The 144,179-nt window shown below is 37.4% G+C and overlaps 1 protein-coding gene across 2 annotated transcripts; it reads left to right on the top strand.

Annotated features, from left to right (window-relative positions):
- The first annotated feature begins 12,333 nt into the window (after positions 1-12,333).
- LOC145984502 (uncharacterized) lies at positions 12,334-117,950 on the top strand. Of its 2 annotated transcripts, none has more exons than XM_083118156.1 (9): positions 12,334-12,387; positions 24,663-24,733; positions 38,223-38,318; positions 52,539-52,649; positions 60,695-60,794; positions 85,140-85,249; positions 90,669-90,737; positions 101,557-101,650; positions 117,619-117,950. In XM_083118156.1, the coding sequence occupies exons 2-8, from the start codon at positions 24,665-24,667 to the stop codon at positions 101,644-101,646; spliced, it is 645 nt and encodes a 214-aa protein (XP_082974282.1). In that variant the 5' UTR covers positions 12,334-12,387; positions 24,663-24,664; the 3' UTR covers positions 101,647-101,650; positions 117,619-117,950. The 2 variants fall into 2 exon arrangements, with proteins under 2 accessions (XP_082974282.1, XP_082974284.1); XM_083118158.1 differs by lacking the exon at positions 117,619-117,950 and adding an exon at positions 106,936-107,007.
- The last annotated feature ends 26,229 nt before the right edge of the window (positions 117,951-144,179 follow it).

Raw genomic sequence — 144,179 nt, forward strand, 5'->3', positions numbered from 1 at the left:
TTTTCGAAGAAGTATTCTGTGATCTGAAGATTGTGGGCTCAAAAAACGTGATTTTGAAGAAAATTGGTGGACCAAAAATATGAACTGGGTAGATTAATGTTTATCCTATTGATACATGTGTGTATCATGTTGAGTCGCTGACCGCTTCTTGAGAAATCGCGGCGCGAACATTGGCCTGCTTATCGAAGAAGTATTCTGTGATCTGAAGATTGTGGGTTCAAAAAACGTGATTTTGAAGAAAATAGGTGGACCAAAAATATGAATTGGGTAGATTAATGTTTATTCTATCGATACATGTGTGTATCATGTTGAGTCGCTGACCGCTTCCTGAGAAATCGCGGCGCGAACATTGGCCTCCTTATCGAAGAAGTATTCTGTGATCTGAAGATTGTGGGTTCAAAAAACATGATTTTGAAGAAAATTGGTGGACCAAAAATATGAATTGTGTAGATTAATGTTTATTCTATCGATACATGTGTGTATCATGTTGAGTCGCTGACCGCTTCTTGAGAAATCGCGGCGCGAACATTGGCCTGCTTATCGAATAAGTATTCTGTGATCTGAAGATTGTGGGTTCAAAAAACGTGATTTTGAAGAAAATTGGTGGACCAAAAATATGAATTGGGTAGATTAATGTTTATTCTATCGATTCATGTGTGTATCATGTTGAGTCGCTGACCGCTTCTTGAGAAATCGCGGCGCGAACATTGGCCTGCTTATCGATGAAGTATTCTGTGATCTGAAGATTGTGCGTTCAAAAAACGTGATTTTGAAGAAAATGGGTGGACCAAAAATATGAATTGGGTAGATTAATGTTTATTCTATCGATACATGTGTGTATCATGTTGAGTCGCTGACCGCTTCTTGAGAAATCGCTGCGCGAACATTGGCCTGCTTATCGAAGAAGTATTCTGTGATCTGAAGATTGTGGGTTCAAAAAACGTGATTTTGAAGAAAATAGGTGGACCAAAAATATGAATTGGGTAGATTAATGTTTATTCTATCGATACATGTGTGTATCATGTTGAGTCGCTGACCGCTTCTTGAGAAATCGCGGCGCGAACATTGGCCTCCTTATCGAAGAAGTATTCTGTGATCTGAAGATTGTGGGTTCAAAAAACGTGATTTTGAAGAAAATTGGTGGACGAAAAATATGAATTGGGTAGATTAATGTTTATTCTATCGATTCATGTGTGTATCATGTTGAGTCGCTGACCGCTTCTTGAGAAATCGCGGCGCGAACATTGGCCTGCTTATCGAAGAAGTATTCTGTGATCTGAAGATTGTGGGTTCAAAAAACGTGAATTTGAAGAAAATTGGTGGACTAAAATTATGAATTGGGTAGATTAATTTTTATTCTATCGATACATGTGTGTATCATGTTGAGTCGCTGACCGCTTCTTGAGAAATCGCGGCGCGAATATTTTCCTGCTTATCGAATAAGTATTCTGTGATCTGAAGATTGTGGGCTCAAAAAACGTGATTTTGAAGAAAATTGGTAGACCAAAAATATGAATTGGGTAGATTAATGTTTATTCTATCGATACACGTGTGTATCATGTTGAGTCGCTGACCGCTTCTTGAGAAATCGCGGCGCGAACATCAGCCTCCTTATCGAGGAAGTATTCTGTGATCTGAAGATTGTAGGTTCAAAAAACGTGATTTTGAAGAAAATTGGTGGACCAAAAATATGAATTGGGTAGATTAATGTTTATTCTATCGATACATGTGTGTATCATGTTGAGTCGCTGACCGCTTCTTGAGAAATCGCTGCGCGAACATTGGCCTGCTTATCGAATAAGTATTCTGTGATCTGAAGATTGTGGGTTCAAAAAACGTGATTTTGAAGAAAATGGGTGGACCAAAAATATGAATTGGGTAGATTAATGTTTATTCTATCGATACATGTGTGTATCATGTTGAGTCGCTGACCGCTTCTTGAGAAATCGCTGCGCGAACATTGGCCTGCTTATCGAAGAAGTATTCTGTGATCTGAAGATTGTTGGTTTAAAAAAACTTGATTTTGAAGAAAATTGGTTGATCAAAAATATGAATTGGGTAGATTAATGTTTATTCTATCGATTCATGTGTGTATCATGTTGAGTCGCTGAGCGCTTCTTGAGAAATCGCGGCGCGAATATTGGCCTGCTTATCGAATAAGTATTCTGTGATCTGAAGATTGTGGGCTCAAAAAACGTGATTTTGAAGAAAATTGGTGGACCAAAAATATGAATTGTGTAGATTAATGTTTATTCTATCGATACATGTGTGTATCATGTTGAGTCGCTGAAAGCTTCTTGAGAAATCGCGGCGCGAACATTGGCCTGCTTATCGAAGAAGTATTCTGTGATCTGAAGATTGTGGATTCAAAAAACGTGATTTTGAAGAAAATTGGTGGACCAAAAATATGAATTGGTAGATTAATGTTTATTCTATCGATACATGTGTGTATCATGTTGAGTCGCTGAACGCTTCTTGTAAATCGCGGCGCGAACATTGGCCTGCTTATCGAATAAGTATTCTGTGATCTGAAGATTGTGGGTTCAAAAAACGTGATTTTGAAGAAAATTGGGGGACCAAAAATATGAATTGGGTAGATTAATGTCTATTCTATCGATTCATGTGTGTATCATGTTGAGTCGCTGACCGCTTCTTGAGAAATCGCGGCGCGAACATTGGCATGCTTATCGAATAAGTATTCTGTGATCTGAAGATTGTGGGCTCGAAAAACGAGATTTTGAAGAAAATTGGTAGACCAAAAAAATGAATTGGGTAGATTAATGTTTATTCTATCGATACATGTGTGTATCATGTTGAGTCGCTGACCGCTTCTTGAGAAATCGCGGCGCGAACATTGGCCTGCTTTTCGAAGAAGTATTCTGTGATCCGAAGTTTGTGGGTTCAAAAAACGTGATTTTGAAGAAAATTGGTGGACCAAAAATATGAATTGTGTAGATTAATGTTTATTCTATCGATACATGTGTGTATCATGTTGAGTCGCTGACCGCTTCTTGAGAAATCGCTGCGCGAACATTGGCCTGCTTATCGAAGAAGTATTCTGTGATCTGAAGATTGTGGGTTCAAAAAACGTGATTTTGAAGAAAATAGGTGGACCAAAAATATGAATTGGGTAGATTAATGTTTATTCTATCGATACATGTGTGTATCATGTTGAGTCGCTGACCGCTTCTTGAGAAATCGCGGCGCGAACATTGGCCTCCTTATCGAAGAAGTATTCTGTGATCTGAAGATTGTGGGTTCAAAAAACATGATTTTGAAGAAAATTGGTGGACCAAAAATATGAATTGTGTAGATTAATGTTTATTCTATCGATACATGTGTGTATCATGTTGAGTCGCTGACCGCTTCTTGAGAAATCGCGGCGCGAACATTGGCCTGCTTATCGAATAAGTATTCTGTGATCTGAAGATTGTGGGTTCAAAAAACGTGATTTTGAAGAAAATTGGTGGACCAAAAATATGAATTGGGTAGATTAATGTTTATTCTATCGATTCATGTGTGTATCATGTTGAGTCGCTGACCGCTTCTTGAGAAATCGCAGCGCGAACATTGGCCTGCTTATCGTTGAAGTATTCTGTGATCTGAAGATTGTAGGCTCAAAAAACGTGATTTTGAAGAAAATTGGTGGACCAAAAATATGAATTGGGTAGATTAATGTTTATTCTATCGATACATGTGTGTATCATGTTGAGTCGCTGACCGCTTCTTGAGAAATCGCGGCGCGAACATTGGCCTGCTTTTCGAAGAAGTATTCTGTGATCCGAAGTTTGTGGGTTCAAAAAACGTGATTTTGAAGAAAATTGGTGGACCAAAAATATGAATTGTGTAGATTAATGTTTATTCTATCGATACATGTGTGTATCATGTTGAGTCGCTGACCGCTTCTTGAGAAATCGCTGCGCGAACATTGGCCTGCTTATCGAAGAAGTATTCTGTGATCTGAAGATTGTGGGTTCAAAAAACGTGATTTTGAAGAAAATAGGTGGACCAAAAATATGAATTGGGTACATTAAAGTTTATTCTATCGATACATGTGTGTATCATGTTGAGTCGCTGACCGCTTCTTGAGAAATCGCGGCGCGAACATTGGCCTCCTTATCGAAGAAGTATTCTGTGATCTGAAGATTGTGGGTTCAAAAAACGTGATTTTGAAGAAAATTGGTGGACCAAAAATATGAATTGGTAGATTAATGTTTATTCTATCGATACATGTGTGTACCATGTTGAGTCGCTGACCGCTTCTTGAGAAATCGCGGCGCGAACATTGGCCTGCTTATCGAAGAAGTATTCTGTGATCTGAAGATTGTGGGTTCAAAAAACGTGATTTTGAAGAAAATTGGGGGACCAAAAATATGAATTGGGTAGATTAATGTTTATTCTATCGATTCATGTGTGTATCATGTTGAGTCGCTGACCGCTTCTTGAGAAATCGCGGCGCGAACATTGGCCTGCTTATCGAAGAAGTATTCTGTGATCTGAAGATTGTGGGCTCGAAAAACGAGATTTTGAAGAAAATTGGTGGACCAAAAAAATGAATTGGGTAGATTAATGTTTATTCTATCGATACATGTGTGTATCATGTTGAGTCGCTGACCGCTTCTTGAGAAATCGCGGCGCGAACATTGGCCTGATTATCGAAGAAGTATTCTGTGATCTGAAGTTTGTGGGTTCAAAAAACGTGATTTTGAAGAAAATTGGTGGACCAAAAATATGAATTGGGTATATTGATGTTTATTCTATCGATACATGTGTGTATCATGTTGAGTCGCTGACCGCTTCTTGAGAAATCGCGGCGCGAACATTGGCCTGCTTTTCGAAGAAGTATTCTGTGATCTGAAGATTGTGGGCTCAAAAAACGTGATTTTGAAGAAAATTGGTGGACCAAAAATATGAACTGGGTAGATTAATGTTTATCCTATTGATACATGTGTGTATCATGTTGAGTCGCTGACCGCTTCTTGAGAAATCGCGGCGCGAACATTGGCCTGCTTATCGAAGAAGTATTCTGTGATCTGAAGATTGTAGGTTCAAAAAACGTGATTTTGAAGAAAATTGGTGGACCAAAAATATGAATTGGGTAGATTAATGTTTATTCTATCGATACATGTGTGTATCATGTTGAGTCGCTGACCGCTTCTTGAGAAATCGCGGCGCGAACATCAGCCTCCTTATCGAAGAAGTATTCTGTGATCTGAAGATTGTAGGTTCAAAAAACGTGATTTTGAAGAAAATTGGTGGACCAAAAATATGAATTGGGTAGATTAATGTTTATTCTATCGATACATGTGTGTATCATGTTGAGTCGCTGACCGCTTCTTGAGAAATCGCGGCGCGAACATTGGCCTGCTTATCGAAGAAGTATTCTCTGATCTGAAGATTGTGCGTTCAAAAAACGTGATTTTGAAGAAAATTGGTTGACCAAAAATATGAATTGGGTAGATTAATGTTTATTCTATCGATTCATGTGTGTATCATGTTGAGTCGCTGACCGCTTCTTGAGAAATCGCGGCGCGAATATTGGCCTGCTTATCGAATAAGTATTCTGTGATCTGAAGATTGTGGGCTCAAAAAACGTGATTTTGAAGAAAATTGGTGGACCAAAAATATGAATTGTGTAGATTAATGTTTATTCTATCGATACATGTGTGTATCATGTTGAGTCGCTGAAAGCTTTTTGAGAAATCGCGGCGCGAACATTGGCCTGCTTATCGAAGAAGTATTCTGTGATCTGAAGATTGTGGGTTCAAAAAACGTGATTTTGAAGAAAATTGGGGGACCAAAAATATGAATTGGGTAGATTAATGTTTATTGTATCGATTCATGTGTGTATCATGTTGAGTCGCTGACCGCTTCTTGAGAAATCGCGGCGCGAACATTGGCCTGCTTATCGAAGAAGTATTCTGTGATCTGAAGATTGTGGGCTCGAAAAACGTGATTTTGAAGAAAATTGGTGGACCAAAAAAATGAATTGGGTAGATTAATGTTTATTCTATCGATACATGTGTGTATCATGTTGAGTCGCTGACCGCTTCTTGAGAAATCGCGGCGCGAACATTGGCCTGATTATCGAAGAAGTATTCTGTGATCTGAAGTTTGTGGGTTCAAAAAACGTGATTTTGAAGAAAATTGGTGGACCAAAAATATGAATTGGGTATATTGATGTTTATTCTATCGATACATGTGTGTATCATGTTGAGTCGCTGACCGCTTCTTGAGAAATCGCGGCGCGAACATTGGCCTGCTTTTCGAAGAAGTATTCTGTGATCTGAAGATTGTGGGCTCAAAAAACGTGATTTTGAAGAAAATTGGTGGACCAAAAATATGAACTGGGTAGATTAATGTTTATCCTATTGATACATGTGTGTATCATGTTGAGTCGCTGACCGCTTCTTGAGAAATCGCGGCGCGAACATTGGCCTGCTTATCGAATAAGTATTCTGTGATCTGAAGATTGTAGGTTCAAAAAACGTGATTTTGAAGAAAATTGGTGGACCAAAAATATGAATTGGGTAGATTAATGTTTATTCTATCGATACATGTGTGTATCATGTTGAGTCGCTGACCGCTTCTTGAGAAATCGCGGCGCGAACATTGGCCTGCTTATCGAATAAGTATTCTGTGATCTGAAGATTGTGGGTTCAAAAAACGTGATTTTGAAGAAAATGGGTGGACCAAAAATATGAATTGGGTAGATTAATGTTTATTCTATCGATTCATGTGTGTATCATGTTGAGTCGCTGACCGCTTCTTGAGAAATCGCGGCGCGAATATTGGCCTGCTTATCGAATAAGTATTCTGTGATCTGAAGATTGTGGGCTCAAAAAACGTGATTTTGAAGAAAATTGGTGGACCAAAAATATGAATTGTGTAGATTAATGTTTATTCTATCGATACATGAGTGTATCATGTTGAGTCGCTGAAAGCTTCTTGAGAAATCGCGGCGCGAACATTGGCCTGCTTATCGAAGAAGTATTCTGTGATCTGAAGATTGTGGATTCAAAAAACGTGATTTTGAAGAAAATTGGTGGACCAAAAATATGAATTGGTAGATTAATGTTTATTCTATCGATACATGTGTGTATCATGTTGAGTCGCTGACCGCTTCTTGACAAATCGCGGCGCGAACATTGGCCTGCTTATCGAATAAGTATTCTGTGATCTGAAGATTGTGAATTCAAAAAACGTGATTTTGAAGAAAATTGGGGGACCAAAAATATGAATTGGGTAGATTAATGTCTATTCTATCGATTCATGTGTGTATCATGTTGAGTCGCTGACCGCTTCTTGACAAATCGCGGCGCGAACATTGGCCTGCTTATCGAAGAAGTATTCTGTGATCTGAAGATTGTGGGCTCGAAAAACGAGATTTTGAAGAAAATTGGTGGACCAAAAAAATGAATTGTGTAGATTAATGTTTATTCTATCGATACATGTGTGTTTCATGTTGAGTCGCTGACCGCTTCTTGAGAAATCGCGGCGCGAACATTGGCCTGATTATCGAAGAAGTATTCTGTGATCTGAAGTTTGTGGGTTGAAAAAACGTGATTTTGAAGAAAATTGGTGGACCAAAAATATGAATTGGGTAGATTAATGTTTATTCTATCGATACATGTGTGTATCATGTTGAGTCGCTGACCGCTTCTTGAGAAATCGCGGCGCGAACATTGGCCTGCTTTTCGAAGAAGTATTCTGTGATCTGAAGATTGTGGGCTCAAAAAACGTGATTTTGAAGAAAATTGGTGGAGCAAAAATATGAACTGGGTAGATTAATGTTTATCCTATTGATACATGTGTGTATCATGTTGAGTCGCTGACCTCTTCTTGAGAAATCGCGGCGCGAACATTGGCCTGCTTATCGAAGAAGTATTCTGTGATCTGAAGATTGTGGGTTCAAAAAACGTGATTTTGAAGAAAATAGGTGGACCAAAAATATGAATTGGGTAGATTAATGTTTATTCTATCGATACATGTGTGTATCATGTTGAGTCGCTGACCGCTTCTTGAGAAATCGCGGCGCGAACATTGGCCTCCTTATCGAAGAAGTATTCTGTGATCTGAAGATTGTGGGTTCAAAAAACATGATTTTGAAGAAAATTGGTGGACCAAAAATATGAATTGTGTAGATTAATGTTTATTCTATCGATACATGTGTGTATCATGTTGAGTCGCTGACCGCTTCTTGAGAAATCGCGGCGCGAACATTGGCCTGCTTATCGAATAAGTATTCTGTGATCTGAAGATTGTGGGTTCAAAAAACGTGATTTTGAAGAAAATTGGTGGACCAAAAATATGAATTGGGTAGATTAATGTTTATTCTATCGATTCATGTGTGTATCATGTTGAGTCGCTGAACGCTTCTTGAGAAATCGCGGCGCGAACATTGGCCTGCTTATCGATGAAGTATTCTGTGATCTGAAGATTGTAGGCTCAAAAAACGTGATTTTGAAGAAAATTGGTGGACCAAAAATATGAATTGGGTAGATTAATGTTTATTCTATCGATACATGTGTGTATCATGTTGAGTCGCTGACCGCTTCTTGAGAAATCGCGGCGCGAACATTGGCCTGCTTTTCGAAGAAGTATTCTGTGATCCGAAGTTTGTGGGTTCAAAAAACGTGATTTTGAAGAAAATTGGTGGACCAAAAATATGAATTGTGTAGATTAATGTTTATTCTATCGATACATGTGTGTATCATGTTGAGTCGCTGACCGCTTCTTGAGAAATCGTGGCGCGAATATTGGCCTGCTTATAGAAGAAGTATTCTGTGATCTGAAGATTGTGGGCTCAAAAAACGTGATTTTGAAGAAAATTGGTGGACCAAAAATATGAATTGTGTAGATTAATGTTTATTCTATCGATACATGTGGGTATCATGTTGAGTCGCTGACCGCTTCTTGAGAAATCGCGGCGCGAACATTGGCCTGCTTATCGAAGAAGTATTCTGTGATCTGAAGATTGTGGGCTCAAAAAACGTGATTTTGAAGAAAATTGGTGGACCAAAAATATGAATTGGGTAGATTAATGTTTATTCTATCGATACATGTGTGTATCATGTTGAGTCGCTGACCGCTTCTTGAGAAATCGCGGCGCGAACATTGGCCTGCTTATCGAAGAAGTATTCTGTGATCTGAAGATTGTAGGTTCAAAAAACGTGATTTTGAAGAAAATTGGTGGACCAAAAATATGAATTGGGTAGATTAATGTTTATTCTATCGATACATGTGTGTATCGTATTGAGTCGCTGACCGCTTCTTGAGAAATCGCGGCGCGAACATTGGCCTGCTTATCGAAGAAGTATTCTGTGATCTGAAGATTGTGGGTTCAAAAAACGTGATTTTGAAGAAAATTGGGGGACCAAAAATATGAATTGGGTAGATTAATGTTTATTCTATCGATTCATGTGTGTATCATGTTGAGTCGCTGACCGCTTCTTGAGAAATCGCGGCGCGAACATTGGCCTGCTTATCGAAGAAGTATTCTGTGATCTGAAGATTGTGGGCTCGAAAAACGAGATTTTGAAGAAAATTGGTGGACCAAAAAAATGAATTGGGTAGATTAATGTTTATTCTATCGATACATGTGTGTATCATGTTGAGTCGCTGACCGCTTCTTGAGGAATCGCGGCGCGAACATTGGCCTGATTATCGAAGAAGTATTCTGTGATCTGAAGTTTGTGGGTTCAAAAAACGTGATTTTGAAGAAAATTGGTGGACCAAAAATATGAATTGGGTAGATTAATGTTTATTCTATCGATACATGTGTGTATCATGTTGAGTCGCTGACCGCTTCTTGAGAAATCGCGGCGCGAACATTGGCCTGCTTTTCGAAGAAGTATTCTGTGATCTGAAGATTGTGGGCTCAAAAAACGTGATTTTGAAGAAAATTGGTGGAGCAAAAATATGAACTGGGTAGATTAATGTTTATCCTATTGATACACGTGTGTATCATGTTGAGTCGCTGACCGCTTCTTGAGAAATCGCGGCGCGAACATTGGCCTGCTTATCGAAGAAGTATTCTGTGATCTGAAGATTGTGGGTTCACAAAACGTGATTTTGAAGAAAATAGGTGGACCAAAAATATGAATTGGGTAGATTAATGTTTATTCTATCGATACATGTGTGTATCATGTTGAGTCGCTGACCGCTTCTTGAGAAATCGCGGCGCGAACATTGGCCTCCTTATCGAAGAAGTATTCTGTGATCTGAAGATTGTGGGTTCAAAAAACATGATTTTGAAGAAAATTGGTGGACCAAAAATATGAATTGTGTAGATTAATGTTTATTCTATCGATACATGTGTGTATCATGTTGAGTCGCTGACCGCTTCTTGAGAAATCGCGGCGCGAACATTGGCCTGCTTATCGAAGAAGTATTCTGTGATCTGAAGATTGTGGGTTCAAAAAACGTGATTTTGAAGAAAATTGGTTGACCAAAAATATGAATTGGGTAGATTAATGTTTATTCTATCGATTCATGTGTGTATCATGTTGAGTCGCTGACCGCTTCTTGAGAAATCGCGGCGCGAACATTGGCCTGCTTATCGATGAAGTATTCTGTGATCTGAAGATTGTAGGCTCAAAAAACGTGATTTTGAAGAAAATTGGTGGACCAAAAATATGAATTGGGTAGATTAATGTTTATTCTATCGATACATGTGTGTATCATGTTGAGTCGCTGACCGCTTCTTGAGAAATCGCTGCGCGAACATTGGCCTGCTTTTCGAAGAAGTATTCTGTGATCCGAAGTTTGTGGGTTCAAAAAACGTGATTTTGAAGAAAATTGGTGGACCAAAAATATGAATTGTGTAGATTAATGTTTATTCTATCGATACATGTGTGTATCATGTTGAGTCGCTGACCGCTTCTTGAGAAATCGTGGCGCGAATATTGGCCTGCTTATCGAAGAAGTATTCTGTGATCTGAAGATTGTGGGCTCAAAAAACGTGATTTTGAAGAAAATTGGTGTACCAAAAATATGAATTGTGTAGATTAATGTTTATTCTATCGATACATGTGGGTATCATGTTGAGTCGCTCACCGCTTCTTGAGAAATCGCGGCGCGAACATTGGCCTGCTTATCGAAGAAGTATTCTGTGATCTGAAGATTGTGGGTTCAAAAAACGTGATTTTGAAGAAAATAGGTGGACCAAAAATATGAATTGGGTAGATTAATTTTTATTCTATCGATACATGTGTGTATCATGTTGAGTCGCTGACCGCTTCTTGAGAAATCGCGGCGCGAACATTGGCCTGCTTATCGAAGAAGTATTCTGTGATCTGAAGATTGTGGGCTCAAAAAACGTGATTTTGAAGAAAATTGGTGGACCAAAAGTATGAATTGGGTAGATTAATGTTTATTCTATCGATACATGTGTGTATCGTATTGAGTCGCTGACCGCTTCTTGAGAAATCGCGGCGCGAACATTGGCCTCCTTATCGAAGAAGTATTCTGTGATCTGAAGATTGTGGGTTCAAAATACGTGATATTAAAGAAATTTTTGGACAAAAAAATTGAATTGTGTAGATTGATGTTTATTCTGTCGATACATGTTCGGCTCTTCTTCAGAAATCGCCTTGAGGAAATATTTCAGTCAGGAAGTGGAAATATTTCATTCTTGAATGGAAAGATTTCTTAGTTTCTAATTTGAAGAGAAAATGTTTATATTTTAATGTAATAATTTAAAACACATACCTGAATCCATAATTACGTATTAACAATTACGCGTCACTAATTACACGTATTGCAAGCAAATGAATGGAAAAGCCCTCCCGCTATCCCTCTCGCTGGTTTTGAAAATCCCTCCCGCTATCCCTCTCGCTGGGTTGCAACACTGCGCAGTTGTATCGCTGTCGCGCTTTTCTATTTACTTTTAAATGAGAGAGTTGTAGAATACGTACATTGCTGGTGCTATTTGTAAATATTACACGTATTCTACTCACATTCTCGCAATAAAATTTATTACAAGAAAAGGTTCGTGAATATGGACACGAATTTGACTTCAGCCGGTTCGCGAGGAACTGTTGAAACACAGAATACTAACTAAGGTCAACGAATCTCCCATAAGACTGAAACAGCCCTACCGGACTTCATTTGGTTCTTGGACCAAAGGTAAACAGGATGAAAATTACTTTTTCTACACATGTGGAAAAGAGATCATCTCTCAGTGTCGTATTTAAAAGCAATTCTAAATCCCAATTCGCTTTAACGATGTTTAAATCTTCTTATCGCGCCTTTGTAATTTAACAGAGTTTGGACAAACTGCGCAGGCACAAATGCTGAAAACAATCGATATAATCGATTATTAGCACAAATCTTAAATCAGTCCGTTGCCATGGTAACAAAATCAATGAGGAACATATGAGTGAGGTAAGCAAGTTATCTCTTGGTTTTTAAAATATTATCTATTAACGTTGCATGCATTGAAAGTTATCTGGAATAATCGTTATTTACGTTGCAAAGTGTTGATTCTCGTGAAATATATTGTATATTTGGCAGGTAAAATTTGAGAGGAAGAAATGAGCTTTACATGGAAAGTTGATGTATGAGTAAGGAATAAGCGACAAAAATGCTGTATTCCTCCTATGCAATTGAGAATAACACTTTTCTTTCACGTTTATACACTTCAACATCGCATGTACAGGGAGGTTATTGCAGCATGCCACCGCAAAAGCGTCGGCCGCTTACCGGTCTTGTCATGCATCAGGTGCCGGCAAATTGCGTAACAGATAGCCCGTTACACAAACCGCTTGTTTTGTAATGTTTCCACTTTTCACAATTATAGTTACAATTACAACTTAAATAAGCACGTACCTTGTCGTAAGGATGCTGGAAAAGGTGTCCTCTAAAATACAAATATTTCTGGCACTTTATTTTTGACATGTAATCTTTCTTAGACACCGCGAGAGCTTCGGCCGCTTACCGGCCTTGTCATGCATCAGGTGCCGCCAAATTGCGTAACAGATAGTCCGTAACAGAAACCGCTTGTTTTGTAATGTTTCCACTTTTCACAATTACAGTTACAATTACAACCTTATTTCAGACATCTAATCTTTCTTAGACATCTCTACTTTATCCTCGGTTGACAGAAAGGGAAGACAGCATCGCGGCGCATAAAGCAAACCGAAAGTGTAAAATTATATTTAAAACTAATAATAATAATGATGATCACTAACCTTCTGTGTTATAAATGATGTTGAAAATGACCTCCTTCAACACCAATACATTTCCGGCATCTGCGTATGAAATTCCTCTGAACATCCATAAGCTCCTCAGGTGTGATTCTGGCAATTTCTCTTCTTATATTTTCTTTTAAATCCTCTATTGTACGCGGGTTATTCTGATACACTTTGTTTTTTAATGTTCCCCATAAATAATAATCACAAGGAGTAAGATCGGGGCTACGAGAGGGCCACAACTCAGTACTGATAATTCTGTCCTCAAAAATCTCGGCAATAAAATTAAGTGATTCATAAGCAGTGTGAGGAGTAGCAGAGTCCTGCTGAAAAAATGACTGCTGGCATTCAATGTCCGTTAATTGTTCAAAAAAAGGTTGTAGTATGTCTCTTCGATACCTTTCACCATTGATAGTACCTTCATAAAAAATAGGCCCTATTATTCTGTGCGCATTCAAACCACACCACACACCAATTTTTGCAGGATGGAGCGGAACTTCATGCACAAGGTCAGGTTTTTCTGCGCTCCAATAGCGATTGTTTTTTGAAATAACTCGGCCATTCAATTCGAACCAAGCTTCGTCTGAAAATATGATTAATTCTGGATTTACTCTGCCAGCAACAATATTATCCAGCATCCAGTTACAGAATCGAACTCTAGTCGCGTGATCGCGCGGTTGCAATTCATGAACCACTGTAATTTTGTAGGGTTTTAATCTAAGTAATTTAGTGGCATTTCGTGCTGAGGATTTTGAAATGCCTGTTTCCTGAGCAAGCCGACGGAGGGATTTTTTTGGAGTATGTTCAAGTCGTTCACCAATTTCGTCTAGCTTTTCTTCCGTAAGAACACGTCGTCTGGAAACACGTTTCTTAGGTTCAAGAGATCCTGTCTCTCGTAATCTTTTAACGAGGTTGTAAACAGTATGTCTGTCCGGAACAGGATTGCCAGGAAATTTTCTTGCGAATCGCCTGACTACTTTTCTGCAAGAGTTCGTTTTCACGTAAGTATCGTACATAAAAACTCTTTGTTCAAGACTATATTTGTTTGGCGGCATAACTAATAACTCAATAACACAGTATAAACAACACGAGTACTGATAAACGCAAACCGAAGTGAACACGTCTAAACAACTGGTAGCCGACAGCTGTCGCATTCGCGTAGTATCGAGAGGCTTCTCGCGGCTTACCACTACTCCGATAAGCCGCTGACGCTCTTGCGACATCTGAGGAATTTCGCTTCTAGCGTCGGCTCTATAGACACTGGATGGACCAAATTTTGAGGAAACACAACAAAAGACTACTCTATGAGGATATGTAATGCTCCTGCCGCAACTTTGAAAAAAAAAAAAATATGGAAATTATGACGTTCAGAAATTTTGCGTAATTACGGGGAAAATAGAACTTTGGGATTTGGCACCCGTTTCCCCCTGGACTCACAATTGTCGGAATTTACATAAAATGTTGCTTTTTGTTCATTCTTACATTTAGAATTTAAATTTCTTAAAAAGATGCAGTTGTTGAGCAGTTATAGCCTTTTATATTCAGTTTATCCCATAGTAGCAAAAGGGGAAAAGTGCTTATTTCAAATGGCGCTCTCAGAAAGAAAAACGCACACAGTGTATGATCGCTACTTTACTTCAAAAATATTCACACGTTAAAATTAAGTGACACTGTTAAATAATTCGTTTATCTGCGCTTTCGTTTTGCATAATAATGTATACGTAACCTCCCCCCTCGAAAATCTTGGGCACGCCACTGACTCTAGTGTTCAAAAGGATTAATCTTGTGTTATCTGCAAAATAAGAGTCACGGTTTTGTTTATTCGAAGGCAAGACAAGAATGAAAAATTGAATCCTTTATGTTGGATGAGTCATTGCTGTCAGAAGCGATATGGGCAGAAATAAAGTGCCAGAAATATTTGTATTTTAGAGGACACCTTTTCCAGCATCCTTGCGGCAAGGTACGTGCTTATTTAAGTTGTAATTGTAACTATAATTGTGAAAAGTGGAAACATTACAAAACAAGCGGTTTGTGTAACGGGCTATCTGTTACGCAATTTGCCGGCACCTGATGCATGACAAGACCGGTAAGCGGCCGACGCTTTTGCGGTGGCATGCTGCAATAACCTCCCTGTATATATATATATATAAATATAAGTAAAGTAGTTCATCGGGCTGCGATTGTGTATGTCGACGTCCTATTTCTCGATTCCTTCCTATGGTAAATGCATTTTATCTCATGATTCTGAAATTATCTAATGTGAAGGCCAGATGATGAAATGTCATTATGCTCGTGAGAACACTTCATGAAGCAAGACCTGGAGGTCACTGCCGTCAGGAGGGGAAGGTTCATATTGGACCATCGACCTCCCCTGTCAATAATTTGGCGTCTCATTTCAAGTTAAAGAAAACAAAAACAAGGAAGCTCGTTATTTTCTTTGTTTCTACAGAAATAAGGTTCACCTGCTTAGTATTCAAATTGAATAACCAAAAGTAAAAACTGTATCAAATCTTTAAAAATATATGGTATAAAATAGAGGTGAATTGTCATCCACAAAATGAAGAGAATTAATGGTCCCACAGTTTTCAAAATTACAAAAATTGTAGTTTTATGTGAGAAGTCACAGAACATGAACTTATTCGTAAAATTTCCGTAATCTTTTTTTAACGATGCATGTAAAAGTAGCTACAGCTGCCTTCCCGCAAAATCAGTGTGCAGGGTGTGTTATATAAGGGTTCGGCACATAGTGGTTCAGACTAGACCTCATACTGTAGGTCCAGTCCCATGCATCAATCGAAATGACCAAATTATACATTTATTAATAAGAAAAACTACCCATGTATAATGGACATAAAATGTTATTTTTCATTTTCGTATTTGCAATTTGTTATAAATTAAGGAACGAGTTTACAATACCGGACCACTCTCCAATTTCTATGAAATTTCGCCTACTCACTAATTGTGAACTCCTAATCACGAATCTGCATGTAATAATTGGCGGTCAAGTATGGAAATCGAGAGAAAAATGAAATAAACTATGTTTTCTTAACGTAACGTAACCCTACCATAAGAACAATAGCTCCACGGAAGACGCCATTTTCCCAACATGAAGAAATCAACAGGCAAGATAAGGTATAGTTCTCTTAGCTAAAATATTAATTTTTCTTTGTATTTATGCTAATGGAACCTAACCTAACAGGCCTAACCTAACCTCGTAGGCATTCCTCGTCTGTCGTCAACAAGATTGTTGTGCGTAAAGGAAGACCATTAGGTAATTAATTGCGAAAGAAAGATGGTTCCGAATTGCTGTGTATGGACAATCACCGTGGTAAATCGCAAGGTTATTTTACAAGTTGTACACGTAAATGTACAGTTTTAACAAGTGACCGCCAAATATGAACTACAGATACGTCATCAGGACATCGAAATTAGTAAGTAGGCGAAATTTTATAGAAATTGGAGAGTGGTCCGGTATTGTAAACTCATGCCTAAATTAAGTAGCATTTTCAGTTTTAAAAGAAAATAAATTCAGACTATATCAGTAAGAATTAAGTATATTGTAAGGTTTTTCTATTTGATACACATCATCACTAAACATAAAATATTTCAAGTGATACACAACACCATCCTGTCTAACCACAGGACTTCCACTGGAAGGCAGGGAACATCCACTAGATACTTAAAACTACCAAAATATTATTGGGTGCTTCCATGAGTGCTCAACATTAGAGCAAAGTGAGGTAGTTCGATTGATTTGTTGTTTATGCACATAAAGGCTAATCCGGAAACAAAGTGAGGTAGCTGGACCATTGAAGATACTTCCTATCATACAAGTTGGCAATTGCTACTACAACCACCAAGGTTTTCTTCTGCTATCTGTAGTCAATGTAGCTGCCAGTATATATTTTGTGGATGCTGGCATCCATAGCAGAGTGATCAATGCCACATATTTTGAAACAAAATGTCCCAGTTTCGAATCCTGGTCAAGGCATGGGTATATCATGGTGCTTGTCCCATCATAAATGTCATCTGTTCATTATCCATTATTCATTCTCATTGTCATCACAACTAAATGCAAGAGGGAGCACAGGTAATTAAAATAATAAAAAGATAGCTAGAAATGGATATCTTGCAATTTGTTTTAATCATAAGTAGATCAGCCACTGTGTTAATGCCTAAGCAATGTATGTTCACATTTGTTTTTCCCTGTAAACAACCAGTTTAGCTGTTGCCTGGTATGCAAACTAGTGTGGTCATCTGTGCAACATTTTGAGTGTGTTGCAAGGTCATATCATGATGTGATGAGCTGAAGTAAGTCTTGAAGCTTTCCTGGTGATGAATGATGAAAAGATTCTTTTGGGCTATCAATCAAGTGAGTTGTGGAATTCAACTGGTCAATAGCCTAAGAAAATATTTTAAAATATGACGAGTAGTTTTGTATTTTGCCAATAACCTGCCATTTCAATTAATGTTGCTGTTATGTACTTTTGAGAGTAGGTTAGGACATTCATATTAATGTCACTGATATTTATTTATTTATATATTTTGAACAGATTAAAGTAGTTACATTGGATTGCTTCAGTTGATATGAACTTTTCTTGCTCTCCAAATGTTTTTGTCTTCCTTGCTTCCATATGCATCATAGACACAACTCCTCACCACATGGTTAATGCTCGTACCAAACTACATGAATGCTGACTACATCTCTAGTGCGGATCATATTTGCTTTTGTATTTTACATTTATACATGATATCCATTTATGTTTTCTACATTATAGTTCAGTTTTCTTTGCAATTCTGCAGATTTGTATTTTTTGAATGAAAATATCATTTCTCTATCAAGCATGCATGCGCAGAATGGTTGTGTCAAGTTTCATTACCTTAATATTCCCCAATATCTTACATGGACATGGCATTTTTCAAACCCAACGTAATTATAATTTCTCCTTTTTTATGCACTACAACTTAAGTATTGAATATTTTGCCCATCTCAACGACATCTTGTAGGGGCCTCCCAGATGACGCAGTGGTGGTGCTGTTGCCTTGCAATCAAGGGGTTCTGGGTTTTATACCCAGTGGAAGCACATAGTGGTTTGGATCTCACTTTAAACTGTAGGTTCAGTCCCAAAGAGCCTTACTGTGCATAAAGTGGACTTAAGACACTAACTCAATCAATTAAATCAACCACATCTCATCATTTTTTTCCTATCCTAGATGCTCTTCATTTGTCAACAACCTCAGTATTTTCTCATTATAATTTCGATTTGGTCTACAAAATGAGTCCTCTACAATTATATTTATTGATTGATTGACAGATTGCCTACCTTACTATTAAAACATTTTAGCAGAGTCAAAGGCCATTAATGGGACGTATGAAAACAAATGTTATTTTTGATAGTTTATTGCTGAAACACAACAAAGAGAACTTTTAGTTATATAACATTTTAACTTTCAACAATAGAAAATTTTCCAACAACAAATCTTGTGTATCATATCACATATATATATATATATCAGATTAACATTAATCTTTCTTGTTCCAAATATAAGCATACTTTAAATAGGCCAAAACAAATGTACCAGAATCAGATTGTGTTTCTAATTGCATTTTATGGTTGGTTCAATTTTCAATATTGTTCTTAAATGGAAAATATCTTATTAATCAGCAATTTGGAATAGGGAAACTAAATCTAAGTGAATGCAAATGGACAGGACTAGAGGATATCAGATAATCTGAAATAACTGTCTGCATAATGATAGCATTAACATACAATGAACAAATAGTGCTCAAACAAAACTACTTAACTAACTCATGTAAGATAAATAAATGTATCATTAAATTAAACTAAATATATCAATACTGCCAGTACAGACAATTACTTCCGAAGACCGATTCCACCAGTTCAAGGTAAATTGCATGAGCCAAACCCAACTGCTGTCAGAGTAAAAGAGAGAGCTCTGCACCCAACATGAATGACTTCCCTTCCCACAGTCACATGAGCTGTTACATATCACTTCCCCCAAAAAGGAAAGAAACGACTATCAACTAGCACACAAACTGATTCATATTCTTTTGCAAGCAAGGAATAGAGTTACACATTCAATTTTCTTCTTTAATATCTTTCAAATCTTTAATTATTTCACTTTCCCATTGTTTCTTAGGCTTACCTTATGTTCGTGTTCTAAGTGGTTTCCATTTATGGATTTCTTTATTATTTTGTTCAGTTCTTCATTAGTTTGTATTCACCAAGTGCCATCAGGTTCTTTGAGATGTCCACATATTCTTCTTAAGATTTTCCTTACAAGTATTAAGAGTTTCTGTTTGCAAATGTCTTTGAGTCTACAGGTTTCACATAAACATCTTACTACAGGTTTTATTTTGGTATGATAAAGTCTCAAATTAGCTGATTTAGATATTATTAATTTCTTCTTTAGTTGTGTTCCTTTACTACTGATCCAAGATATTTGAAAGATCTCAATTGCTCTCTTCCTTCTTTGTTTTCAATTAGTTCTTCTAATCTATTTTTACCTATTACACATCTAAGATATTTCATTTCATGCATGTCAATTATGAGACCTATTTGGAAAGCTTCACTTTTCAGTGGATTAAATTTTTCTATTAATGTTTTTTTTGTCCCTGCTGTTAAAATGATATCATTGACATATGTGATACTCTAGTCAGTATATTTCCTATTACTTCCATCTGTTTCAATACAGAGTCTATTAAACAACATTGCAGATAGAGGATTGCCTTGCTTGACTAGTTTCTATTTTCAGTTCTTCACTTAGCCCACTGGTTATTTTAACTCTTGCTTTAAGGATAATATGATGCTATTCAACAGCCAAAAATCCTTCTGAAACCAAAGTAGCTGAATTTTAATAATGGATCTGACAAGGTCAATTAGCTCTAGTTGTGAAGATTTTGAAGGAAGCCACTATCAATAGGTTAAAAATCCTACTGTTTTAATTGTCAGTAATATATGTCGTCAAGGAAATGGAAAAAGTTCCTGTTTTTTGCTGATTCCTAAGACATTAGATAGGCTGTCTTTCTGCTGATATATGATAGTAACATAGTACCTTGGAAAGCACAAATTTATTCAAATTTATTCTGCTGTTCAACCACAGATTGAAATACTAATAATATTTATTATTGAAATGTTGTGGGGAAGTTACTGGGTGGCCTTGTGCAGGCCAGGTGGTGTAGTTGCAATCATGGCCTCTCCCATCTTTTGCTAACTGAGGTGTTGGCAGATTGGGGTAAAAGATGGATTATCGCTACCTGGAAGCAGTCGTTAAAAGGGATGTTGGTATGGAGGGTGAGAGTGAAGTCCAGGTTGTGGATGGAGGAGCGGTGGTTTTTGATTCTGAGATTGAGGGCAGTTGATGTTTCCCCCAGGTAAACGTAATCACAGATGTTGTAGGTGAGGATGAAGATAAGGTTTCAGGTGTGGCAGCTTCCTTTGGAATGGAGGGTGAATTTGCCAGTGGCAGTGTGAACATGGTGGGTGTGAGAGGTGATGAAGATGGGACAGGTTTTGCACCTAGGATGGTAGCATTGGTGGGCAGGGGGATGTTGGTTGTGTGGAGACTGATTGTTGTAGACCAGGATGTTTTGAAGGTTGGAGGAGCATTTGAAAACAACTCTGGCTTGTCGGGAAAGATGTTTCTTTTTTCAGGATCACTGTGGAGAATGGAAAGGAGGGAGTAGAGTGTGTGTCTGATTTTGATGAGGTGCGAGTGATATTGGGGGACAAGTACGGGAGAGTTGGTGGTGGTGTAAAAGGCAGCTTGGGATATTTGTTTGGTGACCAGGGTGGAGGGATGTCAAGGGCTTGGTGTATGCGGAGGTTGTAATTCTGATGGGAGGTGGGTGAAGTTTTGAGGCACTGTCCCCTGAGGACCAGGGAGAATGGAATCACGGTGCCAAACATAATGTTTTTGGGTATGCTGAATCCAAATATTATGTTTTCCAATCTGAAATTTTAAGTTATGTGCTCCAAATCGCTAAAAAACAAAATGGCGGCCATACGAAATGAGTTCCTATTAACTTTTGAAGGAGCAGAAAGAAAATATTGATCTTGGTGTCAAACATTATGTTTTTGGGTATGCTGAATCCAAATATTATGTTTTCTAATCTGAAATTTCTAATCTGAATGTTTGTTTCAAATCGCTAAAAAACAAAATGGTGGCTACATGCATCCATGCAATGTTTCGTATCCATACTTTTGAACTAGGAATAAAACAGTGTAACAGTACTTTTTTAATACGGAAAGAAAGGATAGAACATTTCTGAAGTAAAGATGCAAAATAATAATATTATTCAAAACATAATACCATATTGAAATATTAACAGTACCAGTGTATGATAAATCTGCACGTTATCCTTATTCAACCTTATTTTGCCTACAAAAATAGTATAACATTTTTCTAGTCACGAATATTCATGCACTCCTTAGTGCCAGTATCTGCACATTTGCATGCTGCAGTACATACAAGCTGGCCTTTCCTGCAGGAAGATGTAGCGGATATACAGCCACCCAAACATCCACAGGTGACAATGTCGTAGCAGGGTTGTGGAATTGGTGGCAGCGATTGAAGTTTTGTAACGAGCTGTCCATCAACCATTTTCCATCCCAAGATAGTAGGTGGTGGTAACACAGGTTTTGGTATGCCCGACTGCCTCCACACCATGGCTTGATAGTGGGCCCGTTGTACATGTAAACGTAGAGCATCAGTAGTGGGGGGGGGGGGGGCAGTGCTTGTGGTGTTTTTCCTTTGCTGAACAGCTTTACTCTGGCTTCATCACAGCTGCTTGCATTCGGTACACCATACAACTTGCATATGAACTTCTCTGCCTTGTGTGCTGTGTGCTGTTATGGCGTGGAATGGGATGAGAGTTTCGAAGACAGGATCCGTAAATGAAAGCTTCTGCCTGACTTCATGTACTGGAATTTTTTTTTTTTTTATGTTCCTGCTCGCAACCACAATTTCGTACATCTAATCTTGTGAAATAACGCTACCAATTACACTAATACATCTGCATCACGTGCTGAGACAGCAATGTTATCAGCACCAGAATTAAGACAGTGAACTATAGTGCAGGAGGCCTTAGAAAGAGCGTTTCACGGGCTAGCAGCAGATTCGATCGCACACTATTGCCGATACTCTCGTGTCGTCTGCTCCTCAGCTGAACAAACAGGCCGAGGTAGCAAAAGGCAGAGGTCACTCACCCTTCCAGAAGGGTGCAGCGAGCTAGCTGTGGCAACCGGGCTCGCTCATTCGCAGACCTGTTTGGTTCTCGCAGACACACCCCCATATTGTCGTCTGCTGTAAGCCCGCAAAGCGATCTTTCTAAGGCCTCCTGCACTATACACTTCGTGGTTTGCCTGCAATCCTTCAATAGACAAATCACGATTGTTTGTTCGTACGTCATCCTCCTTGTGAAATCCACTGGAAACGACAAATATTTTGTCTTCAGGAGCATTGTTGATCAAATGATTAGAGAGAAAACAGGCCAAATCTTTTTTATTATCAGAGTTAGCAAGAAAGTCACTGAATTTGTTGGGGATTGGCACGGATCCATTTTCTATTACTCTGCTTTCTAAATGGGCATGTTTCAAGCGCCTATCCCTTTGTTCCAGCCTTGATTCAAGTTGCATTATACCTATCAAAGGTGACATCAATCCTCTTAAAGCTTCTTCCCATAGAAACAACAAGGTTTGAGGAGAGTATCTTGAATATCTGAAGTAGCTAAATCCTTTGTTTGTCACAATGTTCTGAAGGAACTGATAAGAAACATCTTAAGATGATGCCTCACAGGTGCAGGTATTTTCAAATTTATAAGTGGATCCATGGTTCTATGTTTCTATCATTCTGAAATAAAGTAAAAAAGAAAAAAATGTATCATAGGTTTAGTCATTCTTGTGGTTCTTTTGTTTAAAAAAGAGGAAAAAAACTACAACAATTTTCAAACATGTCAGATTGGAAAATATAATATTCGGATTCAGCATACCCAAAAACATAATGTTTGACACCAAGATCACTATTTTATTTCTGGTCCCTCAAAAGTTATTTGGAGCTCATTTCGTATAGCCGCCATTTTGTGTTTGAGCGATTTGGAGCACATAGCTTAAAATTTCAGATTGGAAAACATAATATTTGGATTCAGCATGCCTAAAAACATAATGTTTGACACCAAGATCACTATTTTCTTTCTGCTCCCTCAAAAGTTATTTGGAGCTCATTTCGTATGGCCGCCATGTTGTTTTTTAGCAATTTGGAGCACATAGCTTAAAATTTCAGATTGGAAAACATAATATTTGGATTCAGCATGCCCAAAAACATAATGTTTGACACCAAGATCACTATTTTCTTACTGCTCCCTCAAAAGTTATTTGGAGCTCATTTCGTATGGCCGCCATTTTGTTTTTTAGCGATTTGGAGCACATAGCTTAAAATTTCAGATTTCAAAACATAATATTGGGATTCAGCATACCCAAAAACATAATGTTTGATATCAAGATCACTATTTTGTTTCTGTTCCTTCAAAAGTTATTTGGAGATCATTTCGTATGGCCGCCATTTTGTCTTTTAGCGATTTGAAGCACATAACATCAAAATCGAGAGTGGCAAACAAAATATTCAGAATCAGCACATCAATTACATTCAGAAAATGTTGTTTGTCTGCTTTTCCTCAAAAATGCTTCCTACACTTTTTACAGCCACATTTCTGAGAATTTGCACCAGGCTATTGTGTGAAGGGTGAACTCATCAGTGGTGGCATGAATCTGGAGGGATGGGGAGGTGATGAATATAGGGCAGGTCTTGCACCTTGGTTTGTTGCACCTTTGGGCTGCAGGGTGTGAAGTGTGAGGGCTTGGTGTATTTTGGACCAATATGTTTTTGAGGTTTGGGGAATGACGCTGGAAGACAACCCATAGTTTGTCCCGAAATATATCTCTAGTGTCAGGATCATTGTGAAGGCTGGGAATAAGGGAGTGGAGTATATGTTTTATTTTCATAAGTGAGGGTGGTATCGGGTGATCAGAAGAAGGTTTGTTTTGGGTTGTTTTTTGGTGCAGGTGTGGGAGGTGGCTCTGGTGATTTGTTTGTTGATGAGGGTGGAAGGATAGTCACCGTTGATTAGGGCTTGGTGCAGGCCTAGGTTATAAATTTGGCAGGAGGAGGGGGATGAGTTGAGAGCTAGGGAGAATGGAATGGTTTTCTTGGTGTTATTACCTATTTGTACTTTTTCTTCAATTTTCTAAAGTATACTTTAGCCCAAACCTGTGCATAGTGTTTTCTTATTTACTGTATATTCCTCTTTATTCACTCTTATCTGCAAGTCTTATTACGTTTCTTGTAATTTTCTCACTGCAATTACTTCATCTTCACTATTAGTGTAAAATTTTACTAAATTTAGTCTAAAATAAAAGACCTCTGATATTCCATTGCATTTTAAACTTGCAGACATGTTTCCAGTTGGAAAAGCAAGGACTAACAGAGAAAGCCCAAAAACATGCGACAACTTGGAACATCAGGTTTGTGAAAATTTTTTGTGTTCATTTTATAATTGTTTTACATGATATTTGTTTAATTAGGCTAATCACGACTGGACTGCAGTTTTTAGTGTGATCTGAGCTGCCGGGATGTGCACCCACTGGCAATTAGTTCTTTGATTTCAAGGAGACAGGCTTAACCTTAACACTATCAGGAAGTTGTATGCACAATATCTCTTATGGACCTCTCCAATGGCATAGAGGTAACGTTGTCACCTTATAATCAAGGAATCCTAGATTCGATACCCAGTGGAGTCACATAGTATTTCAGGTCCCATTCTAAACTGTAGGTCCAGTCCCAATTAGTCTATCTGTGTGTAAAATTTACTTGAAAAACTCAAAACCCAAACGATGTTTCTTATGCACAAAACATACTCACTAGCATGCCCACATACACATAAATAAGTCTCTGTCAATACTGATTTTGTTGCCACACTAAAAGCATCATCCACATTTGCTGTCGAAATTTATATTTTTACATCTTCATAGTTAAAAATTGAAATCTTTTTGTGAATGCAAAACTTTAATTTTCTCTCTTTCAAGTATCTTTTAACTAGTGATTGAATTTGTACTGTGAGCAAAACTTTTCGTCCCTTTACTAGTTTGCAGTTTCATGGGGTTAATTGTATTGGAAGTACAGTGTTTTTAACACATATGGCAGAAACTGTATGAGGTATTTAGGTGGATTTATTTGAACATAAATCTTTGCCCAACCACAGTGCTTAAATATAGCCACAAAAGCTGGTGGGGACTTAGTTCAGTGGCTCAGATCAGCTTTAAAATTGAAATATTAGGTGGGGGGATGTTTCCTCATGCCTTCAAGAAAAGCTGGGGGAATGTTCTTTACAATATTTTATATTTTTTTTCTTCCCTCCCACCGACACACACATTCTTCATGAACTACTTCAGATCCCATTTTTAAAGTCTTAAGTCCATCTGTGAATAGCATATTTGCACATCAAATGTGCTTAAGACAAAATTTTAGCTTTTGTCATGTTATCTTGCATAATTGTTTTTAAGTAGGTCTATTTTTCTCCTTGTTCTCAGCTTCTTTCTCAAAATGAAAAATAACAATTGGATGTGGGGATGTTAACGAGAGTAGATTTAAATCATAGTTGATAGAGTCTTGTCCCACATGTGATAAGTTTTTCATTATTCTTGGTTTCATACTGAGTTGTTAATGTTTGTGTTAGTCTTAGTCTTGATCTTGTCTTGATTTATAAACACTCATTCGTATCAATGTCAAAGGTTATTTCTTGATCTCTCTCTTTTTTTTAACCCCTAGTCGACACACCTGGGTCCTAGGGACCTCATGGTAATTTATTTTGCCTTTCATTACGAAGTGATTGACAGCAATGACGTGACTGGCTCAGTAGTCTCCTAGCCCTTTGTTCTTTTTGAGCCAGTGGAGTGGTTAACGTTGTGAGGGTACTAAATATGCCAAAAGCAACTAACATTGGGTCCCCATGACCCAGGTGTGTCATTAGTGTTACTTTTTGTGTTAACATGATTTTTACATCGCCCAAGCTAAATCGAGGATTGTGAATGAAAAATACATCCTTGCAATCTTGAATGATTCCCTAACAGATATTGATGGATTTCGGTGGTGCTGATAATGAATATGAGATTAGTGAACATGAATGAGATACAGGGGAAAGCGTAGAAGAAGTTGGTAATATAGGTGAATATGCCAAGCTATAAGAAGCTGTAGAAGAAGCTGAATATGGCAGTAAGACTGACAAATCTAATTTATTTTATGAATAAAACCGGTATACATTGCCTAAATGGTTTTTAAAAGTGAAGAAAGTTGCCTAGAGAAAGGTACTATACCAGCACTGTGACTTTGGTCAAACTGTAGTTGTGTTATTTTCCTATTTTTTTATAATTAATATAATTAGTGTTTAATTACTAGCACATTAGGGAAACTGGATCCGTGGTCATCTAACCCACCCTCAATTTCGCAAGGAATTGTTTTTTCTTATGAACATTATGTGTTGCTAAGTGTGATGAAAGAAATTCTGGAGCTCGGAAAGAAGTATTCAGTACTGTACAGCCATTTATAGTTGAGATATAGCCGTTTGAAGTTGAGAAGTGGAAGTTTACTTGCAGCCATGTTAGTATCGTAGCACCTGTACTAAATGTCATGAAAATTGCTGTCAAAATTTCCCGCCGATTCCGGGCTCCACCCGTGGGGTAATTAACCTGCCGCCTGCAACCTCTATCGCGGCAACGCCTCCGCTCCCCTCCAGCTACCTCCCTGTCTCTATAGAGTTCTTTTGGAAGGCATGTTAGAAACTGGCAGAACCACCTGCCCCTAACACTATTTTCCGCACTGACACATGAAGGTAAAAAAAAAATTAAGGCTAAAATTTAACCTCAGAAGTTAACTTATCTCTTTCTTCCAAGGCCAGTCACTGAATTGCGGGTCGAAATTAAATTTCAAAGTCCAAAAGAGAAGTAATAGTCTTTGTTGTCCTTTTCCACAGAATACTACCCTCTTCTTCCGTTCCATCATAAATATAAGAAGTCGCAAATTATCCCATCCCACAAGTCATTCAGAAAATACAACCCTCCCCTTTATGGCCTGCAGTTGCCAAAAAAAATGTGCACTATGCTGAGTATCACAAATCAATTGTAATGTCTGAAATGTCCAACCCGCCAATACATCACAATAACATATCGTAAATTATCCCATTCCACAAGTCAATCATAAGAAGAAGAAAAGAATATGTAGACATGCACCTGTGACGTGAATCCATGATGCACAGCCATGATGGAAGCCCTGGAAAATGGTGTGAACATTATGTAGGTAAGGAATTTAAATATTAAAAATGTAAGTTTCGTAGCACATAGAACTCTAAAAATTAATTTCCGTGCTCCAGAATTTCTTTCTTCAAGCTTAGCAACACATAATCTTCATATGAAAACAAATGTCCTTGCAAAATCGAGGGTGGGTTATATGACCATGAAGCCCCTGTGACCAAGCTTTCTATTGTATTTTTTATGTACTTAAAAATTTGGAAATACACAATATTTGATCATGCTATCTTGAAATGTGTTTATTGGTACTTGAAACAACAGTATGTGCATATAATAAAAAAAAGTATATTCACACTGTAACAAATAGATATCTCTTGATAAATATATTTACATCTTGATAAAGTATGCATATATAAATTATGCATATGAAGAACTATCTGTGTCATTTTCTCCAATCTTCATATGTGAGATTCCCGGCTCCGTGGTCATCTAACCCAAGATGACCACAGACCCATCACAGGCACCCAGGTGTGTCTTAAGTGTGAATTTTTAGGTGTATCGACTAAGGGTTAAAGCTATTTCATTTAGTTTACCTTGCTTTTCTCCCTTCCTCTTACATCAAATTTCAAAGAAAAGGATGAATTATGACCCAATGAAACAGTTGTTAGGACAAACACAAGTATTTACACCCATGCCTTATCCTGGGCGCGAACCTGGAATCTTGGAAGACTGAAAGACATTCCCAGAAATAGATTAAATAATAAAAATTATGATAATAATAATAATAGTGAAAAGTATCATTAAAATCAATTTATACACAATACAATTTTATCGCCACGAAAACAGACTTCTAATCAAATCACTCAAGAAAAAGTGAGGTATTTCAAGGCATTAAATAATATATATTCACTAATTCCAATACCTTTTCTTTTCCTTCTTCCTTTAAATGTGTTTTGTTTGCAAATGTGAGTTCCTTAGACTTAATTTTCCTGCCAAAGTTCTTAGTTTATCACTTTTTATTTCTGTCACTTCTTTCTTCAAAACTGACACTCTGCTTTTGAAAATGCTTAGAGTAGAAGAAAATGCAACTACAAAAAATAAATTTTTTGAATGCCAAATGAAATTATTTTAAAGAAATTTATATTCTATTTGGTGACAATTTTCATATCCTTAAAATACTTTTCTGCAGAAACGCAACACATAAAAGTTAATGTTCTTTGCACCATCTTTAGTGATATTGTCAATATTTATAGAATCTAACATGAATGAAACAAATGCTTAATTTGATCATTCCTATCTTCATCAAATTTTTCATGAAGGGTATTTTGCAATTGGTGCAACATCACCATTATTAACCCGTAAGGACACATGAATGGGTAATAATGACCCAAGCAATTTTGAAATATTTTTCCATTTTACCAATGCATGCTTGAGGCAACGTTTCTCAGTACCTTTCCAGTAAACCTTTCAGAATGTCATGACCTTGAATCAGCTGTGAGGCTTCCTTAGTTTCCTTCACTGGGCCATAGAAATACTGCCTGTGTAAATTTCACCATTCATGTGCTCCTGTATTTCCGTTTGGTATTTAAGCATGTTCTTTTTTTATGTTTATCAATTTTGAAATACAATAAAAATGATCAAAATTAATACAATTAGTTTAACCAATAAAGGTATATTAGGTAGGATGTTGATGATGAAAGTACGGTGGTGGTAGGGGGTGTTGTGGGTGTTTGGATAAATCACTGTTACACTGCACTAGTGCTATATGTATTAAGCATCAGCTGATACCAAAATTGGAGACCTTCCATTCCACAACCAGCACATATGTGTTCACATTTGATTCAGGGTTGCCAGCTAACCAATTAAAAGTGGAGCACACATTCACAATTATGCTAAATTTGTCAAAAGTAGCAACATTTTTCTCCTGTACCATTTTCTTCTTCTTCTTATTTTTTTCTATTTCCCCTTTAGCCTCATAGCACCAGTGTTGCCTCTATCTGCTCCTAACATCTCTCCAATCCCTTTGCCACACTCTTCATTTCTTTTATTCCTTTTCCTTTCTTTTGTCCTATTTTTTCTATTCCTTTCTTGAATGTCTTCCGGGGTCCTCTTGTTCTCCTTCCATCTGTTCTAGCTTCCATTAATTGTTTTGCTTTTCTATCTTCGTCCATTCTTACCACATGTCCAAACCATTTCAGTTGTATTTGTGTCAGTTTCTCTTCTCTTGGCTTCTGATTTAATTCTTCTCTGATTCTTTCATTATGTACTCTATCTCTTCTTGTTTTACCAACTATTCTATGGAAGCATTTCATCTCTACTGTCCTTATTTGTCTTACTTCTCTTCCTCTTACTGAACAGCTTTCACTTCTGTACAGTAAAATTGGTTCCACTGCTGTTTATACACTTGTAGTTTAGTTTTGGTATCTATTTCCCTTTTTCCGAAAATGGTCTAGTTTGGTTGGTAGTATGCATTGTGAAATTTCCTTACTCTGTTCATCACTTCCTCTTATATTCTTCAGGTCTGGTTTATGATTATTCCCAGATACTCATATCTTTGTGTCTGCTCCAGATCTATTCCATCACATATTATATGTACTCTTTCTATAACCTCTTCCATTCTTCCTTAGCCTTTAACACTTCTGCCCATTCTACAATCGCTTCCTGTAGCTTGTTCTCTGTATATGCTATTAGTATTATGTCATCTGCATATACTGATGCTTGGCAATGTATCAGTCTCACATTCCAATTACCCACTTTTGTTCTTGCTGTTCATCTTTTGCATATCTTTAGACCTTCATCCATAAATAGTATAAAGAGTATTTGGTTCAAGCTATCTCACTGTTTCACTCCTTTCTCCATCTTAAATATCAGTGAAGGCACATGCTGGTTTGGATCCCACTTTAAACTGTAGATTCAGTACCAGCTAACCTTGCTGTGCATAAAGCGGACATAAAATACCAACTCAATCAATCAGTCAATCAAATTCAATCATCTTAAATGTGTCTGACATCTTTCCATCCAATCATACTATTCGTTCTACTCTTTTATACATTGATTTTATTACTCAAATGAGTTTTCCTGGGATTTTTCTTTTCTCTGATATTGGCCATATTTCTTCATTGCTTTAGTCTCTTGGCTTGCGAGAGGTACTGGGATTGTTGTCTGGTGCCTCCACCATTTAGTCTCTCACCCCCGAGTTATAGTCACTGGCTAGAGGCATAGAGAACGTGTTCGTTTCCAGCCCCCAGCTTTGCTCACACCTATTATCTCAGGATGATAGAGACGGCACCGGGAGATTGGCAGATACTCAATAAAAATAATGTCTCGTTCCACACTTTTAATTCTAGTAAGGCAATTACCACTCACTCGCCTTGCTCAGCCATAAACCTCATCGAGTCGACTCCAGATCAATACAGTCCAATTGTACACGTTATGGTTGACAGTCGATGGTAGCAATAAGAGCGCTGAGGTGCATGACCCCCGAGTTGACGCAATGCTCCTGTGAAGTTGGAGCACACATATATTATGCTTAGCAAGGGTCTTGCATGCATCATTCTTGTCCTACCGTCTACACTGTGCACAGAGTCAAAATAAGCTTTTAGATCCAAAATAGGGATGGCCAAATGGATCCAGATCCAAAAAATCCAGATCCGTTTGGATCTGGATCCAGATCCAAAAGTTCCAGATCTGGATCTGGATCCGAAAATCCCGGAACCGGATTCAAAATTTCCGGATCCGGATCTGAAAGTTCCAGATCCAGAAGAAATACGTGTTTTACGTGTTTTTTTGTTTCAGCTAAAAATCTGTTTTAGTGGGCAAAACCCCCTCAAATGTCAAGATGAGGACAAATTGAAGTAAGGATCTGACCCCTGTGTCCCCCTCCGATTACCATGAAACTTGGCAGGTGTATAAAGTGACCCAAAGGAAGAAATACGTGTTTTTTTTTCGGCTAAAAACTGTTTTAGGGGGCAACCCCCTCCTTAAACGTAACAATGAGGACAAATTTAAGTGGGCATTTGAACCCTGTGTTTCCCTTCGATTTCCATGAAATTTGGCAGGTGATAGAGGCGCCCTATGCCCCCTGTTTCTTCCTATGCAATATTTACGTGGTATCGAGGTCAGATACCCACTTCAATTTCTCCTCATCTTAACATTTGAGGGGGGGTTGCCCCTTAAAACCATTTTTTAGCTGAAACACAAAAGCACGTACTTCTTCCTTTGAACCCCTCCATACACCTACCAAATTTCATGGAAATCGGAGTGGCACACAGGGGTCAGATTCCCACGTCAATTTGTCTTCATCTTGACATTTGAGGGGGGTTTGCCCCCTAAAACCGTTTTTTTTAGCTGAAACACAAAACCACGTATTTCTTTGGGCTGCACTATACACCTGCCAAGTTTCATGAAAATCGGAGGGGAGACTTAGACCTCCCTTGTAGGTGTATTAATTACAAATCGCACACACACACACTATATATATGTGTGTGTGTATGTGTGTATGTATGTATGTATAATATATATATATATATATATATATATATATATATATATATTAGCATGTAACAATGTTATAAACACATTCTTACTTTCCAAAGAAGCGCTCATGTGGAATGGAAAAACGGATCCGGATACAATTGGAACCGGATCTGGATTTCGGATCTGACAGAATCCAGATCTGGACATCCCTAATACAAAAATGCTAAGTTCATGTTTTTTCTTATTTTTTCTAAGTATTTGTCACATATTGTTTGTATGGAATATATGTGATGTTGTGTGTGTCTCTCAGAACAAAAAAGCAGTCTGTTCTTCTTCCATCTCATTTCTTAGCCTTAATTCCAATATTCTTGAGTACACTTTAAGTGCCACCATGGATGGACATATTGCACAATAGTTTTCACAGTTGGTTGAGTCTCCTTTCTTATACAATGGTATAACAATGTTCATTTCCCATTCTACTGGTAATTTCTCTTCTCTCCAGATCTTCTGATCAGAGAGCTGCACATCGGCCAAATTTGCTTACTACACCCGCTTGGCTGGCGATCGGCTGGGTAAAACTATAGGCCTGACTTTTGAACTGTCAAGCATCAAAAGCCCATGGGTACCTCCATGCCTTGCAAGATCCATCTAGCTTATCTTCAGCGAACGCTCATTCCGGTTTTGCACCGTCTGCAGATACACGAGTCAGGCAGTCACTGTTCACATCCAATACACTGGTGTCCGAAACGTAATCACGGAACATGCATACCCATTTTACTCATACATAGGAGTTTGAAGCAAAGATGGAGGGCACTTTGGTGATCCAGCAGCATTTTTGGTTAAGGTCTCCTCTCCACAACATGTCTGCTTAAAACATCCCACACAGGATATTGGGTTGAGGTCTGAGAAGTATGTAGGCCACTCCATTCAATGGATATCTTCTTCCTCAAGGAGGTCGGCCATAACTGCTTTACCATGGGGATGAGCATTATCATGCATAAAAATGAAATTTGGACCTAGGCTACAGCTCCATGGAACAGGCTAAGATGATGGAGGATGATATCATTAAATACCTTTCACGTGCCACCGATCCTCATTCCAGTAGCTGCAACTCACTATGTCCATTTACCACAATGCCAGCCCAGACCATGATTCCCCTGATACAATTATTGTCCCTTTCCACAACTTTTTCTTGCTTGTACTGTGCAATCTCCCCCAGTACATCTAAAGGCATTTCCAGTTCTACTGTACTTTCTCCACAATTGTGACACAATGCTGTGATCAATTCCTAATTCATTAGCGACACTGGTCACAGTTTGCCCTTCTTCCAATTTTCCAACAATCCGACCATGATCAAACTCACTTAGATGATGTCTTTGAGCCATGTGCACGATAAGCACAAGTACACAAGCACAGTTAGTCCATAAGTTCTCACAAAACCAACAAAACTCCTGCTTGTACTCTCACACAATGACTCTCGACTTTGCACTCATCGATGTTACTGACAGGTAGGATGGGTTCTTCACTGACAGGGTAGGTAGATAAGCCCTTAGACTGCTCAATGGATCACATATTTGTGTAATCTATAGTCTTCGTGACACGTATGTTGAGATAGTCACTTTCATGCTTAAGTTTTGGACACTAGTGTAGATTCTAAACTGTTCAAGGGCCTCCCCGATGGCGCAGTGGTAGCGTCGTAGCCTTGTAATCAAGGGGTCCCGGGTTCGATACCCGGTGGAGGCACAAGTGGTTCGGATCCCACTTTAAACTGTAGGTCCAGTCCCAATTAGCCTTACTGTGCATAAAGTGGACTTAAAACACCAAATCAATCTAATCCAATCTAAACTGTTCAAGGAGTACTTGAAATGTTCATCACGTTTATTAATTTGAAATTGCAGAAATTTATTCTGTGGTAGAAAACATTTTTGTATCACTCACACCCAGTGGCGGTGATTGGGTTCCAAAACTAGGGAGGGCAAGGTGCAAAAAGGGGGGGGGGGGCAAGTACAGTATAATTTCCCTTGGTACGTAAGTTTAGCATGGTGCTAAAGTAAAGTGGCAAAAAGTGGGGAGGGCAACTGCCCTTCTCGACCCTAACCCCTAATCGCCACCACTGCTGACACCTGTAAAGGAGTACGAACCAAGTTTCGCAAAAAGTGCCATCGTAAATATTTTGGAACTTAGTGTGACTGGTGGTTGTTCTATATTAAACATTTGGGGGGGGGGCCTCCCCTATGGTGCAGTGGTTGCGTCAGTGCCTTGTAATCAAGGGGTTTCAGGTTTGATACCCGGTGGAGGCACATGGTGGTTTGGATCCCACTTAAAACTGTAGGTCCAGTCATGATTAGCCTCACTGTGTATAAAGTGAACTTAAAACATCAAATAAATATATCAATCAATTAAACAGATTTTCTCTCTGATGTAATTTTGTCAATTCAATATCCGAATTAGTTGCCCCTGAACACTAAAGCACGATGATCCATAAAATGGAACATGAAATCAGAATTTCCATTACAAGAGGTTTTTGCATATTGTCATCTCTTTCAACGAATCGTCATTCGCTCACATTTTTTGCAAGTTATCTAGTTCTACAGACCACATATAGTAACACAATGCAAAATATAATTGTTAGTTTGTATCTTCAGATGGGTGCAAATAGCGGGCAATGCTATTTACACATTTCATCAAACAAACGATGTAAAAATGAAACTGAGAGAAGATATATGATTTCAAAACCAGAAAAGTGACATAAAATGAACAAAACACACAAACCTATTTCAAGACTTTCAAAACAAATTTGGAAAATATGTGGTAGTCGGTTTGACATAATAATGAAACTAATTTGAGAAGTTACAAAATCTTACAGTTATACTACAGTGGCGTAGCAACATATAGCAATGCTCTGGGTGAGATTAGAATGCAAGGCCCCATCCATTCTTTAAATTTGAAATCTCAATGTGAATAGCTGGCATTTGACGAGAAGAGTGCTGGCAGAAGAGGTGTGACGTACTGCCAGGCGACTCCACTCTTTTGCGTGGGGGAGGTGCTCTTCCGCCAGACCTCTTCTCATCAGCTTGCCTGTTAAACTTCACACGCAGGAGCAGGCTGGCTCGGAAAGATATGCTTTCGGCTGTTGAGTTTGAAACTGAGGTTATTAAAGGAAATGTGGTAATTATCACTATATATAGCAGATGTAAACATTGTATTTTCACTGAGCAATCTATGTGATTTATCGATGCATTTACAAATTGTAAATAGAAATAGCAGACCTCCGTGCGGAATTGGTGAGCGTAGCGAGTTACGACACCAGGGGTCCTGGGTTTGAATCCCTGGAAAGGCATGGATATTATTTTCATTTGTCTCTTCACCCATTTCATTATATCATCAACCATCATCATCATCGCGATTAGCCCAAGAGACATGAAAGCTATGTAAAATAAAAAATAACAAATAGTAAAATAATAGAAATTGCATTGAAAAATAATAATGGTTAATTTACCGCATTTAAGGCAAAGGTTGTGCCAATTCGTCATCCTCTTCGACTTCTTCTTCATCACAACTTATAATGCCCTCAGAGTCTGAGGAAATGTCACTGTCTGCACCTCTAAAATAAATAATCAAACTCTCCACTTCGTTCTCCACCAATCCATTCGTTTTCCAATATTCCTTTTCCAGTTTTTCTCCGTGTTCGCAATACCCTTTCCACTCATCTTGATTGCAATATTCAATGCCCTTAACCATATGTTCCTGCAGTTAGGATATTGATAGCGAACCTGTCACATTTTGATCCCGTACATATTTTTTTACTTTGGACCATGCTAATTCTATGGCGTTCAGGTCGCACGCATACAGTGGTAGACGAAGCACTGTATGGCCATACTGCTGTAAAGTTCTGTCCACACGGAAAGTTTTTTTTTTTCCTGTGGTTTGTTAACCTGTATTAAATTGTACAGTTGTACTTCCCTCATATTTTCATCAAACGGAAAATTGTGTGATGATAGCCAAGCTGTCATGTCAGATTTCAGGCTATATCCTGAGGGAACCTTATCTACCTGTACGGTGTGATAAGGGGCATTGTCTATGACAACAATGGACCGATTCGGTAAATTTGGGATTAGTGTCTCTGTCAGCCACTTTTCAAAGTTAGTGCAGTTCATTTGGCCTTGGTAGTCACCTGTGGAGCAACCTGCTTTGTATATGAGGCTCGCATTGGGAATGAACCTGTCACCCCACCCCACATGCACGACGATAAGCCTATGTGCTGAACTTGTATTATATACTACACCAAAAATATCACTGGACTGCCAACACTTGTGTGATATTATGTTATTATCCACAGCTGTTTCATCTACGTACTCAATTGGCCGATTCTCTTGGCAAAAACGTTTTATAGCCTGTAAATATTTACTTCGCCATGACACAATATCGGGTCTTTCCATTAAGATATTTCTCTTGTTCTTAAACCTTTTCCACTGAAATCTGACCTTTTTCATCAAACGTCGCAAGGAATCCACCTTCCAAGGATTTTTTTTTTTTTTTTTAGTTGAACAACTGACAAAATTTTATGGCCTGTCGGTACATTTTTGTTGCAATAAATATCGCGAATTAAGTTTCTGATTACGCTAATGTCAAAATCATCAACGCACACATTTCTATGTGGTGGCCTTTTTCTGTTCTTTCCGGGGGACATTAGTTTCCTCATTGGCGACCAAGCGTTCCTCTCCCGCAACTCCTTTTGAATTCACCTTATGGTCATCTCTGACAACCCTGTTGCTACAGAACCTTGTGCTCTGCATAACTGGCACCAAATACTGTTTCTCTCTCGATTCCCGATCACAGAAATCAATGACTTTGCTCACAATTTCACGCCCTTCACTGTGCACAGTGGCACCTCTCTTCCTCACACTCGCCATAAAACACCAAAATAAGGAAAAAGCAAAAAAAGAAAAATTAACTTCCACGTGGTTCTCACGGACAATGACCCGCCAAGAAGAAAACAAGACTTCCTTCTCCCCGAACACCCCTAAATTCTGCAAATGAACCTGAACCTCCCTTTCCCTCTGTGCCTCGTCTCCCTTCATTCAGTGATCTTCTTGTCAGCTGCCAGCTGTAGACAGTCATCAAGGAAACGTCAGCAAATTATCAAATTTATATAATAGCCTTATAATAATAATAATAAATTTCTGATGAAAATTATATTTAATAGTATGCAACAGAGAAATTTTCAATTGGCAGAGCTACAGTAACACATTGTTGGAATTTTTTTAAACGAAAGTAGTACTAATAGTACATTTTTAAAGATGTTCGTCAGGCATTAAGACACAACTGAAATATGGTAAACTTCTTTTATATAAAATCAGAAATACAAACTAAGAATCTTTAAATATAACTTACATAGTATTTAATGAGTCATTCTTTGTTTCCTCACTTCAAAATTTGTAGGCTGTAAATGTCAAGAGATGCATATAAAATGTTGGTGCTTGAGTTGGGACAGGGGGGGGAGAGGGTGTGCTAAACCACAATCCTCTCTATGGGCCCAAAGTTTCTACCTACTAGCTCTTTCACACAATCGGTTTCAACATAAACAAATCTTAAAAAAAAACTTATTTGCTCCATGAGTGTGAAATCTTTGGTGTAATCAATTGGTACAGCTAATTTGATCATTTGACTTTTTTTACTTAGCAATTTTGACTTTGTTGCACATTAATTATGCCAGTTAATTTTAAATTTTAGGACTCAAATCGTAATTGTGAATCTCATTTTGCTGTTATGTCTGAATGTTCTTGTAGTATTAATTTTTGACGCAGTGGCATAACAGAATTGTAAAGTACACATCTGCAAGAAACAATTTTGGGTCCGTCATTTACAGTCAGATTCTTCCAAAGAATTATTTTGCAATATTTGTCATCAAAGTAAAATTTTCAGTTAATAAAGAACAGTTTCCCGGCGCCACGTGGACATTTGCCGGGCCCAGTGCCCCCGTGTGCCCCCCCTAAAAACGTCCCTGAGTTTATGTAAAATGTTGAGTCATTGGAAAGACTTAAAGAAACCAAAACACTAATTTCATTGTAATAACTGATTATTGATTGCTCACTTGACTGTGTCATCAGTAGTATTTCTGATTGTTCAAAATCTGATATTAATATCAGTCTAAATAGATTTAAGAGATAGAAGTAAAATATATTGTACTTTATTGTAGAAATGTGTAAATTATATATTTTTATTTCTCTTGTAGGTTCCAGTTGAAGCTAGATGTTGCTGTACTAGATATTATTTGCAATTTAGTGGTAAGGTGCAAGTCAACGAGCATCAACAAGCATGCGTCACTAAGGTAATTAGAATACATGTGTGACTTGATCATAAAAGAACTTTACAAGTCCTGGCATTTGGATGACAGGTCTTGACTTCACAGCTTGGGACTAATAACATAATAAAGAAGTGCGTATTACTCACTATCAAATATAAAAATATAAATACATTAGATAGTATCAAAAATTCACAACTTAGGTGAGTGAGTATAAATTTATCCTAATGACGTTTCGGAGGTCAATACTTCCTCCTTCTTCATTGAGTCTGATAGGGGTTCTTAGGCAACTGCAGGGTACCTGTTTTTAACCTTTCAGTTTTTAATATGGGCTTTTTAAGAACACAGGAACTTTTACTTTGTTAAAGCTGGAAATTTTTATAAGTGTTTTTTACCCTTACTTTCAACCTATATTCCTATATAACAGTTTTTTATGTGAAACCATGTTTGGTTATTAGATATTTATGTAGACGAAGAAGGAGGAAGTATTGACCTCTGAAATGTTGTTTGGATAAATTTATACTCACTCACGTAAGTTGTGAATTTTTGATACTTTCTAACGTATTTATATTTTTATATTGGGACTAATGATGTGGAATAAAGGAAGGTCCACAAAACAACCTTACCGATTTAAGCACTTGTCATGAAATGACTTTGTCTATTCCTGATGCACAAAACTGTCAAGCTGTTGGAGTGATCTTAGTGCAGAGATCGTTAAATCTTCATTGGCCCCAAATTGATATCAAAACATCATAAAATTGAAAAAAAAAAAATTTCCTTCCCTCTTTCTGAATATGCTCTCCCACATATTTATGGTACACGTCAAATGCCTCAGAGCTAGGCTGACCCCTTCTCTCAAGCTTCAAATTCATAACAATATTTTGTTATGTATTTGATTGACATCGGTTGGCCGCGGTGGCTCAGTCGGTAACGCGTCTGACTACCATGCTCAAGGTCCCGGGTTCGATCCCCGGCCGGTTCAAATCCGGGAACTTTTCTAACGGTGGAAGCGGCCCCGGCGCCTACCCAGCGTCGAATAACATGGGTACCTGGGGGAAACCCTGGGGGGTAAAGGCGGTCAGGGGCGTGATGCTGATCACATCACCCCCACTCACGACCGGATCAAGAAAGTGTGCGGCGTTACCCCCACACCCCCTATACGCCTTCATGGCGTGATGCTAAGCACAGGGGAGCACTTTACCTTTATTTGATTGACATCTCGCCATCACTGTAAATGCCAACTAGTTCCTTATGAATCTATGCTGTAGACTAGTACCTGGCCTACAAAAATTCAGTTTACAGACCTCACTTTTGCAAGTGTTCACTACTTTCCCAAATCAGTTGAACAGCCACTACACTGCTATTATTCATCCAAACAGGGAACCTGTCAAGAGAGTGGAACAGTATTAGCATACACACACACACATGCAAATGCACAGACATACCAAATTTAATTACTCTACTATCGTATCAATCCATAAGATTATATTTTATTTATAGCCTCTCTGATGCTTTATGTTGACCAGGGCATTCACTTGTTTACTTCAGTTGTCTCAACCTCTGGGGTATGTAAATAATGCTCAGTGTTGTTCTATGCAAACTTCCTGATGTATTCAGGATATAGGAAGTTCCATCAGCTTGTGGAGTCAGCTGTTTGCAATAGAGGCAGTAAAAATCACGATTCGGCATGGAGGAAGGTCTCCATGGCCTTGGTGATATAGAGGTGAGACAGACTGAGAAGAGACTAACTTTGGTTTTGGATTGAGGAGAGATTAAAGCTTAGAGAAAGGAGTTGAGGGAAAGTGAGGAGAGTCCTGGTCAACCTGCAACAAAGCCTAGAGAGGACTTTGTTTATTTTATTTTTCGAAATTATCATCACTCTTCAGATAGACAGGTAATTATCCTAACCCAGCCATGATTCAGGTTGAAAGGTTCATAAAACCCAATGAGTGACCATTGTCTTTTCTAATTGTTAAGCTGTTTAGTTATAGTTGTGCCTTTCGCACTGCCAAGCGTTTAACTTGTCATGGTTATGACAAGTGCTCTCATCATTGAGGATGAAGGATGAATAAGTTACATCACCCATTGATTAATTGTGGAAGTGACTGGTTCTGATCCCCATCATTCTGTAGAATGATACTCTATAATTAGGAGGTAAATTATAACACTTGTAAATTCTAATTTAATTAACCAATGCACTTTGTATACATTGCTCTGTAATGTAAACAGTGTATTGATTTAGGGTTCCAATAAGTCAAGCTAAAAAATTGCCTTTATCTGACAGTCATGTGAGTTATAGCTAGAGTTCTAAAACTCCAGGCACAACTTTTGGTGTTTAATGGGAGACATATGATACAGTATCTCACAATGTAAACATTTATGTTACCATGAGTGTTTGTACCTACATTTGCATGTACTGTGAATGTTTAGAAACAACTGAAGGCGCAGAGATAAAGTATGATAGATTTTAAGACCTTGCAATTTCTAGTATTAACACAATATAAATTCAGGGTGTCTACTGACCAGAAATTATACTTAAATATTATTTCTCAAACTTGAAAAACATGCAGCACCTATCAATTCAAATTGTATGAAATTTAGACATTCCTATAGATTCTGATATATATCATACATTTATCACATGCACACAGAAACAGAGTTTGCTTAATTTTACTTTTACCTAGCAAACCATGAATATTGGAAAATTTTGCAGTTTACCAAGCTACTTAAAAATAATTTTCATTGTGCCCATTCTATGTATACACTCTCATAAATCAGGAAAGGTAATGGCTATATTTAGTGCAGAATGCACTATTCCATTTTGTAATAAAAAAATCAATACAAATAACTGTTAACTTAACTCTTTTTGGCATTCATTCATGCAATTTTTTCATGTCAATAAATGGATCTTCAATGTAGTTCACATAACTATTCATAATATTTTTAGTTGTTAAATATTAATAGCCATTCATTTTTTAATAAGAATTATTATTTTCAGTTTTAATTTGTGCAAAAGACACCTTGAAATCACTGAAGTTTATTGGTAAACAAATAATACATATTGCTATGTTTTACATGCCCTTAAGGTAATAGCATTTTTCCTCATATACTTAGAAGTGCGAGAAATGGCCATACATGCTGAAGATTCCAAAATTTTTAATTTAATCAATCTGTTATTTAGCGTGGTAATACAAGTACTGTACTCTTCGCAACACATTATTTGTCCACCCTGAAAAAATTGATAGACCTGAATTCGTAAATTTGGCAACATAGCACTTCAGAGTAAACAAATGGTATCCAAGTTACCAACAGTTCCTCTTTGAAAATGAAAGAGCTCTTGTGATTTTTTTTTATTCTTTCACATTCCTTGATGTTATGAAAACTAAACCAGGAATACAATACATAGTTAAACAAAAATCGTTAGTGGAAATACGAATCTTGATTTTTTTTTTATGATTCTTCATTCTGAAATTGAAAATAGGTAATTTATGTGCAGTTTGAAACACTGAATGGATTCTCCTCCACCTGCAGAGATCAACATCATAATGCAAAGCGGCAAACTTCTCTCAATTTTAGGTGAAATTTCAGTAAAGATACCCTGCACAATACCGTTTTATTCTGCAAAATGCATCTTTTTCTTGATCTTTGGCAAAAATGGTTCAGAACTCTGGCACAATGTTGTTTTTTTTTCAACTGAGATCAACATGTTTTACAGAGTTTCATGTTAGTAATCTCCTGGAGCAGTTGTTTAGATGGTCACCCTGTTATACTTTTTTGTCAAGAACGAAACATCGTAGTTTCAAATCCCATCCTCTCTTGGTTATTTTTCTTTTCCTTGTTATGTACGAAATGTAATAATTACGTTCTTCTTAATGGTTCACATAACCAATTTGTGTAGATGCAGAATAATCTAACACAGTTATTTTTAGTGGTTTTTATTTTATTGTATCTGCAACATTTCATTCTGGTTTCCCAGAACTTTTTCAAGCTACACCAAAATATACATACAACAACACAATCTCACATGGCTAGTCACTCTACACTTCTGTGTTGTAATAATGTAATATAAGATTATATTAAATCAGTGTAAATGTTTATGCGAAACATACCTCGAGGAATATTTCTGCTCATCTTCTTGATTTTTCAGTGACTGGCAGGAGATTTTTGGAAAGACCTTTTCATTCAGCTGTCAAAAGTTATGTTAACACACATTAAGAATTTATATGTCATAAATATCTTCTTCAAAAGGATGTTGTAATCAAGGGGTCCGATGTTTGATATCTGGTGGAGGCTCATGCCACAGTGGTTTGGATTTCAGTTTAAACTGTAGGTCCAGTCCTGATTAGCCTATGTGTGCATTAAAGTGGACTTATAACAATGATACAAATATTTTCACAAACAGAATGTTCTTTGTTGTTCATACTCTTCACTGCAGACCTAAAATATATGAGTGTGTGCTGAAAAGTAATGCCTCCTATTTTTTTGTTATGGTGTAAATGCATTTCGGATTTTGAGAAGCCTTTCATTACACTTACCAGACTTTCCTGCTTCTCCATTGCAAGTATCACATTTCTAGCACCATGAAATTATGAACCATAGTGAGGAAAATGGCAGCATGTAACTATACTATGTCAGTAATCGAGTTTCTAACTGCAGAAAATGTGCCCCCAATTAACATTCATCAGACAATGGAGGCTTTTTTATGGAGATGAATGTGTAGATGTCAGTACTGTACGATGGTGGGCTGTTCGTCCCCAACTAGTGGTTGCATGACCTTGTAGTTGATGGTGGGGCTTGCATTCTTTGATGATTCGCTAGGATATACCAACAGTAGCATAGTTACCAGTAGGGTCTCCCATGTCAGGAAGGCTAGAAAGGAGGAGCCAGACTAAGAAGCAACCTTCTTGTCAATGGCTCAAATGGCAGAAGAAGGTGGATTGTCATCTCGATGGCAGAGGAGGCAGATGAACCTAGAGGAGTAATACCTCTTAAAAAACCTTGGTCCATCTGGCTTTGGATGGTAGTACCTTGTAAAGATCCCTAGCCAGGGTTATGGCAAAGACCTCAATGGCAGATGCTGCAGAGAAGGAGTCCTTCAATATGGCGCAGAGTCAACCCTCAGTCTTGGGGTTAAATAAAAGGAAGTGCACTGCTTTGTTGTGAGGATGGATCCTCAAAGGTTAAGGGAAGGACACCTTTACAGGAAACCCAGGGGCAGGAAGGGATCTGAATGCATGGCAAAGCCAACCTACCAAGGGCAGTACATCTTACACAAATCCTGGTCCTCCAAGTTCAGGGCTAGGCTAGAGGACAACAACCTCTTCCTGGAAAACAGACAAGTTACGGAACCCTCAGAGCCTCGGAATTATGGTCAAAAATGGAACAAAACCAAGCAACTGATAAAGGAAATGAATATTGGAACATGGAATGTAAGAATATTATACAAACGTGGATTCCTAGAAGCAGTAGAAGAACATCTAATAAAATATAATGTTGAAATAGCAGCCCTACAAGAAACTAGATGGCCAGGAAAATGATTGTTTAAAACAAGAAAATACACAATGATGTACAGTGGCGAAGATAATGGTAGACATGAAACAGCTTTTGTAATCCACAACAAAGTAAGAGAGAATATATTAGACTTTACACATTGCAATGAAAGACTAAAAACAAGATTCTTTAATCAGCATCAGCAATGAATACAGAGCAACAGAAGAAACAGATGAAGAATCCTAAGGCCATTTTTATACAGATTTAGAAAGGAGCTATGACTCTCAATGGGTAAATGACATAAAAATGATAGTAGGAGATATGAATGCAAGAATTGGACAAGAAAGAGGGTATGGAGATACAACTGGAAAATATAGTCTTCACAAAATAAGTAATAATAATAGGCAAAGGATGATAGATTTAGCAAAAAGCAAAAACATGAAAATAAGCTCAACTTGTTACCAACACAAAAATATACATACGGTTACTTGGATTTGTCCAGACGAAAGCACTCACAATCAAACAGACTATGTCATAATAGATAAAAAGGGAGCAACCAATGTAAGCGATGTAAGAAGATATAGAGGAGCTTTTTGCAGATCAGATCACCATTTAGTTAAGATCAAATACAACTGTAGAATAGCAAAACACAATGATAAACAAAAGAAGACAACCAGAAAATATGATATTAATAGATTTCAGAGTACAGAAACATCAAAAAGATACAAAGAGGAGATTGAAAGGAAATTTGCTGAAAAAGAGGATTCATTTACATAATCCAACATTAAAACAAAATAGAAATGTATAAAGGAAGTCGTACATGAAGCAACAGAGGAAGTAATAGGATGCAAATGAAGAGATCAACCTAGAGAATGGTTTAATGATGATTGCAAGAAAACAATAACAAAAAGGAATGAATCGTACAAAAGATACATCTACAGACCCACAAGATACAAAAACATGAATATGAAGAGCTTGGAAGGGCCGCAGACAAAGTATGCAGAAAACGTAAGAGGCAATATTTGAATAATAAATTTTCCAAAATAGGAGAACAGTTAAATGATTGAAATATAGGAGAAGCCTGCAAATGTGTAAAATAAATGAAGCATGGTTTTAATCCAAAGATAGATTTCTGCTATGACAAGAGAGGCAACCTGCTAAGCAATAACGAAGAAATCAAAACCAGGTGGAAATAATATTTCAATACTTTACTGAACCCAGCAAGAGAGTCTCGGGAAGAAGAAGAGTTGGATACAGAAGCAGGTGAAGATTCAAGAGAAGAGACTACGACATTAGATAAAATAATAGCAGCCACCCATAAATTAAGAAATATTAAGGCCGCAGGGCCAGATAACATAATGGCAGAAATGATGAAACAGGAAGGAAACACAATATTTAGTCACATACATGAATTTGTAGTAGAAATATGGAAAACAGAAAACGTTTCAGAAAAATGGAAAATAGCAGTAATATGTCCCATATATATATAAAAAGGAGATAAACTCAACAGCCAGAACTACAGGGGAATTTCATTATTAAACTCAACATATAAAATATATGTGAATGTACTTTAAAGTCGACTAGAAGAATTCAGTGAGAAAATTATTGGGGAATACCAAACAGGATTTGGAAAAGGAAGACCTACAATAGATCAGATACTTGTAATAGAAAATAGCCTTGAAAAATTCTGGGAATATAACACATACCAATGACTTTAAACAGGCATACAACAGTGTAAACTGACAAGTTTTGCTAAGAATAATGAAATAATTTAAAGCACCAAAAAAACTAATAAGGTTAACCCCTTAAGTGGGTGTTTCGATTTTATAAATTGAGTTACAAGCGGGTTACCCGAGCTGTGTTCAGGGTTGCAATGTATAACGTTAAGCGGGTTGCCCAAGCTAGGTTCGGGCAGGAAAGTTTATTCCAACTTCATATTGGGTAACGTGAATTGTTCTCGGGTATTGTTGTGTACACAATGCGGAATCTGATTCGCAGATTTTTAGATATATATGTAGAGAGAATGAGAGAGGGTGTGTGTGTGTGTGTGTGTGTGTGTGTGTGTGTGTGTGTGTGTGTGTGTGTGTGTGTGTGAGAGAGAGAGAGAGAGAGAGAGAGAGTGTGTGTGTGTGTGTGTGTAACTTAAACCTAAATTTGAATTGAAACTACTTCAAACATAATTTAAAGTAAATTGCAGTGCCGTCTCGTCCCTTGGGGCTTCCGGGGCTTAGCCACTAAAGAAAAACGGACGTATTCATGTAATTATCAATCACCATAACGCATAACTATCACACAGTCTTTTAAAAGGCGATTTTTACCCACGTAAATTCATCGTCTGTTGCAATGGATACGACAGCGCTCCTAGCGGCATTGATGTCAATTATCATTTTCCGGGGCACGTCGCAAAGGAAGGCGTGCTACAGTCAAGGTCACATGCTAGCAGAGAATGGAGGGGAGAGTGCAACGGATTTCAGCGCTGATTCAGGGCTAGTTCCATTGCATCGCGTTCGATCTCGCGTGTTGTTCTGTAGTGTTTTGGTGGCTTTCATTTGCTATGTTTGAGTGAGTTTGGCAGGGTTGATGTTCGAACACAAATTGATGAAGGACATAGGCTGTCAATTACAAGACACAATGAATTTGTCTGGAAAAATAGGCATATATTAAATAGAATTATCGATTGCTTAAAATTCTGTGGTCGGCATGAACTTGCTCTACGAGGACATAATGAAAGAGAACAATCTTTAAACAGAGGCATCTTCCCAGATTTATTATCCCTTCATAGAAGAGGGAAAACTAAAGAGGGAACTTCGTGTTCTTTATTGTAGTGAAGAGTTGAAAAACATAAACTCTATCAGTAGATTGCATTCATTTTTTCTTTAAAATTATTTAGAGGGTACCTTTTCAGAAACAGTAAAAATGACAAACATAGTTTTAATAACTCCAGTGGCAACAGCTGAATCTGAACGATGTTTCAGCACATTGAAGCGTATTAAAACCTGCTTAAGAAATGCAATGGGACAAGACAGACCAAATGCCTTGGCACTTGCTTACAATAGTGATAGAATACATTTCAAACATAGAGGGCTTCAACGAAAAAGTAATAACAAAATTTGCTGAGCAGAAGAACAGGAGTCAACGTTCGTAGAAAGGTATGTTTCACAACAATACCTGTTTCTTTTGTAATCATGTGAATTGTCATTATATTTTAAATTCTTTAAAAAATAAGCCCCGGCCAAATTTGAGGCCATGAGATGCCACTGGTAAATCGTATGTTGAATCTTAGACCTCAGTTCAATGAGCCCTCAGTCTGCCCCTGTCCCAGAGGGTAGATAGTTCTGGACAACATTATAACATTATAACATTACAGGTCCTGTAAATGAGAGAAAGGTGAATGAACACACAAACATTCAAGCAAACTGTACAAAACGAAATGTATCTATGTATGTACTACTGTATATCCATTTAAGAAAAATAATTCCCCGCTACGGGAACATTGACTGGATCTGAAATGCACAAAAAGTCACCAAATTTAAATGCCCGAGCACAACTCGGGCTCTCCGCTTAAGGGGTTAACAAGCATAACAATGGAAGGAAGCACAGCATGTATTAAAATTCAAATGAGACCACTGACATTTTTAATATACACAATGGGTTAAAATAGGAGGAAGGTTTAGCACCCCATATATTCAACCTCGCATTAGAATATGTAATAAGACAGTTACATGTGGGCACACAGTCTACAATAATCTTCAGAAGAGTACAAGTTTTTAGGTATGCAGGTGACATTAGTATAATAAGAACTACAAATCAACCAGTAACAAGATCCTATAATTAATTGATTGATTTGTTGCTTTAAGTCCACTTTATGCACAGGAAGTCTAATCGGGATGGGACTGGATCTACAGTTTAAAGTGGAATCCAAACCACTGTGCCATGTGCCTCTACCAGGTATTTAACCTGGGACCCCTTGAGTACAAGGCGAAAGTATATATAACAACCTTAATGAAGCTGCAAAACAAGTAGGATTACATATAAATACAAATAAATCAAAAGTGATGTTACAATCTAGGAAAAGAAGGAAAGATAATTTTAATTAAATTTGAAGAAAGTGAACCACTAAATATACCTGGGCTAGGGTTATGAATTTTTTATTTTTTTGTAGAATAATTGATTTCCTGTGTCACAAATCAATGAACTTTTGTCCAAAGTTGTATAGTTTTGTAAGAAAGTCACCCCCAACACAAAATTTCTAACATCGTATATAAGTAGTATATGGGCCAATCCATGAGATCCGGGTGTGACAATCACATGATTCAAATCTAAATATTTTGTGAACAAAGACATTGAGTTCACCCATATCATTATTATAGTTTCAGAATGATGACATTGTTACTGTCCTGAAGAGTGGAGGTCTGTGAGAAACGTTGCTTTTTGGCAATTCAAGAATAACTTGGAGTTTTGGGTATGACTCTCACGGCGGTAAAAGCTTCACCTACCACCACAAAACTTGAAAACTCTGTGTATTTTTACAACTTTTTTATCCTTCATATTTTTGGGGGGAAATGTAGATTGCAACCTTCAATCTCATGTCTTTTATTCCAGTAAAACATTTTTATTTTTACTGTTATTAATTTTTTTAAAAAAGTTCTGGGTGTGACCTATGTGAATACCTCATTAATTAACTCCATTTAATACCATATTACTCACCTAATACTTTAACTGAACAATATCATGGGGAAAAAGAACCTCCTTAACTCATAGATTTTAATAAAAACCAAATTTATTTGTGAAAATTACAAATTTCTTGAGAATTGATTATACACTCAAGTCTTAATGTAAAACATTACAACCTTTATCACATTTTCCATTTCTCTTTGTTAATCTCAATTCTTAAAGCCATTCAAGGACATGTAAATATCAAATTAGTAACTATTTAGTGTCCCACACTAAGCTAAAGCTAAAGTTTAAGTTTAATGGTGCTTAAATAGTATTTGGACTAATTTTACTTTTTGAGTGGTAGGATCACTTTGTCATGGATTGGCCCATATGCATTTTGCAAGTAGTAGTACTATGACTTTCTGGAACCTTCTAGAACTTTATTGAACCTTCTGGAACTTTATGGAACTTTCTAGACTCTTCTGGATGTTACAGAACTTTCTGGAGTCAGCGGTAATTGTTTTTGTTTTTTTTAATGATCTCTGTTCCGATTAATAATGCCCTCTTGCTGACAGACAAGTCAGAGTCGTCTTAATGTAGTATTGGAAGATGCCAGTAGGCAGTGCTGGCATCTACGAAGTGCACCAACAAATAGCGGGACATCTGAGAATATAGAGGTTAAACCCCACCCCGCAGCAAAAAGGAAGAAGACAACATAAGGCAGCCCAGTAGTGGATGTGACTGTGACTTGAAACAGGAGGGAGAGAGCACTGTTGTGCAGACTATATTTGGCAAACATTGTTTGCTTGCCACGTTGCGGAACAAAGGAACTTAATAATGAAGCTGTGTAATGTCATTTTGTGACTTCACAGTGTGGCATATTGTGTATAATTGTGCACTTATTCATTATTATGAAGTACGAACTATTCCGCAATAATTCCAATCGCCAAGTATCATTTGTAATCCTAATGTCTTATAAGAAAAGTGCTTCTACCACTGAAAAGACAAGAAGATCTGGACGAAGAATTTAGTACGATTTCAAGAATTACATGGGAAAGGAAGAATTGTTCCACTAGAAAACTACAGCACAATACCACTCAAAATCCAAATTGAAGGTCACTATATGTTCCTTGGAGCATCTATGAAAGGAAGGAAAGAATGTGTGAAGGAAATCACGAAAGAAGTAACACGTTTATGAGTAGTGGTTACGTTTCCTTTAGGCCAAGGTCATTTTTTACCTTTTGAAAATGTTGATATTTCTATGAATTTTCATGGTTTTGGAATTCTAAAATCTCAGAACAGGCATTCTCCTAGCTGTGGTTACAACACCTTTTTATGATTATGTTCGAAACCGACAATTTTCATAGCCAAAACAAAACCTTCCCTACCATTTTTTTGATTTTAGACTTTTGCGAAGAAAAAGTTGCAATTATTATGAAGTTGAGTTCCCATCTAGTTGCGCATCATGCATAGTTGTGTGTAGGCTGAGAGTAAGCCTCCATGTATGTATTTGTGTGTGTTTATATATATACACACACACACACACACACACACACACACACACACACACACACAGAGGCTCACATCTTCGCTGGATCAGTGACGGGACTTTTCCCATCTGGTTACGCATCACACATATTTGTAGTTGAGAGTGAGCTGGGGTGTATGTATATGTACACGGAGGCTCACATCTTCGCTGGATCTGTGAGGGACACACACATGCACAAACACATACCCCCACACACATACACATGCACACACACACACACACACAGAAGGCATTTCGCTAGATGGTCGAGGCCAGAATAATTTCGTTTGGGGAAAAAATACAAGAAGGATTGTAATGTATTCAAATCAGTAATTTAAAATTTGTTTAATTTTTATTAATTAATGAACAACTGAAGAGAGAGCAAGAAAAAGAGCTGATATGCATTGGTACATTCTCAAAATGATGACGGATGTGGACCTATCTCAGAAACAATACAATGCTAGTTCTTGTCTGGAGATCACATGTAGGGATTGATTGGTTTTTTAATTTAATTTTACTCTTCTGACAGATTTTTATCGCATCAGCCTCTGTTGCAATAGCAGTCACATAAAAATTAATTTACTATTAGTTTCAGACACTGACAACAGTCATATATAAAATTACCAATCTTGGTAATTTGAACTCATTAAACTCTTGCCTTTGTTACAGTAATGCACTACATCACTGCTTAATATAATGGTGTGTGTGTGTGTGTGTGTGTGTTAGTATATCGAAATAATATTTTAGTTGTCAGTGAAGAGCATAAACAATTCAATTTACTCTGATAAGTTTAATTTTCATTTTTCTGCACAAATTTTCTTCGCGATCGATTTCACCACCCATCTGGCATGTACTGTCTTGCTGCAGGCTGCATGGTTCCTTCTTCTTCTGCTTGTGCTTGTGGTGGCACCAGTTGATGTGGTCCTTGCACTTTCTGTCATTCCGGTGTGGATGTAGTGCTTCCTTCTTTTGCCGCGCATTGGGTTTTTGCCGTTGTGGGTGTCGTTTCTCGGCCTTGTCGTCTGCTTCTGTGGAAAGGCATTTGTTTGCATGTGTAGGCAGGCTTTTCTGTGAATGCTTAAGGCCTTTGCTTGATTTCTTGTTGCAGGAGGAGAGCAGGTTGGATGGGTATGTATATTCCTGATGGCAGAAAGCCAGGTTTGAGGGTTCCAGGGTTAGAGTTGAGGTCGGTGGGAGCGGTCACTATTGCATGGGTTTCTTTTGAGAACCTTTCCAAGGTGGATTTTGCTTGCATGACTATTTTGACATAATCTATGTTATGGTTTTTGTCTATTAGGTGGCGGGAAAGGTCTGTTCTTCTCCTCCCAAATCAGTGGTCAGCATCATGCTCCATAAGCCTATCATCAAATCAGCACTTTGTCATACCTACATACTTACTTCCACAAGTGCATGTGATCATGTAGACACCACTTCTTGCATTGGGGTTGGTGTAATATCATTTGAAATGGGTTAGGTGGGAGGCTATGGAATGAGGGGGTTGATCTGTTATCTTGAAACTGTACCTGGTTAGAACTCTTTGAATTTTCTTGGTTAGGTCAAGGTGTCGGGGGAGGTCGATCCTTTTTTTTTTGTTTTTTCCTTTCTTTTTGGTGGCGTGGCTGGGATCATTTTTCTTTTGTTAGTGTCTAGGAGGTGGAGGAGTTCCTGTTGGCTGTACCCATTGCTGATTCCAATGGAGATGATATGATCCAATTCTGTCTGCAGATCTTCAGGTTTTGTGGTAATGTTGATGGCTCTCTGGAAGAAGTAGATCCAAATGTTGTTTTTTGGGTGTGCAAAGTGACCAGAAAGTTCGTGAATGTGTTGCGTTCCGGGGTTTCGTTTCCTTTATACATTGGTTTTGAATTTGTCATTCTCCCTGCTTATTGTGAGATCCATGTAGTTTAGCATGTTGTCCTTTTCTTCCTCAGGTATTGCGATGCCAAAAGTCCCGAGTTCGAATCCTGCTTGGGCTTGGTCGTTTGTGAATGTCCATTCAACAATTTCATCACTCATCCCCATCTTTGCAAATTAGCCAAGAGGCACAAAACATGAAGTAAAATAAACTAAATCAATCAATCAATCTTCCTCTGATATAAAGTGGATGCTTGGGTGGGCCGAGTTAAACAATTGTATGGCTTCTTGTAATTTGCTTGTGATCATGAGTGTTCTTTGTGAGTGTCCCTCCATCAATTACATCATGTCATCATTCATCCTCATTTGTGAGTACCATTCCTCCTCTTGTTGAATTTAGCCTAATGTGTCTGAAAAGTGATTGGAAGTAAATAATCCAAAAATACAAATTCTTATCACTTCTGGCACTGGAAATGTACATTTGATATGCTTTTTAAATTCTAACGTTTTGAATATAAAATGTGCCATAGCCCTCACACATGGCAATAAGTTTATATGCACCTCCATTTGCATTTCTTTCCAAGCTTATTACAAGTGTGCATTAAGCCTATTTTTCCCTAGTTTATTTATGTCTTACAGCTGTTGGATGTAAGAGCTTTACATTTGTGCACTCACTGTGTTTAATTTATTATGTTATTTTTGTTCTTTTTAAATTTCAGGATGGAAGCAGTCGAGAAACCTTCCAAAGGAATTCCTCCATGCCGATTAACACACAGACTCCTGAGAGGGCAAAAGCCCCCATTAAAAGGCGTGGGTGTGAAAAACTGTCTGTAAGTAACACATTCCTCAATGACAATATTACATTTTTGTTACTTCATTATTCCTCTTACATGTACATGTCTAGTCTACCTATGGAATTTCAATCCATGAATTTATTCAGTTGTAACAGGTGGTAGAATAGCCAGTGGCTGAACCTCAGATGCTGAATATAGAATTATTCTTATTATTTTTATACAGAAGGGTTCCAAGAATGAGTTGTAGGGTTTGGTGAGGTTATTGTGAAATATACATTATATGATACACCTTGAACTTTGAAGTGATAGTAGCTCCACCCAACATAAATCATCATCTATCACCCCTTTTGTGTGGCTTCAAACAGAAACATATGTGATCCCAGGAATACAAGATGATCACATAATAAAATATCTCTTTTGACTCTGTTGATTTCTCTGTCTGAGTGATAGAGTAACAAATCAACCATATTCTTTCATGCTGCTATTCTAAGGAAGTATGAGATTGTAAATTTGTATTTGTTTTTACAAACATGAACTTAATTAGAGCAAATATTTTCAACAGGCACTCATTCATAATACTTGGGATGAAATTATCCCTTAATATTTCAGTAGTACTATTTGTGTTACAAATAGTACTAAATTAATCCAGTGGATTAATTTAGAAGAAAAAAAATCATAATAAGCACACCAGACAAAAAATGTGACCCCTCCAGGCAAACATAGAATTGTTATGTTCATTCCGCCAGTATCCACTGTATGTGACACTCTCTAGAGCTGTTAAGTGAATCGTGAAGTATGTGGCCCACAATATCCATGGCAGTCGTGGTTTCTGACAAGTGTGTGTTTCCCATGTGCAGGATGTGTTGGAAAAAATATGTTGGTGTGTACAGGAAGTGGTGGAATTCAGTGGTGTGCCACACGGTACAGTGCAATGTGTTTATAGGCAGTGGAAGGAAATGCAGTCCACAGGAAACCGGACTGCCGAGAGTGGTAGAAAGCAAGTGCTCACAAACAGAGACCCCCAACAAGTGTCACGACTTGTGTCAATCAATCTTTTTGCAACAAGGCAACAATTGCTGCAACTCGTCAATCACGGGCCACATGCCTCAATTTCAGAACGTACACTGCAAAGGGAACTCCACACCATGGACATCTGGAGCATGGGTGCCGACTCCATGGGGCTTGGGGGGCTCAAGCCCCCCCATGTTAATGATGTGGGGGCAGAGCCCCCCAAATAGTTTTGCTTAAGAAGATCTAATGTATTATTTCCCTTCTCTTGTAAAGTTTACTCTGAATTGTGCCACATGAACTTAACTTTAAATACACATTTGAAATGTTCTAAACCATCAACTTTGGGGGGGGGGGCTATAATCGGGGACACAAAACACATGACTTATTACTATATACTAAATATATAATGATTATTTACTATTATACATATATTAATCAGACATAGTGAATTTAGCCAACGACTTGTTAAAGGCTGTTTGGGAATCCCCTAAAAGAATGTAAATATTTAGGAATATTTTTTGATAAGAATGAGAAGGCTGGCCATACTGGACTGCGACCACTTTGCCCTCGTTGGTGGACGTTGAAAGCCACCAGCATGCAACAGATCTTAAGGAACTATGAAAACCTTCTCAATTTTTTTGAGAAACTTTCTGAAGAAGATTCTACTGATGCAGCATCAAAATGTGCTGGATACCTGGAGACAATGCTTCACTTCAAGACATTTTTCTTTCTCTCCCTCTACTGCCATGTGATGGGTCCAATAGAAGAGGTAAACTGTAAGATTCAGTTTCCATGCATTGGTGCTACAGAAGTGGAATCAAAACTAAAATACTTGACTGACATCTTTCAAGAAAAGCGAATGGGTTTTGAACAGTTCTGGCAGAAATGCATAGGGGGCACACCCAGCCTCGTTGGTGAGCCAGAATTGCCCCGGCAACGTCACATCCCTAAGAGACTTGGAAATCCAGATGCTGCCAAAACTTACAAGTTCTACATTCCAAAATAGCATTATAAATCAATATACACTGACGTCTGTGACACAGCAAAATCATGTGTTAAACAAGGACATGAATCTACAGGACTACAGAAAGTAACAGTCGTAGAGAAAGAATGCATCTCAGCTGTGAACAATTGCACAACAAACTTTCAGCAAATGCGAGAATTCTTTCGCCAAGATTTGGATGCCGATAGGCTCTCCTTACACATGCCCATGCTTGGCGATATCGCCAAACAGAAGAAAGTGGTTCTAACTACCATGCCTGACATAAGGAAGTTTCTTTTGGAAGACAGTACCCTCTAGGAGCTTCTGCCTGAAGTTGCCAAATTCATGATGGTCCTCCGCACTGTGCCAGTGACAACAGCCACAGCTGAAAGGTCATTCAGTGCTATTCACCGACTAAAGACATATTTGAGATCTACAATGGGGCAGAAGAGACTAAGCACCTTAGCGGCAGTCCACATACATCAAACTGTGCTTGATAATTTGGACCTCAGACCGCTCGTTAATGAGTTCATAAAAAAATAACCCAGTGCGTAGAGCAACTTTTGCATTATTTTTAAATCATGTTCATATGTTCTTGTTGTGTTTGTCACTTTATATCTTAGTGTACATGCTATTTTTTTCTATTATTGCAAAATTAAATTAAAAAAGTAAAATATTGTAGCAAGAACAAAAAAGTAAATCTATTTTCCTGCTATTTGTGTTAGCATTTATGTAAATAATTAAATAAAACTGTTAAATATTGTAAATATTTGTTATTTTATGGGTACGTCAACACTAAGGTTATTTTCAACCCGTCACGTGTCTGTTGTGGACATTAAAACACACCCATGCCCTCGCCGGGACTCGAACCCGAGACCTCTGGATCAAAGCGAGTTGAGTCGACCACCCAACACGTTCGGCTACCGACGCTGGCATAAAACTGTTAGATTGGCCTCGTAATGTAAATACATACTTTTCAATAAAAATGTTAATTATCTAAGAAACAAATGAGCAGACACAAAAGACATAAAGTAGCATTTTGTAGGTTAGTCGCGTGTTACTCACAAATCCAAAATATAAAAAAGGAAAGTTAACAATTGTACTTACGTAGGTGAGTATATTGTTCCTACTGTAGAACGACGTTTCAGAGATTGACCACTTAGGCCTATTATACGAACATATGAACATCCGGGATATGGGCTAGCAAAAATGCTGGTAAAAAGAATAAGGAAGATAAATGAGAACACCCAATATAGCGTTGGGAAGTTAAAGAATGTATAGAAAATCTGGAAATTGATGAAGAGGATACAATAAGTAGTTTTGATGTTATTAACTTATACCCAAGTGTACCGAGGGGGCGGGCGGGAGATTGTTTACTAAGGTGGCTTTTAGAAAAAGGAATAGACATCCTAACTGCTTGGGAGTATGTACGATGGTAGCTATAACCTTGTGACGGAATATAACTTCTTCTACGTCAATGACAATATTTATAGACAAAAAGAAGGTTTGGCAATGGGAAACCCCATTTCTGGTATAGTAGCGAGCATTTTTATGCACTTCATTGAGAAGGCAGCTTTGGAAAAACGAGAATAGGTATTAAATATTATGGGAGATACGTTGATGATATCCTGATTATAGGAAAGGGGGGTAGCACTGAACAAGGTATTTGAAGAATTGGAAAAACAAGACGAAAGAATAAACTTCACTAGGGAAAACTTAAACAATGGAAAAATCAATTTTCTGGATCTTAGTATTTTGAAAGAAGGAAATAGGATTAGACCAGGAGTACATCAAAAACCCCTATCGGGGAACTTATATATTAACAAGGAACAAAGAAAAACATATTCCTAAACTTTTTTATTAGGGCCGGTAGATTATGCAATAATGGAAAAGAAAAAGACAACGAAATTCGGTGGATAAGAAAAACAGGATTAAAAAACGGATATACAAATAGAGAAATGGATAAGATCGCGGGGAGAGCACAGAAAATTATTAGGAAAGAAACCAAAAAAGAGGAAGGGGATCAAAAAGAAAGGGAAAAAATTGAAAATAGGAAGGTAAAGTACGTTGGCATCCCTTACCATCAATTCGTGTCGGAAAAAATTGGAAAAGTAACGAGAGATTTCGAAATCGTTTGTGGGATGAAAGCACCAAAGAATGTAGAAAAATACTTTACCGATTATAAGAAAGGAAAGACAACTAGGGAAATACCAGAAAAACAGAAGGGGGTTTATTGAATAGAATGTCAATGTGGGAAGGAGTACATAGGACAGACAGGTCGAAATATAGGTAAAAGATGGAGCGAGCATGAAAAAGGATATAGGGGAAAAAGTTCCCAAAATGGGTCTCTCAGAACACATTTTGGAAAGTGGGCATAGAATCGCAAAAAAAGAGATAATTAGAAAAGAAGGGAGGAAGTTAGGAAGAAACGTGTATGAAACAGCGAATATTTGTAAGGGGGGGGGGTGAAGAATAATCTTAATAGGGACGAAGGAAATTTGGAAGAAGGGTGGATCAATTTCCTCAAAAAATGGGACAAAGCCTGGAAGATTGAACCCAATATCGGTTTCCACGTCACTCCGGAAGTTATACAAGCTGCACTGGAGGAACGTGAATTTACGTTGGATTTGTGACGTAATAAGGGGAAACGAGAAAATTAAGGGGAGGGGAAACACTCGTGGAGAATTGACCTTCATGTGGATTAGGAAGCACAGTTGGGTAGGAATGGCCGAACCTGTAAGTTGCATTGTTTTTCAAGCAGGTTTTTTAGATTTTTAACTTTTTTTAACTTTTTACCTGTGAATAGGTCTATTGTACAAGTTATCTTAGGGAACGACATGCTTTTTACGTACTTCTAATAGCAAAAACATAATATTTTAAATGTATCCAAACCAACCCTTAACCACAATCCTCATCTTACATTTTTGACGCAGTACTATGCCCAGTACCTAGTTTTTTTATGAACCTGAAGAAGGAGATAGTCAATCTCTGAAACTTCGTTCTACAGTAGGAACAATATACTCACATACGTAAATACAATTGTTAACTTTCCTTTTTTATAAAAGACATAAAGAGACTTTGAAACATTTTCTAAAGGTATTTCAAGTTACATTTCATTTGCTTGAGGAATATAATAGCTGCTTAAAAACTCCTATACAAAGACTTAATTTTTATTTTTAATAAAGGGAGGGAGTGAGTCATTCATTCATTTATTTCAGTGATCAGAGCCCCCCTCAATAATTTTGACAAGTCGGCGCCCCTGATCTGGAGTAGAGTACACAGGAAGAGACCACTGCTCACAACTGCACCCAAAAAGCACAACTTCAATTGCCTAAACTCCCCAAAACCTGGACAGTAGATAATGGGAAACAGGTCATCTCGTCTTACTGGAAAATAAATGGTTACGTGGTTTTTATCATGCCCACCTCCACCTGCATACATTCGAGGGCATGCACTTATTGTCCTGGTTCCGTAAAATATTCCAGGACATCAGTTGTGTGAATTTTTATGGTTTACTTTTCTAATTTATTAGTTTAATTTTACAATACATAATATAATGTAACATGATATACCGCATGAGGCACCTAAAAGTACCACCTGAAATAGCGAAGAAACCAGAAACAGTAGCGATGTGAGGTTTCTGGGAAACAATAATATCAAATGGGGCTCGTAAATCGGAGGTATGGGGTGGGTCGAAAAATATCGACAAATGGGGCATCTGGAGCAAAGTCATATTTTTTTAAATGGAACGATATACAATAACATGCATAATATAAAAGAGCACACGCAGAGAAACACAACGCCGTTGGTCTCATGCATCTACTGCACATAGGAACGAAGATATGGCCATGTGAAAATATGTAAACAAACTAACAAGTGGCCCACTTGACCGTCAGTACCACGGCATGTAAGACTTCTCAGGTGCCTGACAGAACTGCCTTTACGCAGAGCAAGTTTTGATAGCAGGTCCACGAGATCGTGTTAGTTCATAGCAAGCAGTCGTAGTGGTAAGAGCAAAGATTATGGTGTTCACAAACATAGAAAAAGCGGACATGATCCTGATATATGGGGAATGCCGAAAGAATGCCTCAGAAGCCTACCGTGTGTACGCAGAGAGATATCCGGACAGACAACAGCCATCTCGACGTCTGTTTGGTAAGTTATTTATTAAATTAAGAGACACCGGAAGTGTAACACCACAAGCACGTGTGCGGAACAAGCCAACTACAGGTGAGGCAGGTGCAACAAATGTTCTCGCCGCTGTTGCTGTGAATCCGCATGTTAGCTCCCGTGAAATTGCTGGGATGAGTCAGCGAAGTGTATTGCGCATTCTGCACACACACAAGTTTCACCCATATCATATCTCCCTCCATCAGGAACTTCAGGGGAATGATTTTGTGGACCGTGTTCGGTTTTGCACATGGATGTTACGACGCGACACACCCGATTTGTCACGTATCCTCTTCACTGACGAGGCAAGTTTTACCAATCATGGAAATGTCAACCTAAGGATCATGCACTATTGGTCGGTGACAAATTCACATTGGCTTCGCCAAGTGGAACGCCAGCGCCCATGGAGTGTGAACGTGTGGTGTGGTATAGTGGGTGAACATCTCATTGGTCCCTTTTTTTTATACAAGGGACACTGAATGCTGACCGATACATAGAGTTTTTACAACATGAACTGCCTGTACTATTGGAGGACATACCACTTCAGACAAGGAGGGAAATGTGGTACCAACATGACGGGTGCCCAGCTCACAGTGCAAGACGCGCTACAGCATGTGTGGAAAATACATTTCCAAATCGTTGGATTGGACGTGGAGGGCCTGTCAAATGGCCGGCTCGTTCCCCAGATTTGACACCGTTAGACTTTTTCCTGTGGGGAAAGCTGAAGGACATTGTCTACCGGGATGTGCCAACAACTCCAGGGGATATGCAACACTGCATTACTGCGGCCTGTAGGGACATTCCCTATGAGATGCTACATTCTGTGCAACGATCTTTGCTTGGGCGCCTCGTTGCCTGTATCGCAGCTCACGGCCACCACTTTGAACACACACTTTGACAGGTTTTCGGTTCTTACGCAGTGGTTCTTCTACATACTGTCATGGTCATTTTCATTATGCTGTAACACTGTCAAATACATGGTGCTGACGATGTCTACTGTATTTTTTCTTCCTTTAACACGTTCTGTCTTCATCTTGTCCAATGGCTTCCGACATCTCATACTTGTACATGCATTGGTACTGACGGTCAAGTGGGCCACTTGTTAGTTTGTTTACATATTTTCACATGGCCATATCTTCATTCCTATGTGCAGTAGATGCATGAGACCAACGGCATTGTGTTTCTCTGCGTGTGCTCTTTTATATTATGCATGTTATTGTATATCATTCCATTTAAAAAAAATATGACTGCTCCAGATGCCCCATTTGTCGATATTTTTCGACCCACCCCATACCTCCGATTTACGAGCCCCATTTGATATTATTGTTTCCCGCAAACCTCACATCGCTACTGTTTCTGGTTTCTTCGCTATTTCAGGTGGTACATTTAGGTGCCTCACGCGGTATAGTACATGATGTATCAAGAATTAAACATACATTGCAGTTTGATATGAGCAACTTTTTTACATTATTATTTGTTTATTGTTGAACTAGCTATTTTGGGTAACAGAATAGAGTTATTAACATCGTTGATAATTTGTTTCAGTCTGTATCTGCGATGGTGTGCTTTTTATTAATTTAATTTTGAGTGGTTTCCAGCTATCTGCATATTAATTGAAGGGCTCGGGTGTAAAACATGGTAAGTGACATTTTTGTTTTTTGAGTTACAAAGTAAAATTTGGCGTTCTTCAATTTTCAAGTAAAATTGCAATGCCATACAATTTGCATTGGACTCAGTGAAGCCTTCTGAAATTAGCAAACCCAACATGAACACAATTTATCTACAGTATAGCATCTAATAATATTTTTTCTTAATGAACTCAGAAATGACCAAAATCTCACTTACCATGTTTTACACCCGAGCCCTTCAATTGTGAATTGTGTTCCCAACAAATAACTAATAATGTTGTTCATTGCAGTTGTCCTATTATGAAAATTGCCGGAAGCAGTTAAGCAATCAACTGAAACCTGAAGTGTTAGCCACATCTACAAGTGTGAAGGCAAATCAGGGTGATAAAGGTATGATTACTTTTTACACCAAAGATTGAATAATGAATACACAAGATGTCAAATTGACTTGACAACAGATAATTTTTATATATTATCATTCACTGAATTTTATTTATTTTCATGATGCATTGAAATTAACAAATATCTAATGAGTAGTGAAGGCAAACCAAGACCCATAATAATCAGTGCTTGGAATGGGAAGGGGGAGGATGATCTCAGGGCGATGCTATCTCCCCAGTTAGAAAACTTTCATAAAGTACCCCTGTCTCGTTTGTCTTATTATTATTATTATTATTATTATTATTATTATTATTAAGACTAGAGCCCGGAAGTTTGGCAAAATGCCTCTTTTTATCTACTGTATATATTCTAAAATTTTTCCGGATATATGTTTCTTATGTTGTTTCGAATGTTTTGGAAGCCTTTTCATTTTGCCTATTTTGCCTATTTGGGACCCCACTGCCTATTTTTAATTATAATGCCTTTTTTTGCCTTTTTCAATGAAATTTGACAAAAATGTGTATATAAATGATTTTTCTCCCAAAAAACGTTGGTGGCATTTATTTTTCTTCCGTTTATTATGTGAATAATTTTCGCCTTATTTAAGTAATATTGAACTCACGCATGTTTCAACATTGCTGAAGGAGAAAAGTGTGAGGGAAAAGTATTTCATGCTGAGTCAGGATATTGCCTTTCGGTTAACATTTCTTGTGCTTGATTGACTGCTGAAGTGGACAGGTTGATTTCGAACACAAAGAAAATATTTCTGAAATCTCCCTCTCGAACCCGAAAATTTCAGGAAGTTGCGATTGAGCTTAGTTTACATCAGCAACCAGTCTTGACGAGATAGGGAACCTGGATATCAGCAGCTATATATTATACTAACAACCTTCAAAAAATCAGTGAGGTGATCGATGCTCTTCCAGAAAATGAAGCGGCTTCAATTCGTGAAGTGAAAAAACTCCTGTGCTATTCAAGTTTACTTTTGCACATTGTGGTGCATTGCCAGAGACAATTACAATTATAGCATCCATGAAAATCTTCGAGGAATCTATGCAGCAGATGATGGAAGTGCCAGGAGAAAAGGGGTCAGCTGTTGCGGAAAAGTGCTAACGGGTAGTGAGTGCAAATGAGGACTTGAAACAATTGAAAACAATTTGTGATATTCTGAAATGTGAAAATGCTGTTACCAAAATGAGTCCAGCTACATTAGCTTGTTATATGTATGCTCCAATAACTTCTGTCGAAGTAGAAAGATCATTTTCTATTATGAAAAACATTCTCTCTGACACGACTACCAATGAATGTTGAGAACTTAAAAAAAAAATCCTTGTAGTTATGTGCAATCGAGACGGAGAAAATTGAAATGCTCTTCCCAATTTAGATTTTAACATTTTGCCATAAATTATAGATAAAAGTAAGCGACTTCTAAATGTGCCTTTTTTCGGTTTATTTTGCCTTTTTTCATTTTTAGTGCCTATTTACCACATTATAAATGCCTTTTTGCCTGCCTATTTTAACGAAAATAAATGCCTGAACTTCCGGGCTCTAATTATGACTAATGGTAACTTAAACAATGTACTTTTTTCTATAACAGGAAGTGTAACATGAACTCACAAGGTTACAAGCAAAGACAATAGTTACAAGGACTGTTCACTGTCTTCCATGTTCACATTAACAGTGGTTCCAGTTCCTTCTGTCTAAAGGCACTGTTCGCAACACGTACATTAGAATCCCCCCCCCCCCAAGCTACGTTAATTTACTTTAGCATCCCCCACCTGCCCCATTGTCTTCATGTTAATTAACACAAGCAACCCCTTCACATATTCTGAAACTTGTCCAAGCATCTCCGCCAGGAATTTCCACTTTGAGCACTGCCCATAAAATAGGACATAAATCAATTGTTTATTAAATAATATTACTATATGAACACCAATACTTTGGACAGAGTAATGTAAGAACTCTTGAAATAATTTGAACATTTTTGGTAATAGGTACGTACCACACTTAATTTGCCCTACATCCTGCATCAACCTGGGGATATTTGCACCAGAAGTTGTTATTTTAAGTGTTGAGAGTGCTTTGAGTGTGAATCACACCTGTTACAAAGCATTTGGAAGATAATAAGGACAGCGCAACAGGTGGGCGAGGGTGGGCAAACACCCACCCAAAAATTCCTCTGGCCACCAGATTGCAACCTGAACAAAGTCAAGACGTGTTCAGGAAAATATGAATGCTTCAATAGCCTATCTTGTCTCAACTATGTTCACATTTTTCTTATGAAATTTGTCGATACTAGAAAGGCTCACAAATTATCATCTGCCAAGAAGTTTCGCTGTTTTTCGATTTACATTAGTTTACTGAGTAAGAAAAGGAAAATAGTTAGAAAATATGCTGATGAGTAAACCCTGTCAAATTTATCTCCTATTTAAAACTTGAAACATGTCCAGTTAATACTTATTTGGCTAGATATATTGCAATATCTGGCAATAGCCAAAATGCAAATTTTCCAATGTGGGGAGTACAAAATCATTTGAATTTGAATTTGAAATTTTGGGTGCGTCAGCACTTAGGCTATTTTGCACTGGTCTCATTACAAATAGCAACTCTAACATTGCATAACCAAAAATCTTAAAATATTCTGACTTCTGTTAAATGCTAAGGCTGTAAACTCAGCACACACAAAGACAAAAAACAGGGCAACACACATAAAATTATACTGTCCATAATGCCAGTCGCCAGAGCCTCGTTCATCTGCAAAATGCAGTCCAGGGTGTACTGCGTGGAAGTGAGGTTGACTTTTGGGCACCTATGTGGACGGTACCCATTACACCCCGAGTACAAAATCATACAGGACAAAACAAATATATTAAAATAACGAAACACGTAAATAAAAACACCTTCTGCACATTACTTCCTTATGCTATAAAGATGAACTACGATCCATGACAAGACTTCCTTATCCTTGCATTTTGGGTAATGAATGTTGTATTTCGATAATGTTATAGTGAGAGGGTGCCAAATTTATACACAGTATTAATATTTGGGGGGGGGGGGCAGGATTGACAACAATATTCTCTTGTATAATCTGTATACTTTTGAGAAAATTGGAGGGCAGAAAGCATCTTGGTGCCCTAAAGTTGGCACTTATGGTGATAATTGTCCATAAATTAAACTTTTTACAATAGTTTTGAAGTGCTATGAACAAAAGAAGAATTGCTACACAGCTACCATGCTCTAATTAGATGATTTTTTTGGTCTAAATTATTTTCCACAATATAATGTGTAAAAATACTTGTTTTTCCAAGTGGTATGCACTTGCACATTTTCAATAATTTTTATAATTTTTCAGTGACATCAGTGAATTCTCATTTTTATGCTGGGAAAGTTAATGCAGAATGAACAAAAAATTGCATTCCTTTGTATGTTTTACAACTTTTCTGACAAGAAATTATTAATATGGAAAGATTCATATGCACTTATTAATTTAAAAAACCCCTATGAACCAAATAAATGGGTTATTCATTAACCCTCATCCAGGAAGTAGCGCTCTTTCCAGTCAAAAACTCATAACATTAAAACTGTATATTCAAGATCATTCATTTGAATTATGGAGAAAACAAAAACAAACCAACAAGAATAAAACACTTCACTGTTGTCGGTGTTTACATGTTTTCTGTCGCCATCCTTAAAACTAATGTCCACACAGTAAGTCTCTTGTATCGAAAGAAAAACAAAATACTTTGTTTTGTAGAGGACGTTAATCGTGGCAAATAAATGAGGGCAGTTGAAACTTGTAAATGTAAATTCTGAATTTTGGGATAACTTGCTTTCCGAATCTAAACGCTAAAATGACATTTAAATTTTTTGACTTTTTGTTTTAAGTCCACTTTATGTACAGTAAGACTAATCGGGACTGGACCTACAGTTTAACGTGGAATCCGAACTACTATGTGCCTCCACCTGGTATGCTAAAATTATATTTCAAACATTTTTGGTGCTATGTAGGGCGAAGCTTTGCTCCTCTCCTATGGACGGCGCTGGTTTCACAAATACAAATATTCCATGTAACCTAATGACTTTTGCTGCCACTTGCATTGGTAAAGAATTTCTTCCATACGTTTCATATTTTTTGCATGAATTAAACAGTAGGCTCCAGCTATGTTCACCTAATGAGACAATATATCCACTGTACAAAGTGAAGTACATAGTGAGCAGTTGAAAGCATGGACAGACAGATACAGCATTAGGAAGATTACATCAAGTCAGACCCAGAAAAGACCGCAGAGAAAATACAAATGAGAAATTTGACGTGCATGTATGTGTGTGACAAGGCCCATAGTGAGGAGTAGCCTAGGGGACTACAGCCAAGGGTGCCATGCACAGTGGGCACATTCAAAACATTTTCTTTAAAGACAACAATGTAAGAATATACCAGTGGCGTCTCGTGGCCTCAAATTTGGCCGGGGCTTATTTTTTAAAGAATTTAAAATATAATGACAATTCACATGAATTACAAAAAATAGGTATTTTTCTTCTTCTAGACTACAAAACTGGACTTATTTTTTTAAAAAAAGTATTAAAAAGGTAATAACAATTCATATGAATTACAAAAAAAACAGGTATTTATCTTCCTCTAAACTACAAAATTGGACTTTTTATAAAAATTATTTAAAATATAATGACCATTCACATGAATTACAAAAGAAACAGGTATTGCTGTCAAACGTACCTTTCTACAAACATTGGTTCTCATTTAAACAAGAACTGTGCTGTCCAAGGACTACTGGTGTGTACAAATTACAGTACATGGTAATATAGGACATGTCAGTACTTACATTACAATACAATACTACATTAATAGATTTTACAAATACAAAATATATAGCCAAAAAAAATTGGGTCTTACTCTGGTATTATATCAAAATCACGTTGGTGTTGCCAACAAGAAATCCACTTTGTTCATAGCGAATAAAAGCCACCACAACGCTACACTACAACACGTGGGATCGAATGAACGCGACACCACGGACCTAGCCCCGAATCAACATCCAAACCCATTGGACTCCCCTCCTTCGCTCTCTCTGCTAGCACGTGACCTTCACTGTAGCGTGTAGCGTAGACCACGCCTTCCTCTGCGATGAACCCCGAGATGATAACTGACATCAATGCCGCTAGGAGCGCTGTCGTATCCATTGCAGCTGACGATGAACTTACATCGGTAAAAATCGCCTTTTAAAAGATTGTGTGATAGTTATGTATTATGGTGATTGAAAATTACGTCAATACGTCCGTTTTTCTTTAGGGACTAAGCCCCGGAAGCCCCAAGGGATGAAATGCCACTGGAATATATGATGAAGAAATTTATACTTGGCAGAAGTAAGAGGAGAATGAAAACATTTAAGGTGGTACTCGACCCTTGTTCCCATTGATGATTTTTAAAGTGATGAAATTACACATAGATACTTCATTTGGGATAGTTGTTACCTTTCAACTCGATACATGACTTTCCTTCTTCGACCATGTCAGGAAAAGCTGTCTATCATAAATCATTTTCGATTATAAGGGTGTTTTTACATTATGCTTACTTACTGACAATCTCAACTTGCCACGAAATGTTTTTATCTGTGATCCCTTTTCCAAAAAATAAAATCTTTTCTAAGCCGCTCAGCTGTTATTCTTGTTAGTTTTATGAAATTGTTGCCATTCTTACCTACAGAGCTGTGTAAGAGTGAAATGGAACACAAGCATGGGGAAAAGTACGTAAAGGATAAATAAAAAGAACATTCACCAGCAAAAAGAAATGCAAACGAAATCGGGAGAGAGGTGGGAAAATTGGGGATATAAAAAGGGGAGGGAGAATGTATGTTTGTGAAACTCATGTACACACACTCTATATCTGCCCACCCTAATTTAGCAATATATGGATTCTGCGCTTCCGGTCAAAATTTTCTGCCGCCGCCCCTGAAGATAATGCAAATTATTTATTATTACAGGAGGTAAAGTTCTGTGTTATTGAAAGATGACAATAAAAGTAAACAGCGAATCAACCAACTTCAACCCTTGCACATTTTTCATCTTCCTCTTTCCCCTTTTACCTTATAGCATCCAGGTTGCTTCTAACCACTCCTTCCATCTCTCCCGTTCCTTTGTCATCCTATTCATTCCTCTAATTCTTTTTCCTTTCTTTGTCCTATTTATTTTATTCTTTTTTCGAGTGTCTTTCAGGCTCCACATCTTGTTCTTCTTTCCTCTGTTCTAGCCTCCATTAATTGTTTTGCTTTTCTATCTTCGTCCATTCTTACCACATGTCCAAACCATTTTAGTTGTCTCTGTGTCAGTTTCTCTTCTATTGGCTTCTGATTTAATTATTCTCTGATTCTTTCATTACGTAATCTATCTCTTCTTGTTTGACCAACTATTCTATGGAAGCATTTCATCTCTACTATCATTATTTGTCTTATTTCTTTTCCTCTTACTGGCCAACTTTCACTTCCATATAGTAAAATTCATTCCACTACTGATTTATACACTTGTAGTTTAGTTTTGTGTCTATTTCCCTTTTTCCGAAAATGGTCTGGCTTAGTTGGAAGTATTCATTGTTAGATTTCCTTCCTATATTCATCACTTCCTCTTCTATTCTTCCTGTCTGGTTGATGATTGTTCCCAGATACTCTTATCTTTCTGTCTGCTCCAGTTCTATTTCATCACATATTATGTGTATTCTTTCCATTATACTGATGCTTGGCAATGTATCGGTCTCATATTCCAATTATCCACTTTTGTTCGTGTTGTTTTTACTTTGCATATCTTAGAACTTCATTCATAAATACTATAAAGTGGGCTCAAGCTATCTCCCTGTTTCACTCCTTTCTCCTTCTGAAATGAGTCTGACATCTTTCCATCCAATCTCACTGTTCCTTCTACTCTTATATACATTAATTTTATTACTCGAATGAGTTATCCTGAGATTTTTTCTTTCTTCTAATATTGCCCATATTTGTTCTGTGTTTACTCAGCGAAAGCAGCCTTTATATCCAACAATGATAAGTTCATGTTTTTTTCATTTTTCTGAGTATTTATCACATATTGTTCGGATGGAATATATGTGATCTTGTATTTCTCTCCAAGAATGAAATGCAGCATGTTCTTCTTCCATATTGTTTTCTATCTCTTTGCTTAGCTTTACTCCCAATATTCTTGAGTACATTTTAATTGATTGATTTGGTTTATTTTACTTCTCATGTTGTGCCTCTTGACTAATTTGCGAAGATGTGGATGAGTGATGAAATGATGAAATTGATGAATGGACATTCACAAACAACCAAGCCCGAGCGAGATTCAAACCCGGGACCCTTGGCGTCAGAGTGCGATGTGCTAACCACTCAGCCACAGGGTCCGGTTGAGTACACTTTAAGTGCCACCATGGATAGACATATTGCATGATAGTTTTCACAGTTGGTTGAGTCTCCTTTCTTACACAGTGCTAGAATAATGTTCTTTTCTCATTCTACTGGTAATTTCTCTTCTCTCCAGATCTTCTGATAAAGTTTGGTCTTTGTCTCCGAGAGTGAATGAAATTCTTCCTTTTATATATTCTGGAGCTATTTCGTATATTCCTGCAGCCTTTCCATTTCTTACTCTTTTCACTGCTTCATATACTTCTTCTATCCCAATTTCCTTCACTAGCTCTGCTATCTCATTCTCGTCCTCTTCCTCATCCTGCTCTTGCATTCTTCATCTTCCTGATTGTTTTCTATTACATCTTCCAGTCCTCCCTTCTGCTGTTCCTATATCTTTCTTTTCAAATTTACTTTCAAAGTATTCTTCCCATGTTTTCCACACAATTTGCAATCACATTTCCAGATTATTTGCTTTGTTTCTTAAACTTCTTTCTCATCTTCCATCTTTTCCTCATTCCTTTTATTATGCACCAAATTCTTTGTTATTCTCTTTGTATTGTATTATGTTCCACTTCTCCAAATTCTTCCCATGTTTTCCTCTTTGCTTGTCTCACTATTCTATTAGCTGTGTTTCTTCTTTCAAGATAATCTAATTGGTCTTCACCTCAACATGTATTGATATATTTCTTCCATGCTTTTTCTTCTCTTGCACTGTCCTTTTCACTTCTTTATTCCACCATTTCTTTCTTCTCTGTCCTGTATTTACTGTTTTCTTCCCACATACCCCTTCTGCTGACTTGAGTATTATATCTTTTATTTTTTGCCATATTTCCTCTATATCTATATCGTCAAATGTTTCTTGCTTTAGTTGCCTTAGTTCTTCAACTTTATTCTGATATTCTTGTTTTTTTTATCTTTTTTCTTAAATTCTTCTGTTTTTATTTTGTGATAGGTCTTTTAATTTTCCTTCTTCTCTCCTGTTTTAAACCATGTTTCTGCTACCAGCTGCCTGTGGCCTTTGCCAAGTTCTGCTCCTCTTATTACTTTTATGTCTCAGATATGTTGTCTTATTTGTTGTGGGTATATTATGTAATCTATGATGGTTTTGGCATTTCTTCCCTCACCTTCAAATGTTATTTGATGTATTATTTATTTTGTCGAAGGAATTTCCTATCAGCATTACCTTCTCTATGCAAAAATCTATGATTTTCTGTCAATTTTAATTTTTAGTTCTTTCTCCTCCATATTTTCTAGTGTTCCAAATCCACTGAAGTTGTCATTTCCCACTCCTCCATATAAGTCACCTGTAATTATAACTTTTCTTTCTCCTGTTTCTTCTTTCTCCACTTTTGATTGTATTTCTGTGTAGATTTGGATTGGACTGATTTGGTGATTTAAGTCCACTTTATGCACAGTAAGGCTAATCAGAACTGGACCTACAGTTTAAAGTGGGATCCGAACCACTATGTGCCTCCACCAGGAATTCTTCCTTGTCTCTGACATTAGCATCATCAGTTGGTGCATATACTTGAATCAGGGTATTATTTCTTTTAAGTCTATGTCTAAAGTTATTATTCTTGAGTGTACTGGATCCCAACTGATTACTCCTCTGTCTATTTCTTCTGTTACTATAATTCCTACTCCCTGCTTTGCTCTGTTTCCAACTGGTACTCCTGAATATCTCAATACATTTCTCCCTTGAAACATTTTTTTCCCATATTCTCTCTTCTTTACTTCACTTATTTTGGAATTTGTATTTTTTATCTTTCCATTTTCTTCATTATTTCTACTTCCTTATCATTTATTGTTTTAATATTCCAGGTTCCGATTCTCCATTCCTTATTCTTGCATTGTCTTCCTTGTGAAATCTGTCCAACGTTTCCGAGGTATTCACTTCTTCTCTGAATAATCTTCTACCCCCATGCGAGTGTTTTTTCCAATGATAGGGGGCCCATTGGTTGTTTAGTTCTTTCTGCCTCTGGCCATGGCTGGTTTTCTAGCAAGGTTTTCTCCCTTAGTCTTCTGAGGATCCATCCTCGCCACTAGACAGCGTTTTTCCCAATGTTAACTACTTGGGAATGTAGTGCCCTTTCCACCATCTGTGTTGTACAGAAGGACTCCTCTGCCACATCTGGCATCGTGGTCTTCTCCATTATCCTGGCTAGATGACCTTATGTGGTGCTACCACCTGGAGCCAGATGGGCCAAATTTTTTTAGAGGGGTGTTACTGCTGTGTGTTTTCTGTCTCCGCCGCTGTTTATATGAAAATCCATCTTCTTCCTCATTTGGAGCCGTTAACCAGCTCGGAGTCTCGTGGGTGCCACTCCACATACTTACTAATAGTAAGCCCCCTGGGGGGCTTTGCACATTTTTGTGTGGTGAAATTATGAAATGGTGCTTGAAAAAGGAATAGTTGATATATATATCTGGCAACAGGTTAATTATTTGACATTGCAAAATACAGTGTTGAAAAATTGGCATGCTCATCATGTAGGCTTGTGGAAATTAAAGCAATTATCAAGATATATGTACCAATAACTTCAAATTTATATTGATTTGAAAAAAGACGTTATTAATTGCCAAAATTGTTAAGTATTTAACAAGAATCCTCCAACAAACAGAAATACCATTTCAAATAATTCAATTAGTTTTTATTAATATTATTATTTATTTTACTGCTCTCTCATTCACACAATATTTAGAAAGTTGTGAATTTTAGTCTACTGCCAGTGAAGAAATGATAAAATGTCAAAAACAGTTTGAAAGGTATAGATATCCTAGTATAATCGCATGTGATAGTGGACTACTATAAACTGGAAGGAAATGTAATGGATTTTCTAATAATTTGGGAATAAAAGTTATTCATTCACCACTATTTCATCTTCACAGTTATAGACTCTATCATAGGTAGTTTTGTGGACTAGTAAACGTTTTTTGCCTCGTTTTCCAAATAATCCACATGCTTTCCATAGGATTAATGTCAGCAGAGTTCCCTGGACACTTTACGATACATATATTGTAATTACTGAGGAATTTCATGATTTCTTGACTTTTTTTAATTGTGGCATGGAAAATTCTGTCATCATTCTGAAACGTTAATATACACCTCAGGAACAACTCTCCTTTCCATTATTTCATTGTATAGGTCATGCTCTTGACAGGTGCTGAGGGTCCCATTCCTTCATGGGTGAAACATCTCCAAAATATCTTCTTCACAGAGTGTTTTAAGGTATGTTGCAAGTGTGTAGGGGTCATTCTAAAAAGAAGGGGTAGAATAGAAAATATTCATGCACAGATTGTCATATGGCAGTTCTTGTATGTAATATGTTAGCTAGTTTCCTCCATCCTTAAGCATTTCATCAGTGATATTATCATTCCAAAAGCTTTGTTATCCTTAAGAGATTTAGTAGCAGCTCTCCCTTCTAGAATTGGAGATTATCCTGATTCTTCCTAATTTTCTTATTTTGTGTCCTCTTCTTCCTTTCGAAGTTCTAGACCTTGGTTAGAAGTTACTCTGCTAAGTAGGTTACTGAAATATTCTATACATCTGTCTAAGATATTTTTCCCCTATTAGGTTTCCTAGTTTGTCACTTCAGAAAACTGTCTTATTTGGAAACTTATCCTTACATTCTTCACTCTAATGCTTACTTTCCTTACCTCATGCTTTGTATTAGGTATTTATTTCCTTCAAGTTTTTGAATCCAATTTTTTTGTCTCTCCTCTTGCTTCTGTACACTGCATCTATGTCATTATCTTTTCATCTATATAATACTCTGCATTATTCCCTTTAAACATTCCCTATGTACAACATTGTTTTTGCCAAGGTTAATCTTATTAGCTGTTTTGTCTGCATAATTGTGCTAGTTATGTCATTTATAACACAAATATGAGACCATTAAGCCTTGTTTCCATGATATGGATAACTCAATATGCTGACCAAGGCAGAAATTTATTTTATTTTAAAAAATAAACTAAATGTAATGTTTCAACCTTCTAGGTCTTCTTAAACGTTTAGTTTATTTTTTAAAATAAAATAAATTTCTGTCTTGGTCAGCATATTGAGTTTTACAAATATGAGATAAATTTGAGACTGTGTAGTGTTCTAATTACTCTTGTGGCCCACACTTACTTTATCAGGAGGTACTTTTCTAAAATATAACTATGGTCCGCCCCTGGTGAGGGAGTCTGCTCCTTTGTGTTACATAAAAACCCCAGCTACAACTACTATACCACCAAAATTTCCCAAGTTCAAGATCTTTTCAAAGTCCAAATGATTTCCATGCAAGGACTGTATGGCAACTCAAGATGCTGCAAATAGGACCTCATGATACTCAATCCATGGAAATAAATGGAAGAACAAACAATAACAATTTTAAGAAAGTAAATATAAACTCACAATATATATTTAATGACAATAAGTTCAAGATTTTCAAACTGGGTCTTATTTTCCAGTAACTGCCATTCATTGACACTGGACACTACCTTTGGTGTCCCACAGAACTTAGCTATGTAAATGAATGGAAACTTAAGCCCCTAGAAATATTTGGAAAACAAGAAATTACAATAATTTATATTTGGTCATTTATTTTTTATCACCCTGTACTTAGGAAACGTGCAAAGCAATTATCCACTGTAGCCTAGAATTCAATGCATTTTAAAGAAAGTGAGCAATTGGACCAGAAAACCAATTCAATATCATCAAAATTTATCCCCCTCCCTTTTTATCAATTTCTATGGGAGAAGCCATAAAGTGTCATGCTCTGGTAAAGTTCCAAATGAAAATAATTTCAACTTTATTGAACTGATTTGAAATATGTGCAATGACTTAACATATTAACATGCCATGTACTATCAACATTGTCCCTTGATCGACATGCACACTGATAACTCCTGTAAGAAAAGTTTCCATTAGTACATCTACCACTGTAACACTACATACTATAGTGGAACCACAACCAGAAAAACCTGCACAGATCCACAACTCCTGTGCACCATACTCCCACGTGGAGGGGAGTGGCAGAGTGGAGCATGCTTCCTTATGGCTGGAGCTGAACATGGAGACTTTTTTGTCCAAGGTTCTTTTGTTTGTAGTCGCTCTATAGGAATCTTCCATATTTTGAAATTTCAAATGCACAAAATCGTGCCAAAACTTATTTAATTTGATAAAAAAAAAATCTTCAATAACACAATTATTGAGCACAACAGTTACTATAATTCAAGCAAAATAATGGTAGGGAATTTATAGTTAATGTCCTTTTATGAAAACACATTACATTTTCCCTACAAATAAACAAAAGTATTATTTGGGCTAACTCTTTCACTACAATTACGCTTTGTTAAAATAAGCATAATACAATTCTCTCGCATGTCATGCGATTTCCTACTACAAATATATTTTTTGCTTTAAACGTAAATCAACAAGTAAAATTTCCTTACTCAAACCTCTTAAATTACGTGTGTTAGGCTTATATATGCATTAACCTTTTACTTGCTAATGTTCCCAATTGGAAACACATGTTAAAAAGTTTACTATTCATTCAAAGGAACAAATTGAAGTATTTTAATCAACCCTTATGTGTGGCTTAACTATTTAAATCAATTTATTCTTTAAATTATATTTGGGATGTTAGGTGTAAAAGTCAGTGGAGTGGCTCAGTCGGTAACGCGTGTGACTACCATACTAAAGGTTCTGGGTTCGATCCCCGGCCGGTTCAAATCCGGGAACTTTTCTAACGATGGAAGCGGCCCCGGCGCCCACCCAGCGTCGAATAACATGGGTACCTGGGGGAAACCCTGGGGGGTAAAGGTGGTCAGGGGCGTGATGCTGATCATATTACCCCCACTCACGACCGGATCAAGAAAGTGTGGTGCGTTACCCCCACACCCCCTATACGCTTTCATGGCGTGGTGCTAAGCACAGGGGAACACTTTACCTTTTTTACCTTTGTTAGGTTTGAAGTTGAAATTATTGTTTGTCAATACCACATTGATTTTAGGTAATGAATGGAAAAGGAGAAATTGAGAACTCTAGAAGAAGCAGTTGTCTCTGGACACAGAGATGTCACAGACAGTGAGTATGCAGACGAAGTTGAACTTTGTCACCTCCCACCAGATGAAAATGATCGCATAACGAATGAAGAGCATATTGATGAAAATATTTTTGATAAGGTTACTCCAAAAGATGTGTGTGGTGAAATAAGTATATGTCTTAGACCACACTCTCGTTTTAGACTTAAAACTAACCTTTAAAATAAAGGTGCTTCTCCTACTGAAAAAGTGCCAGAAAATTCTTCCCCTGATCCAGCATTTGGAGAGTGAAGGAAACAGCAAATAAGTTTAGAAGAAAAACTGTATCTAAGTCAAAAAATGAAGTAAATTGGAAATCTACTGCAGGATTCAAAAGACAGATAATGTGCACCCGGAAAAAAAAAAAACATCTGGCTAACAAGTTTCCTGAACTTTGCTCCTTAGATCCTATTGAATGTTTTTGGAAAATATTGTCCAAAACATATTTGGAACATTTGGCCAATATCACATCTCTATACGCGCTTCAAGAAGGGTTGAGTATTGAAGCTGATTGTCAAGATATAGCACATTTTTTGGTCTATTGCTTTGGAGTGGTTATCATGCAGTTCCTACAGAAGATTCCTATTGGGCTGCATCTGAGGATCTTGCTGTACCAATTGTACCAGCTGTTATGCCATGAAATAGATTTAGGTATCTGAAGAAATATTTCTACCTAATGGATAATACAAAAATTGAAAGATGGTGATAAATTTTGCAAAGTGTCCCCTATTTATGAAGAACTTTATGAGAGTTTTCAGTCTGCAGATGAAAAGGAGCGTTTTTGTCTGTGGTTTCCGAGTGTTACTCCAGCAATGTATAACGTATACAGCATGAAAGGCGCGTTGAGTTACACCATTGGTTACACCATCTATGCTGAGTGCACGGTGTTTACATTTGAAACAACTAAAATATTCTTCCATACGTGTACAGTAAACGTTGTAAAGTATGTATTTGAGCAGTGCCATTGTTTTGTATCAAATAACGTTTTATACGAAACGTTATTCCTCTAGGTTGAATAGTTAACGGCTTTTAAAAATGTGAAGTGATACATTGTTTCCATCTCACGCGGCCGCCATTACAACTTCCCTCGTATGGGAACAAAAGTCTATCGACAAGTACGCTGATAAGTATCGTGTAAGATGAAAACTAGCAGGTTGGTAGCCAGTCCAGCGCTAACTAGGGCATACCTACTGGAAATCCAGTTCCGTGTGATGCGGGCTTAATTCTGGTAAAAATAGTGTGTGAAATCAGGGAAGTAATGGGAATAATTGCTAAATTAAAGATGGGGAATGTTATATTCTAAATTGTATCGGAAACCGTTGTGCATTTACACTGAACTTAGTAATGCAGAGATCTGTTTTAGGCAAAAAAAAGTTAAACATTTAGAAAGAATATGCGGAGAGTCCGTGAAACGGATATACAGACAGATTGAATGAACCGATAAACAGATAGATTGGATGAAGAATTTGTAGAGAATCCGTACAGTAGAAATACGGACATTTCGCATAATTCTAATATCCGGATATCGGATAATTCGGATATCCATTTCGGATGCAATGGATAATCCGGATAGAACAGATTTGATAAAGGATTTGTAGAAAATCCGTACAGTGAAATACTAAAATGACGAAAAAGAGAATATCTGGATATCCCGTAAAGCGGATAAAGGATAAAATTGTCCGGATAATGTGCACTTTCGGATATCCGGACATTTCGGATATCTGGACATTTCGGATATCTGGATAATTCAGATGGAATGGCTTCAAATCATCTAACAGTCCATCTGACTGGAAAAGCTAAACACTACTCCAGGACAGAGAAGAAGAGAATTGAGATCCCTCAACCTCATATTATTAGCCGTTACAACTCCAGGATGACGTTGACGTGCTGGACCAAATGCTTGGCAGTTTACCATCCTCAGTTACTACAAGAAGTAATGGTGAAACTTATTTGTGAATGCTTGCCCTCAAAATGGCAGTTGTAGCTTCATGGCTACTTCACAGAGAAGTTCATTAGGACAGTAAATCACATTTGGAGTTCAGGAGGGAAGTGACAACTTCCTTCCTTTGTCAGAAACCAAGATAAGTATCCAGGCCAGGACCTAAGGCTCCAATACCTGTGGTGCAGAGAAAATGTGATGCTCACTTCCTGGTACCAGAAACTCAAGGGAGGTGTGCAGCATGCAAGAGCAATACCAGACTGGCATGCAGACAGTTTAAAAGGAGATTGCATAAACACTGCTTTCCCAGGTTCCACAGTCTTGAATAAGGAGGTATTTTATGACTTGGTGATTTTCCACATGATGATACAGATGTATCCTTATTTTTCTCTCACATTATTTTAATTTTAGTAATGACAGAACCCATAAGAATCAATAGACACAAGCACTGATATAATGCTAATGCAACACATCTGATTTTGAAAAGTTATTCTTTTGTATTTATTTGAAATTATTAAAATGTTTCATTTTCTTTACATCTTTTGTGCAAATAATGAAAAATAAAGATTTAACAATTGTATGGTGTAATATGTAATGTTAGTTGAAGATAACTTTTAGGAGATGCATTATTTTGAATTTCAGAGTTAATATACTGAATGACGCTGATGTTCCTGTTTCGGAACATAATAAAAAACATATATCAAATATAATTTTTGTTAAAATATGCATAGCCGAAATATATCCTTCAGAAGTCTAAATATAGATAAAATAAATTCAAAATTAAATTGGTTAATAATTTGGCATTTAAAAGGTTAACTATGCTTTTCATTGTTGGTCATGAATTCACAGGCAGTTATAACCAGATGCTGTATTTTTCAAGTCACGTGACTTTGCTAAAAACCAACTTTTCTACAACCAAAACAACGTGATCAAAATGCACAAGTCTTTTGATATTTTGAAGGTGATTATACGATTCTCGTCAATAGTTTATCTTTTAAAGAGCGTATAATCCTTTCAGACTAGAAAGTAATAACGTCATTGTTTCACGAACACACAAAGCGTTAACCCTAGAACACTATTGTATGGAAAATTTATGTGTGGTTTGTACTTAATTCCCTTCCCTACCTCTCACCTACTCACCCCTCCACCTAGCAGTGCCTCGAGCAGTCTGTCATTAGTAAGTCAGCACTCTGGTAAGGAGGGTGCAAGCGCTAATCATCGATTTTGTTTGTTATGTTCTATACTGTACAACAATTTTACGTAGCTCTAGTAAAACAAGAAAAATCTTCCACTTAATTTTGACATGCCTCTAGTAATAAAATCTTGTGTGTCCACGTAAAAATTGCATGCCACTAGTAATACGCATACCTAAAATGTGTAAGAGATTGCTGACATCTGATAACATTTACGAACTGTTGGTGAGTTGTGAAGAAGATGAGCTGGAGAAAGAGAGTGAAGAAGATATTTTAGAAGTTGAGGAACTTGACTTCAGTGGTTATGATAGCGACAATGACCCAGACCTTATGAAATTGACTTAGTGCAAGAAATGTGTGAAGAAATGCAAGAAGCAGAGATTTGTGAAGATACATCAAAGTCATGGGGTAGAGGACAGAAGAGGAGGCAGGCCTCAGAAGATTCTATGCATAGAAAGTCTGTCAAAACAAAGGAAAATACCTCTACAAATTGTCACACCTGGTGAAGAGACAACTCTGACAGGTCCTCTGGGCATACCTGATGCTGATATTCTAAGAGGCAAAGAAAAGTTTTCTCTAAAGCCTGAATCACACGGAACTGGATTTCCAGTAGGAATGCACTAATTGGCGCTGGACTGGCTACCCATTTGCTAGTTTTTGCCTCACCCGATACATGTTACTGTACATGTTGATAGACTTTTATTCCCATAAGACATTGCACAGAGCAGACAATCTGTAATGATGGACAAGCAATTTGAAGAATGTTGTAAGAGAATTACTGCTTTGTGCTTTTATAAAAGAATAAAAAGAGAAGTATGGACTAGAAATTGGCTCGATTAAAATCAATCAATGCATACCAATGAAGCTTTTAAATTAACTTGGGTATGCATATTCATACATGATATTAGCAGGATTCTTTCACAAAGAAAAATATGTCAATCATTTAATACACTTGTAATAATAAGGATTTTCATTTTCAGCAAATCATGTTTGTCACGTACACATCTCATCGCTTTGGATAAATTACTAAATATTAATGAACTGAACACAAATGCACTGTATGTCATCTCTTTAATTTTTTTTCTTTATCAAGAAACTAACAAAAACACGCAACACTCAGAACCCACAGACAAAAACCTCTCGTTTACAAACTCACAGATTATCTTTACATGGCCAAACTTTGCTCTGATTGGCTGTTCCACAGAATCCAGTCGAGGAAAGCCAGTATCACTTAGAACATTGCTTATTCCTCAAACCCAGTCAAGCAGCCAGCCAGGCAGCCATCATTTCTGGCCAGGTGTCCAGTTTAGAGCCAACTAACTGGATAGTTCTGTGTGATTCGGCCTTAAGAGTAACTCAAGTCAGCGCAAGACTGCAGCAAGAAATCTTGTACAAGTTAGACCTGTACCAACCCCTGCCTCACGAAACTCTAAACAACCTGAGGAATGTTTCAAACTATTTTTTAGTGCTGATCTATTGCATGAAGTTCTTGTACATACTAATGAGGAAATTAGATGTAAAATATGTGAACTCAAATGATGCTTTGCAAGATTTGTGTTACAAGGAACAAAATGCATTTCTACGGCTCCACATTTTAGACCTCCAACTGTTGATACATTTTTTTTAAAAAAAAGTTCAGAGACATGCACTATTTTTATCTATGGTGTTTCAATACTACTTTCTTTCCTTATTTACAGTGTTGTGATTATTTGTTATTGTTTGTTTTTCATTATTTGAACTTTTCACCTTCATTCTTTCTGTACGTACAAGCTTGTCAATCAAGACATTTTTTATTAAAATATTCTACATTTAATAAAACCATGTTTATGCATTTCAAAATTAAGAACAAAACCCCAATATAAGTAACAGAAACAAAAAAATGTTAAAGATGTAACGTCATTTTGTTTTTATGATGTAGAGGTTGTGTAGAAAATCATTTGATGAATGTACATAACATTTACATAGCACTAGTTATACTGTAATATGGGAACATGCTAGTGTTCTAGGGTTAAGCTGCTATTTTCCATATGGAATGAGAGTCTGCCATATTGCATAAATTTTCGTACCACATATATTTTGAAGTCTCTCGAAAATATTGTTATCATGATAGCTATCATTAAATGATCACTAATTAACAATGATGTCTCATGCATGTTCAGAGTTTATGTCGACACTGCAAAATTAAAGCAAAGTAAAATTTCCTTACCTCCTTGCTTCATTGTAGGGTTGGATTACCTGTGTCATTCCTTCCCTTCGTTTCTCTCTTCCGGGATCCATGTCAAGTCCTCCCTGACTGGATACTAAATGTTCACGTAATCCTTGAGTTGAGTTGCTGTTTTAAGTCCACTTTATGCACAGTAAGGCTAATCGGGACTGGACCTACAGTTTAATGTGGGATCCGAACCACTTGTGCCTCCACCAGGTATCGAACCCGGGACCCCTTGATTACAAGGCAAGGACGCTACCACTGCGCCATGGGGGAGGCCCACATAATCCTTGATTATTCCTGTACACGCACATCCAATTTTCGTTCAGCAACTCATTCCCCAAACACCACAGTGTGATCAACCACTTTCTTGGTGACACGCAGTCAACTTTTTCTGATGGCATCCATCTTAGCAAGAGTCCGTCACATGTGCTTGGCCCTCCGCACATTAGTTCCTCAATCTTATATACTTATGCATTGCTAGATACAAAACTGCCACACATTTCTACACCTCTGTGTTTATAAGGATCTTTTAATATTCCTTTTCTAACTAAAACATCAGTTACCAACTCAATATTTCAAGTTTCAAAGAGAAAAATAATGTCTGCAGGTGATGATTAGAACCGGTCAGAAAAAATCGACAATCAAAAATGAAACAAGTAACAGAATGCTCCTTCTTTACATTGCTGGCAAGACCCCTCTAATGGCAGACTTGCGAATCTCAGAGGTAAGTATTCGGTTATGGACTGCATATTTCTGCCACCTTATATGAATTCAGCTTACTACTTCGTGTTTTGATATATAACACATATTATATGATGCATATATATTTGCTTTCATAAATTATTATTTCAAACTTGAAAAACCCTTGAAATCTTACACAATGAAAAAATCATCATAATATGTATGTTTGTACATCTAGTTTTGCTTTGATGGCTACAACATTCATTTTCTTAAGTGTAAAAATTAAATAGATGGTTGACATTCTGATATCTAATGCAGGACACACTTCAGATATTTCATTTCCATACTTGATGCAATCAATATCTTTGAAAGTGGCATCATGGAATATCAGGGTTGCTACACGTCCGGAAAACCTGGAAAACAGTGAAATCTCAGGGAATTGGGATTGCCAGGGAAAAATCAGGGAATTTTTCAGATCGTCTGGAATTTATGTATATTTTGGAGTCTGCAAGAGAGAAAGTTGCAAAATGAACAAGCAGTTCACTTCCACTTCTGGATTCAGTTCTTATGATTCCACTCCCAAAAATGATTCAGTTTAGAAACTTGTTTCTTTCATTGTTATGGTTCTCAGTCTTGTGCAAAAATATGATTCCTTCGAATTTCTGAAATAAATTTTCACTTTTGTAATACTATATATTAGGAAAAATATCAAGCTAAAACTTGCAGTTGAAATACGAGGTGTATTTTTTAAGTAAGTACCGTTTTGATATGTACAAAAAACAAGTAAACTTTTTGTAACAATTCTATTGTTACATGAAAGACCACACTTTTATCTACTTTTCCACATAATTGCCACCAATATTAAGGCACTTATCATATCGAACAACAAGCTTTTGTATTCCGTCATCATAGAAGTTTGCCGGCTGAGTTGTCAGCCACTGCAACACGGCCGTTTTGAGGCTATCGTCATCATCGTGGCGCTGACCTCCGAGATGCTTCTTCAGTTGCAGAAACACGTGGTAGTCACGGGTGCTAGATCGGGGCTGTATAGAGGATGATCAAATTGTTCCCAGCCAAATGATGCGATGAGATCTTGACAAGAAAAATCAAGGCGCTACCTAAACGTTTGCTTTTGTGCGCCTCAGTTAACAGTTTTGGTACCCATCGTGAACACAATTTTTGATAGTTTAAGCATTCGGTAACAATTTTGTAGATAACACTTCTTGAAACTTCAGGGAACTCCTCTGATAACGAAGAAATCGTGAAGCGTCTGTTCTCTTTCACTTTGTCATCGACTTTCTGCACCAAATCGACAGTGATCACTGAGGGTCGCCCGCTCCGTTCCTCATCATGAACATTCTTTCGGCCATCTTTGAAAGCTCTCACCCATTTGTGTACCATTCCATCACTCATAATGTTTTGTCCGTACACTTAAAAAATCTGACGGTGAATTTCAACTGCATTCACGCCTTTAGCACTAAGAAAACAAATAACAGCGCATATTTCACAGTTGGTGGGATTCTCAATCGGCGGAGGCATTTTAAATACGCAAAAGCAAATTTATACATGATCGATTGTTGCCACAATGGCGTCTGTGGCTTGCCAACAGATGTAGGTAAACAGTGTGCATGCACGGGACACCGACCGCAGCACTGCAATGGCAGAATTTCAAAATCGGTACTTACTTTAAAAATACGCTTCGTATCTGATTGATAACTAAAGTGCATTGACAATATGATCATAATTGTCGGAAAGGTTGGTGAAGATGAGGTTATTGTCTATTATTTTAAAGATCTTAGTCTTGTTGGCATTTCCTATAGAATTCCTATATGCATCAGAAATTTCTTCAGATACTGTGTACTTATAAATGTAAGCAAGAAAACAGCATTTTCTACAATACTATAGATCTGCCAGAAAATGAAAAATTGTGTATGGTTTATGAACTTTTTCTGTTATTTTTATATCGTGGAGATCTGTTATGTTCAAATAATGTACCTCGGTTACCTTAGCCTGAAGGCCAGATGCAGGTGATTGTAGCACCCATACATTTGATGCCAATTGTAATTTTACATTTTACTCTTTGAATTTCCACGTGTTCTTGTGTGTGTAGAATGAAATTTGCTTTAAAAAGTTGTGAAAGTGAATATTCATATTATTTAACGGATTATATATTTAATCGAAAAATTCAAATTTTAAGAGCAAAAATCATGATAAACATGTCTGAAAAAATTTCATCCTTGCACTGGAAAACTTGGAAATGTCACGGAATTTCATAATCAAAAAATCATAGCAACCCTGAATATGGACAATTTTCATTTGAAATTAAAATGTGAATTTCTTTGTGGGGTGCACATGATAAATGTATCCATTATTTCGTTATATTCTGCAATATAAAAATCTAGCTAGGTCTTATTCTGAATGTTTATTAAATAAAACCCCTATTCCATGAAAGTACCTTGCATTATGGAGGCTAATCACACACTTTGATAGACAGTCATAGATTGAAATAATTGTAATGGACATTTAAGATCTAGCTTCTGTGTACTCAGATGAACCTATACCCCTCCGCGTGTGTACAATATGACCAACAGTGTGGCAAACCTGATATGCTGTTGACTTGTTTCTGCACTGTTGAGTTGCACTCTGTGAGAAACCTTTGCTGATTGAACCATGGCTTCTGCAGCAGAGTCTATTTGTTACACATGCAAGCAACAGTTAACTCACAAATCCTACCAACACAATAGAGTAGGAACAGGCCCGTAGCCAGGATTTTATATCAGGGAGGGCTCAACACTTATCAGCAGCTGCCATCTAAAGGCGAAAAAGGCCTCCCCGATGGCGCAGTGGTAGCATCATTGCCTTGTAATCAAAAAGTCCCAGGTTTGATACCCGATGGAGGCACATATAGTGGTTCGGATTCCACTTCAAACTGTAGGTCCAGTTCTGATTAGCCTTACTGTGCATAAAGTGAACTGAAAACACCAAATCAATCAATAAACTAAAGGTGAAACAGTTGGGAGGGTAGAAGCCATGATGATGAATTTCTCAGTATATTACAGGTTATTAGGCAAGATGTTTAATCCTGCTAAGGAAGTAAAATTAATTACAACTACACACTATTTAAAATATATATTTGTAGGATTTTGGGGAGGGGTTTCAGTCCCCTAGCTACCCCCTGGCTACATTCATGAGTAGGTAAGCTTATTTGCCTATGAAGTGTTATTCCTTATAAATCCTTCTCACTTGTCCTGGTGGAGCTGTAGCTAGGGAATAAAAAATCTGCTAATTCTTTATGAATACTATTTCAAAATGTTAAAAACTATATGCTCAGTTATTTAACTTGCAAATGCTTTTTTATGATCCTTTGGTAGGAAGGGTTCAAATACTTCAAACAAACCTACTAAGGCTTACCTCACTCTCCTTTCTTTCTCTGAAACTCCCCCTCCTTATAAAACTGCCCATGTAATAAGCTGACTTATTCTCTGCAACTTTTAACTAAGATCCATTGGAACCACAATGTGGATTTTTGCAATGTTTCCTTTCTACTTGTATTACCAATGCCTATTTCATAATATTTGAATTTGCTTAATTTTTAGTATCTGTTGAAGTATCAAATATGTCCAACATTACAAGGATAAAGTTAATTTATTCCATCTGTAAATGTACAAGGCTCATTCAATATACAACTGGAAATATGTTGTAACAAGCATTTATTACAAACACCAAAAGAACTCCAGTACTATGTTTCAACATAGTCCCCACTAGTTTAATGCACCTACGCCAGCGCTTGATAAGGGCACTGTTTACATTATGACCTCTGGGCATGTAATGTTCAAGAACTGGCCCCTTGTGCCCCCAAAATAAAGTTAACGTGATCTTTCTGGTACTCCGTTGAGCATGCACTTTCTTTTGTCTGGGAGACGAAGGATGTCACCATTCCATTGTTGTCCTCTTACATTCTGTTCATAGAAATGAACCCAACTTTCATCTCCAGTGACAATACGATGATGAAGTGCCTCACCATTAGCTTCGTAATGGTGCAAAAGCACCCTGCACACTTCAACACGTCCCTCCTTCATTTGCAGTGTCAAACGTTTTGGAACCCACCTCACACACACTTTCCTGAATCTCAGTGTGTCATCACTGATATGGTGGGCTGATTGTACACTTATTTCCATCTGGGCAGCAATTTCACTGACAGTAATACTCCGGTTCTCCCGTATCAAGTCCTCCACTTGAGCAATGTTGCTTTCCGTGACTGGTGTGACAGAGTGACCTAGATGTGGAGATCATGAACACTGCCTATGCCCTGTTCAAACTTTTCAGCCCACTTGTACACTTTTGATCGACTCATACAGTTGTCACTGTACTGAACTGTCCTGCAGCGAAGAATTTCTATCGGTTGGCTTCACTAAAAAAATTATCTCACAGCACTTCGCTGCTCCAGCTTGAAACACTCCTGTAAGGGTGCCGCAGTCTTGTGCAACTGTTTCCCAGCATTCCTTGTGTGAGGTAGGCATGAATAGCTTACAGACACCTTCACAAAATAACAAACATATAACAATCACGGTCGTATTTTAGATTTTTTATACTACTTTTTCCGTTATTCATTGAATGCACCTTGTATATAAATGTTCAGTTCTTTTAAAATGTATACATGTGTGTGTGAGTTGTGAACTACTATGTTGGCACTCAGCTTTAACAGAATGAAGTAAGCGGTTACATAAAGAGTAGTTTAGATCTGATTCTTTAAAGTGAACACCCACAATTTTATTTCAGTTTCATAACTATTAATTTGAATATAGTAAGATCTTAGAAGAACAGCTTAATTGAATATTTGCTGTTTTTTTCTTTTACCATCAGAATCCAGAAAGCCAGCATCAGCGACTGATCATCAAATATCCCATTTCAAGATGAGTAATTCATTGGAATCCAGAACTTCAGAAGGACATGTCTACAGTGAAAATGATCAAGTAAACACTCTTGTAAATTTGAGTATTTAAGGAATTTTTTTTTTCTCTCTCTCTCTGAAGACCCCCCCCCCCCTCCTTACCTTATGATTTTAAAAATAGTAAAATAATTGGCATTAATTTGTATTATTGATTTGATAAAATACAGTTCTGGTCAAAAATAAATTTTAAGGATGGCTGCTTATAAAATTTTGTCAATATGTACAGGATGGCACATATTGTATCTACCAGTTTCAAATTACAATGGCAAAATCGTGAGTGTTCGTAGTAACTTTATATGGTTATGATATAAAAATACACACAATGCAGACATCTGTATACCTTGAAAGTAACATTCTCTAAATGTTCTCCTTCTGCTTCGATGCACTGTTCAAGGCAATGTTGGAAGGCTTAACATGTCCTTTGGAATAGTGCATATTTCACAGTGACCAGTGGTTCACAACATTACCCTTGGCTCTCCACTGTCTAACCTACCTTTGAAGGCTGTGTGTCTGTGGAACAGGTGCATGGAAATATTCATTGTTCTACTGCAGTGCCCAGTGCCTGTTTGGATGAAGACTTCCACTACCACAATCCAAGTCTGCACCAGTCAATGCTCCATGGTACACTAATTACCCGACTCCCAACTCTCCATGGTGCAGATATGCCACACATGTGCGCTTGCATTCTGGCAGGGTTGCCAACTCATTGGTAGATAACAATCTGCACCACCCTGTATATAAAATGCATTAGAGTAGTGTTTTGTTTTGTTTCTTTCTGAGGAGAATGGCTCCATTACTCTTCAAGATGGTTTGTTATTGTGTTCATCATAAGTTCTCAAAATATTAGGGAATGTTCATAAATAATTGTGTGTGTGCTTGTGCATCTGTATAATTCACATGCACAATTATTTCATTAAAATAAATTGTGAATAATTTTATTCTTATTTATAAGAAGGTTCCATAACAGAATACTGTTGCAAGCTGCAAGAAAAAGCACTGCCTGTAAGCGAATTTTTACCGATCTGATTTAAAATTGCAACTGTTCCATCCATAACCTAAATAGTTCATTTGCTTCCTCCATGTATGTAATTAGTGGACTCAGAGGGATTTTGCTTGCTAAAATACCTCTATTGTAAATTTTCTCTACAAAATATGGGTATGTGAATTATACATTTATAAATACGGAGAAACTAGTACTTACTTTTATACGCAAAGCTGTTTTTTCTTTTTTGATTAATTTCAGTGGCCACTGCCACCATCCTTGTTGGAACTTGCTGTACTGTTGCTTGGCGTGCATCTTTTGCTTGTAGTTCTCTGGCTGCCGCTAGGTGTGTTGTTGTTAACTGTGCATCTCGGTCTGTGTTGTCTGCTATTTCCGGTCAATAACTGTTGTAGTAGGGAAATCCAAGTGTGGTGCGCTTCCCCGGTATCGATGTTTAGCTCATGCGGGAAGTGCATTATGGCATGCGTTTTTCCTTGATTTTGGTGTCTACGAGTGTGTGGGCAGTGTGTTTGACTTGAACCTTTTGAATTTTATGGCTATTGTATTTTATACCGGGTGTTCCATTCAAATCTTCCTAATTTCAATTAATTACTGTGAACGAAGTACGATGAATTGTGAAATAACTATAACACCAAATGAAAGGCCAGATCTTCAAGTTTTGTTTTCATGACTTGAAGTTGTCAGTTTCTCACTACGCAGCGCCACGGTCGCATAATGGCGAATGTTCAACAACGCGTGCAGACAGTATTGTGGTATGCTGAGACAAAATCTGTGATTTCAATGCAACGAAATTTCATACGAGTGTACGGAGGAGTTGCACCTGATACTAAATCAATTAGGCTGTGGTTTATTAAGTTTCTAACAACCAGCAGTGTCCTAAAACAATCTGGTGGAGCTTGCCGTCGTGTGTCGGAGGAAAAGGTGTAAGACATTCGAGCGGGGTTTCAGAGAAGCCCGAGTAAATGCATCCGCCAGGCATCTAGGCAATTCAATTTGCCTTAAACAACAATGCATTGAGTTCTGCACAAGCGGCTACGGTTGTATCCGTATAAAGTGCTGATTGTGCAACAATTGAAGCCAGATGATAAGCCGCGTCACAAAGAATTTGGTATGGAAACCCTGCTTGAATTTCTTCCACCTTTTCCTCTGACACATGACGGCGAACTCCACCAGATTATTTTAGTACACTGCCGGTTGTTAGAAACTTATTAAAAACAGCCTAATTGATTTAGCATCAGGTGCAACTCCTCCGTACACTCGTCTGAAGTCTCGTTACGTTGCAATCACAGATTTTGTATCAGCATACCACACCACTACCTGCGCGCGTTGTTGAACAGTCGCCATTTCTATTTATGCGACCGTGGCGCTGCGTATTGAGCAAAAGGACAACTTCAAGTCATGAAAACAAAACTTGAAGATCTGGCCTTTCATTTGGTGTTGCAGTTATTTCACAATTCATCGTACTTAGTTCACAGTAATTAATTGAAATTAGGAAGATTTGAATGGAACACTCTGTATATTTAGCAAGACCAGTAGTGGGTTGGGCTTTTTTTCACATCTGCTAAGTGCTGTTGGATTCTTTCATTGACAGATCTGATGGACCTGCCGATGTAATGTGCCTTGCATTCACACTCGGCATCATATACACCTGGGTTATCAAGGGGGGAAGAGGAAGTACCGTTTGTGTTTGTTTAGTTTATCAGCTATTTTGGAATTGTGTTTGTGCGCTACTTTGACGCCATATGGGAGAAGGGCTTTGGATATGCGGTTCGAAGTGGTGGGATGGTAGGGAAGGCAAACCATTTATATTTGCTGCTGGAGGTTGATTGTGGCTGGGTTGCTTGCGGATGGGTTGATTGTGGTTGGCTAGGGTGTCTGACCTGTATTTCCGCTTTATTGCACCAAGTGGAATGTTGTGCTTCAGTGTAGCCATGTTTCAGGGCTATTTCAGTGATGGTGGCTATCTTCTCTCGTAGATCCTCTTCTCTGCAACAGTAGGTGAAGGCTCTTCGATAAAAATTCAGCCACACATTGGCTTTTTGCTTGGGGGAATGGCTAGAGACAGCATGTATGTACCGGTTGCCCTGCATCCAGTTTTCTGTAGACCTTGATTGTGAATTTGTTAAGTGCACTGCTGATTGTGATGTCCAGGAAGTTCATTTTACCATGTTTTTCTTGTTCTATGGTGAAGTTGAGCCTGGGGTGGATGCTATTTAGCTTGTTCACTAGAAGGTTGAGTTCTGTCTTTTTGTATACGACTATTGTGTCGTCCGCTTACCTTCCATATCGGATGTATTGTAGTTCTGGAGTGTGGAGTATCTCTTTTTCAGCCAGGTGCATAACGATGTTGGCTAAAGTAGCTGATAGCGGATTGCCCATTGCAAGTCCCTCGGATTGATTGTAGAATTTATCACCAAAACGGAAAGTAATTGTGTTTTGGACAAACTTCCAATAGCCTGGTTATCTCTTGCACCTCTAGAGCAGGGATTCTGTATGTTGTCAACCATCTTTCAACTGAACACAGCGCTAGGTATATGGGGATTGAACTGTACATATCTACTATGTCAATGCTGGCAAATTTTGCACTGTTAGCTTGCACTATTGAAGTCACCAGATTTTTAGCATCGGCACTGTTGCGGAACACATATGTTAGTTTGTGGTTGAATTGAGATATTTTGTTTTTTAGCCAGTTTGTTAAGTGCACCGTGGGGTAATTGAAGCCAGCTTTTATAAGGCGCATGGAGATTCCAGGTATATGAGTTTTGTTAATGCCATAGGCAATGGCAGGTGAAGGGTGGGGGTTGAAAAGGAATTTGTGGTCTTGTTCACTGAGCATGACACTAGATTTCCCTGCATTTTTTACAATTCTATTGTACCTGCCTGTGGTGTCCTTTTTCATGACACTGTACAAGTCACTGTTTAGTTTGTCTATTATTTCGTAGAGCCCTTGTGCATGATTACAAACTGATTTCCAAAGTTTCAAGTCAAACACACTGCCCACACACTCGTAGACACCAAAATCGAGGAAACGCATGCCATATTGCACTTCCCGCATGAGCTAAACATCGATAGTGGACAAGCGCACCACACTTGGATTCCCCTACTACAACAGTTATCGCCCGGAAATAGCAGATAACACAGACCGAGATGCACAGTTAACAACAGCACACCTAGCGGCAGCGAGAGAACTACAAACAAAAGATGCATGCCAAGCAACAGTACAGCAAGTTCCAACAAGGATGGTGGCAGTGGCCACTGAAATTAATCAGAAAAGAAAAATCAGCTTCGCGGATAAAAGTGAGTACTAGTTTCTGCATTCCCTCACCTTCAACTCTATAGTTTTGTATACTTTCCCAAATTTAACATTCATATCTTCTAAAACTATCATTACATCATTTTTCTCACGTTGGATAATACATTCTGATCACTTGTTGAAAGAAATATCTTATGTTCCTTTCACTTTTTCACTTGTTGGGCCATGAAAGATTAGTAAAGTTATGTTAAAGAACTTGATGTTGCCCTCACTGGGTTCATATCCAGAGATTTTTTATTATTATTATTATATATATATATATATAGAATTGTAAATGTTACCCCTCATTCTTTGCTCCATTCATTCAAATTAAACATATTTTATGCATCCATTTGCTTTGAGAAGCCCTGTCATTTCCATCTGACTTGTTGTAGAGTTGCTTTGCTAAACTTGCATTTTTTAAGTTGTTTTATTAACCCCACAATTTATCCATTCTCGTAGTGCATTCTAATTTTGGAGAACAAGTATATTATTTGTGTGTGCTATGCTGTATTTCTCATGTTTTTCCTCATAATCATTCATTATTTTCTGAATGGTCTTGCAATTTGCATGAGTTTGTTTTTAGTATGCTTTATGCTCAGATAGGCCAAATGTGACTGCACCTACAGTTTAAGTGGTATCCAAACTACTGTGCAATGTGTTTCCACCAGGGATCAAACCCAGAACATCATAATTGCAGGGAGACAGCATTGGATGGCATGCATGCTGTAATTTTAAGCTTACTAACATATTTATTATATATATTCTCCCGCATTCGCTCAGACTAAATTAAATTAGTGAGAGGGGAATAGAAATGTGCAAAATTTTCATTCTGCCTTCTTGAGGGTTTCAGATGGAAAACTTGTGGATACATTTTAACTGTGAACAAATATTGTAGTTGTCAGTAAAAGTTATTCAACTTTTTTTCTCCAAAATTGTATTTTGCAACAAAGATGATAAATATAAATTTTGGTTTGTAATGAGTTCTTGTACAGACATGGAGGGAATTGAGTGGGGATGCACATATTGCAGGACCTTGGGGAAGGGTGAATGCCTGTGGTATATTTAATTATCAGGTTTCTTTGTAAGTGTTACTGCATGGTAATTATGAAGCTTTATTAATTTTTAATTAAAAAATAATTGCAGGATACACCAACAATGCAGAGCCAAGCTAGAGTGTACCGGTTCTTTGAATCATGTTCAGGAGATGAAGAGGTAGGTGTTAGTCAATAGCCTGTTCACTGCAGTTGCTTTGCACTATTTTAATACATAATTATGATATATTGTGCTATATATCTTTACCTCATCATGTAACATGCAATTTCACATGGAATATTTTGGGTTCAAGTTGGTGGAGAAGGCACTCGTATTACATTGAGTTTCATGTCATCATCATTCATCCTCCTCAACACATTTAGCTTAAAGAAATAGACAAGAAGACTTCGGGTGGTGGTAATAAGTGAGTTGGACATATTGCGTTGAGCTCTCTATTTTTCGCTAATTACGGTAAGAAGAATCAAGTTCTAGTGTTATCCGGATATTTTCTAGTGTTTCGGAAGTTGTCAGATGCCCGATGTAAGTAACTCGGTTCTGTGGTTGTGAATAATTGTACAAAAATTGTGTCATTGTGTCAAATGTGCTCAATTACATGATACACGGAAATGCCCTAAAAAAGACCGTACATCACCTGCTAAATGTGTAAACTGTGAAGGTGACCACCCTGCTAACTTTCGCGGTTGTCCAATTTTCGAACGTGTACAACGAGCGCAAGAACTCCACAAAAATGGTGTACAGTCTTCTTCCGACACTCCTAAGCAATCACCTCCTTCCTTACAAGACCAGACAGCTTTCCCTGTACTACCAAACACTAGGAGTTATGTTACTGCTGCAAATACAAAAACTAATACAAGAGGCCAGGAATTTAAGGACATTTGGACTAGCATAAAAGAAATTTTCGATTTCAGGGGTTTTCTTCAAAAAATTAAATCTGGTCTACAGCAAATGAGTCATGCCAAGACATTCGTAGATAAGTTCAGTGTTGCCATGGATGTTTTGGATAACCTTTTCGGAAATGGCCCGTAAAGGTACTCGGATAAGTAGAACATTGACGTGTGTTCAGTGGAATGCTGATGGAGTTCGTACTCAATTCCTGACTTTCAAACAATTTTTACGTGAATATAATGTTGATATAGCTCTGGTGAATGAAACGCACTTGAAACCCCATAATAAATGGAAAATTGCAAATTATACCATTTATAGAAACGATCGGTTCCCGGGACGGAAAGAGGTACGGTTGTAGTTGTGAAATCTTCGCTATTTGCACGTCAATTCCAAATCCAGCTCTAGAAGCTTTAGAAATCACAATAATTGAACTATTAACTACCACCAACCCACTAATTTTGATAGCAGGATATAACGTTCCAGAACAGCTTATTCCTATACAAGAACTAGAGACTGTTTTTCACTTGGGCCGCAAAGTGATTTTAGCTGGTGATCTAAATTGTAAAATCCCTGCATGGAATTTGCGTGTAGTGAACCGTGGAGGTGCCTCTCTTCTCCAAAGTGTCCAACAATTGAACTTGCCCATTCTTGCCCCAAGAGAACCCACTCATTATCCACAAGGACGTGGACTTCCAGATGTGTTGGATATCTTGATATATCAAGGTGTAAATATTATGACTGGTCCCTATGTTATTCATGATCTAGACTCGGACCATCAACCAATACTCTTTGAAATTGTTCATCATAATTTATTGAAGCCTCCTCCTCCAAAATATCACGTTACAACAGACTGGGATGCTTACACTCGACAATTAGTGCCTATCATTGACTTGCATTTAGCTTTAAAAACCCCAGCCGAAATTGATTCGGCTTTACAAAACCTTACAGCAGGTATACAAACTTCTTATCTTCATTACGCTATCAGAATCCCTCAGTTATACAATAATTATGTCTGTCTATCCCATGAGGGTATGATCCTCCTGAACTGTAAAAAATATTTCCGACGGAAATGGCAACAAACTTATAACCATCGCTACAAACAGTTGTATAATCAATTTAACGATCGTTTTCGCCGATATCTCATTCGGCAGCGACAGGCAGATTGGGACACCGAATTCTCCAGGATATCAATCCAGGATAGTAGATGCTGGCAATTATTAAGAAATTATCTGCTGCCTACCCTCTCCAGGGTCCAAATGGCATGGTGTACAGGGGAGAAGGCTGAAGTGTTCTCCAAACATCTGGAGGTCCAATTCCACACACCAGATCAACCGCATAATGGCAATTATATCCACAAGATTCAACATCGACTGGAACAATTACGTCATGAACCACTCACAGCTTATCCACTTCTCACAACCCCTCAGGAGGTCAAAGGTGTTATAAATCTTCTTCGACCTGGTAAGGCACCTGGCTTTGATACTATTACTACATTACAACTGAAGAACGGCCCCAGAAAATTGTTAGTTTTTCTAGCGAAAGTCTTCAATGCTATATTCCTTATTGGCTATTATCCATCAAGTTGGAAACTAGCAAAAATAATCCTCTTGCCAAAACCAGGAAAGAACATTCTTCTACCACAGAATTATAGACCTATAAGTCTTCTGAGCCATGTTAGCAAAATCTTTGAACATATACTACTCAGACGATTACAAGCTGTGGTGGATGAAAAAGGCTTGCTACCGTATCATCAATTCGGATTTCATCAACATCACAGTACTACTACGCAAGTGGTCTGAGTAGTGGAGTATGTTACAGGAAACTTTAATCTCAATCGACATACTCTAGGGGTATTTCTCGACTCCGACAAAGCCTTTGATCGAATTTGGCATTCTGGATTAATTGTGAAACTATCGGAACTGGGAGTTCCTATTTATTTGGTGCAATTATTGGATCAGTATTTACAAAAGAGACAATTGCAGGTGCAATTTTTAAGTGCTCGATCTACCGTTAAGATCATACATGCTGGTGTCCCTCAGGGAGCTGTTTTATCTCCACTTCTGTTTGCTTTATATACCAGTGATATCCCTGCTACTCATAGATGCATGTTAGCTACCTATGCAGATGATGTTGCCATCTTTACAAATAGCCCTTTACAAGAACTATGCTACAGCAGGATGAGACAACAACTATTAGAGCTGGAAGATTGGTCTACTCGCTGGTGCATGAAGTACGAGTATCATTCACTGAAGAGTGCTGCGGTTTTATTTACACGTTGACATAGACAACTACCAAAGATTCTACGACTTCAGGGATCTTCTATACCAGACAAACTTTTTACCACATATCTAGGAGTGGTTTTGGACCGAAGACTAAATTTCCATAAACACATCTCAACTGTGACAGCAAAAGCACAAAATCGAGTTGGACAATTGTACCCAGTTTTCCGAAATCCTACCTTGGGACTGACGACTCGCTTACATGTGTATAAGATGATGGTATGTCCCACACTCCTGTATGCAGCACCAGGTTGGGGTCATCTCCGACCTTCAGTCATAAGGACATTGCAGATTATACAGAATAATGTTGCTCGACTTATTACTGGTCATAGCTGAGATACTCGTATCTTACAAATCCATGAGGACCTTGAACTAGATTATGTTCAATCTGCTATATATGCCATGTGTTACAACTTCTGGACCCTGATCCAACAGCATCCAAATCCAGCGGTTCGGGGCATTGGAACTCGACCACAGGACCAGATGTCCCACTCCATGCCCCGAAATTTTGAACAAATCTAAATTAAAAAAATTCTATTGTATTATTATGTTATGTGTTACATATACTCCCTGTTTATGAGTACTTCAAAGTACTGTTTTCAATGGAGCAGATTAGTGTTCCTTGATAGTGCAGCTATAAAAGCACAGATTGTGATTTTGTTGCTTCTCTGTTACTTATTGTTACTTATATATTGTTATCATTATTATTATTCTATGTGGTTATTTTATGTTTTGTGTCTTAAAGTGATGTGCAAAATGTAGTTTGTGATTAGAACTTTTCATCAGTGCACCGAACTATTGTATGGTTTGAAAAATAATAGTGATTATTTCCTTCCTCTGTCAATGCAAAATTATAACAAGGAACTCAACAATTTCAAATTAGTGAAATAATACAGATGAACTATTGTCCAAATCCCGGGTTATAGCAAGAAAAATGTTGTATATACACTACTTTGTAAGAACATGATAGTAAGTCAAGGGCACAATGGTCCCGATACTTACAAAAAACCTGTTAATAAAGCATTGGCATTGGCATTGGCAATAGACAAGAAGCTAAATATATAAACATATAAAAAATATAATTGTTAAAGTGAAGTAAAAGTTGCAAAGGAATAAGAATAATACAAAATAAAAATTAAGTTAATGATAAGAATTAGAGAGAAAAATTACTCTTGGAAGAAAACTTTGCCATGGTTGAATTATTCTTTGAAACTTTGCAGTTTCAACCTCATGTACATCTCATCCTCTAGCAGCTCCTGTCACAGGGCTGAAGAAAACATCACAGTAGGAAGCAAATTGCTGATTATGATATGTGTATGTAAAAAAAAATTCAAACCCTGTCATGATGCAGTTTTACAAAGCATATATGTTTCTTAGTTCTGCATCACGTTAGACCAGGATAAAATTAGCAGGTCCACTGAAACCTATATATTGAAACATCACTCATGTCAGATACATGTAATATAAGAAATATATAGAGTTGAACAAAAGTCTACTGATAAACTTTCACAGGTTCTCGAAGCTTTCCTGGCTGCGAACAAAGAAGGGATCCCTGAAGAAGAGAGTGGCATTAGCTCTTGAATGCTCAGAAACCTATTTGAAAATCACCTGGTTGATTGCCTGAGAAATCCTTTTCATCATTTCACAGATTGTTCAGCGATGTTGACTGAGTATTCTGATATGAGGAACCCATTGTCCCTGGTACCTTATTACAAAGTAATTGCATTTCTTTTGTTTGTTCAAACTCTACTACCTTTGTGTATGTTTACACCAAATTTGTTTCATTTCTTGAGCTAAAGTACCTTTGCATATGTTTAATGATTGCAATACCATTTGACTGATTGCCATGGGGTACCCGAAAATTTTACAGTCACTGTTAGAGAACATCTTGAGGCACAGTTTGGTCAAAGGTGTATTGGTTGTGGTGGTCCTGTTCAATGGACAGTTCGATCACTAGATATGACACCGATGGATTTCTTCTTATGGACTCATGTGAAGAGCTTAGTGTATGAGACTCCAGTCAACACTCCCATGGACCTGGTTGCTAGGATTATCGCAGCCACTGAAGATGTGTGTCAATCTCCTGGGATGCTAGAGCATGTGCGACAGTCCATACTGTATTGCTGTACAGTTTGTCGTGATCATGGCAGTCAACATTTTGAACAGCTGCTCCAAAGAAACATTTTGTATTGAATAGTATGCACTGCACTGTACTGTATACATACAGTACAGTTATTTAACAAAGAAGTACGAGTTTTGTCCTAGGTTTTAAATTCATGCTTGTAACCCCAATGTATTTCCTCTGCTAATAACTGGCACTATATAACCGACAGACCTAACACAACTATTTATTACACATTTTTAGTTAGTGGTATTAAAATTTAGTTAGGAACACAGTGTGTTAATGCAACAGTGTCTCAATAATAAACTGAAGAACGATAAAACTTGTTTTCATCTTGGCAGGGATACGAAAGTCCCAATAGCAATGTACTAACACGGGCTTTGCACTTCACACATTCGAGGTCGCTGTTCCAACAAAAATGCCAGCCAAGCAATTACAGGAATGTGCAATAAGGTGGAGTGAAAATATAGGGCATTTTTTATTTTAAAAAAATGAAGATGCCTGTAGTGGGAAAAGCTGTGTTATTATACAGTTAATTAACCCTAACTATTTCAGAAAAAAGAATTGATTTTTAGTGGTGCCCCAGGGTCACTGAAGATTTCATATTGAAAATCAGCATTTACTCACCGAAAATTATAACTTTTTATTTATTTTCCTAACTGAAACACAGAATACCCTGTTTCCTAAGTAAACAAGTGCAAAAAATAGATATTTGAATACAACCATAAAGTTGTGCTACCGAAATACATAAAAATAAACTACCCAAGTACCCATTAGTACCAAAAATATGTAACAATGTTAAACTTTTACATTTACATATAGCCCAATATCATATTACTACACTGGTCAAAAAAATTAGGGGAGCAAGCAAGAAATCCCAAAACCAAAGTTGGTAAGTCAAAAGTAGCAATGTATTTTGATTAGGTGAGTGTGTCCTCAACCAGTACAATACATGTATATTGAGTCATTAGCACAACAGAGTTCTAGGGGTGATTTCTGCAAGGTACTGCACAAAATCAGGAGAACAGCACGGTGATAAGACAACAGAAATGAACAGATGTGCAACAGAATCCATACCTCTAATAAGGTGTGTGGTCGCCATGAACTGCTATGACAGCTGCACATCTGTTTTGCATGGAACCAATAAGGTTATCAACAACAGCCTGCAGGATATTCACCCATTCCTCCTGAAGGGCCATTTCCAACTGTTGCAGAGTTGTAGGCGGTGCTGACCGAGCAGCAATGCATCTTCCGAGTGTGTCCCACACATGTTCAATGGGATTCAAGACTGGGGAGGATGCTGGCCATACCATTCGTTCGATACCCTCATCCCGTAGCATGGCCTCAACCAGACATGCTCAGTGAGGTCGGGCATTATCGTCCACAAAAATGAAACGATCACCAATATCTGCAGCCATTGGGACAACATGAGGCCTGAGGATCTCATCCCGGTACCGTAAGGCTGTCAAAGTACCGTTCCGGATAATGTGCAGGGGGGTACGTCGACCAACACTGATCCCTGCCCATACCATTAAGCCATCGCCACCATACTGAGACACTTCGGACACATGTGCGGGATAATTGCGAGTCCCACGTTCCCTCCAGATGAGAATGCGTCGATTATCTGACTGGAGACTGAAACGCGACTCATCCGAGAAGAGAACTGAACTCCACTCTCCATGTCCCCACTCACGATGTTCCACAGCCCACTGTCTGCGGGCCCTATGGTGTTGGGCATTCAGAGGGACACACACCATTGGTCTTCTTGCATAAAGACCCCTTTCCCGCAGGCAATTTCGTACAGTTTGGCCCGAGACTCTTCGTCCTGTTGCCAAAACAAGGCCGCGTTCCAAGTCATTTGCAATATGCTGCCTATTCCTGCGAGCCGACAATGCTGAGTACCGGTCTTCCCTAACTGTTGTTGACCGTGGGCGACCTTGCTCAGGCCTCCTTCGTACTGTACCTGTCTGTTGAAATTGTGTCCACAACCTGGTAATGACACTGCGTGACACACCAAGGGCTGCAGCCACCTCACGTTGTATTTGCCCTGCTTCCATCCTCCCAATGGCTCTCCATGCGCTAGATTCCCCTAAATCGTGTTGTTCTGCCATCGTTCCTATTCAACACTACTCAACTGAATCCCACCTGCACTTACCGTCTGCCAGCACCACACAACCGGTGTTCCCAAGTGACCTCGTGATTGCTCCTCATATCACAAATTCTGCCACGTGCCTTATGGTGTCACTAGAGAGCTCTTCATGCTGATGATTCATCACAGATGAATTGTACTGGTTGAGGACACACTCACTTCATCAACATACATTGCTACTTTTGACTTTCCAACTTTGGTTTTGGGATTTCTTGCTTGCTCCCCTAATTGTTTTGACCAGTGTAATTACTTTTACAACTTATATTCTTTCTTAGTGTGAAATGTTTTCATCAATGCTCTTGACTTGATAGTTGAAAAGATAAATCCATCTCTTTGCACTGGAGTATACACCATCACCACAAAGGTCACAAAAGTTGTCAAATTATTTGAGGGTTTATCAGTCGATACATAGAACCTTAGCAGTCTTGCAGCTGTTGTTAGGCACCTAGAATGGTTTAATGGGCCTGGTTTGCGATTCGCTAATTCATCACTGCAGTGTCCATTTGTTACACTAATACACAAATCATAGAGATACCTCTGATCAGTACTTAAGTCTTCAAAGTCAACATTCCCAACAAGCTGACAAGAAGAAGGAACATTTATTGGATCGAATTGCACAAGAGGTTTTTTTTCGCAAGTTTGTAGAGCTTTTCCTATTTCCCTAGAAAAAGCTTTTGGACCAGTTGTGAATCCATCAGTTTTCTGAAAGAGATGGTGCAGTGGGAGTTCATTTATATGCAGCAAACAAATAAGTCACTGGAGGGGTCTACCAAGTTCTTTTTTGAGTAAAACAATAACTCCTCCTTTGTTTCCTGTATTCACATTTGTACCATCACATCCAACTGCTATTCTCCATACTTATTTCCTTCCTAGCACAGAAGCTCAAGATCTCATTTTTTATAGTAAGAGATGACCCATTGGATACAGTGACGTGTCCTATATACTTTGAATTTGGCTCCTGGACTAAAGTCACATGCTCTTCTGTTGCGATGCGACCATAATTCTTCACTCCTCTCTTCTCATTAATTCTTCTCTGGTCCTTCCTCCCATTAAAATACAATTCAATCAGAGTATATAAACTATCAGCAGCTCTTTTCCTGACTTTACTTCTTTCCCTTCTAACCTTGCTCCCATCTATCACTTTAGAAACATCTGCATCACTAGTAACACCTACATCTTGAAGAACTGCACTAGCAATTTGAGCTGCACTTCTGTCAGATATGCGATGTCTGTTACACTCTCTAGCAAAATTCATAAGAATCAACCGCATTTGAGTTTCGTTTTAGGTTAATGAGGAATTCGCTGAAGTGGAGGGCATTTCCGATTTGGTTTTAAGTACTTACTCGTGTCGCTGTCAGTATCTCAACCTTCTTCCTCCAGTTCACTTGATGGACTTCATTGAGGACTACTAGTAGCAGCATTGACACTACAGCTTGACAAATGTTTCTGAAGTCTTGCTTCTTCCATAGCTTTTCTTGCTTGCTTCTTCTGCAATTCCTTGGATTTTTTTAAATCAGTTTTTCCAATGAACATTTTTCTCGTGGTTCTTTGATCCAAAAGAAATTCTCTTTTTTGAATAAGTACTTTCTTCTCTCTAGAACAAACACAGATTGAAAAGTCTTTACACTTGCAACACGATATATCAAATAATGTAGAGTTAGCATGTGAGCAATACAATGCAATTTTTTCTTGTAGTTTTCTTCACTTTGTCTACGCTTAAAGGGCTTTAAGAGATTTTGATAGTGTTCGTGAAGTGTTTTCACTTTTGCAACGACTTGCTGATGTGACACTGATGGCAATGAAGCTTTCATCAAAATTCCTACCACTTGGTGAGAAACACTTTCACTAATTTCTGAAACATGAGGTTCCTGAGTTTTCCTCATTTTGCTTTTAAAGGTGGATATGAAGATATAATTTCATCACATCCAGAATTCTCCATGTATCTTTCAATATGCTAAAATAAGTGGAAATATGAACACTTCGGAGGCCTTGGAGCACCAGAAGAAATTGACCTAGAGAGCTGATTTTTATTTTATTTGACTATCTCATACCAAAATGCAACTTTCTTGACTACGGGCATTTTGAAATTAAAAAAAAAATCTGCATGTATCTTTCAATATGCGAAAATAAATTGAAATATGAAAACTTAGGAGGGCTTGGGGCACCAAAAGAAATTGACTTAGAGAGCTGATTTTCTTTATTTGACTATCTGATACCAAAATGCAACTTTTCTGACTACATGCATTTCGAAATTCAAGAAGAAAAAAAATTCACTCCACCCTAATGTGCAAGGTGTTGCGGTGGAGGCCGAAGGAATGCTACATTTTCTTTTCCGCACTTAAGATAACCGTGAGGAACGAGACATGTACGATCACCATGCAACTCCCCTGCATAATATAAGCACTAAGGTTTGATTGCAACCAAGTGCAGGAGCCACGTTCTGGAATACAGGAATGGACGGAAGATGCTGGCACAATCAATGCTTCATAAAGGATCTAAGCAATGTAATTGCTATACCCTGCTGGTTCTGGTTTCCAGAATTAACATTAATAGGCTTCAGTTTCCCGGCTCTAAATTGAATACATAACAAAATTCGCCACTGCATAAACAGGCTGAACAAACTACAAACAAAGTTTTGGTCCCCAGTATAGAGAGAACAACCACAATTAATTATGTAGAGAACTAACATAACAATGTTTGTATTAATCTTTATATATCTTTTACTATGTATTTTATTATATTATATTATGTATTATAGAACTGAACCAATAAATTAGAAATGTTAAGGTGGGGGAACCATAAAAAAGCACACAACTGACATCTTGGTATATTTTAAGGAACCAGGACAATAAGTAAATAAGTGCATGCACTCTAATGTATGCAGGAGGAGGCAGGCTTACTTCAGGGTCCCCCACCCCCTTTTACATTTGTCCTAGGTTTGTTTCTTTACTCATATAATTTTTGTATTGCTTGTATTGCTATTCATAATATTACAGAAGAAGATGAGTGGTTGATTATTTTTTCTTTCTAATGTATCAGAACCCATCTCTCACAGCCCAAAGGAATAATACAAGTATGACACATCAACATCACCTTACTCTGTAAAAAGGTACCAGGGACCATAGGTTCCTCATATGTCAAAACATTCACCCAACATCCCTGAACAACCAGTGAATAATGTTTGTTGGTAGAGTTCTGTTCCACCCTGTATAATTTGTATTTTGTAATTTGCTTGTGCGCAATGCCTTTCATTCTGGGAATTAAATGTGTAGTTCTTGTCCACATGATGACAAGACTTTTCACAGTAAGATAATCTAATTTTGATTTCTTTGGAGGGGGGGTATTATTCTTTGAATTTTCTTTCTGTTACTATGACCATGTTTTGTGCTAGTTTTAATTTGGAATGTGAGAAAATGTAATGACATTCAAAAGAGCAATGTAATTGATGCAAAATGTACAAAAAGTTGTGGAAAATATGTATGCCATTGTTAACAAATTATTAACAAATCCACTAATTGAATGTAATGGATTATTTTGTTGCAGGAGGGGGAGTTTGTCAACAAGCCAGTGTATATGAGAAAAGGCTACCGGTTTTTTCATGGTGACGTCGAAAATGTTCATTCCAGTGAATGAAATGGTAAGTGCTTTTTCCCAACTCTTAAAGTTTGTTCTGCCATGTCAAAGTGCCCCTGAATCTCTATTTTTGAAATGAAATGAAATGTTGTAGCTTTATTGTCTCTTGTGAGTCGACAATCTAAAATTGTCATTGAATGAAAATTCAAGTACTATGCATAATCAAGTTATAAGGTAGAAGATATTTTACATAGTGCTTGATTAATTTAACTTTTTTATTTACTTTTGTTTGTATTGTGTTCCACCCAAACCAAAAGACAATTAATTTCATCGTTTACTGTTACATTTTCCCTTCAACTCCACTAGAATATTCAAATATCCCTTCTCTTTATGCCTAGAAATAAAATATTTTTCGTAATTTGAAAATTCACAGAAATTAAAATAAATTTCTAATTAAGTAAAAAATTGCAAAAGTTTGGTGAAGGGACGTTACGAACCCATTGCCCAGTGGCTTGTTCACTGCAGTTAGTCAACCAACAGATTATAATGGTCAACATTTTGCTCTCTTGGGATTTACAGATCTGCCCTGTCATGGCTCTCTATCTTTACTAAACATTTCGCATAAATCATCATAAATTTGCCTTCTTGCATTCAAATGTGACCGCAATTCTTTCCAGGTGGATGAGAACCTGTTCAGTGTTTCACAATGCGCATACAATTTCCTATTTTCAAATTCAGAACGAAGAATCTTGAAATATTTTCAACATTCATATTTCTACTTCACATTTTTTGTCTACTCATATATTTTATTTCTACTTTAGGGTATCTTTACTTTATGGAATGTGAAAGAATGAAAAAAAAAATCAGGAACTTTTCGTTCAGGAAGAAGAAATGTTGCAAAGTTGGCTATTCTTAGTTGGCTCTGAAGCGCTATGCTGCCAAATTTACGAATTCCGGGAGTTAAATAAGATGTTGCAAAGTGTACCTACTCTTTTCCATTGAATCCAACGAAAAGAAAACTTAGCATTCAAGAAATGTGGCTAATAAAAGGACAGTCAGTTGTGCATCCCACATCATCTTCATTCAAGCATTGTGTGATATTGTACAAATCTGCAAATTCCATTGCAAATTAAAGATAACTAGGTGGAGGCGCAAGAAAATAAGAGACTTTAAGAAGACATTTGTTTTCTATTAAAATAACATGTAGGTGCTATGTTTTATTTCCAACAAAAGGAGATGAGACATAAAGGAGAAATAACAGGTCAATCTAATGTTTTCCATGGGCCAAAGGTGAAAACTACAGCTCCGTTCCTTACTAGTCCAATTTGATTTAATTATAAAATCTTATCTGTGACTATAGAAGTATATTTTATCCCCATGCTGTTTTCAGCTCTAAACAAAGATAGAGAGATAGAGAGAGAGAGAGAGAGAGAGAGAGAGAGAGAGAGAGAGAGAGAGAGAGAGAGAGAGAGAGAGGAAACAAGAAATGTATGCAACATTAACACAGACATCATTCTTTGTTCGTTCTTCTTTATGTGATGTGTGTTTCTTATTATCTTCTTAGTAAAGTATTTTGATTGGGGGATTTTAGAACAAGGTCGTAGGTGGGAAGGTATGACATCCCTCCTCCCCCTGGGATTTCGTACCCTGGATGGATGTGACAACCAACACTATGGTAGCATTGCAGCTGGATGTACAATTGTAGTATTGCAATATGATGAACCAAAGTAGGGAAAAATCAAATCAGCAATAAGCCCACCCCCCCCCCCCGCCCACTCTTTCCCTGACCTGATAGTCAAGGATACAATCACTTACAGACAAAGGCTGTCATTCGGCATACAGCTTGGTGTTTATTGCTTATATTCCATTCTCAAAAATATTTGAATAGTACAGTATTCCCAAATTAACCATGTTTACAGTTCTTCTTATACCACCACCACTGAACAGTCATGATTTGATTAATAAAGATAATCTATGTTTACAAAATAATATAAAGTTAAATTATACATATTAGGAATGATTATTATAATGATGTACATATCTGAATGTCAATAAACAAGAAAGGGACATTTTCTCATCAAGACTGAATTTTGAAAATAGTCAGGACAGGCATTAAAAATAGTGAACTCTCATGACCTAATTGGGATGTTTAGTAGCTTTGCATAAATGGTTATGAAACTAATATTACTAAATATAGTAGACTTCAGTCTTCTGGAGCCTGCCTTTCTCCAGAAACAACCCATTCATTTAGGGTAGGTTCCTAGAAGAGTACGCACTTAGTGGTTAAAGTCATATTATTAGAACGTAAACAGAAACACAAAACAACTGCACCTACTTCTTAACACGTTCACTGCTGATCTAAATTTGAATACTCACCCCAGGTGCTGAATTTTTTGTTTTCCACATTATGTACTTTTATGGTTCCTTGTAGTTACTAGACAACATAAAACACGTTTTTTTTTTGTTATGGAAGTCATCATAAACAAATATGGCGGTGGACGCCTTTCGGCGCCATTAGCACACAGCATCAAATTTCCTTGCTCTGTGCTGAAGACGCCGAAAGGCGCCCACTGATACTTTTGCTTTTATCTACATTCACAACATTCAATTCTGAGGGAGTTGTTAAAAATTATTATTTATTATGTTATACAATGTTATACAAATAATTGCTTTTGTTTTTAGAGATAAAAATTTTACATACTTATTACTTGTACATACAGCAAACAAAATATTGGTACATCAAAACTTCTACGTATTCTTTACATGACATACAGACATTATTTTCAAATCATTACTTTACTTGTTTGTGATAATTATAAAAACATGGATGCAAAAACAGTCCAGGAGTACCAGGGCAGATTACACAGTTGTAGATAGTGTCGGTTCTCTTTCCATTTTTCTTGCATTCCCGACATTTCTTCACCAGTGTTCTTCCCTTTGGTCCTTGCTGACACTTTGTTGGTAGATGATCTGTTTTTCTTGAAGGAGTTGGAAGAACTTCTGGTCTGGCTGATTTGAAGGACAGCAAGTGTCTAATTATAACCAATCTGAAATCATATAGGTTCATTGTTTTGTTTACAGTGTATTTGTTGTGGAGGTGGAAAGCATTTAGAACCATAAGCTGTACGTAGTGGACAAACAGTTCTTTATACCACCTTATTGTCTTGCAATCACTTGGGTAGTAAGCCATCATTTGGTCCTGTCTGTCGACTCCCGACATGTAGCAATTGTACTGTACAATCGAAAGTGGGTTCATGTGTTTTTCATTTCTCTTATTTATGATCTCAACTAATTCATTTGGAAATTCTGTAGATATATAAAGCACTTCTCTTTTATCGTGCCACTTGCCGATCATGATGCCTCCATCAGAGTATTTCCCTGTGCTTTCCCCCTTTTTCAGTTTCGCTCTTGTGACTGTCTGTGGGTTGTTTTTTCTGTTAGCCCTAAGGGTACCTGTGGAATAAGTTTTTTTTTCTCCAGGAGAACCTGGGATAGTTCATGACTGTTGTAGAAGTTGTCCATGTAGAGGGAATGTCCATTGTATCATTTTCCCTCCATGAGATGCAGGACTACTTTACTGGAGTGACCCTTTCCACCTAGTTCATCATATGCACCACTGTATACAAAAGTCTTTAGTACAAGGCCATCAGGTTCTGTTAGTACATATATTTTAATACCATATTTATGTCTTTTACCTTTTATGTACTGCCTAAAGAAAAGCCTACCATGCCACAGAAGCATTGCTTCATCTAAGCTGAGCTCCTTTCCTGGATAGTATACGGAGTGCATCTTATTGTTAAAAAGGTCTAACACTGATCTTATTTTGTATAAACGATCATCAGGTACAGGCTCATCAGAACGAGGATTTCTGCAGAAATGTAAACAGTGCAGTATGATCAAAAATCTGTCTCTGCTCATAAATTGAGGAAAACAACTCAAGAATAAGGTATCAACTTTCCAATAGTCTGGTAAACGAGGCATAGCGACTGTCCCAGTATGTAGAAGAAGACCTAAAAATACTTTCAGTTCTTCCACAGTCAAGTCCCTCCACATTGAAATACGTGAATTAACCTTCATACCTTCTGAAAGAAATATCTCTTCAGTGTAGTTGTTTGTATATCTGACAATTTCTTCAAGAAACAAATCATCAAGCAATAATTGGAAATAATCACATGGGCTATTGTTACCAGGCAGAGGAACTAGAAGCACATTACCTTTAGTAAAATGAATTAGCCTTAGACGTGAAGGATCATCAGTCCAAATGGTCGTGTCTGCTTCGTTTGAATAGGCATCACTGGCACCTTCTGTTGCAGATTCACTTTCTGATGAGCCATGCTCACTATCAACACACAAAACACCATCATTTTCAGTCATTTCACTTTCATCACTAGAATGTTCAAATAAATCACTCGAACCTACAGATATATTATCCAGTTCACTAATCGTCATGCTCTCGATATCAATATTTTTAGCCCTTGATGAAGTAAGAGGCCGATTCATTTCCCCGCATCTTTCACGATTCATTTTCTGCAGTACTTTGCAATGAATGCAACAATGAACAAAATCTAAACTTCATCTACCGCCACATTCAGTACGACAATGGCTGAAGTAAAACTGGCGGGCTGATCTCCCGCCAAAATCAACTCTGCACGAAGCGAACGCAAAGCGCCAATCGGCATCCAACGCATATCGGGAGAAATCACCCAGATGCAGATCGGCGCTTTCAGCAGTGAACATGTTAAGTAGTATCTTTACTTCCTCTTGGAACTAAAAATAAAATGAATGGAAACAAAGTATAGGATATAGAATTATCTTTTTAAATGGATGCAAAATAGTATTCTTAGGAGAGTAGTCCTTAAAGAGTACGCAACACGTCCTCTAAAAATACGCACTTGAATGTGTTGTGGTGATGAAGGAAATAAAACCACTAACACATGTCAAACTGAAAGGCACCCTGTCCTTCATATGAAGAGCAAGCAAGCTTCATGCCACCGTTGCTTGCAACTTCCACATTGAATCCAGTCTTCTGTAATTGGTTTCCCATAGATTTCATGGCATCCTGGGCAGTTGACAACTTCTTGAACGTCTGTAGATGTGGAAGGTACAGCAGCATCAACTTTCAAGGACTTTTTCCCTTTGCAACACTTGCCTCCTTTACTTGGCTCCGTACTTTGGGATGATGCACACTCCAATGTTGCTCGATATGGTGATATTCTTTCCGCATCTACTGCTCTTCAACTCATGCTTGGCTGTGGGCAGGGGGAACAATTCAGAAGGAGATACTCATAGGTCAACTTCTGACTGTTTGTTGCTGCCATTGTCACTTCGACAGTGTGTATGTACTTTCAGACACTGCACTAGCATTGGAATTCCTCGGATGCTGAACATCATCCTCATGAGGCTGAATTGATAATATCTGAGCACTGACTGGTTTCCTCCTGGTGGACTGTCACAGCTGATCAGTTTGTTACTGCTGCAGGTAGGAAATCTTCGTCTGTGAAATTGTCAGGGTTGTATGGATGCTACTTTCACCTTTTCAATTGTTGCAATTCGTTCATATGAACAGTGAAAGAGGTAGGGCATTTCATTAACAGTAATACAGTGTCCAGGATTGTTTGCAATCCACTTGTCACATTCAATAGCAAATGCTTTCTTAAGGGGTCCAAAGAAACCTCTATCAAGAGGTTGCAGCATGTGACTGGCGTGCAGTGGAAGTGAATGTAAAGTGACTAAATTTTCTCTGCACAATAATATAGCACCTATTCTACAATGCAAAACGTGGTTGTCAACAATCAGCAAAACTTGCTCTTGTTCGCTTGGCTTCACGAACTTTATAAAGTGTTGCAGCCATTGTATGAAAAGGTCAGTTGTCATGTATCCTGAGTCTGAAATGACAGGTAGAGTTCCTTCGGGTGCTTCTTTGTACAGTTCAATCCTAAGTCTCTTTCTAGGAAAGATCATGGCAGGGGGAACGTAGATGCCAGTAGGGGACATGCAACATACAATTGTAATGTTTTGTCCCTTTTCACCAGACACCACTTGTTACTATGTAGAAACTGCCCTGTCCCTCAAGAGTACGCATGCGAACTCTATGGTACTGTTCAATCCATACACTTTGAGGACAATGCCACATTTAATGTTTGGTCACCATCCCACAATGCTGCAAACATTGGAAATTGGCACTGCGTACTCTTTCAAGACTGTGTACTCTTATAGGAACCTACCCTATGCAAGAAGAAACTCGAAATGCTTGCAAAATCTGAAAAATCGTCCATGGTTTTTTTTATAGGTTTTTGTAGGTTTGCATTATAATATTTCATCTTTCGATGGTCCTCCCTTGGGTACTGGTCTGGGTCAGTGGAATGCATATTGCAGGCTTACTGAATACAACCCTCATTCTTGTAATGGTCTGTGAACCACTGGCCTTGAAAATGTTGTCCATGTGGCTCCTATAAGGTCCTTACCAAGAAAGCGTGCAGTACTCTGTCATTGCCAAATATCAGTCTTCTTGTGCTGTTGTAGCCTTTGGGTGACCACTGTTTAAGTCCCGGCCAATATTTTCATCTTGTTGTAACCTGTTTTCCAGAGTCTGGAAGTAACACTCTGAGAAATATTCAGCTCCTCAGTCACTGCCATATGTGTTTGTCGAGCCTAGAGTTTCTTGATCATCTTATGCCATATAATATCATCTACATAGCTGCATTGAGCCATATTCTAAGGGGAACAAACACTATTGCATCCACAAACAACTGAACATGCCAAGGGTGTGACTAGCATCTGACTGTAACAAGTAACAAGTAATGAAATATGTAGTTATTTTTACACCTACTTTTTTTTTGCATATTTCAATGATGATGATGATGATAACTACACTTTTCTGTCAGAAAGTGCAAATTAAATGAATGTCTTCATGCATTCATACATAATTTTGTATGAGCAAATTGTGTATGTGACAGTATTTTACTTTGTATCTCTAACCTGTTTTATATTTAATCATAGGTTTATTACAATGTATTAAAAATTAATGTTACATTTTAGCTTGTCATCAGTAAAGAAAATAACAGTCCCATTGCAGTTCATGCATCTTCCATACTAGGTAGTAACTGTAAAAATTACTTATAGTTAAGTTTCAAAGTAACATTAAGTAAGTTACATTTTAAAAAGAGAGTAACTTCATCTTTAACTGAGTTATTTTTAAATAGTATCTTTCCAAAGACTGGTGTGTGTGTATGTATCTGTATATATATATATATATATATATATATATATATATATATATATATATATATATATATGCGTAATATATGTATTTAATTTGTCAGGTTTGGAATGTAGGATTTGTAGGTCAGGTTTGATTTTTGTATGAGATGTAGTGCATGATTACTTATGCAGTAGAATGAAAGGGACAACTGTTATTACTTACTTAATCCTTGGCTGCTACAGCCCCTGAAGGGCTTTGGCCTTCCTCACAATATAGCCCATTCTCTTCTATCTTCTGCTCGACTTCTCCACTGTCTTACTCCCATCCTCCTAAGGTCCTCCTCAATATCCTCCAACCATCTTTTCCTTGGTCTTCCTCTTAATCTTCTCCCTCTTGGTCGCCCTTTATAGACCATCTTTATTGCTCTGTCTTCAGGCATTCTTTCCACATATCCCAGCCACTACCTGATATACTTTGATTTTCAAATTTCTACTCAGGCTACGAGATTTGAAAATTCTTAACAGTGAGAAATAACTTTGATTACCAGCTGCAATTCTTGCTTTTATTTCCTCCTTAATATTATTATCGAAGTTAACTAATATTCCAAGGTGAGAACATGTATTTAGTCTTGCTTTGATTTATTTGGAGTCCTATCTTACTAGCTGTATTCTCCAATCTTTCCAGTCATTCCTTCAGTTCTTGCAGTCTTCGTGTCATCATATCAATGTCATCAACATATGCTAGATTTTGGCTCACTCTGTTGAAGATAGTCCCTCCTGGGTTACTCCTTTGACCCACTCTTCTCCCACTGAAGTATTCTGCCCATCTCTCTAAGATCTCACATTTCCCCCTACTAGGTTTACTACTTGGTCTTTACAGAAAGCTGTCTTCGGTTGGAAGCCTTTCCTTATATCCTTCACCCTCATGTACACTTTGCAACATCTTATTTGACTGCCCTGAAAAATTTCAGAGTCCGGAATTCGTAAATTTGGCAGCATAGCGCTTCAGAGCCAACTAAGAGTAGCCAACTTTGCAACATTTCTCCTACCTGAATGAAAACACTAGTGATTTTTTTTCATTCTTTCACATTCCATTAAGTAAAGATACCCTAAAGCAGTAATAAAATATATGAGTAGACAAAAAAAATGTAAAGTAGAAATACGAATGTTGAAAATATTTCAAGATTCTTAGTTCTGAATTTGAAAATAGGAAAATGTATGTGCATTGTGAAACACTGGACAGGTTCTTATCCACCTGGAAAGAATTGCAGTCACATTTGAATGCAAGAAGGCAAATTTATGATGATTTTTTGCGAAATGTTTAGTAAAGATACCTTGAACAACACCAAACGATTCTGCAAAGTGTGTCTTTTCCTTGGTTCTTGGTGAAAGATGGTTCAAAACTCCTGCACAATGTTGCTTCAACTGAGATTAACGTGTTTTACTGAGTTTTCTGTTAGCAATCTCCTTGAGTAGTTGGTTAGATAACAGCACTTTCGTTTTTTTACTGTTTTCGTCAAGATTGAAACATCGTAGGTTCAAATCCCACCCTTTCCTTATTATTTTTTCCTTTTTATTTGCCAAGTACGAAGTGTTCTAATAACGTAATATAATATTATATGATATTACTGTAAATATTTATGCGATGCATGCTCAGTGGCAGCGATTGGGTTTCAAAACTGATGGGGCAAGGTGGGGGGAGGGGGGATGGCAAGGACAGTTTCTTTCCCTTGGTAGATAATGTTTAGCATAGTGCTGGGTCATCTGCCCTTCCACACTCCATAATCGTCGCCTCTGTGCATGCCTCAAGTAATGCTTCTACTAATGTTTTTAATCTTTCAGTGATTGGCAGGATTTTAGGAAATACTTTTCCTTTCATTCAGCTGTTATAAGTTAACATATATTAAGAACTTACATGTCAACTTTCTCCATCCGGAAATGCTGGACATAAATCGCGTAAATATCAACGGAAATATCCAAGAAATGTAGATAAGCATTCTCGTCCAAAGCCGTTTACTTCCCGAAAAAGATATCGCAAGGAAGTAGGTTTGAACCTACGACCTTCCATTCCATAAGCAAACGATCCCCCTACACCACACGGTTCACGTTATTTTATGCACTCGGTTCGGATTCCACTTTAAACTGTAGGTCCAGTCCCGATTAGCCTTACTATGCATAAAGTTAACTTAAAACACCATATCAACCAATTCATGTCCTTTCAGAGTGGGCCTTCTATGATACTGTAGTCGGCCAGCATCCGAGAATACAGTTCTGCTTCGCATATACCAGAGCGTAATAGCATTTAATATTATGACTAATGCTGTGCGATAACAGTGTCCAGAAAAAGAACCTCAAAGTAGATCTTCACACAAAGTATTTTAATTCATTGCCAAACATTTCAGTTAAGAATAAGATTATGCTTTTCCAGTGACCGTATTTTCGATTCATGGTGAATTTGCTAAAAGGACCATGTCAAGAAATCTAAATATGTAAGTTTTACTAGTAAATGCATTTAAAATGCACGAAACAACAGGGGAGGAGGAAAATAAACCTCAAAAATAAGTAAAAATGCAACAAAAACTGTTAAAAATACTGACAAATAAACTAAAAGCCAAAAAAGGCCGAAAAATGAAAAAAATGTAAAATAGAAAGTGTTTTCTGGCTCTAACTGAAGGGAAACGGACATGATATCAGGTTTAGCATTCTTTTTAATGGTCAGAAAAAAAGTTGATTTTTCATCAACTTCCGGACCCTAATTTGTAATTATGACCATTGAAAAAGTTGGAGGTAGCTTACTTAAAATTTTTCTTGCTGAGGGATCGTATAGTCCCATATCTCCACTTCATAATAAAGAAAAACATCAAGTTCATATTTTGAAAATGACTTGGAGTTTTCCACCACGAAAATATGTTTTTCATAGTTTGAAGTTCGTTAGTATTATCTTTCAAGGTTTCCGTTGTTTTAATTTCACACATATTTTATATTTCATACGTTCCTCTCTCTTTTCATACAGTCTTCGGAAAAAAGCTGAAGTTTCTTGTCAAACGGGGTCTGGTCAAATGACTCCTTTTCGCTCTCCTGTTCCTACTTTAAACAAACAACAAAATACTTCGTAACTAAACGATTGCTTGTTCAAAACACGGAATTTTTACACAATTTACAAAATATGACAAAATGCCAATAGACATGTTCATCATTTTTCCCTTTCAGCGTTTCTCGATTTTATCTGAATTCGTTTCCTCATGAAAATTGCCATGAGGAAATTATAGATATGACATTATGTGTGAATTGGTTTCTTCAAACTGGTAGCAAATTTTAACATGAGCTACCTGGAGAAGAGGTAGCCTGCTTGATTCATACGAGGAAGGTCATAGGTTCAATTCTCCACCTTGGCAGGATTTTTTTCAGGAGTATATCGTTGGGTGTAAAGTTGATCCACCGTGCTAAGAAGTTAACTTTGGTCTCTGTATTTCACGAGAGGAAAGGAAATAGTAAGAGAAAGTTATTTCGATGATAGGAGGAAGTCACATGTCACGTGGAATGCGCAGAATCATGTTACATAGACCTAATTCTGTAATGGTGGTTTCGAATATTGCAAAGTTAGTGGGGAAAGTTTGTTATATCTGATACTCATACTTTCTGTTCAAAGAAGACAAACATTTTAGATACAAAGCAGTGAGGAATTAACGATCATTATGAGGTTTTGAATTTTTTGTTTGTCACTCACTATATAAATACTTATTAGTAGTTTCTTATCGAATCGACCTTCGTCGCAATAACAATTTATTTATGTTAATTAGCAATTTACTATTAGTTTTAGACGCATGGTAAGATGGTGGTGAGGGGATTGACAACAGTCATTACGAAGGAATAGACATAAAATTACCAATCTTAGCAATTTGAACTCATTAAACGCTCTCCTTTGTTACAGTACTGCACTACATCACTACTTAATATAACTGTATATCTTTTTTTAGTATATCGAAATCAAATAATCAATATTTTAGGTTTCAGTGAAGAACAAACAATACATAACTTAAATAACATTACATTTTGCATCCTGAATACATATATGTGATTTGTGAATTAACCATGATGTGTGTGTTAACACAACATATGAACAATAACTAAAAAGAAATGTTTTAACTTTAAACCCTGGAAATCTCCAACTTCTAAGGGGAAATATGCGCAGTGTGCATTGGATTCATTTTTTAAATATTCTAATATCAACGGTATCTGGTCAGCAAATAATAAAGAAAGAAAAAAAGAAAGAGGAGAGGGTGGGATTTGAACCCGCGACCTTTCACGCTTGATGAAAAATAAGGATAGCAGCGCCTAACCAACTGCTCTAAGTTAACTTAATGACGTTATACCCTTAAAGACATGTTGACGTTTATGAAGAGTCCCACCTTCCTGTGTTTCAAGCACATTTTCTCGACAAGTCGTGTAAAATATATGTTTTTGAGAACTGTTCTATATTATGCAAGGTATTGTAAATAAAATGTCGCATAAACTCCTCACAAATTTGCTTCTTTCTGCAGAAACTTGATGGCAATTTCCTCCAGGTGGAGAAAAACTGTATTCAGTGTTTCAAAGCCCCCAAATTTCAAGTCGAGCAAGCAGAATCGTAAATATCCTTCAAGGTTCTTTTTCCAATTTATTACATTTGTTTGATTGTGTATTATAATAGCGGTTTATAGTTTCTAAGTTCATGGAAAGTGTTAAATTGAAAACCTATCACCGCAGCGTTTATCGTCTAGTGGAAGGATCTACTCAAAGTTGGCTACTCTCACCTGGAGCTGAAGTGCAATGTTGCTAAGTTTACGATTTTGGGACTTAGAATTCTTTCGGGACGGTCAAATAAGATGTTGCGAAGTGTACATTTTACTTAGTTGCTGCTTACTATTATATTCTTCAAGTTCGTCAATCAACTCTTTCTCAAAGTGCCATTTCATTCTCCTGCACAAACTGTCTGCTACCTTTCTTTTTAGTCTATATTGTTCTGTGTTATACCTGGTTTTCCTATTAAGCATTCTCTATTGTGCCTCATTTCTTATTGCTGTTCTATACTCCTCATCAAACTATTTATCTCTTTGCATCTTTGTCTTCTCTCCCAGCACTTCCTCTGCTCTTTCATGTAGTATCTCCTTAATTATACTCCATTTCCCTTCAATACTTTTGCTTTCCCACCTTTGAATTCTTTTCCCAAGTTAGTTACCTACCATTAAACGAAATTGGTTGGCAATTGCTTCATCTCTTTTTAACTTCTCATCATCATACCTTGAGGTGACCTTTCCTCTTCTTCCATCCCTGTATGTGGCTGTTCGCTGTCTGTATTTAATGTGGACTAAATAATGGTCCAAATCACTGTCTGCTCCTCTGCAGCTATCTACTTGTAGACAATCAGAGACATGGTCTATCAGCACATGGTCAATTTGGTTTTGTGTTACACCATCAAGTAAGCACCAAGTCATTTTCCTCACATTCTTCCTTTGATGCCAGGTGCTTCTAATTACCATTAAGTTACACATAACCAGATCTATCAGTCTCAGACCATTATCATTTGAAAATTCATGCAAACTTTCCTTTCCTGTAGTGTCTTGGAATGCTTCTTCACGTCCAACCTTGGCATTAAAATCTCCCATTATTATTTTAATGTAATGTTTTGGTATACGATCGATTACCTGTTCCAACTGCTGGTAGAATCCATCTTTTTCATCTTCTTCTGCCTCTTCTGTTCATACATGTATACATATTAAGGTAATGTTGAAGATCCTGGGTTTCATTCTCAATGTCTCAATGCCAACTCCATTCACTGCAAGGCAGCAGAGTCTGGTTTTGGTCCACCCTGGGTATTTTATTCCCCCGATACCCACCATATCTGGTGAGCATTCCCTTATCCAATCTGCCACCTCAGGATGCACCCATTAGGAGATGAGTAACTCCGCATGGGATAAGTGTTATTAACTGAGCAAAATATTTCAGCTTGTTATAAATTTCTTCTTTCTAAAGTTTTTCAGACTTGATCAGTGTGGTATTACCGCTATGGTGAATTCTTTCTTCTGTCTCCTGTCGAATTTCTTGTTCCACATTCGACATTTCTTAGTTGTATTTGCTTTGCTAGTTTCATGAAACTTTCCAGAAATTCCTATTTCAATCAAATCCGAAGTCCTCCTGTTGTGGATGTTTTATGACTTAAGTTCTCATTTGTATTTCTTGATGTAACTTTGAAGTCTCAGCATGAAACTGTATTCTTACCTTCAAGGCAGGATTTTTAGTCCATAATCTAATGTTTCCCTTTATTGTCATGTGTTACTGTTAGTTTCTGTGAAACCAGTTCTGGCAGAAAACTTTTCTGGTTTGAGTGGATCAATGTATGACTTTCTAAGTTTTGAGTGGGACAAATCTTTAAATTAACATGTGCTTTTTTATGATGAAATGTGCCTAATACATTTTGACAGGGTAATCTGTGGCACACTATGCTCCTGTCTGAAACCTCATATCTTCCAGCAAGCCCTTAGCTGAGCAAATCTCGATATCATTGTCTAATGTTCACATAACGCGGTCAACATTATTAGACTGTATTACCACAATCAATCATAGGTGCAGACTTTGAAGGGTCAAGGCACTTTCTTGCCAATGGAGTGCCTCAAGAAGGGAAAGAGAGACATACTTCTTGTCTCCAGAGGTAAAACCAGGATTTCTTTTTGATGGGGAAAAATCATATTGGAAAAATTGCCAGGGGTAAACCGTACTAAGATAGCAACCTTCAAAGTACCTGTCATAGCAAATCAAATGTTGTTTTAAGTCCACTTTATATTGAGATAGGCTAATTTGGACTGAACCTACTGTTTCAGGTCTGATCTGAACCACTTTGCCTCCTCTGGAGATCGAACCTATGCCTTTTCATTGTGAGGTCTGCACCCGTCACTCTCAATTGTGATTTATGAATGCCTACTTTTGAAAGAATGTTACTCAAAGAACAGAAAATTGATTATTTTTGTTGTGTTTTCATGCATAAACCATGGTGAAATTAGCGAGAAACACAAACACACACATCAAATACAAAATTTTCAATATTCCTCGAGTCAATAGTCTATGTCTGTAAAATTTGTTTAGAATGCCATTGTATCCACTTATAGAAAATTTCGGACAGTGAGTATTCCATGTTATCGACATTGTGCAAATTATGTTCTCTACATATAGTACGTACAATATATTTGCATGAGGTTTCAGTTATATTTCCTGATGTTACATCAAAAACAAGAGCCAATCAACAGAAGTTAGTGTCACGTCTAGAAATCACCAGCTCAAGATCTATAAAATATAAAAGGCCACTACATTTGTTTTTCATAAGAATTTCAATGTAGCAGTGTAAGATGGCAAAAATTCAGGATCCCATATATGACTATACCAATATTTGCCCCCAATCCCTTCCTTCCTTAATACTGACTCTCGGTTAAGAATTTTTGTTGTAAATGGTCAAGGAGAAATACGTGTAAAAATGTTAAGTTTTGTTTGCCTAAATCTTTTATTTGCTTAGTAGATAACACAATGTACTCTCCAATCATAGAAGCTGAATCCACTCATGATAAGTAAGGTAGATAGAAACATGCACAAAATAATGCTGAAAAAATCAGTGAGAGCAATTATATACAGCATGTCCGGCTTATATCTATAATTAAAGAAACATGCACTACAGTTTGCAAATACCTGCCACAGTCAACACCTGTGTATGTACAATACTGCCATCTGTTGCCATTTACAAAAAAACATGAAACTGTGTCATGCACATGCGCATGGGCACAGTAAACAAACATGGTGGAGTGGACTCCACAACAGAAGGTGTTCCTCCAGGTACGATTTTTCAGCAGGATGGGTCCCACCACATTTTGCAAACCAGGTGCATGACTTTCTTGATATACAGTTACCAGGATGATGGACGGGTTTCAGCATTTCTTGCCTGGCCTCTGCTGTCACCTAACCTTTCTTTCCCCACTAGGGCTACTAAGGGTGCCCATATAGAAGTGTATTGACGTTGTTAGTGATAGTGATGGAGCCAGTATCTTTCATTTTGTGATGTGTAATGGCAAGATATTGTGCATCAGGATATACCTTCATTCCCAATAAATTCCTGGTCACACAGATTTTGGGACAGTTTCTTTTTTTGGAACAAATTTACAATACCGGAAGTATCTTTAATTGATTTCAAATTCGGCATACTAACTAATTTTGGCCTCGTAATCATGAATCTGCAGTTAACATTTGGCACTCATGTCTAGAAATTGCAAAATAAACTGAAAGAAGTGGTTCCGTGAACAGAGTAAACACCATTGATTGATGAAGAAAACAACTATTTTTTGCAATGATTAGAGTTTAAAAACTATGTTCATGATGACCTTGAATTTTAACGATGCTTGGCTAACCTAACCTAACCTAACCTAACCTAACCTAACCTTACCGTGAATGGTTCGTGGGCCAAACATTTTTTCCTTCTTTATGAAAGATGACATTTTCTCACATGCAAATCAACAGGTCTCACTTATTGCACAACACTTGAGCAACCTTCGCATGAAAATCACATGTCACTTCTTCATTGTTACCATGTTAGTGTAGGGACAATCAGAGCGGTAATTTCTGCTGTTATTTTGCAATTTGTAGATGTGACCGCCAAATTTTAACTGCAGATTCGTGAATATGAGGCCTAAATTAGTGAGTATGCCAAATTTGAAACAATCGGATATACTTCCGGTATTGTATTTCTTTATAGCTCTAAACCAGACACCCTGTACTACAATGATAGAGATACAGTGAAATTATTTTTCTTTACAGAAGAGATTTCCACCATGGTGAAAGCTTACCAGAAGATGATAAAGAGAAAAAAAATTTTGGGTTACCCTATGATGGGCAGTAGGCAAGTTGAGGATACTGAGTGGCCTGATGAAGAGTTGTATGTTTGTTCTGATTTATTTTTGTTCTACATTTGTTCTGCATTGGACATTTTCTTGCAATATTGTTTGAAATTGTTGTGATTTAATAACTTTGGATTTACTGTTTGAATCATTTTATATAAATATGTACATATTTTTTGTATATATTATTGTGTTTGTTTGTATGTGTGCATGTATGTATATAGTATTTGCAATTAAGTTATAATAAGTTGTACGTATAAGTTTCTTTCCAAAATACATTAATGCACTAATTCATTCATTCATATTCTTTATTTCTGTTGACCCATGTCCATAGGTATGGAAGTCGTCATATAACAATACATACAGTAATAAAATATTAATACAATTTTAGACAAGGATTACAGTAATGATTTTAAGAACTACTACATGAAGGAATTCCCTCTTAAATTGGGTACTTGATTCCATTGTTTTCATGTGGTCAGGTAATTTATTATACAGGTGGATACTTACGAATTTAGGACCTTTTTCAAGGAGAGTGGTATTATGAGTTTGTATAACCAGATTGTGATTTTTTTCTTGTGTTGTATGGATGTACTTCCTTGATACGTTTGGAGAAACTAGACATATCTTGTTTTACATAGCACAGTAAATGTAATATATATAGGCAAGGTAATGGTAGAATGCCAAGATCTCTGAAGATCCTACATGGTTCATTTATTTTCTTTCCTGCCATAATTCGTACAACTCTCTTCTGCAAAATAAAAATTCTTGCACTGTTTCTAGCATTCCTCCAAAATACAATTCCGTATGTTAGTTGTGACTGGAAAAGACTGAAATATGTTGTTCTTATTGTCTCCCTGTTTATTATGGTTCTTAAGGTTCGTATACCATATATGGTTTTGCTTAATTTCCCTGCTAGGTGCTCTATATGTATGTCTCAGTTGAGATTTTCCTGCATCCAAGTACCCAGGAATTTTATGGAATTTGTATATTTGACGTTCATTTTCTATTTTTATTACTGGGTCTTCATTGTTCTTATTTCTTGAATGATGACATTTTATTGCTAAAGTTTTGTTTCTATTTATCGTCAACTTATTTGTGGGGAACCATTTGCAGAGTTCGTTTGAGGTGTTTTTTATATTTGAAATTAGAATTTGTTTTTTTTTGCCAGTTAGAATAATGCTCGTGTCATCTGCATATAAGGTAGTTTTAACTGAGGGTAAGTTTGAAGGCAGGTCATTTATGTATATGGTAAATAGTACTAGCCCTAGAATAGAGCCTTGAGGAACCCCACATGTCACTTCTTCTAGCCTAGAAATATAGGAAGAAGCATTAGTATTTGTCCCTTCTACATGTAAGATCTCTACAGCTAGACTGCGATTTTGCAGGTAAGATCTAAACCAGGTGTTTACTATACCCCTTATTCCATAGTGATATAATTTTTTCAGACGTTGGTCATATGATACTGTGTTGAAAGCTTTTGATAAATCAAGAAAGAGACCTACACACTCTTCCCTATTGTCCAGGAGTTGTCTGACATGTTCGATGTATTCAAATATTGCTGTAGTTGTTGATTTGCCTTTATGGAAACCACGTTGTGATTTAGATATTATGTTGTTTTTATTTAAGAAAGTTGTAATTTGTTTAATATTTTGCAATTTCCATGATTTTTGAGAAGGGTGAAAGCAGAGCTATGGGCCTGTAATTATCTACACTACACTTATCCCCTTTTTATATGAAGGTTTCATTTTTGCTTGTTTTAGTTTATCTGGGAACACACCAGTAACAAAGGATAAGTTCACTAGATAACATAATGGGTGTAGGATATTGGTGTGACATTTCTTTATAATTGAGGATGGAATTTCATCCAAGCCAGTTGACTATTTGCTCTTCATTTTTAAGATGATGTCTGTAAGTTCCTCAACAGAGACTGGGTGTAGAAATATTGATGCACTATGTGTATTCATTTTAACCTTACCAGAGTTTTGATTGGTTTTGACTTTATCCTTATTTACATTGATTAGGTATTTATTAAACAAGTTTACCACTACCAAAGGATCGCTTACATTTGTGTCATTTTGATGATGTGTGATGTTTTCTAGTTTTTTGCAATTTCCCTGCAGTTCGTTTTTTATTATGCCCCACATTGCTCTGAATTTATTTGAAGAGTCTGAAATAAGTTTCCCATTATGCCCTTTCTTTGCAGCTTGTAACACACGTTTATATGTTGACTTGTATTTCTTGAAGTATTCTTCAAAATCAATTGTTACAGCCGTGCTTTTCCTAGCCCTGTTTAGGAATCTCATTCTATCACTAGCTATCTCTATTCCTTTTGTGTTCCAAGGTTTCTCTTTCTGTGTTGCCCCTTTAAATTCCATCTTTGGGAAGGCTACATCAAAATAGTAAGAAACTATGCAATGAAATTTGTCGAAAGCATCATTGACTGTGCTGCATTCATATATATGTTTCCAATCTTCATTGCTGAGTAAGTGATTGAAGTAAGTTGTATTTTTGTCATTAAAAACTCTTTTGGTGGTATAATAATTTATTTGTTTAACATTGCTATTGCTTTGTGAAAATGGTGTTGAAAGTGAGAAAGACTGTGCAAAGTGATCTGAAAATCCAGTGTCAAAAACCTCTACTGTGCATTGGTTGACTAGTGTGTTCAATAGAATTTGGTCCAGAGCACTTTTTGTATTTTTTGTTACTCTGGTAGGTACTTTAACCATTGCTTCTAGGTTGAACATGTTAAGAAGCATGTTTAATTCATTATTTACATTCCTTTTTAGAAAATCAACATTTAGATCACCTATCACTGATACCTTTTTGTTGGACTGCTGAAAGTGATTTTGAATAACTTCCATGTTACTGACAAAGATATTCAAATCACTATCTGGCGTTCTGTATACACATATGATTATATATTTTAGTTCTGGCAATTCGATAATGCATGATTCAAAGTGTTTTTCAATGTTGAGGTGAGCAAACTTTTTGCATTCCTCTACTGCGATATCAATTTTACTATATATGCATGCACCACCTCTCCTGAATTTACTTCATGAAATGTTTGAAGTTAAAATGAAGTTTGGAAAATTTACACAACATATTTCACCATGTTTTAGCCAATGCTCAGTCAAACAGATGATGTTTTTATCCTCTAACTTATCAGCTTGGAGTGTTTCTACCATTAGTTGCTTTTCGGTGTTTAGTCCTTGGATGTTTTGATGGAATATATTCAGAGTTATTGATCCTCTACCATTTCTTGCGGAATTACCATTTCTCTTAACATTCCTCGTACACATTCTTTTCTTATCTACATTTGAATTTACAACTTGAAGGTTTTGGTGATAATTATTTAAGGTTTCTGGCTTCCTATAACTTACCATAGTATCCATTCAGCTCACTGAACCAATTACATTCCCCATAAGAAATTACTGTCATGCATTAACGGGACTTTCCTTTCCCTTGTAGATTTCCCACGGGTATCTTCAATACTTCTATTTGCACTTTAACTAGTTAAACTTTCCTTTGATTCACTATCATCTTGATTGTTTTTAGCATTTTTCTTCATGTGGTTACCACAATTTACTATTTCTTGATTTACTTCTATGATATCTTGAAGTAAGGGTTGTGCCAAGGGTAAATTCCTAGTCTTCTCTGTAGGATTTGGAGCCGGAAGAACTATAGCATTTTTCCCATTTTGGGGGGAGGTGTACTGTTTAGCAATAGGGAGAGTTCATCACACAGCAAATCTTTCCCTCTTCTATTTAAGTGTTGGCCGTGGGTGGTATGACCATCTCTTCTAATTTCATTTGCACTTAACATTTGCACTTTTGGGAAAACTTTGCAAACTTTGGAGAATATGGAGTTTGCCTTGTTTACTTCCTCATTTACACATGATGGTTGCATTATGTCGTATCGTAGTGGGATGGTACTAACAATAACGTTTGTGTATTTTACTGTTTCAAGGCAAGTTTTGTGGGCTATAATTGCTGATTTTGTATCATTCCTTGCTACGTCATTTGATCCACCCATTATGATGACGAAGTCGTCGCTTCCATAGTCCTTGCACTTGGAAGCTACTGAATTAACTACCTCACTTAATGGTGCCCCGGGTTTGGTAAATCCAGTTACTTCGTAATCCGCATGTTTCTCTGTTACTCTGGTCGCAATGCCACGACTATGGCTATCCCCCAAAATCAAAATCTTCCATTTGCGCCCCTTGTTTTGTACAGCGTTATCGTCTTGGTTCTTCATGTATGGGCGACTTTTTGTCTTATTAGTAACCCTCATTTTGCTGTAACTATTCGCACAATTTTATGCATTTCTCCCATTGAGCAGTCAAGCCTTGTTGCCATGGGGCTAACTTCTTCACTGTTTAGCACCTCGAATTTATTATGGTGTACAAATTTCTATCATGCATTTTGAGTTTGTCCATTTGTGTTGGAACTCGAATTTTTCAGAGATTTCTTATTTACGTTCCGATTTTTAACCTCCGACCACATGTTTGAGATTTTCACATCATTTAGTCCTCTTTTCTCGTTCAATAGTTCTAGTTTGTCTGCTTCAAGAACCTTAATGATTTCATTCTTGGACAAGAGCTCAAGATGCAGTCTTTCAATATCTTGCTTAGTTCTGTTGCACTCACAACAACAACCTGGCATTTTGTGACTTTTCTCTCACTTTACCTATTTTCCGAGCAAATGCAGTTGTTTTGTAGCTTCACAATGTCTGTGCACTTACGAACAGCTTCTTTACAGCCTTTTACCTTTTAGTTAACAATTATTTTTCACGAGCTCTTGTACACACACACACTACTATGACCGGCCGCCATTTTTTTTCTGTTGAACAAATATAGTTCATCAGTTGTTAAAAATACATGTGTTCAACTGTTATTTGTGTAATACCAAATTGTTTTGAACTTGATAAATACATTTTCCACAATAGACTTCCATTTTTTCTTTTATATACATTCTTGACCCAACCATACCTGACATTAATGGTAAATTTTCATCTCTTCCATGAACAACGTTATCCCTCCCCAAACCAATACATTAGTTTCATAAATAGATCCCTTAGATTTCTAAAGTCAAAACCATCAAGAAAATATTTAGTAAATCACATAAGGAAATGAAATTACATTTAATTTATTTATAAGCAACATTTCTTTCTTTCAAATAATACTGCAATGAGATACTTTTTGAAAAGAGTAAAAGCAAGTTGGAACACGAACTCAAGACGCGGACCAACGATGTGGAACAACTGAAACAGTAGTTAGAGGATCAAACAAGCAGCATCCAGACCGAACTGCAACTCATCGTCCAGACTATCAAAACTCAGGATGATTACGGAGATTTACGCGAGCAGTTTCAGTCCTTGGAAATTCCCACACTTGAAAACATCAAGATGGAACTTCAAACAGATTCCCTGCATGCCGCCATCGCTGAGTTCCAAGACAAACTCCAAATGCTGGAAAACTTCATAGACAACCTACCTTCGTCCAGCGAACTGAACGCTATCACTCGCAGCGTAGCCAACTTCAAACTCCAGCTCGAGGCCTACGAGGATTTTGGAAAAAAATCAAGGTACCGTAGCCCACATCGAGGATACCTTGGCAACCATGAAAATCGATCTCTCGAACGTTCAGGAATCGAAATTGCCTGGCATCGCCGAAAGTCTGGCCACCGTTCAACAGCAGATCTCCAAGCTCGAAAGTCTGAACACCAAATCTGAACTCTCACATTTCCATCACCTGATAGACGACATACAGAACAAGTTGGAAACACTGCAGCGATCGACGCCCACCCAGGATGACATGGCGCAACTTCAAGATGCCATGCATACCGTGGCTGATGCCACCGAGCTGGATGCTGTGAAAAAGGCTCTGGAGTCGCTTCAAGGTACGGTGGCCACCATTCCCACGTCGCAAGAACTGAAAGCCGTGTAGAGGGTTGTGAACCGAATACTCAAATCTGACGACGTCAAAAACATCCAAGCTGAAATCGCGCAACTTCGGGACATGGTCACTGCTTTACCCACCAACCAGAATGTTGCCGACCTCCATGTGCTGTTTGCTGAGATCAAGACCCAAGTCCACGACCTCGCGACCCAAAGTTCCAAATTAAGGCGTGTGGAAAACTTGCAGCAGATCGTCGCGAACGTCAAGCTCCAGATTGGCGCCGTCGAAGCGAATCAGGAATCGGCCTTGGCCAACTTTGGCATCAAGCTTCATGATTTGAAAGAACATTTCAAGCAACTGTACGTCCACGTGAAGATCAAACCCAGCTACGACGAGGTTGTTCGCACCATCGGAGAACACCTGGAACCGGTGCTGAGCAGATTGGACGATTCAGACTCGCGTCAATTGTTCTTCGTCGAGATTGTCAGGCTTCAAAGTGTTCCGAATGTTCGAGAGTATTGGACATATGAACGCGCCGGTAACATTTACAAATTGTATCCTTACACCCAGTCTCACGAATTTTTCCTCAACGGTACCGTTCAGTTTCTCAAGTTTAGATACTGGACAAATGGAAAGCATCCCGAAGTGCCGCTCTTCACCAATGAAAGAAAGGATGGTGTATTCAGAGCTCTCCAAATACCAATTGCATATTGGGACGAGGAGACCAACAAATGAATGGTTTATTGCAGAAAGAGACCTGAGTCACATTTTTGAGGTATCTGAGTTAATGGTATTTTTGATTTTCCTAGTTACAGACACATCTTTTAGTGCAGAAAGGACGTCAGTCAGACGAGACTATAGCCAAGAAAATGCACAGTGAAAAGTATACTTTCATGCAAAAGTCACTGACTCGGGTCCTTTCTGCAATAAACCTAGCTACTCTGTAGCGACGGACACTGGTCCCTTTTCACAGAGAAATAGAAATAACCGTGTAGAAAATAAACTTTGCAACTCTGAAACAAGTGACAAGTGATTGCCTAAAAAAAAGTTCATCTGTAGCCGTGGTCTGTAGAGGGTAATATGTGTTAATGCATAGCGGTGGCAACTGTTGTTATAGGTTTTGTTGCTTGTATTACAGATATGCAGGACGATAGTAGTGTTAGTGACGTGAGCGTTGACAGTCCAAGAAAACGTCGGAAAGGAATTCGATATCCGGAAACATATAACAGAAATGTGATTAGAAGTGCAAGGGTGAATGGACAGGAAGGAGTATGTGAACTACAGGGGTGTTACAACACCTGCAATAGGAGTGCGGTCGCCATGTAAGTGCCCCAAAAAATGTTATGAACAATTCAACGAAGACGAACAACGTGCAGTGTTTGACATATTGTATAGAATACAAAGTAAAGATGAACAGGATATGCATTTTGCAGAGAATGATCCATGTTGAAAATGTTAAGACACATCGTCCACGCAAAGAAGATGCTGCGTTACACGAAAAGTCGTTTAAGTACCACGTACTACTGGCAAGTAGCAAAATACAAGTTTGTCGTGAGCGTTTTGCAGACTTGATGATGTGTCAGAGAAAAGAATAAGGCGTTTGCGGAAGTTACTGTTAGAGGGCATAATACCTCATGATATGCACGGACAGAGCAAAAGTGGGAATATGATTAAGGCTGAGGATATACAGGCACTGCATGGATATATCGCGTCTTTATCAACTAAACGTGGACATTATGCAAACATCAAATACCTACAGGAAAATCTGTCAATTCAAAAGATGTATGAACTGTTTAAAGAAAAATACCCTACGCCCAGAATAAAATACAGTTTCTACTACAAGTACTTTAAGGAAAATTTTGCGTTTCGTTTTGGGAAGCTGCAAGTAGACACGTGTGGTGTCTATGAAGAACAGCCTAACAAAATGAAGAGTATACTCTTAAATGACAATGCAAAAAGAGTTGCTGCTGCCGAATGAATAGTTCATAAAAGACGATCAAACAAGTTCTACACAGCACTGAAGGAATCTGCAACTTTGTCTCGTTCTAGGGAAGATACAGTGGGGCTGTGTTTCGATTTCATGCAAAATCTGGACCTACCAAAAGTTCCTGTACAAGACATGTTCTATTTGCGTCAGGTGACTGTAAATACGTTTTGTGTGTTTAACATGAAAACAGGAGATTCTCAGTTTTACCGGAATCATGAAGGACAAGCAGGAAAAGGACCAAATGGCATGGCGTCTTTCCTGTTAGATTATATTGCAGACTATGTGTCTCTTAGTGTTACAGAATTGCATCTTTTCTCAGAAAATTGTCCTGCACAAAATAAAAATCACACATTGTGTCGCGTTCTACTAGCATTAACGGACACTGGCAGATTTCACAAAATCGTGCATCATTTTCCTATCAGAGGTCACTCATATCTTCCATGTGACCGGAAGTTTAGTGTGATTCGACGTCCCATCAGACGTTGTAGCCATATTTATACGTTGTACGAACTGTGTACGCTAATCTGTAATGCAGCTCGGGGCGGTAAAAATACTTTCAAACTTATTGACACCAGTAACATTATTGATTTCGCAATGTGGTGGCCTCATGTCTCTAAATAAAATGCGGCATCTGTGGAAACTACCATGTGTTCCTATAAGAATAGGCAGTATTTTCAGATTTCCAAGTATCATTACTTTGAATACTGTGTTGAATATAAGGGTACTGTCAAGGTTTCCGAATACTTAAAAGGTTTGACGTCTCACACCTTCTATCTGTCCAAAGGTGCAAGAATTGTAATTCCTACGCCACGTACGTTCCCAGTTGCACGTATGCCGATCAGGCTTACTAAATTGAAGGACATACGAACTACGTTGTCGTATGTACCAGACGACGTCAAAGGATATTATGAAGATATTCTTCAGTGGCCCACTCCACGCGCCACTCAGATGTGGAGTAACAGATGCATGTATGAGCTCGTACATTACTGTACTTCAAACACCGACAATAAAGTCCAGGAAGTGCAGTACACTGTCATTTATTGATGAATCTACAATTTCCTGTGGCATATACAATATAATCTAACCTAACCTAGCGTATGTGGCAACGACAAACGGGCGTTTGTAGGACATTTCTCGTCTTATTTCACACAGTTTCCACTTTTATTGCAGAAAGGTACCGGAGTCACAACTTTTTCATCTTCACTGTGTCTAGCACCATACTGTAGGGGGGCGCATTGAGGGTTGCAAAATTAACTATTCATTATGCTGAATATTTGAGCCAACAATGGTGCATTTCTTTCTTACACTATCAATATTATACGATTTTCCTTGTTTTTCTCAGAATTGTGCAAAAGTGACTCAGGTCCCTTTCTGCAATAAGCTATTCAAATATAAAATACACGAGGATGAACAATTATCAGTTTTTGACGTCGAAAGTGGAGACAGACTATACTTCGAAGTCAAACAATTGTACCCCGAGAATAACCCGTTTTCCGTAATCTTCTCATTCAGACGAAAACTCTCACTCAATGTCTAGGCAAGCTATCGTGGACGAGCTGCACAAACCAGCTCGTCGCAACTACAAACGCTTGCCGGTGGTCACCAAGGACATCGACGACCTGTGGCAGGCGGACCTCGTCGAAATGAGCAGCGGTAATTTGAACAACTTGCAGAAAGTCAACAAGGGTTACAAGTACCTCCTTACCGTCAAAGACACATTTTCCAAATACGCATGGGCTCTGCTGCTGAAAGCCAAAACCGGTGCATGCGTTACAGAAGCATTCAAGTCTATTTTCGAGCAAGACGGGCAAACTGACTCTTTGGATGCAAAATGATTTGATAATTGCTGCTGAATTCCAAGTTTCTATTTTCTAGCCTACCTCCGACACGAAGAATTCCCTGATTATCCAGAAAGGGGTGTAAGTCCTTGAGGATACTTTTGTTGGATACTTGCCCTTTGATAGTGAGATCATTTTTCTCTTGATGAAAGAACGACATTTGTGTCATAACGACGCACGTTTGATTGGCATCTTCAATGTCAATTGAAGTAAGTGGATCGCATTGTTTGTTACTTGCATTTTTACAATTGCGAATGAATCTCCTTAACAATTTGAGAAATGTAGAACAATTGTTTATTATTGCCTCTGATTGTATATGAGACACCAGTGTAGTTACAGGAAGATTTCGTTGTACAGCAACATCTTTCTTGTTAAGACTTGTGTCTGATGATGATGATGGTCAGCACATTTCATTTTCTTGCAACCAAGCTGGACCATGGAACCATAGCGAATGATGATGAATATCTTGAGGTTTAACTCCACGGAAGATTGAATCCGCTGAATTATCCTTGGACGAAACATGTCTCCATTGATAAGTTTGAGTAAATTCCTGAATTTGCGCTACTCTGTGGGTACAAAAGGCTTCCATCTGCTTGTTGGCGATCTGAGTTATGCCAGAACTATTTGTGAATCTGTCCACAAATAAACATTGTCAATATTAAGTCTCAAAATTGGTAGAGTCGTGTTGAGTAGTTTAGCCAATAAGACTGAAGCGCACAGTTCCAATCTAGGAAGAGTGGTTTTCTTGATCGGGGCGACCCGTGATTTTGAGCACAGTAAGTACACTTCGGTGTAACATTCTTCGTTCATTGAACGAACATACAAGCAACTGCCATAATTTTTCTCCGATGCATCGGAAAAACCATGGATTTGTATATTCTTGACAAAAACAGGTGCTAGGATGAAACGTGGTATTTGCATTTCACTGATGACTGATAGCTGAGAATGAAGATGAACCCATTCATCTTGCAGGCTTTCTGGAAGTGGATCATTACAGTTTATGTTATGAAGCCACAACTGTTGTAAATAATACTTATACATTACAGTTACTGGTGAAAGTAGTCCAATAGGATCAAATATCTGGGCAATAACACTGGCTACTTGACATTTGGTTGGTTTGTGTGACATCAGGTTAACAGACTTGGCTCCAATGTTAATCATGAAAGTGCTATGAATAAGATTTTGAATCTCTCTCAGTGATTCTGAGTACTTCAGTGCTGTTGGAGCACCACTTTCGTAAGATGAATCCTCCTCTTTTCAGAAGTTCTGATAGATCTTGATAAAGTTGTAACGCACCTTGCATGCTACTGCTTCCTCCAACGTAATCATCAACATAAAAATCACGCTGTATCACTTGAGATGCGTGTGGGAAGTTAACTGCTTCATCTTTGGCTAACTGCTTCAGACATGTGGTTGCTAAAAAGGCACTTGATGTAATCCCATACGAGACCGTATTCAATTGAAATTCTGTTGTGAGTTTCTGAGGAGAGTTTTCCCACAGAATGCATTGCAGTGGCCTGTCATCTGGATGTATGTGTATCATTCTATACATTTTTGTTACGTCAGAAACCAATGCCACCTTGTGAATTCGAAATCTCAGAACAATGGAAAACAAATCTTCCTGTATGGTAGATCAAACCATTTGTATGATATTTATTGATTCCCGCTTGTTGATGTCGAACTTCCATAAAAAACAACACGTATTTTCGTTGTACTGGAATCCTTGAAGACACAATGATGCAGAATGAAAAATTTTGCGCTGTCATTTGTTTGTACACCATTTAAACTTCCTATGGGTTCCATGTGTCCCAACTGGTAATATTCTTGCATAAATTCTGTATAATAAGCCTTTAATCGTGGTTAACATTGAAGCCTCGTTTCTAATTGGTGAAATTGAGTTAATGCAGAGTGTGAGGAGTCAACTAACACTGAACGATCCTTACATAATGGCAGCCTGTCTGTATAACGGCCACTTTCATCTCGTGTTACATTTCGCTGAAAATGTTGCTCGTAAGCAATTTCTTCTGATGATTGCAGTTTCGTGTGGATATCCTCTATGATCCAGAACTGTTGCAGTTGCGAGCTGAGATAATTTTACTTTCTCGTGAAAAATGACCTAGTAATACTGTTGCTAGAAGATGTTGCCGGGATCTTCCCTGCAATAATCCATCCAAACTCTGTGTCTCGAAGAATGGGGAAATTTCCTGGTTTTGTTCTCTTTTCAGGCTTCATGACGCAAAAGAAAACCTGCACCAAGCAGAATCTGTATTTTGCCCGGCGAACAAAAGTTTGGGTCTGCTAAAGGAATATCTGTTGGAATGTTCCATTCAGATGCATCAACCTTTTGTGAAGGCATTAGTCCTGTGATGGTTGGCATCACTGAGCACGAAAGGCTTGTCGTAAAATTGTTTTTAGATCTACTGAATGATTTGATTCATCTGACGAATTGTTGATTCCCTGAATGGGAACTCCATGCTTTACCTTTCGAAGACGATGACTTTCAACAACATCTTCAACAATGGAATTATACTGACTCGCCGCCTCCAAGAGAGCACGACAATTGACCCAATTGCTCGCTATATCTTGTACTTGAACAATTGCCGTAGTAAGTAATACATGTGACGCGCTTTTCTGCTTAATTGAACAATAAAAAAACTTGAGGTGCTTGATCTGAATGCTGTAAAGAATCGCTTGTATTGTTTACCATTGATGGGTTCACGTGACCCCCAGATGACGCCTGATGACGCAGGTTGTTTAAATTGGATGTACCTTCATCCGTGAAGTAAAGTACTATGCTTCTGTTTACATTGTTTGCACGCTCCATATTTACACTGTAACGAAACGTGTTTATTACTGTTAAGACAGTTAAAACATACGCGATACTCAAGTAAAAATTTATACTTTTGTGAGATTGAAGCTTTCTTAAAGGCATCGCAGGAAAATAAGAGTTGTTTGTTTGCTTTACAAAACATGCACAATGAAGAACCTGTCGTAACATATGACTTTGAAGATTGCTGAAATTTAGCACTATACTGTTTATGCATATTTTTAGATGATTTTGTTGCTACCTTGTTACCTTCACTCGTAACTGGATTAATCTTTTCAAGAGCCTGGCATCAGTGCCCTAGAAAACTAAAGAGCTGATCTAATGTGCTAAATTCAGTATCATTACTTTCTAGTTCAAATACTCTTCTCGTTGCAGGATCGAGATTTAAAACGAGATGCTGAACTAAAATTATATCAGTTAACTACGTGTCGTCAGCTATAATTTTGAGCTCTGAAATAGAGCTAACTGCAGTGTTTGTAAATGCACGAAGTTCCTGACAATTCTCTTTTACAACTGGATTGATATGTAAAATATCATTTACATGTGAGACTGCAATCAACCTTTTATTGTCGTATCGTTCGTTGAGTTGCTCCCAAGCAATGGCGTAATTTGCTTCTGTCATTGGCAAATTTTGAATTAGATGTAAGGACTCGCCTTTAAACGATACTCGCTAATACTAAAACTTCTGAACATTTGAAATATCTACATTGTTTTGTATCAGCGACACGAACGTGTCCTTGAAATACACCCACTGCGTGTAATTACCGCTAAAATGTGGTAATGCAATTGCTGGCACTTTCACCTGCGTATTTGAAGTTTTAGATACACATTTGTTTTCTACACATGTTGCTATTTCATGATTGTCAATTAATGTTTGCATCTGTGACTTTAAATCGAAATACATTACTTCGATTTCATTCCTTTCCACGTCGTGCTCACCCTCGGGTGTTTCTGATTCTATTGTGTTGATCAGTTTAATCCAGATAGCATTAACATGTTCCATGCGATTTTTTATTTGTCGTATTTTTGCTGAGGATTCGTCGTAAGTACTGACATGCGATTGAATGCGTATAAGTTTCCCTTTGTGGGGGCTTCTATACTTGATCAATGCTTTTACGTTTGCCATGCTTGCTGAGAAACGAAACTGAATGCCGAAATAAACACAAGAATGCAAGAAGCTATGAAACAATGAAGAAAGAGGAATGTAGGAAACTAGACTTTTGGACTCACCGCTGCCGAAGCGAACACACTTCACGGGGAGTTGATTGTTGATTGTGTTTTTATCCGCAGAGCTTCATTGTTGATTCCGACGAAATCTCGAAGAACGGAAGAAAATTTCAAGGAAATCTATTGCTTCATGATTTCGCAGTAGTGTAATCAGAGGTGTTCAAAGTAGTACTTGGTACGAGGCCTATTATTTTCATTAATTTAACCACAATGGAAAACCTATTGTGACGATGTTTTTGTCGATTTTATGCTATTGCAACTCTGTGATTTTTCATCTCGTATTTCGTACGAGTGTCAATTTCTTTCGAGTTGAAGTACGTAACGCCTACACCCACGCACACCTACACCCACCCACACACACCCACACCCACCTACACCTATTTATTTCCGGTCTACTTCCGGTCCACTTCCGGTCTACTTGACAGACACCTGTGAGTTTTTCCAGTTTTTGTTTTAAGCATACAAGTGCATATATTTTGGGAGTTCAAACCAATACTTGGTACGAGGCCTATTGTTTTTATTAATTTAACTACAATGCAAAACCTATTTTGATGATGTTTTTGTTGATTTTATACTATTGCAAATCTGTGTTTTTTTCACCTCATACTTCGTACGAGTGTCATAATTTCTTTCGAGTTAAAGTACGTAACACCCATGCACACTTACGCATACCCACACCTACAACCACGCATACCCATACTTACACCCACGTACACCTATACCCACCCATGCACACCCACGCCCACCCACGTTATGCAACAAGTTATTACGCAATGTTTACACAACAGGTTATTACGCAGATCCGTATCTAGCGTGTTGTTGATTATGACGTAATGGGTGTCTTCTGATTGACTTACTGTTTCGGATGTTTTCATCCGCGCTTAGGTTACTTAAAGGGTTTTCGCATTACAGATCAGTCAGTATCATGAGAGTATTTTGAGACCTATGAGAGTACGGATGTGTTGTTGCAGTGTTAAAAGTTAAGCATTTAACTTATTTTAAAGCCACATACTATTTAGTATTTTAAGTTTAAAAAAGTGTATGAAGTGATTTTTTTTAATAGTAATTTCTATCAGCTTGAGTTTTGGTTTATTTATTATTTTTTTATACTTAGTACAAATTTATATTTTATATATAATAAAAATAGCTAATACAAAATAAAACGTCATGAATATTTTTGGGTTTAAAAAGCAACAACATAATCATCCTGTAGAGAGAATTCCAATAAACATGGATGTATTTAGAGAAATTTATCATCAAGTGAAAGGGTTACTTCTTGTTCACTTGAATAGTATTTGGTCTCATGTTGACGAGGATACTGGAAAGCAATTATTTGTATTTAATAATAACTTATCATCATATCAGTTACCTGTTAGTGGGAAAATTCAAATAAACATTTCACCACCCAATGCGGCAGTTTTGCACATAGGTCGAAATTTGTATAGAATTAAACATAGTACATTACTTCCTGATACGTCTTATGATGTGGAAATAGGGGTTTCTATTTGAAATTTCAAAGTTGCTCCCCGCCCCACCTACAAGAGGGGGAGGGCGTGTTCTTTTGTTGCACCACTAAACTTCCCCCTCCAAACTATTAACTTTTTATTTAGAACATTTTTTTTGTAGGATGATTTTTCTTCAAGATATTCAAATGATTCAGGTTAAAAAATCAAAATGAAAATTTGTCGATTATAGCGCCATCTATCAGAAATCGAAAAAAAATGTTTCAGACAAAACTTATGTGTTTTTTTCCGTAAAATCCGAATCTGTAATAAAAAATAGGGGTTTCTATTTGAAATTTCAAAGTTGCCCCCTGCCCCACCTACAAGAGGGGGAGGGGGTGTTCTTTTGTTGCACCACTAAACTTCCCCCTCCAAACTATCAACTTTTTATTTGGAACATTTTTTTGTAGGATGATTTTTTTTCAAGATATTCAAATGATTCAGGTTAAGAAAATCACCCAGTATATATATATATATATATATATATATATATATATATATATATATATATATATGTATATATATATAATTTACAAATTATATATTTACGATTTCTGAAGTTTAGTTTTCTAAAACATGGAAAACATATTGAAGTTCCTCAATTTACTATATTGCGAAAAGATGGTATACACAAGGCAGTTCAAATACCTATTGCATACTGGGATGAGTCTACCAATAAATATAAAGTACATGACGACGAACAATTATCAGTTTTTGATATTGAAATTGGTGACAAGCTAGTATTTGACATAAAGCAGTTATACTCTGAGGACAATCCATTTTATGAGATATTCTCACTTCGAACTCGATGTCAAGACATGAATTACACAAACCAGCCCGTCGCAATTACAAGCGATTAAGTGTAGTAACAATAGGTGTAAATGAATTCTTCCAGGCTGATCTGATTGAGATGGCTCCTCCAAGGGGGACTTTAAAAAATTTGGATAAGATAAATCATGGTTACAAATATATGCTTACAGTTATTGATACCTTTAGTAAATAAGCATGGGCTGTTCCCCTAAAATCCAAGACTGGTACTTGTGTTACCGAGGCTTTTAAGTCGATATTCAGTGAGGGAAGAATACCAAAATATTTACAGACAGATAGAGGGAAAGAATTTTTCAATTCTACATTTGCTAAGTTAATGCAACAACATAATATTAAACATTATTCTACATACAGTGATCTGAAAGCTAGTATAGTGGAACGATTCAACAGGACATTAAAAAATCGTATGTGGAGACAATTCACTCTACAGGGCAATTATAAGTGGGTACAAATTTTACCCGAGCTAGTCCATGATTACAACAACAGTACACAGTACTATTCACATGAAACCTGCTGAGGTAACCAAATCTGATGAGCAACGATTGATTTCTACTGTTTATTGTAAAAAATATACATACACTACCAAGAAGCCAAAGTTTACAATAGGGGATCAGGTAAGAGTCAGTAAATATAAACAGTTATTCGAGAAGGGTTTTACTAAAAATTATAGTACGGAGTTATTCTCAGTGGTTCAAGTTTTACCAGGGAATAGAAATACATATATAATGAAAGATAACAAAATATTGAAAGGGTGATTTTATGAAGAGGAACTTAGTAAAACAAAATATCGAGATACATATCTAATCGAGAAAATATTGAAGAAGAAAAATAATAAATTGTATGTGAAATGGTTAGGTCTGCCAGACAAATGTTGGATAGAAGCAAACCAGGTGATTCTTTGACACCAACATGGAATGTGGTACAGCGTTTACCAGATGTAGTGGAAACTAATAAAAAAATGGAGAGTTGTTACCTGATAACGTAAGATGCCTCATTGCAGGCCCATCAGGTTGTGGAAAAACCACTTTGCTAGTTGATAATTTCTTGCTTGCCCCCAATTGGCTAGATTGGAAAAATAGACACTTGTATGTATTCTCAAAGAGTTTAGAACAACCGAAATACCAACAACTCATGAAGCTGTACGAGGGACTGGGCATAGCTAAATATTCATCAACAATAAAACCTCTCGACCAATGTTTGAAAAATTTTGTTGTGGTATTCGATGATGTTATTCTAGAAAATCAGAATGAAATTAGAAATTTTTTTACACAGGGTTGTCACAAAGAAATAGACTGCTTTTATTTAGCTCAAACAAAAAAAAGGTAAAGGTAAAGTGTTCCCCTGTGCATAGCACCACGCCATGAAGGCGTATAGGGGGTGTGGGGGTAACGCCCCACACTTTCTTGATCCGGTCGTGAGTGGGGGTGATGTGATCAGCATCACGCCCCTGACCGCCTTTACCCCCCAGGGTTTCCCCCAGGTACCCATGTTATTCGACGCTGGGTAAGCGCAGGGGCCGCTTCCACCGTTAGAAAAGTTCCAGGATTTGAACCGGCCGGGGATCGAACCCGGGACCTTGAGCATGGTAGTCAGACGCGTTACCGACTGAGCCACCGCGGCCACTACATTTAGCTCAAACTTATTCCAAAATTACCAAACAGTTACTACGAGATAATACAAACTTAATCTGTTTGTTTCGTCAAGATCGTACTAATTTGAAACATGTATACGATGATTATGTGGGAGGAGACTTAAATTACAACCAATTTTCAAACTTCTGTTCATCTTGTTGGAACAGCGACGATTTTGGATTTGTTACTATCGACATGACTCAGAAACCTAACAATGGTAAGTTTAGAAATCAAATCAACGAATTTTTAAACGTTGAAACGATATAAAATAACCATTAATCAAAAAATAAATATGACGAAACATAAAATAGAAGATAATTTGAAATTACGAGAGTACTTGTCCAAACGTTTCAAAGGTTTGGATAAATCAGATAATCGAGGTTTTTACGAACAACACAAGCGTCAAGACCAACCTATTATCGATGCAATTAGTGGTCTCGGTAAAGAGATTAAGAGTGTTAGAGAACAAAATAAAAACCTCATCAATGAATTGGTACCTCTTACTGCTAAAAATTATGCAGATTTTCCACCTACCCCTTTATCCAGCATCCACACTCCCCTGGTACTTAAGGAACCACCTGCTAAAACAGCTATAGAGGAATCAGAGAAAATCGGGTTGGGTCTCCTGGCAAGGGATTACCTGAGTACAGGAAAATTCGAAAAAGATGAGGTTTTTGGTTTGTATCCAACTATGGTGGGAAATGAAGGTGTAGTATGGAAAATTGGCAAATCTAAAGTTACATTCGAAGGGGACAACATAAAAATTAATTTGGGTGGGAGAAACAGCTGGTCCAGATATCCTGGTACCGTAGGGCTATGGGAGCTCATTACCAAAAAACAACCAAAAATTTTACAGATGATTATCAAAGTTACTTTGAAATTTTGACACTCTCTGATGCTTTGTACCAAAATAACGATGCCAGTCAAAAGCGAGTGAAATCGAGCAGCGGGGATAAATACAAAACTCTGATTAAACCTATCTGGAATCAACTAAAAACCGGTAGTGGTATAAAACAATACAATACTCTACCTAAATAATTTGTATGGGTAAACGATGTGAGAAAACTTTTAGATAGGTTGCTGGTTATAGCAGGGGAGGAAAATGCTGGGAACAATAATTTCCATAATGAGAAAATAGGTATTGTAAACATGATTAGTGACAAATTAGCTAATTTTATTGTAAACGATCCTAAAGGTATAGGATACTAATTTAAAATTATCAATACTTTACCTCATAAATTCTGGAATATATCAGAGGGTCGAGGTTTAGTAAATGATATTATTAATAAACTTGCGTTCGAGTTACACGTACCTGGTTACCAATATTGTGGTCCTGGTACAAAGCTTGAGAAACGAATAGACAGAGGGGTATTAATCCTCTGGATGCAGCTTGTAAAGAACATGATATTGCTTACAACACACACAAAGATCTGAATAATCATCATGTGGCTGATCAAAACCTGGAAGAGGCAGCTTTTGGAAGATTAACAAGCAGAGATGCATCATTGGGTGAAAAAATAACAGCGTTGGGTACAACCATTGCTGTGAATACAAAACAAAAAATAGGGTGGGGTTTGTAATATAAATACCCTGAAAAATAATAATAATAATAAAACAACATGAAACCAAAAGGAGTTGTATACCAAATACCATATCACGATCTTAAAAATTTAAAACTTAATTCGATTTTAACTAAAAAACAACAAGAAAAAAAGAGGCAATGTATAACCAAAGGGAATGGAATGAAATTATTACTCAGTACGGCACAATTAAAACGATTGCAAAATTCAAGAAAGAAAACACACAGTGGAGGATTCATATTCAGCGTTCCAGCTACCCTGGATGCATTGGGGGCAGTTGGGAGCTTAGCTGGGGGTAGTGCTGCTATTGCCAAAACTGTAATTGATTCGAAAAAAAAATAAGGCAGAACTAGAAGAGCAAAAGCGTCATAATCTTGCCATGGTGAAAAAAATAGGCAAAGGTGTGAAGTCTAGATCACTCAGAAAATTAAACAAAAGAAGAAGCACTCACGAACCAAGACATTGAATCTGTAATTAAAGTATTTAAAATTAAATACTTCAGGGGGGTTTTCATGTCTGATTCTCTTCCTAAAAGTAGTCCTTACTCTCGAGAATGTGGTGTGGTGAATTTGGACAAGTCCGAAAACGTTGGTACCCACTGGATATGCTATTATAAACAAAATAACAATGCTTTTATTTTCGATTCCTTCGGAGGGGTACCCCCTACAGAATTAATTCGTTACTTGAAACATGTTAAAATTTATTACAACGACGATCGTATTCAAGATTTCGATCAAATTATATGTGGTCATGTTTGCATTACGATGCTCAGAATTTAAATAAAATACCAAACATCAAGTTACAAGATTTTCAAAAAGCTGTATTATATATTAAATATGGGAATTTTTCATCTCTCCAGCGAGACTTCGGTTTTGAAACTACATCTTCACAATGATATTATCTATCCAAAATCCATAGCTCTGAGAGCATTCTACAGTATGTATCTGATTCCGAATGTAACTACCTACAACAATACTATATTAGTAGGAAATGAAAAAATAATTATTCCTCCTGGATAGTATAACTTATCTACTTTACAATTTGAACTTCTAACCACTGTCTTGCTTTCTCAAAATTCTGTAACATACAGAGTAGAGATTGTAACTACCAATGAAACAGTGGACTTATCTACCAAGGGAGAAGTTTTAGGATTTGAGAACAATAGCAAATTAGAACCAGGTGTTAGGCACATAGGTAAATTTATACCAAAATTCTTAGCTTTTGAGACATTGAATATTCACTGTAACATTGCCAAAGGTATGATTATCAAAGCATAAGAAAATTCGATTGGCAGTCACAAGGAGACAGGTATCATTGCTACATTTAAACCGAATTCGGAATTTATGAAACCTATCTTCTATTCCCCAATCCCACAAGTATATTTCCCCGTTTCTATTGATAAAGTTAATTACATAGAGATAACAATTACGAATGAGAAAAATGAAATCATCGATTTTGCCGGTGCTAATAGCACTGCGATAATAGAAATTAATATTTAAAATATATAAATAAATACCAAGATGGAAAATATCAAGAGTTATGAATTACAGTATTTCCCTCCAAACAGGAGGACATTTGCAAATTTGAATCAACCCAATAAAGAGATACAGTATGACATCACGGTGTGGGATGGATTCATTCATCCACATAGATCCGATCTGTATATAAAATTTGATATTGTAAAGCAAAGTAATGGTGAAGAATATCCCCTCCACGGAGGTAATATAAAACTTATAGATAATTTTGTTCCATTCTTATTGTCTCAAATTGAAGTCAGGAAGCATGGTACAGTGATTGACAGGATTGATTGTCCTGGAATTACATCCACTACGGTGGAGACATTGAAACTGTCCAAATCAGAGAGTGCATATTATAAAGTTGGTGGGTTCGAAGCTGGAACAAAAATTCAAGCAAAAAGTCACACAGTACTGTTTCCCATGAGATTGCTATTTGAATGTTTCTCTGATTATAAAGAAATTATGTGGAAAGGTGGTTTGAGTGTCATATTTCGCAGAGCACCCAATGATCATAATGCCATCATGAGATACAAAACTCTAAATGCAGATGGAACAGCTAATGAGGCTAGTTTACCCAAAGCTGCGAAATGTGTGATCCAGTCTATGGAGTTACGAATGCATATAGTTGAATATGAATCGAATTATGCTCTCAAATACAAAGCCAACATTTTGAAAAATCCTCAAATTCCGATTCAATTTTATACTTATCAATGCATACAGAGGTGAGTGGAGGGTAAATTGTTTGAATTTGATCTTACTAATCAGTTACAATCTTTGCAATATGACATGCCAGAGTTCGTAGCTGTGCTGTTTCAAACAGGGAGAGATGACAATCAGGAAAATAATAGCAGCCAGTTTGATAATTGTAAAGTTAAAAATGTGTATCTGAAGAATGGCAGAAATGAAGTATTTCCTCGTGAAAATTACAATTTAAACATTACAGAGCAAGATTATTTAAAATTATATGAAGCTTATAGTGCATTTAAAAGAGTAACTGAAGGTAACATAGATATGTATTATAATCCAGATGAGTTCATAATTCACAGAACAATGATTTTAATCAATGCATCAAAAAGAAAATTGGTAGTTATAAATGACCGAACTAATATTAAATTGGTATGTGAATTTCATGAAACTCTACCTGAAAATACAATATGCAGTGCAATTTTAATTGTGGAGAAATCATATATTTATGATGTAAAAAATGAAAGAGTGATAGAAAAATTTTAATAGGAGAGAATAAGAATAATACATAAAAAATTAGACTACGTGTAAATTATTTTTTGTTATTTTCAAAATTTTGGTTTGATGTTAGGTTTATTTTTTTCACATGTGTTGAGTGCAATTATTATTAACTTCTAAAGTAAAGTGTCCCCAAGGCAAAGTATGGATTCCACACTCGAAAATACACCTCTTGTCGTCATGTGGACTTTCTTTATTTTATTCGTTGTAATCTCATGGTTTGAGCTTTGTATTCTATTATCCTCTCGAAGTATCCTCGACTGTGAAGAAAGGCAATCAATATAATTAATCCTGGAATGTTAGTTTGTTTTCTACGGTATCTTTGCACGTTCCTTTTGCTTTCTTCGTGACGCTGCATTCTGTTCTGAATGTATACATCTTCGAACGCAAACCAGCAAACTCAACAATAATATCACAGTTACATTCATCTTTGAACTTACCGAGAACCTTCTTGTTGTGGGAAGCAATTCCAAATCTGTTAGGTTGAGGGTAGGAAGAAGTGTCGAAATACCTAAGCATGGAAGGATGTTTAAGATCTTCGTAGAGGTTAGGTGTTTCTATGTCATAAATAAAACTAGGGTGTCTAAGTACAAAATTGACAGCTTATTATTATAGAAAGGTTTCATAATATTATAATGAAATTCTAACATGTACAGTTTTGACAAGTCGAGAACTGTTGCACCAACGTAAATAGGTTTTCTGAATTTTATTAATTTTATATCTAGATTAAGAAGTGTTAAATTCTCGTTGTAAATTTTTCGCGATTTGTATCTAGGATTAGATACCAATTTTCTACATTTATTGTTATCTGAAACCAATTTTATGTCTATATGCTTTCTGACGTTCTCCATCGTTTTTCCATAAACAGCATTATTCATTAGTTTATAAAAATCTTTATCTAATTCTGAAATGGCAGATGTTCTGTATCTCGTGTTGGTCTCAATATAAGATTTTAACCATGAACAGTGTTTGAACTTGAGAATTCTTCTCACATTTACTACCTGAACACCCTTCCCAATCAAAAACTGGAGATTCTTGTAGTGGACGACATATCTCTCTTTTCTCTCTAAGGTTAACATAAGATTGCTTTGATTAGAATCAGGTGGACATTTAATTTCGGGAGCCGGACGTAAATCGGAAAAAATATCATGCAAATTATTTGGAAATTCAATGTCTACCTCAATAAACAGATCAAATTCACGATCGTCGAAATGATTAATATCAATTGAAATAGGATCTATCCATTAGAATCCTCCGTATGGAAGTTTTTGTATCTTTGCGAATCCGTAGAGATTGTTTACGTCAGCGTAAAATATGTAATTCGGTGGTCGATTTGCATCGTATTGATTCCCAGACATGTGAATATTGTTTGCCTTGGCATGTCTCTGCGAGCATTGCACCATCCCCCCACGTATCCCCCTTTCTATAAAAAGTAACATGTCCACATCCGATATCAATTCCAACTTGATCCTGGTCTGGAGCAACATAGCAGACCACGCCAAACCAGAAAGACTGTAGAAGTATGCTGGATCTAATTTATAAATATTTTTTGCTGTTTTTCTGAATACCTGAAATACATCAGCAAGTATTGTTAGGTCTAATTTGAGATACGCATCGTGATAATCGCCGAGAGTATTGTATCTCAATTCCTTCCATATTAATTTCGCATGTTCGTATTCTTCATTCGTAATTCCGGTTTTTTTCAGATGACTGAAGAATTCTTTTTGAGGTGGGAGAATGTCATCGTCAAATTTAGATTCATCGGTTACATATTCGTAAGGATAAATGCCTTTACGTTTAATCAGTTCTACGTGTATGTTGGGAAAACTAGCTTTTGTAATTTTGAATTGTTCGTCAGTAAGTTTACTCGCTAAAGCATCGAGACTTGCCGATAATAATCTAAAAGAATCTAGAAACCTCATCTCTATGATTTCATTTGTTCCTGGAATTTTAACGTTTTTACTTATAGAAATATAACGCTCTTCGTTTTGAGCAAGAATATCTATTTTTTGCGTATCGTATCCAAGATTCCTAATTTGAAAATGGAAGTCATAATTGGATCCATTATGAAAAAAATATTGTTACGAATTTACGCTTCTGGATTTTGAGGTTACAAGCGACACTTCAGTCAATACATGGGGAATTTGATGCTGAACGTGCTGCTATTACATTAATAATTTGCAAGTTTAATTTCATCTTAACCTCAGAAATTATGTCTGAACATGATAGATGAATAATCAATGCTGTAAAACGAGGATTTTTGAAAAGTCAACAACAGAAAAGATATCGGAACTCAAAAAAGCCTTGAAATTTGAACAGCACTTGTTAACGTCACTTGCTAGTTTCACGATTTAAGTCCTTTATTGTTGTGAATCCGGTAAAGAATAATAATTGAAAATTGTACTTTTATTTTTATAGTTGTTATTAATAACTGAGTATATTTTTCTTCACGTAATATCATACTTTTCAACGTGGCTAGTACATATGGTCCTTTGTTTTATATACATACATTTATCGAGAAGAATTGTTATTACAAATAATATTTTATTTGCTGTTTCATGTCTCGCAACCACTAGGGCAGAGGCGTGGCGTACATGTAGTCGCTGTTACCGCAGGTAACACCAAAATAAAAAGAATTGAATAAACCGTCTTAAAATATTATTACCTATTGTACATAAACTGGTAATATTGTCGTAAAGTAAACTTTGCAGACTGACATTTTTTCTGACACGGGCAAAAGCGAAGAGGAGGCCTGATCCGGTACCCTCCTCAGGCAACATGAGGAAAGGGCCCTGAGCCCACAAAGGAAGACTTCGCGTAGTGGCAAAGACTGTTACGGCGGGAGGAGGAGGCGGTTTATTGCCATGCCTGTTTAGCCGGCGCAGTTGCCGGTGATCGTTACCGGATATAGATCAGTGTTGCCATATTCAATTGACAGAAAAGAGCTAAGTCGCCTAATCGGGTCTATCTTACTCTGAAGGTGTCCAGTCACACTGGGGAACGATGGCGCAGTGGTAGTGTCGCCTCCTTATAATCAAGGGATCCCGGTACGTGTTGCGTGTCGTTTCGGTCTGAAAGTTCAATAAGGGAGTGATCTTTTTCATTACTGGTATAATTCTTATAAGAACTTCTGTGCACTGTGAAAATGGACTGTTTTCTTTAAATTCTAAGCTTGCCGCTGTGGGCAACAAAAAATATTGTTTTAATTGTGCGTAGTGCGAACACAGAAACCTATCCAGAACTGCAATACTTAGCTCATTACACACTATTGTTAAATATCTCTTTCCATAATAAAAGCTTTATAAAATGTTTCTAGGGAGTTAAAAACTTAACTTTTAAAAGGATAAACAAATTAAAAAATGTATTAAAAGTAAAGCCTGCAAATTTCTTCATACAGTTTACAATATTCTCTTAAACTCCCCGTTTTCTATCGGAATTTTTTTCACAAAAATATAGCTATCTTAATCGTTACTTTTTGAATTACATTTGTATCTTGAGTGTTATTACAATATAAAATTAATAACCTTGAACAAATTGAAAAATGGGAAGTAACGATGAGTATTAAAAAAATACTAGAAAATCGTTCACTGCTCATTGTAGGATACACTTTTTAGGCGTAATAAACGCTGGTTTTGCTTTCCAAGGAAACAACTTTATTCCAAGTAAATTAATAATTGCAACTGTAAATATTTTGATTGTATTTTTTTTCGAGACTTTCTAGACGGTACGAGACTTTTCACGAGCCGTCTTCTCTCGTCTCATGTCCCATCTCAACCCTGGCTTCGCCTGATTTTTCGCTGTCCTAGTCGGTATCTCATTTGATAGAGTACTGGCGCGGTATGCAACAGACCCTGGTTTGGGTCCTGGTCATTTCTAAAAAATGACTAGTTAGTGCATCTCCTGTGTATGCCAAATCGTAAGATGTTTAATGAAAAAAAACACGAAATAAAGATGAAAGAAGAAAACTGTGGGTATTCCCATCGGAGGAGGGGACACTTTTCTTCTTTGGTCAACAGTGGTCCACTAAGGGAGATTTCACACTGACGTGACAAGCAATACGTTTTGCTTGAACGTCACAAGTCAAACGTGCAGGCCTGTGCGTGCCATTTGTGTCGCTATGATGTGAAACGCTGCTGTTGATGGGCCTGTTCCAAACGACACGTATTGCGTGTTCCTTCGGACTGAAATCTTCCTAAGTCGTGAAGATCCAAGTCACAAGGGTGGGAAACTAGGGTTTTGTTAAGGTTAGATGCGAAGGCAGATAACAACACCAAAAGGATCATATCCAAACCTGCAGGAAGAACGCGTCTTAATTCAGTCTCCAATACGAAATGATAAAAACTTTTGGTGAGCTGATTAATGAAAAATGTGTCCGAGATAAATAAGTCAGCATATTTTCATAA

Source organism: Lepisma saccharinum, chromosome 2, assembly GCF_977018435.1.
Source record: "Lepisma saccharinum chromosome 2, izLepSacc3.1, whole genome shotgun sequence".
Taxonomy (NCBI): Eukaryota; Metazoa; Arthropoda; class Insecta; order Zygentoma; family Lepismatidae; genus Lepisma; species Lepisma saccharinum.

What these genes read in the sequence shown, in the direction of transcription:
- LOC145984502 (XM_083118156.1), top strand. Translation starts at nt 24,665, where the DNA reads ATGTTTCCAGTTGGAAAAGCAAGGACTAACAGAGAAAGCCCAAAAACA. An exon ending in GCGACAACTTGGAACATCAG is followed by an intron (nt 24,734 to 38,222) that starts GTTTGTGAAAAT and finishes TTTCTCTTGTAG; the next exon opens with GTTCCAGTTGAAGCTAGATG. An exon ending in AACAAGCATGCGTCACTAAG is followed by an intron (nt 38,319 to 52,538) that starts GTAATTAGAATA and finishes TTTAAATTTCAG; the next exon opens with GATGGAAGCAGTCGAGAAAC.